At 37.1% G+C, this 144179-nt stretch overlaps 1 protein-coding gene across 1 annotated transcript; it reads left to right on the top strand.

Moving 5' to 3' along the window:
- The first annotated feature begins 39527 nt into the window (after positions 1-39527).
- On the top strand, positions 39528-109466 carry ANKRD50 (ankyrin repeat domain containing 50). Its single transcript, XM_074228365.1, has 4 exons — positions 39528-39793; positions 77791-78017; positions 92403-95953; positions 103448-109466. The coding sequence occupies exons 2-3, from the start codon at positions 77816-77818 to the stop codon at positions 95948-95950; spliced, it is 3750 nt and encodes a 1249-aa protein (XP_074084466.1). The 5' UTR covers positions 39528-39793; positions 77791-77815; the 3' UTR covers positions 95951-95953; positions 103448-109466.
- The last annotated feature ends 34713 nt before the right edge of the window (positions 109467-144179 follow it).

Below are 144179 nucleotides of genomic sequence, written 5' to 3'. Positions count from 1 at the left end.
CCTTAGTTCTAATTCCTCTTTCACAAACTGTCTATCATGTAAATATGTTAGACATGATTATACATATACAACTTTTACCAAATAGTTCACCATCATGGGCAGGGGCATCTGGGGAAGTAAGGGAAGGTGGCAGAAAAATATAGATCTCATAAACTTGAAAATGTTTGAATGCTGAAAATTACCTTTGCAAGTAAATGGAAAAATTAAATTATAATATTTCAATAAAAACATTTTTTAAAAAGACGTATAATATCAAGATATGGGGCAGGTGATTTTTTTTCCTATGCAAAAAGGAATGCTAAGCATAGACAAATCAAGCACATATTGACAGAATAATGAAATCACCCTACTATCTGTTTCCTGATCTCAACCTAGAATCTCTCATCTTTATGCATTTGGGCAAGTCATTTCACAGGCATGGAATGCACTGCTTTCTTACCTACCTCTTAATAAAATTAGTTTTTCCTTCAGGGTTTTTTTTTTAATGCCTCCTCCACTGAGACTTCTCTGATTTCTCTCCATACATCCCAACTGAAAGGGTTCTCTCTCAAATTTCCCTTGATTACCTGAGCTCAAGGAAATTACATTTCTCTCTCATTTGACCCATTTTGATTAACCTTATCAGTGTACAAGTCATCTCTTTACCCGAACACCTCAGACAGACATTAAGTAACAAGGGGCTAGAAATGGTTGTATCCCCAGTTCCTGGTATGATGTTTTCTACACAGTAAGCACTTGATTAATGGTTAATGATTGGAGTTGGGTGTAACCTGATAAGAGCTATGCTTTTAGGAATATCAGTCTGGCACAATCATGAAGAGTGTGTCATGGAAAAAAGACTTAGGATGAGGAGACCAATTAAGAGAGTTGTGCAGATATTAGGGGATCAATCATTCATTCTGAAAGCATTATTAAGCACCTATGATACTGCAGAGATTTTTCTTGGTTCCAGGAATACAAGGACAAAACAAAATAATGTGCAATCTCAAGGAACTTGCATTCTATTGTAGAAAAAAACAACATGTAGGCATAGAAGTAAACACAAAATATAGACAAGAAAAAGACAGGGTTTTTTAAAAGAATGTAGGCCCTGACAGCTGGGAAAATCACAGGATCTTAGAGTTAGAAAGGACATTGGGACCGCCTAAGTCAACTCCCTCATTTTACAGATGGGTAGGTACACTGAAACTCAGAGAGGTCAAAGGACTTGTCCAAGGTCACACAGGTAATAAATTTCAGGAACATTTAAGTGACAGCATGTATGAATATATCAGAAGGAAAACTGTTAGAACTGAATGCTAAACATTTAGAATATATGTTTTACACAAGAAACACATCTAAATTTAATCTTAATTAACATTTTTTCTATCACTTGAATAAATCAAGACAATCAACAAAACAATAAATCAAGACCTGATTTGGATTGTTCAGTGATTTCCAAGGTATAAATGCTCACATTAAAAGTTTGCCAATTAAGCCACTTAACCCCATTGTGTTGCAAAAACCTAAAAAACAAAACAAAACAAAACAAAAAAAGTTTACCAACCAACTTTCATGAGTTAGTTCATTCAGGTGCCTGCATACCCTTAACTATTAGTATTCCACTAGCATATAGTGAGGTATTGCTAAAAGTTACTATATGAGACCATAGTATCATAGACTTAAAGGTAGATGGAACCTTAGAGGCCATCAAGTCCAGTCAAATATGCAATTCAGAACTAGAAAGGCTGAAGGATCACATCACATTGTTTTTTTTTAAGAGACCTTAGAGATCATCTGGTTCAACCCTCATTTAATAGAAAAGGGGGAAAAACAAAAGAATGAATTTAAATAAAAAGTACATAGCAGAGTATGATTTTGAACTAATATTTCTGACTCCAAATCTCCCACTTTTCTCATGTGCTATCTTGTGTGCCATATGATCTTAGAGCATATGGAAAATGCTCTGTACCAGGAAAAATCCATCACCCTGTAGCCAAATTCATTGTGAGTCTCTCTGACTTGAGACTTATAGCTTGTTGGGGTGTTTGCTTGATAGGTCCTACTAGACTGTGATCTGCTGACAAAGTCTTTGTGAATGCAGGATCATCACTGTGCCACAATGATGTCTTCCCCTTGGTCAGACAGACTCCATCTGAGAGGTTGTGTTTATTTTGGGTAATTCATTTTAGGAAAGATTTAGAGTAAACCTAGAGTTAATTCATGTTAGGAAGAGGAGAATGTTAAGAAGTCTGAGGACCATTTCATATGAGGCTTGAACAGTTGGTGAAACATTAGATATTCAAGCTATAAAGGTTGATTAATATGTTCATCCATTATTTTCCTTTCTAAACCTATTTTGGAGGATTTTTTTAAAAAATTGTAAGCAAATAGAAGGAAATGGGGGGTTAAGATAACAAAACAGAACAGGAAAAAGAGCTCCAAGAGGGTTAAATTGATTAGCCATGATCTTCCATGGAAAAGTCAATGAGAGTCAGCCCTTGATCCAACTTTCCATCAGATTCCCTGACCCCATTCTTGGAATTCTACCCTGGAGTCAGCCTAACCCCAGTCTTGCCTTCATTAGATTCTAATCCAAACATAGAAGCTGACAGCCAGTATTGGCTTATTTTAACCTATTTTTAAAAAAGCAATTTTAAGAACTTGCTGTGTGCAGAGTACTGTACTAGGGACTGACAGGAGTTAAATGATAGTCCCTGCCTTCATAGAGCTTAAAATCAATCAGTCTACCAATAAAAATTTATTAAGCATCTGTTATATTGCAAGCATTGTGCCAGGTGCTAGAGATTCAAAAAGTGGGGAAGAGCTCCTGCCCTCAACGGAATTACAATCTAATTAATGAATGTTTTCAACTATCTGGAGAGCTATAATGTGAAAGGAAGATTGGATTTATGCTGTGTAGTCCCAGAAGGTGGAAACAGAGTCAATGACTAGAAGTTTGATTTTCATTTAGAATAGAGAAGATTTCCTGACAAGTTGGTCTGATGGTAGGATGGATGTCCTCAAGAGTTAGTACATAACCTAACATTGGGTAATACAGTCTTTGAGCAGAGATTGGATAACTATTTCTAAGAGAAGCTGCAAAGGAGTGTCCAGAACTAGGTTTAAGATAAAACTAGAAGTACCTTGGAGCCACAAGTGATCATGCCTGTGTATACCATCTCAGCAGATTCTAGAGAGCCTCATGGGACTATGCCCAAAGAGCAATAAACCTGATCATACCCTTTGATCCAGCAATACTAATAGTAGGTCTATATCCAAAAGAAACCACAAAAAATGAAAAAAGGCTGACATGTTCAAGAATATTACTAGCAGCTCTTTTCGTAGTGACAAAGAATTGGACATTGAGAAGATGCCCAACAATTGGGAAATGGCTAAACAAGTTATGGTATATGAATGTTATGGAGTACTGTTATTCTATTTTTAAAAATGAGGTCAAACTTTAGAGAAGCATGGAAAGAATTATCTGAACTGATGTTGAGAGAAGGGAGCAGAACCAAGAAGCATTGTACATATTAAAAACAACATTGTGAGTTGATCAACTATGATGGATGTAGCTCTTCCCATCAGGGGAATCTAGATTCCAGTGATCTAGAACCAACTTAGCGAACCCTGTTATATACAATACCAACCACATCCAGAAAATAGAGAATCTAAATGAACACTAGTTTCACTTTTTAAAAATTTCTCTTATGTTTTTCCCTTCCATCTCATGGTTTTCTTTCTTTCCCCTTAGTCCTAATTCCTCTTTCACAAAATGACTAATATGTAAATATACTAACCACAAATGGACAACATATACAACTTTTATCAGACTGTTATGCCAAGAGGAGGGAGGAGGGAATGAGAGGGTGATAAAAATGTGTAATTTATAAATTTGTAAATGGTTGAATGTTGAAAATCTATATTAGCATTTAATTTGAAAAGTAAAATAAAATATCAATTAAAAAAATCTTGGCAGATGGACTAAAACAGTTTGAAGATAATAGACAGTCCTCAAACCCACCAGTGAATTATCTGGGTATCTACCCCAAGCATGTGAAGGCTTTCCCTGCTGGAATGAATGGATGAGAATAATTTGTCCCTGTTGTCATGAAGGCAGCTTAAAACAGGTTCTATTGCACACCTGAAGCCTAGTCAAACATTGAAGATACCAACATCATTCACTACCTCCTGAGCCATCATTAGTCTTCCTGACTTTTGTCTTGCCCCTCGATTTTGATGACTCTGGAGTGAGGTTGAGGACTTTGTGCAACTTTGCCTCCCTTAAATCCAATTCATGTACAAGTTAAGACTTATCCCCATGATGTCATTTCCTCTTCAAAAATGAAGGATGAACAACAACAGATGTCTTCTGAAACTGTATTTCAACTCTAAGATTCAATAATCTTCTTAGATATGACAGACTGATATAAACCAGATCAAAAACCTGGATGAGATCTACACTAAATTATCTAACCTCCCTCTAAATTCTCACACCATCAACTCTATTTCTCATTTGAATTTACTCACCCATTTTCTTTCATAGACTGTAAGTTCCTTGGAGATAGGCACTGTCTTTAATGTCCTTTTATCCTTAGTGATGATCATAATTTCTGGATCAGGTACTTAATAAATACTTGCCCATTTTTTGATAGGTTGAAGCATTAGACAAGGCCATTAGCAAAAGATCCTGGACAAAGTAAACACTAAAATTAATATCCTAGATTTATTAAAGCTAGGAAGGACTTCTGAGAGCAATAAATTCAAATGTCTCATTTTAAATTCAAGAAAACAGATCCAGAAACTCTAAGTAATTTGCCCAGGGCTTAGGAACAAAGCATGTCTTAAAGCTTAGGTGTCTCCAGACACCTAGTCTTGTGGATTTTTTTTTCACTGCATTAAGCTGTCTTTTTTATTGAATGACTCATGAGTTGTAGCTTTGATCAATGCTGTTTGTGAATATGAGAATTACAAACATTGACAAATGCTTTAAAATAATTCTGCAAAATCCAATTTCAGGCAATGGAGAAGTGAACTCGTTGGCAAAAAGTAAATTTAAACAAATGCTTACATACATTTTATCTGATATTCTATTTCCTGGACTCCACATAAAAGGTGATTACATTTTCAAAACTAGTTCTTCACATTAGGCTTTTAAAAATATATATCATGCTTATCTTTCTTTCAATGATAGCATTTGACATATTATATGTTCTAATTTACTTACTAAAATACTCATATTTATTGCTCATTTCTTTTCTTTCACCAATGCATAAAATGTGATACTAGAATTGAGATAATAAAAATATTGTCTCATGGGGAAGGATTTGTTCAAATGATATTACTCATACTTTTCCTAGTATTTATTCACTTAATCAAATGCAAAATAAAAGGGGAGAGGCAAAAGAAAAATTGATCGTCTAAACATCAGTTCTTTGGAGGTACTAGAGCCAGTTCAAACTGGCTTACAAGAACTGATTTTTAAATTTTCAGTTTGCAAACATTGTGAATCAGGACTTGATTTATTGTTTTGTTGATTGTCTAGACATAAGAAAGTGATGGAGAAAAGTATTAATGATAGAGTTTGAATATGTGTTCTGAACATTTTCCCCCCGAGAGACAGATGTATTTCCCAGCATGCTGGTAAAATGGTGGAAAGCACCCTTAGAAAATACCTTTGTGCAATCTTATCACAGAAGAAATCTTATCAAAAAGAGTCAGATATGGACTGAACACCAAGAGCAACAAAAATCACAGAAGTATAGAAATCTGCATGACCCCTTTGGAAATTTTCTTGACAAAGATACTGGAATAGTTTGTCATTTTTTTAAATAGATGAACGAAATGAGGCACACAGGGTTAAATGACTTTCACAGTGTCACATAGTTGTTTTTTGGGTAAACATACTGAAATGGTTTGCCATTTCTTTCTCCAACTCATTTTACAGAAACTGAGGAAAATACGATTAGATTTGACTGGGGTCAGATAGTTACTAATAATCAGATTTTCCTGACTCAAGGTCTGGCACTCTCTCCTATCCACTATGCCACTTAGAAGTCCCCAATAACAGCAAAATCACAGAAGCACAGGATTCAAGAATTGGAAGGGAAGGAACTCAATGACTGACAAAGTATACCACTTAGCTCTTGCTACTACAATAGTACATTAGCCATTACAATAGGTGCAAAATGTAGCAATTCCTTCTAGATAAAATTAATATATTTGATTTATGAGGATTTAGGCTAGGTTTATAGGGCAAGAAGGTAGAGAGTAGTCATTGAGAAGTAACAATGATACAAAGAAGTAAAGAAAACAATAAAATGTTTAAAAAGAAAAACAAAATGTGTTTATTATGTGTTCTCATTTTTGGACAAGGTTGTTTACATGATGTTTTGCCAAGCGCTTAGATATATCGTTCATTTGACCATTACAATAACAATGCATAATTATCATTCCATTTTTTTCCATATAAACTCAGGTTCATGTTTGAAACAGGATTTGATTCATTGATTAGAGCAATTGAATTGTAATCAGGAACAGCAAAGTTCAACTCTGAACTCAGATGTCTTCTAGCTATTTGACCTTGTGAAAGTCACTTAACCATTATCTGCCTCAGTTTTCTCAATTATAAAATTAGGATTATGATAGCAGCAACTTCCAAATATTGCAGTGAAGATGAAATGAGATAAAATCTGTAAAGTTCTTTGGCCCTAATTAATAAATGCTTGGTTTCTTTCCTTCTCCCAATGTCTCCCCACCCTATGGCTCCCTGACCTAAGGTCCTCCAACCAATTTGACATGCTTTTCCAAGTATGATCCTTCTTGTTCTTTTGAACAAACATGATTATGATAAGTTTCCAATCATGGAGAATGGGGGGAAGGGGGAAGGGAGAGAATAGGGGATGAGAATAAGATAAATATGAATAGTAGTATTTTTATAAATGCAACAAAAGAAAGTTTAGCCTCCAAGATGGTAGTGACATTTTGATGAAAATTAGAACTCTTCTAATTAAACAAGAAAATGCTATGATCCTTGCTATCTAGAAACATGAAGAAATAGATAGAATGATTTTCAAAATATTTAGCTCCCAAGGTTGTGGTAAAGATTGCATGAGATAATGTATGTAAAGTGTTAGGGAAATGTCACTTATTGTTATATTGATTGACAGTTTTTCATCAGGTGACTATGATCTTTCAAATTCTCTCTGCCCTAAGTTTAAGTGTCTATGCCATTATATTGACAGATGGCTTAAATATTTTATAAAGATAAGGTAGAAGAGAAAGAGGAAAGAGTGACAGTATCCTGTCACTGGAATGAATTTTTGACAATTTAATCCTGTGTCATCTCTCTATTCATCTATGTCAAATTGATTGGGTTCTTCTTGTAAATAGATGTTGCCATGGAGAACTGTGTTCTTAATTGTTCTGAGCCAAGTCTGAGTCAGACTGGTCCAGGATTGGAACAAAATGAGATACTCATACTGACTGTTAATGAAAGGGGCTTTATTTGGCAGTATCGTGGAAAGGATATTTAGCAAGGATACAGTGCAGATTCAGGATACATGGTTCCCTTTAGCTCCACTGCATGATCAATAAGTGTGTTCTTGATCCACAAGACTATTCAACTGTCAAGTCCAAAGGACAATGGCTTCTCTTGGGCTGATTGTACTCTATTTGAACCTCATGGTAACAGCTCTAGTCTCAGTCTAATCGAGTAAGAGGACTTGAGAGGTGAGGGGAGATTGACACAAAGTGTAGGGTTTCATGAGAAACTCCTCCTACCATATAAATAAGAGGAATTTATTTCATTTAAACATAGAGATGGCTTAAAGAAGTCCATTTTCAGGTTTTCAACTATTTCTCTGTAAAACCAAAAATCTATTTTGACTTAGTTTCTCTCAGTTTTTTATATGTGTTTTTTTAAACTGGATATGCCATTTCCTGAGTGGAAGAAGATCCTAATGAGAAACTCTCCTTCCAGTATGGAATGGCATCTTTTCTCGAACTTACAACAACATAGAAAGTTGCATGAGGGCATAGATAAGTGAATAAGTGATTTTTTGAGGCTACACATGCAGTATAGTGTAGAGGAGGGATTTTTACAAAATTCTTTCTGATGCCACAGTCAACTCTCTATGTACAATGCCACATTCATTGAGATATTGTTCTTTGAACATAAATTAAGGAGAGAGTTGTATTTTAGAAAGAAATGATTAATTTTATGATTGTGACCTTAAGTCTAAAGTTATTTCCAGACATTTCTTCCTCTTCTCCTCTTCTTTTCTCTCTCCTTTCTCCCCTCTCCTCCTCTCTCCTCTCTACCTCTCCCCTTTCTTCTTTCTTCTCCTTCCCTCCCCTCCTTTCCCTTCCTTTCATTTACTGTACTTTCTTTTCTTTTCTTCCTTTTCTTCTTTACTTCTCCTCTCTATCTACTGTCTTTCTTCTTTTCCCTCTCTTCCTCCCTCTCTTCCTCTAATTCCTTTCTTCTTTTCCTCTTTCTTTATACCTTACCCCTCCCCTTGTCTCCATTCTTCCTTCTTTTCCTGACCTCATTCCCTTTCTCTGCCTATTTCCTCACTATTTATATAATAATCATCTTTCCATTGTTCTCCACTTCCTTTCTTCTTCACCTGCTTCCTCTTTTTTCAAATTTAATTGAACAACCATTTATTAATATTAATATTAATATTAATTATTATTAATTTATTAATTAATTTAGTGGCAGGTACTGTGCTGGCATATAAAAATAAAGCAAAGCATCTCCAACTTTCAAGGATTTTATATTTGGGGTGGAGGGGAAGAGAGTGGGGTCAGTGGGGGGTGCCATATAAATTAATATAAAATATGATAGGTTAGAATTTCAAGGGAAGAGGATACAGATTAGCCCCTTCTTTATGTTTTAAGAGTGTTTCCTAGAACACTGAGAGATTAAGTGATTTCTTCACCCAATCAGTTAATAATAGACACAGAACATGAATCCAAGGAGTCTTGACTTCATGGCTGATCTTATCTAATCTATCAATCCTCTGGAATCAGGATCCTTTGATTCTATTCTGCAAAGAAAAAATAAACACAAGATTTGATGTCATAAATATAAAGTAATTGGGAAGTGGTGAGCAGGGAAGGATTCTCCACCAAGAGATTCAGGAAAGCTATAATATAGGAGATAACTGTGAAGCTATACCTATTGTTCAGTTTATCTGACTTTTGTTATCCTGAGGTAAACTGTCAATGGGATTTTCTAGGCAAAGATACTAGACTAGGTTGCCTTTTCCTTCTCCAGCTCATTTTGCAGATAAGGAACTGAGTAAAACAAAGGTTAAGTGACTTGCTAAAGGTCACACAGCTAAGAAGTTTCTGAGACCGAATCTGAACTCAGCTCTTTCTGACTCCAAGTCCAGAAGTATATCCACTGAGTCACGTAACAGCCTCTGAGGGAGGAGAGGGGCACCTAAAAAGCATGAATGAAAGAGAGCATTCCAGTTGTGGATTGCAAGGAGAAAGGAAATGGAATATCATATATAGAAAATAGTAAGCAGGTCAGGTTTTGAAACCCATCTCGGACCAGGACTTTGACTTTAAATTCAGTGCCTTGGAATGACAGGAAAATGCTGGGGATGATGATAATAATCTTATTGGGGGGAGAATAATGGGGATAAGTGACTTACCCAAGGTCACACAGTTAATACATAGCAAGTGTCTGAGGTTGAATTTGAACTCAGATCCTCCTGACTTCAGTGCTCTATCCACTGCACCACTTAGCAGCTCCCATGAAAGTCATTCTGTTATCATTTTCTATGGAGAGCAAGAAAAAAATGAAGGCAGATTGACATTTGTTCGTAACCTCCTCGAAATCCTGCTACTGTCTTTATCATTTTCTATCAAGTGGCATATTGTATTTGTATGCATTTATTTTTTTAAGTTTTTTTGCAAGGCAAATGGGGTTAAGTGGCTTGCTCAAGGCCACACAGCTAGGTAATTATTAAGTGTCTGAGACAAGATTTGAACCCAGGTACTCCTGACTCTGATGCCAGTGCTTTATCCACTATGCCACCTAGCTGCCCCTGTATGCATTTCTTTTGGGGGCATTGGAATATCTTAGACTATGATAGAATAGAACTATCCCATGAGATCCGCTGATGGTATATTGATTTAAATCTCATTGAATTTAAATCAGATTAAATTATAAGCTACTCAACTCCTACTGGGACCAGGCATTGACTTGGGAATATTGATTTAGACCTATCTTCTTATCACCTGACTAATGTACAGGTGATTGATACATAACTGATTTATGTAGAATAAATTTGATATGTTGAATTTGAATTAATGGCCATATGTATGATTAAACATGTGGGATCATATGTTTAAATTTGGAAAAGATCAAGTATTGAATTTTAGAAAGTTCCACATCATTTTCACTGAAGCATTTTCAGCAGGAGAGATATTGCATGTTTGATTTGTTTCAACATGTCTTTCCTTTTTGTTCAGTCAGAATGTTTGTCTTCCACAATAAGTTGATTTTCATTAGACTCTGGGGACAGGTAGGTGGCACAATGGATGGAACACTGGGACCTGAAGTCCAGAAAGCTCATCTTCATGAGTTCAAATCTAGTCTTAGACACTTACAAGTTGTGTGATTCTGGTCAAGTCACTTAACCTCTTTTTTGTTTCAGTTATCTCATCTATAAAATGGGAATAATAATAGCTTACCTCTTAGGTTAGTCATGAAGATCAAATGAGATAATAATGATAATATTCTTAGAATAGAGTCAAACATATAGTAAATTGTATATAAATGCCATCCCCAATTCCTACTCCTCATCACCAATCTTCCTTGGTGCCATTCTCTGTCTTTTCTCATCACAATGACCAATGAACCATCTGGAAAAATCTGCTTTAACATTCCCTTGGGTCTACTGCTTTCTGACAAAGGAGATAGAACCTTTGCCTTATGCTCAGGGCGAAGGTCTTCTTCTGCCCTAAAGCTGACTCTCTTTTCTCATTTTCAGGTCTTGACTGACTATTAGAGTCCAACTGTTTGAAGTTGTTCCTCCTCCTCAGACAGTGACTTTCAGTTTACTTCCCAGGTACTATATTCTACTACTAGTGTTTTAGGAATATTCTGAATGATCAAATGGGTCTGTTATTCTCGGAACACACTTTCCTGAGTGATTTCTCCTTGCTTAAACTTGCAATCAATTATTTTGCAATCCTCCAAAATTTCACACCTTTTTTTCATGTTCATTTACACATGGGAACCTATGCATACATATGCACAAAAATAAAAAGATGTGTATAAATACACACCTAGGTCTAAGGATAGAATATGCATACATGTGCCAATTTTGTATATCTATGTTTATATATTTATGCATATTCTATCGATACATATACTTATTTGTATGTCAGTTAGAAATATATATATAGAGAGAGAGAGGTGTTGGTTGTTTTTTGTCCTTCTATATCAAAGAAGACCAAAAATGATATCACTATATTAGAGACAAATTATAATATGACCAACTACAACTAATCAGACCAATATGAGCTCGAAATGCTAGGTCAGGTACAAATAGTGCATGTGAATACCTGGGCTAGTTATTCAAAACTCACCTATCTCATGTTTACTTTGAACTGCTTTCATTCTACCTTTCTCTTAGAGCCCAGCACCCTCCTTAACGAGGGCATGCCATGCAGGGCCATTGTTTCTGAGGATGCACAATAAATTCTAAAGTTCCTAAGAGAGACCTTCATGGAATCAGTTAGGAAAAGATATAAAAATCTAGGTATAGGTTAAATATATATGTATTGGTGCTGAAGATGATAATAATAATAAATAATATTATGTGGCATTGTGCTTATTATCTCATTTGATTCTCTCAACAACTGTAGAAAGAAAGGGGCTTTATTACCCCCATTTTACAGAAGTGTAAACTAAGACAAACAGCACTTAAGTGACTTGACCAGAATTACACATTTAGGAAGTGCTGAAGGGCATATTTGACCTCAGGTTTTTCTGACCCCAGGTCCAATTCTCTTACCACTGCATCAGTTAGCTGTCATGTGTGTGTGCTATATGTATGTATATATGTTATGTTTGTATATATATACATTTAATATATGCTGTATGTATTCACATTTATAGTATATACTTTGTTTTATGTATACATACATGCTGGATGGAGAGGGAGGGAGAGAGACAGAAAGAGACAGAGACAGAGAGAATGAGAGAAACAAAGACAGAGACAAAGAGAGACAGAGACAGAGAGAAAGAGACAGAGAAAGAGAGAGACAGAGAGAGACAGAGAGAGAGAGAGAGAGAGAGAGAGAAGGAAAGTATATACATAAACTATATACATACACTGTCTTTGCTTTTATACTCTCTGTCTTCTAACACTAGGAAACTCAAATGTTCTCCAGATACATAAAACATCATGTTGCAATCAAGTCTGTTCCCATTTTTCAAAAGATAACTCCATGATAACTAGTAATGTTTGCAAAAATTCTAAGCATTCAATATTTATGCAAAAATAACACCACTAAGCAATGTTATATGCTATCATTGCTGGAAAATTCAACAATAAAGCAGATATGGCAAGGAGTGGCAATGCAACAGTTAAAGAGCATTGCATTCACATCCTAACAATTGGTAGATATCTAGGCAACAGCTTACAATAAATCAAACTCAATTGCACATGCACATAATCTTATCACAACATGCATAATGTGTTAGTAGCATCAACAAAAAAGCATTCTGCATTCACAATTGCTCCATGACTGCAACAGATTGATTATAGAAGAAAGACTTGTCACTGGCAGAATAAAACATAACAAGACCAAATAAATTTAAAAGGCAGACTTTTCCTCAGATTGGGAGCATAAAAAATTTCTGATGAACAGGTTTCTTTAATAAAAAAAAAATTCTTTCAAAAGAAAGCAATAGTGAACAAGTTAAACTAATATTCTGCTCAAAACAGGGAAAACAGATAAACATCTCAATGGGGATGGGAGATAATTAAATTATGAGTAGAATAAAAAAAATCTACATGGCAGAAAAAAATGACCTTTACAATGCAATAGTGTAGCATATCCTCAGTTGCATGAGGGGATTGGGGGGGGGTGGCATCTGTATTTGATGCTGGATGAATTCTAACATCAGGTGCAAGGAGCAGCTTCAAACTAATTGACTGAGTGCAATAATAAAAAAGCCTAGAAGTCTTGGAGCCCTTTGGAGTTGGACACCAGTCCAGTCCTCACCCTGAATGAGTTTTTCCTCAGTTCACTTTTCCTTAAGAGTCACTGTCTCTGACAATGACTAGCTGATAATCCAGATGTATATATTGTCTCTGTATAGACTCTCTGTCTCTGTCTATGTCTGAGTCTCTATCTCCAGCTCTCTGTTTCTCTATTTCTGTCTGTCTGTCACTGTCTCTATCTGCCTCTCTCTCTCTCTCTGCCTCTATTTCTTGTCTATCTCTGCCTCTTTGTATGTGTGTTTTTTGTTTGTGCTGTCTTTCTGTCTCTGCCTATACATCAGTGTGTGTGTGTGTGTGTGTGTGTGTGTGTGTGTGTCTGTCTGTCTGTCTGTCTGTCTGTCTATCTATCTATTTCTCTCTTTCTTTCTTCCAGGACCTCTCATTTCTCCCCTTGCTTTCATTAAAAAGGAAAGATTTGTCACTTTGAGGGGAAAAAAAGCTTCACCTTTTCCCAGTCTGACAGCCTACAAAAAATAACCACATTAACTGTGTAAACAGCAATCATGTTCATCCAACAATTAAAATAGCATAGAAGTGGAAAAGTAAGTAAGAAGACTCTCAGCCAGCAGCAAAGAATGCACAATTACTGGTTTGTCTTCCCTTTACCCATTCTCCCATTGGGTCATCTGACAATTTTGATCTAAGTTCCATAAACACAAAAGGGCAAGCAAAGAGTCAATTATTCCCAGCAATCTCATTGTAAACAACAATGCATAATATATTTGCTAAATGGAATTGTTATAACCTTTATATTGCCTTTACTGACTATTACAAAGGTTTGAATCAATACTTCATTCGTGGATTATTCACATACAGAAAAAAAAACATAAAATAGGATCTAAGTCTAATGAGAACATGGAGATTTTTGTTTCCATAGTATACACAAACACACATACATCTAATATCTATATACATCTCTTTGATAAGGAAATCATGTCACTAAGATAGTAATGTCAAAAATAATTAAGAAGAAGCATCTTTCAAGTAGATATTTAAAACTCTTATGATTCTACCTAATTTTAAACCTATTAGCATCTCCTCTAAATGGAAGAGTATGACTTCCAAGTTAGAGGGCACACTTGCAAAACATCTTATTCATCACTTGATGTGAATGGAAGTCTTCAAGTTATATGCATTCACTGAAAAATACACTCATCAGCTTCTCCATTTGAGGAATGTTCTTCCATTGATATCAAAATGTTTTTGGATACAACAGCTATTTTTGGATACCATAAGGAAAGAAACAGATTGAAGGTTCCAAGTTTGAAATTGAAAATTAAATTGGATCAAGGACATTACAAACAAATAAATACCTTGGTCTCTTTCTGACAGAATAATAGAGTATATAGCTACAAGAAGAAAGCTGTGGCTTTTCATTCTGAGATTCATCTTCAAACTGAAATTAAAATCCAATATTTAAGGAATTAATACCAGTCTACATATAATTTTGGAACTATAAAATTGATCTTAAAGAATTTGGGAAGACAATTGACAAAAACTCAGAAGCATTAATGAAACAGAGTCTATCTCCATAAGAGCAAGGAAAAAAATTTAGCCTTTCCATCTCCAAAAGGAGAGAAAAAAAATGATAGATGTCAGGGCACATACCAATTTGTAAAAAATTGTACAAATACTATTGAAAGAATACAACTACTTCATCAAGCAATAGTAAAGCCTGACAACAGACCATATGCCCTTAGCTTAGTTGAGTTTAACATAAAGTGATTTGCTTTTGGATGGAGCTTATAATATGGCTAAGACCCAAGAGTAGAATCTAAGTTCCTCCATGGGCATTATACACATAATCTTAAACAATTCATTGACAGAGTATCTAAATGATTAAATCATGAGGATTTCTTTATGGAAAGATAAGCATTTAAGATGGTGATTCAGAACTAGGTAATCAGCTGAAAACTACTGAAAGATTATCTTTAAAGTGGTAGGATTTCTTGATCAATAAAAATAATGAAAAGAGACAGTAAGTTGGAAAAAAATCTATAATCTACCAAATTCCTAGCAAGATATGACATGGTAGATAGAATTATACATCAAAAGCTTTTTATCTCACATACTAAATGATGGCAAGTCTTTTTTGAAAAAAACTATGGTCATTAAAATGTTCTTGAAAATTAAACAAATAAGTTGTAATGTAGACCTAATTATAATTACCAATAGAACAATGATCACTCTGACAAAACATTGAATTTTTAAAAATTGAGAACAATATTTTAATAAATGTTTATATACCAAATATTTATAAACCACAAGCTATATAGAATAAAATTAAATTAAAGAAAATGAAGTATATGTCATTTTTGTCATCCTGTCTATTAGAGCTGTATCTAGGATGCTTTCAGTAAGACATGATAGAACAAATTAGTATTTCAGCACGTTTATTTAATTTTTCAAAAAGGTAATTATTTAAACCACATGTGAAATAGTCCACAGAACAGTATATGTAAAAATAGAAGAATATGCAAATTATCCATGGAGGTTTTGTATCTGGATTCTACCAAAAAAAAGATGTGAATGTTATAAATAGCAATAAAAATAATTGCTATCTCTTGCATAGCACTTAAAGATTTTTGAAGTTTCTTCATACTTGATCTCATTTGAGTCATGCAATATCACTATGATGAAAATGGTATTATTTTCCCCATTCTACAGACAAGGAAACTAGGACCTAAAGAGGCTAAGTGATTTCTCCAGAATTCTAGTCACCAGGATGGGTGAACTAATTCATAGCTATTTCTCTGAGATGGGATTTGAACATGCCTCTATCCTGACGAGAAGTTTGGATGATGGACTACATTTTTACTTTCTACCTAGATGATTTTGGTGTAAATAGTCTTCATTTCTTCATTTTTAAAATGGCACTAATACTGTCCTCTATCCTTGATGGAATGAGTTTAAGAAAGAATAAGATTCTCTGACCTCCTTGATGTTCCTTGAATAAAATATTCCATCTTCACACACTAGCCATTTTCCTAAATTATCCTTCATGTTTAGAATTCTCTCCTCTTCTTCTCCTGAATTCCTTGGCTTCCTTCAGGTCTCAGCTAAAATCCCACCTTCTATAGGAAGCCTTTCCTTATCCTCGTTAATTCTAATCTTTTCCTTCTACTGATCATCTCCAATTTATCTTTTATAGATTTTCTTTGTTTATACGTGTTCTCGTGTTGCCTCCCCCATTAGATGGTGAGCTCCCTGACTGTCTTTTTGCTTTTCTTTGTATCTGGAAATCAAGACTGAAAGTCATTGATATGGTCTCTCTATTCATTGGTCAAATGTCCTAGGCTTATGCAAGGGATGAGGCAGAGGTGGTAAGAGTGGCAGAGAACAGAAATAAATTATCTTAATTTACTTTGGCTTCTTATTGCTTCCATCTTTGAGAGAGAAAGTGAGCTAGTCTATCTTTTCTTCCATTGCTAAAGGGAGAAGAAAAACTTCAAAAAAAAATGACATGAGAGAAGCTGTCAGTCTCCATCACGTCCCTATCTACAACTTGTTCCACTAGAGACTTCAAGGAAACTTCCCTTTGGGTGAGATCTTAAACTTCCTCTCTTGGTTGAGTTGAGCTATCCAGGCCTTAATGGGAAAACTTTCAATTTATATCATCTAGGATAGAGCTGTCCAAAATGTGGCGGAGGGTGGCTAGCAGTGCAATTTTATGCCATAGGCCTGTGGGCCTCCTAAGTGCTTTAGTAAAGGAAGCCAGGCTACCGCAGAGCTCTCACTAAAATGACAAATTAAATATATTTGCTATCGTCTATTATTTCAATAAAACTTTTAAAAATAAGGTTGGACAGCCCTAACTAGGATATATATCCTCTTCTCTTCTCATCTCCACCTCTCCACCCCTCCCCAGAGAAGTTCAAATCCAGCCTCAGACACTTGTGAGAACTTGGGCAAGTCATTTAACCCTGACTACTTTGCATCCAGGGCTATCTCCAGTTATCTAGCCACTAGACACAAATGGCTTTGGAGGAAAAAGTGAGGTTGGTAATCTAGCACAGCATCCCTTTACTCAAATTCAATTCATGTGCATCACCTGATGGCATGGTCTTCTTCAAAAATGAAGGACAAACTACACACACACACACACATATGGATGGATGGATGTGTGTATGTATGTAATATATATGTGTGTGTGTATACACTTTCTGTGACTTTTGTTTTGCTATTAATTTGGATAAATTGCTTTTTTTGATATTTTCTATTTGTTTTCACTATGGAACATTTGTTGGGAAATAGGTCAAGATTTAGATTTAAACTTGGAGTTTGACCATAACCTTTGAGTTACTTCCCATAAATTTAATAATATTTAAGGAATAATAGCTGTAGTTTTAGTCCAACGACCCTTCTCTCTGAGAAAGATAGAGAAATCAGTCTTTGGCCCCAATCTCCTTTTCTGACAAGAATCAGTCTCCCTTGGAGAAGAATGGGAACAGGAAGTTGAGGGAGAGGAAATGCGAAATAACTCTCTTATTGCCTCCCTCCCTTTTTGCCTCACATAGAGGTAGTCACATTACATATAGTAGGTGCTTAACAAATGGTTATTGAGTAACAACTATAAAGCATTTTAGCTCCTGACAAAATGCTATCACTCCATCGTCTATCAAGCAAAATATTTTATATATATTATTTATTTTATAAACATGCCATCTATCTTTTAATCCAATTTTTCATAAAAATGTTGACCCGCATCAAAGCAGTAACAGGTTCCTGGGTTCTCCACTGGAGACTTTTTTCCAAATGGACATTGGCACACTATAAACCTGAACCATTCAAGCACTCAATTAGGGCTTGGAATAAGGAATTCTAGGGTAGACTTCCAAGTGTGAATGGATTACTGAAGTTCACTGGGTGGAGTTCTCCAAGGATCCAAAGTCATCATGAGTGTAAAGGGAACCTTGTGAAGCATAGGTAGGATATACCAATTTTCTCCCAGAAGGTGACAACGATTTTCTGAATTGATTTTTAACTTGATTATCCTATATATTTTCCAATTAATCTCTGCAGACTGAGCATTTGCCTAATAATCACCAAATAATTCTGGGGTTCTGGGTTCTACAAATTATTTTGTTTCTCCTATTGGTTTTATGAATTTTAGCAACTAGGAAACTGCATGCTGAGGCAGCGTATGACCTCGAGGCAGGTCCATTGTCTCTGCTGCTTTTGGCTGTTGTCCAGAAACAATTTAAAGTCTTGCCCTTTCTCTGTCCTTACCCTTTCAGACCTACAACTTCCAAAGTCTAAAATGGGTTTTTCCTTCTTATATAAAGATAAAAAGATTCCAAAAATGAAAAATATACATAAGTCAGCTGCCTCAGGAGGAAATAAATTCACTCTCACTAGAAATCTTAAGGCAAAGACTAATTGACCACTTTTCTAATTTACAGTAGAAAGGACTTTTGTTCAGGTAGGGGTGAGACTAGCTATTCACTGAGTTTCAGTAAATATGCAGCATCTCTTTACAATTCCCTTTGAATGTACCCAGAGTGCGTGCTAGAGCCAGTTTTAAGCTGATTATTAAATTTACGGTATAAGTATTTACATATTAGAAACTGACGGGGGGGGGGGGGGGGGGGGGGGGGGGCAGAGCCAAGATGGCAACAATAAAGGATCCAGTCTTAGGCGCTCTTTGATAGAACTTATAAACTAAGGACTCTAACTAAACTTTTGAGGGACAGAACCCACAAAGGGACCCAATGAGGAAGTTCTCCTACTCAAGGTAACCTGGAAAAGAGCAGAAAGGCTCTGCTCCCCAGGGTCGGAGAGGTGGCCTGCCAGAGGGGTGGCCCGCCAGAGCAAAAGAACTTCAGCCTCATAGAGGCAGCCCCAGGGCGCTGGGAGCCACGGCTCAGAGCAGTGGAGGAGTCTCCTGAATTGCACCCCAGGGAGCACCGGGCACAAAGTGGGGGAACAACAGGTAACCTCTGGCCAGAGGGAGCACTTGGAGCCCAGCCCTCAGGGCACACAGCCAGCAGCTTGGTCTTTCTTCTGCAGCCCAGATCCAGAAACAGAAGCAGGAGGAGCAGGTAAGCAGGAGCCCCCAGGGCATGAGCCCATTGAGTTGAGGGAGGGGAGTAAAGAGAGAGAGACTGCAGAGCTCTGTCCTCTGCCTCTGGAACAGGACTCTGGGGCTCTGACCACATTCAGATCCTGATCACAGTCTAGGCCCCCCCATAGAACAAGAGGGGCCCCCCACCTCGGGCCCGTGGCAGAGGGGGCAGCTTATGGTCATTCACAGACTAGGAGGGAGGACAGAGCCTCATACACTGAGACCCTTCTGGGAGTGTCCCAAAAGCTTAGGAAGCACCCCCAAACCAGGCCCAGGCCAGGAGAATGAGCAAGCAAAGAAACAAAAGGAAGACTATTGAGAAATATTTTGCAAATGAGCCCAAGAAGGATCAAAATACTCAGTATGAAGATGAGGAAGCACAAGCTCCTGCATCTGAAGATTCCAAGAAAGACAGAAATTGGGCTCAGGCTATGACAGAGCTCAAAAAAGACTTTGAAAATCAAATGAGGGAGTTGGAAGAAAAACTGGGAAAAGAAAGGAGAGAGATGCAGGAAAAACATGAAAATGAAGTCAGCAGCTTAGTCAAGGAAATCCAAAAAAATGCTGAAGAAAATAGCATGCTAAAAACCAGCTTAGGTCAAATGGATAAAACAGTTCAAAAAGTTATTGAGGAGAAGAATGCTTTAAAAAGCAAAATTGGCCAGATGGAAAAAGAGATAAGAAAACTCTCTGAGGAGAACAAATCCTTCAGACAAAGAATAGAATTCAGGGAGATTGATGAATTTAACAGAAATTAGGAATCAATACTTCAAAACCAAAAAAAATGAAAAATTAGAAGAAAATGTGAAATATCTCATTGAAAAAACAACTGATATGGAAAACAGACTTAGGAAAGATAATTTAAAAATTATTGGAATACCTGAAAGTCATGATCAGGAAAAGAGCCTTGACATCATTTTCAAAGAATTACTACAGGAAAATTGCCCTGATATTCTAGAAGCAGAGGGCAAAATAGAAATGGAGAGAATCCACCGATCCCCCAAAGAAAGAGATCCCAAAAAAACAACCCCTAGGATTATTATAGCCAACTTCCAGAACTCCCAAGTCAAAGAGAAAATATTACACACATCCAGAAGGACACAGTTCAAATATCATGGAGCTGCAGTCAGGATCACACAGGACTTAGCAGCAACTACATTGGAAGTTCATAGGGCTTGGAATATAATATACTGGAAGGCAAAAGAGCTTAGAATGCAGCCAAGAATGAATTACCCAGCAAGGCTGAATGTCCTCTTCCAGGGAAAAAGATGGACTTTCAATGAACCAGGGGAATTTCAAATGTTCCTGTTGGGATGGCCAGAGCTGAAGAGAAGATTTGATCATCAGATACAGGACTCAGGGGAAGCATAGAAGTAGAGGAGAAGGGGAAAACATGAGGGACTTAATGATGATGATGACCTGCATGTATTCCTGCATAGAAAAATGACACTGTTAATACTCATATGAACCTTCTCAGTTAATAGTGCAGGTAGAGGGAGCTTTTATAGTTGAAGCACTGGAGAAAGCTGAATTCGAAGATAAAATATGGTGTAAAAATGGAGTCAATAGAAAAAAGGGAAATGTAATGGGAGAAAGAAAAAGGAGAGGGGGAATAGGCCAAGATATTTCATATAATAAGATTTTTCTTTATTACAATGAGCTATTGCAATGATATGGAAGGGGGGAGGCAAGGGGGAATGAGGGAACCTTTGCTCTCATCAGAGGTGGCTAGGAGAGGAAACAGCATATATACTCAATGGGGTATAGGCATCTGGAGTAAGAAGGAGGGGGGAGTAGGGGGAAGGGGTGGGGATGTGAATAAAGGAGGAGAGGATAGACCATGGTGGGAGACTGGTCAGATATAACACATTTTCTTTTTTACTTCTTGCAACGGGCTGGGATTGGATGGTCTGTCCGGGATCATAGGGCCAGGTGGATACTGGGCCTAAGGGGTGGTAGGGGGGCTCAGGGCTTCTTGGCCTCAGGACCAGGGATTTTTCTGCTGCGCCACTCAGCTACCCTACAGCAGAGTCAGAGTGAAAGGAGAGAGAAAATATAGTACATGGTAGTGGAGAAATAAGAAAGGAGGGAGTTGCGATCAGCAATGGCAACGTTGGAAAAATATGGAAGTAACTTTTGTAATGGACTTACCATAAAGAATGTGATCCACCCATGACAGAGTTGTTGGTGTTGGAACAAAGACTGAAGCACATTTTTTATTATTATTATCTGGGGAGGGTGCAGGGCAAATGGGGCTGGGTGGCCCTCCTGGAGACGCATAGCAGGGTGATTGTTGGTTGTCTGAGGCTGGATTTGGCCCTGGGTGGTCCTGGCTCAAGGGCTAATGCTCTGTCCACCACCCAGCCACCCCTACTATTATTACTACTTTATTTTATTTTGGGTCTTTTTTTTTTCTTCTTTTTGGTTTTTGCAGAGCAGTGGGGATCGGGTGGCTTGCATGTCACATGGCTGGGTGATTGTTGGGTCTATGGGGCTGGATGTGAGCTCGGGTGCTCATGACTCCAGGGCTGGTGCTTCATCCATTGCACCACCTGGCCATACCTACAATTATTACTATTATTTTTTTTTAATTTTAAGTTTTTTTCTCCCCTTTACTTTATCGCTCAAGCAAGTCTATATTTATGGGGGAGGGGTATTTCATTTACTCTTAAACAAGAATATTTTATTAATGTAAAAAAAACACATTTGTACAAAATGAGAATAAAAAAATTAAAAAAAAATAAAATCAGAAAATGTGAAAAAAAGAAACTGACAGATGCTAGTTATCAGGACTAGATTGTTTTGTTGATTGTTTAGACTTAAGTGATGGAGAAGTATTAATAATGTAGGTTAAATTTGAAATTGTGTCCTGAATAACTTTATTTTTCCCTTTAAAGAATCTGTTATTAAATATTTACTAGCACACCTCTGAATGTTCCCTATATATTTTGAGAATTTTTTTCTACTTTTCCTGGAAGATCTAACTAGTTAGTCTGTACTTGACTTTATTATCCCCATGTCATTCATAATTATCTCAGGTCCCTCTTCCTCTAAGGTGACAGTCCCATTGGTCACACTCATTTCATAACTTCCTCTTCTGAATTCTTATGACATTTGCACTTATTACTTATTAATCACTTATCATTTACTGGTTGGTTGGTTGGTTTGTTGTTGCAGTATGAAGAAGAAGAAATGTGGTTATCACATTTTAACATAATCATACTCACCAATAACATACTTTCAAGATCACTTTTTCTCCCAACCATCAGTTTTTCTACCAATTGTCTTGACCCGTCTTTGTTTTCTTCTACATGAGAAGGTCTAGTCGCTGTTTCTTACAAATAATAGTTTAGTTTTGTGTGGTTAAAATGAAATCCAATTGATTCTATAGCAAGAATCTCAGATCATAAGGTGTCAACTATTAAGTGTCTTTCTCTAAAGAAATGTTAGCCCCTTTCCAACTACATCAGCTTGAAGAGAATATGCTGTATTTTATGGATGATTTAGGAAACTTTCAAGAGTAATCTTGACAAAAGAAAATGTTGTCTTAGTGTTTACTTCAAAATGTAGCCCCCCTGTAAAACAAGTTTATTGGGTTTGTATATGTAACCAGGTTTTAGATATGACTGTTCTCACCTGTGCTCCATATTTATCTACTGTTAGACTACATTCCTTCTTCCTTCTTATCTAAGATAATTGAAAAATATGCTTTGTTATTTCCAAAGTAATTGCTCAAATTAAAATATACTTCTCATTATTAACTGTGAATCACCATTCCAGGTTATTAAATATTAGTAATTAAAAAGCTATATAAATTATTTTCTCATAAACTTTCACTCATTTCTCCTTTTTAATCCCTTGGATTTTAATAAATATGAATGTTTCTGGTATACTTTTTATTACCAATTTGGCCAACAATAATAAAAACAAGATATAACTAACTTGTGATATATTCTCTGTTAAAAAAAAAAAGCTTATAGTTAAAGTTACCTTTAACTATTCCTAAAACTACTTCTCAATTCTGGAAACACAGATCCCAAACTCTCTCAAGATAGTTTTCAAAGTTTCTCAAAAGTTCTCTTTATTCTTTGTGTTTTTTCAGAAGATAATTACTTTAAAAATTGTTTCAGAAAATAAATTCTCTTTTCTTATCTTTATACCTCACTCAAACTTTCCTTGTGATGTATTGACAACAAATTCAATATTTTACCCTTGCACTCAGTTTCCTAATTTTTCAAAAGAAAGATGCAGGTACATTTCTTCACCTCTTCCCTTTGACCAAGATTTAAGTGACTAAATATTATAGAAAAATCATAAGTATGCACGACATGCAATTCTGAGGTACACTTAAGGGTCAGAACACAGACAATTTAACAAATATAATCTTTACTATGTGACAGCAGCACAAAAGGGCATTATGTGATAGAACATGATAGTTGATCTATGTTGTTCAATTCAATTTAAATAAATCAAATTTTTTAAAAAAACTATTTATTATGTATTTGTGATATACCTGATAGTCAAGGGGTATTCAGATAAAACAAAAAAAATTCTCTGTTCTTCAAGGAGATCATATTCTACTGACCCAGACAGGGTAGAGATGTATTTTTTCTTTAACTCAATTATATTTGTAACTAGCACTACTTCTTAAGAATTCATTCATTATTTTTTCTTGCCTAGCATTTTTATTTTTTGGAACTATTTGGTCCAGTTATTTCTAAATTCAAAACAAACCTGCTAAATTTAGTATTTTAGATATTGTAATTTTTATTATTCTTTTTGTGAGTTTGATTACATACAACAAAATTTTGGTGCTTTAGGAAATCATTTTATTTTTGTAGTTCTTACTGGTATCAAGTGATTAAGAGAAGTAGAGTTTTTTTATTTTTAATTGTTTTGTTTTTCAAAAACCTTAGTGAAAGAAAAGTCTGAAAGATTGGTGGGTACATGAATTTCTCCTATAATCCTTCAATCTCTCCTTCCAGTTATGGAGAAGAAAAACCAAAAATAATGTTTCCCATCAATGCTGGCTACCAATATGTGGCTATATTTCCCCTGGAAATTTAATAATGTTCTACTTTCTGAAATGTAATTTGAAAGAAGAAATTAAGTTGATTGATCTCCTATGCTTTCCAAATTTAAATCTTGTTAGTATATTTATTTTCTTGTCAACATGGGTCATTATAGGATCTCCCAAGTGAAGAGAAACAAATTAAGCAGAAACATTTGTTTTTAAGATTAAATATGGAACAAAGAAATGTTTTGTAATTATCAACTGGTTACAAACAGAAGCTATCCATAATTCAAAGCCCATAATACTGAGATAATACGCAAATAAGATTTCCCTTCCCCCTACTGTGAGTTAACTTGGGATTCTCATTTATTAGGAGTCAGAATCCTTCAACCAGACATTTCCATGGCAACTGGAAACATCATATGGATGTAAAGCCCATGTCTAGAAACTACTTCTTGGCTAAAGACTAATGTAGAGTTGTAGCTATTAGGAACATGCATAAAGGTTTAAACATTTGGTCAGCTTGATAGCTAATTTACTTTGTTCAATTCAGTCCATTCAGTTGAAACCAAAATAATCCAACAAGGATTTATCCTATCCACCCTGGGCAAGGCATTAGTGATCCAAAGATAATACAAAAATAATGTTTATCTTCAAGGCACTTACACATAACCTTTAATATTTAACTTTTATCTCAACTCAACAATTTTTATATGATGGAGAAGATAATGTAATACATTAAAAATAACAAAATTTTATGTTTTCCTACAAAATGTCTCAACTGACTAAGAAGAAAGAAAGCCAAGAAAAGTTGGGCTAAGCATTTCCAGAACATTGCCAAACTCCTGATTTCCTTTATGCATATTCATCAGGTAAATGGCAGGCCAGTGTAGTGGATAAAGGGTTGGCCTTTTAGTTAGGAAAAAAAGGATTCAAATTTTGTCTCTCATACATCCTGACTTCATGACTATAGGAGAGTCAGTCAAGTCCCTAGGACCATAACTGGCAGAATAGTTTTGGTAGAAGGCTTTTCCTCACCAGGAGTTCCCCACATACAGGAAGTCATGGTTTTGACCTCAAATTATCACTAAGTAGGTGATCATAAAAGTGGTCTGTTTATTTTTTCTCTTTTTTTCTTAAGATACACTTTAGGAAGAACTCATTTTTTTCTGGATATTATAATTAATAGAAGGGACCTATAGAGTCATGAAAGCAACCAAATGAGTCAGGATTTTTTTTCCCCCTGGGGAAAAAAATTATTTATTCGGATACTTGGTCATGATATCACATTCCACCATTCTTAAGAATGTCTTATGACCTGGTATAATCTGATTTGAGTAGACCCATGGTTTCAAGTATTTTCTAAGACAACCAATCTAGAAATCAAGTATTTTTCTAACTTCACAAGGTTCATTTAAGCTGTGGCACAGTTAATTTTCCTAGCTCCCCAGCCCTCATCCCTCATTTCTTACTAGGCAGTTTAGAGAAAACCCTCATTTCATAGGGAGCAGTCAAACACACTTAGGCTACATACTTATGCTGTTTTTCATTGAAACCTGTTTAATAGTGTTACTCTTTGGGAATGATCTTCTCCCTCTTCATATTACATGCATGGAGAAGACATAGTTCCTAGGCTCATAGATTTATAACCTAGATAGAAGTTGAAAATAATTCATTTTACTAAGTGATTTTCAACTTGCAAAGGCATTCTTTTGTAGTCATAGCAATTATATATTTCCATAATTTTTCTTTATTTGAAAGTATTATACACATCTCAATTTTCCTAAAGTTTCAAATTTCTCCCTCCTTCCCTCCAGGAAAAAAAAAATCTTTTCCATGGCTTCAAAACTAACAGTAATATTACATTTGCTGAGATTCCTAAATATGGAAGGAGCTCATTCAGCATTGAAAGAAAAAAAGTGAATTATAACTAAAAAGATGATCTGTGTTAGGTAGATTAATAATAATAATAATAGTAGTAATAATAATTTGATCATGGTAATATAATTATAAATTTCAAAGATTATTAAGGCAAGCTAAAACTCTCCCGTTTAGAATGAATGAATGAGGTGCGGAGCCAAGATGGCGAAAAGAAGGGATCAAGTCTTAGGAGATCTCTGATAAAATTCATCAGCTAAGGACTCTAACTAAACTTTCTAGAGACAGACCCCACAAAGGATCCCTGTGAGGCAGTTCTCTTACTCAAGGTAACCTGGAAAAGAGCAGAAAGGCTCTGCTCCCCAGGGTCAGAGGGGCGGCCCAGCAGAGGGGTGGCCCGCCAGAGCCAAAGCACCTCAGCCTCCTGGAGGCAGCCCCAGGGCACTGGGAGTCTCAGCTCACAGCGGCGGGGTAGTCTCCTGTGCTGCACCCTGAGGAGCACCAGCACAAAGTGGGGGAACAGCAGGGGACCTCTGCCAGAGCGAGCACATGGAGCACAGCACTCAGGGCACACAGAGAGGAGCATGGTCTTTCCCCAGCCCTGATCCAGGAAACAGAAGCAGGCGGAGCCCATAAGCAGGAGCCCCCAGGGCATGAGCCTATTGAGCTGAGGGAGGGGAGTCAAAAGAGACTGCAGAGCTCTGTCCTCTGCCTCTGGAACAGGACTCTGGGGCTCTGACCACATACAGATCCTGATAGCAGTCTAGGCCCCCCCATAGAACAGCAGGGCCCCCTCCACCTCAGCCCTGTGGCAGAGGGAGGTGCTTATGGTCATTCACAGACCAGGAGGGAGGACAGAGCCTCACACACTGAGACCCTTGTGGGAGTGTCCCAAAAGTTCAAGAAACACCCCAAACCAGGCCCAGGCTGGGAAAATGAGCAAGCAGAGAAACAAAAAGAAGACTATTGAGAAATATTTTGCAAATGAGCCCAAGAAGGATCAAAATACTCAGTATGAAGATGAGGAAGCACAAGCTCCTGCATCTAAAGATTCCAAGAAAAACAGAAATTGGACTCAGGCTATGACAGAGCTTAAAAAAGACTTTGAAAATCAATTGAGGGAGTTTGAAGAAAAACTGAGAAAAGAAAGGAGAGAGATGCAGGAAAAACATGAAAATGAAGTCAGCAGCTTAGTCAAGGAAATCCAAAAAAATGCTGAAGAAAATAGCATGCTAAAAACCAGCTTAGGTCAAATGGATAAAACAGTTCAAAAAGTTATTGAGGAGAAGAATGCTTTAAAAAGCAAAATTGGCCAGATGGAAAAAGAGATAAGAAAACTCTCTGAGGAGAACAAATCCTTCAGACAAAGAATAGAATTCAGGGAGATTGATGAATTTAACAGAAATCAGGAATCAATACTTCAAAACCAAAAAAAATGAAAAATTAGAAGAAAATGTGAAATATCTCATTGAACAAACAACTGATATGGAAAACAGACTTAGGAAAGATAATTTTAAAATTATTGGAATACCTGAAAGTCATGATCAGGAAAAGAGCCTTGACATCATTTTCAAAGAATTACTACAGGAAAATTGCCCTGATATTCTAGAAGCAGAGGGCAAAGTAGAAATGGAGAGAATCCACCAATCCCCCAACCCTTAGGAATATTATAGCCAAGTTCCAGAACTCCCAAGTGAAAGAGAAAATATTACAAGCAGCCAGAAGGACACAGTTCAAATATCATGGAGTTCCAGTCAGGATCACACAGGACTTAGCAGCAGCTACATTGGAAGCTTGTAGGGCTTGGAATACAATATACCGGAAGGCAAGAGAGCTTAGAATGCAGCCAAGAATGAACTACCCAGCAAGGCTGAATGTCCTCTTCTAAGGAAAAAGATGGACTTTCAATGAACCAGGGGAATTTCAAATGTTCCTTTTGGAATGGCCAGAGCTGAAGAGAAGATTTGATCTTCAGATACAGGACTCAGGTGAAGCATGGAGATTGGAAGAGAGGGGGAGAAATATGAGGGACTTAATGAGGATGAACTGCATGTATTCCTGCATAGAAAAATGACACTGATGATACTCATATGAACCTTCTCAGTTAATAGAGCAGGTAGAGAGAGCTTTTATAGTTGAAGCACAGGAGAAAGATGAATTTGAAGATAAAATATGGTGTAAAAATGGAGTCAATAGAAAAAAAGGGAAATGGAATGGGAGAAAGAAAAAGGAGAGGGGGAATAGTCCTAGATATTTCACATAAGATTTTTTTTATTACATTGAGCTATTGCAATGATATGGAAGGGGGGAGGCAAGGGGGAATGAGGGAAACTTTGCTTTCATCAAAGATGGCTAGGAGAGGAAACAGCAAATATACTCAATGGGGTATAGACATCTGGAGTAAGAAGGAAGGGGGAGCAGGGGGAAGGGGTGGGGATGTGAATAAAGGAGGAGAGGATGGACCATGGGGGGAGAGTGGCCAGATATAACACATTTTCTTTCTTACTTCTTGCAAGGGGCTGGGAATGGAAGGCCTGCCCAGGACCACAGGGCCAGGTGGATTCTGGGCCTAAGGGGTGGTATGGGGGCTCAGGGCTTCTTGGCCCCAGGACCAGGGATCTGTCTGCTGCTACTCAGCCCCTACAGCAGAGTCATAATGAAAGGAGAGAGAAAATAGAGTACACAGTAGTGGAGAAATAAGAAAGGAGGGAGTTGCGATCAGCAATGGTAACTGTAGAAAAATATGGAAATAACTTTTGTGATGGACTTATCATAAAGAATGAGATCCACCCATGACAGAGTTGTTGGTGTTGGAACAAAGACTGAAGCACATTTTTTGTTATTATTATTTGGGGGAGGGTGCAGGGCAAGTGGGGCTGGATGGCCTTCCTGGGGCCACATAGCAGGGTGATCTTTGGGTGTCTGGGGCCGGATTTGGACCCAGATGCTCCTGGCTCAAGGGCCAATGCTCTGTCTGCCACCCAGCCACCCCTACTATTATTACTTTTTATTTTATTTTGCGTCTTTTTTTTTCTTTCTTTTTTTTGGTTTTTGCAGAGCAGTGGGGATCGGGTGGCTTGCATGTCACACAGCTGGGTGATTCTTGGGGTTACGAGGCTGTATATGGACTCGGGTGCTCGTGGCTCCAGGGCTGGTGCTTTGTCCATTGTGCCACCTGGCCATACCTACAATTATTACTATTATTATTTTTTTATTTTAATTTTTTTCTCTCCCCTTTACTTTTCTCGCCCAAACAAGTCTATCTATATTCATGGGGGAGGAGGGGTATTTTGTGTACTTGTAAACAAGAATATTTTATTAATGTAAAAAAACATTTGTACAAAATGAGAATAAAAAAATAAATTAAAAAAAAAGAAAGAAAAAAAAGAATGAATGAATCAACCCACAATCAAAGGTGCACAAGATACATTTGGTCCAAAAATATTAAGTGAAGTAGACTGAACTGACCATCATTATGTATGCTAGTGCCCCTGGTGGTACCACTGCTGTCACTGTCTTGGTTTCTCCCCTTCTTTCTCCCTCAAGTAGGCAGCAACCCTGAGAAAAATGTTTCCCTACCATAACTAAAGAAAAAGTTCTTATACTGAAGGATCGCAGATTTAGAATTTGCTGGAAATTTTAAGGTTATCCTGTGTACTTTTCTCATCCCTCAGTAGACAGTGAGGGAAATTAAGGTCCAGGTGACTTGTCCAAGGTGACACAGGTAAATGTTCTCAGATGTTCTAAGTTATCTTTTCTGACTTCCTCATTGCAAAGAAGGAGAAAATGATCATAACAAGCAGACTTTTGTATATGAGGTTCTCTTCCATTCCTTCCAAACTAAAATTAGGCCCCCACAGCTAAAAATTTTCCAGATGGCTTCTATGGATATGAATGGAACATGAATTGGGTTCTCCAATGGATACTAGAGCTCTGGTTCTCAAGATCCCAAGTACTGGTATCAATCTTACATGACCTAGAAAGTCCACTAGTTAGTGGATCTATACACTCACATAATTTTATTAAATGTTTTTCAGAATTCCAATTTTTTGTAGCAATCTAATATGGATTGAAATTCTCCACTTCATATTATATGCATGCTTTTGTATAATTATATTAGATTTAAATGGATTTGTTTTTCATGGTTTACTTTTGTTGACTTAGGTTAAAATATAGCTATCCTAGTGATTAATCATATTCAAATCATAGTGACCATATGTTCTACTTTGCAAATAATTCTAGGTACATTTCTAAGTTTCCAAAAATTATAATGAGTTTCTTCTTCAGAGTTTTCAATATTTTGGCTCATATTTTTACAATCCTCCTGATGATGGTTGTCTTCTCAGAGAAACTATTGAGGAAATCACCTGTTAAAGGGCACCAAAAATCTGGACCCAAGTCCCCCTAACTTCTTGAACATATGAGTTTGACACCAAAGTTAGAAACCACTGTCCCTTACTATTACTGTCCATGACCTGAGCTCAGGTAAGAAAACAAAGAAGAGGTAACTAGGACTTGGAAATTCCATCTCAGGTTCACATAGGCAAGTATTTCTATCTGCAGCAACCAGAGTACACGTTTCATGAAATTCATCCTGTTTCTAAATATAGATCTATTCATATATACACATATACTTGTAGTTAGACATTTGCTGACCTAATCTTGCTTCCTTTGTATATACCAGAGGATGCATTTTCTTGTCCTAAGCACAGATTTTCTTCTTCTATGTCTTGTTTCTTTGTTCCCCTCTCTCATCCACCATTACTAGGAGTATATAATTCTTTGCATACAGAGTCATTTTTTCACTCATTGCTTGCTCTTTTGAGATAGGTGGTTTCTCTTATTATCCAAGAGTCTTTCTGTCTTTATATACCAGTGTTTAATAAAACAATTGTCACATAGTAGTTGGTTAATACTGTAGAAATATATGAAATAGAATAGAATGGAAATGTTTACTGGGTTGTTTGTTTTTAAAAGCTTCTGTGTGTCCTATTGATCTCATAGAGTAATCCCATCTGCCTTCTTGGGATTGGCTGTCTTTGCAAAGGCAGGCTTGCCTGGCAAGTAATGGAAAAATTATAAGTGAACAAAAGAAGGTGTGGTTCCAGGAGGAGCTCAGAGCCTGAAGACAACTAAGTGAAAACACCTTTCTCTCATTCTTGGGACATAATCAATTTAATGATTTATATGCCTTGAACCAGAGGCTTAATTTATCTGTTGTTTTCCTATGAGGCCTATTCAAAGAATGCAATGTAGGCAAAATGTAGTTAGGGATGTTCACCCTGACAGAGGACATTAACAAGTCGTTGCAAATTATTATCACATTTACGGTAATTATATATAATTATTGATATTATCACCCATGACTGTTCAGGCCTAGAGACAGAGCTGTCATATATCTCCTTGTCAATCTGCACTATGTTCAAGTGCTTCAGTCCCAGTTTCAAGGAACAAATTCATCATGAAGAAGGACTGAATGGAAGGGTGAGGTGCAAGATTGGGGAAGTGATGAACACTGAGTGGTTCCTTCAAGCATACTGCTCCTCTGAAGAATGCACAGAAACCAGTAGTAATTTAGATATTTTTAAAGTCTTAAACTGTATACCTGGGAATATTCTTAAAGAAAAGAAAGTCTCAAAAGTTCCCAAATTAAAGGTGCCCCTGGCCAACCCATGCCCCCTCCATTTTATAGCGATTCATAGAGTTAAAATGACTTGATGCAAGTATCAAAGAACACTAAAATCTGGCTCCTAATCCAACAACCATTCCACTGCACTAAATGACCTTTTTTACCAAAGATCAGTCAGAGCTAGGAACTGAATTCCATAAACAATTACTGATTTTATTTAGCTATACTTGACGAATGCTGCTATATCACCAGGATAAATCCAACATGGTCAGAGTGAACAATTTTTGGAATTTATGGCTGTTGATTTCTGCTACATTTTCCACTTCAAAGTTTTAGATTTATGTTCATGAATGATATTGACCTATAACTCTCTTTATTTGCTTTATGTCCCTTGTTTAGGACCCAAGGCAGTTTCATAAAAGAAGTCTGATAAAGTATTGTCTTTCTCGAAGTTTGAGAATAATTTGTGTATGACAAGTTTTAATTATCTTTTAAGAGCCAGATAGAATTGATCTGTAAATCTGTCTGGTTCACAACCTCCCTATTTCCCAAAGGCGGTTCCTTTATGGCCTGTTCAGTTTCGCTTTCTGAAACAGGGCTGCTAAAGATCCCTATTTCAAGTTCTATTCATTTGGGTATTTCATACTTTATTACTAATAAATACCTCATTTAAAATTTCATTGTATAAAGTTTATAATAATTGTGGGTTCTGATCATTCTTTATATTCTTTTATCTTTTTATTTTGGTAATTTTATTTTTCTTTCCTTTTTAATCATTTTAGCTAAAGGTTCATAAAATTTTTTTTAGTCCTTTCATTTAATCAATCTGTTTTACTTCTATCCCTCATAGTTTTTAACAGTTTTTATAGTGTTGTTGTCTGAAAAGAATGTCTAAGTGGGTCTTTTTAAAATTTATTTAAAACTTTTTTAAAGCTCTATACTCTGGTATATGTTCTACTTTTGTAAATGTACCTTATGATAACAAGATTTCTATTTTAATGTTCCCATTCAGAAAATACCATAGTTCAATTCTAGCATTTTATATACTTCTATATATTTTTTAAAATTTTCTGTTATACTTGACTAGCAGTGAGAGAATATCAAAGGCTCCTACAATTTTTTTGTTGCTCTTTATTTTGTTCCAATTCTGTTAACTTTTGCTCAATGATATTTATATTAAAGAACATATATACTTCTTAGCACAATTAATACCTTTATAAATACAAAGCATGTGCTGGAGCACAGATGAATTGTAAATAAAAATATTAATTTTAGATATGCCAAAATGTATGTGCATAGCCACTTTGATATATTTTGAAAATGTCCTTTTCCATTTTGTTCTGAATTATGGGAGTTCACAGGAATGTGTCTAGGCTTTGCCATTGTCATTTTGGCAAGAAACCTAGATGGCATGTGGAGACTGGCAATATATTTCTCTAATTACATGTATGTTATTTTTCTTGGGGTGTTTGATGTATTTATTATTGGATTATAGTGTTGCTCATGAGAAAGTGTTGGCATAGGCAATCTTTTAGGGCAAAGGTTTTTTGTTTGCATGGTAGCACTTGCCAAATAAACACTTCATAGTGAAATATTTGTATTTTTCCTGTACTTTAGCCTGGAACTCTATAAATATTTTTCAGTGTTTTAGATATTGCTTTCTCATATCTTTTTTCAAATAAATATCTTATTATTCTTCTGCATTGCTTCATAAATTTGGGGTTCAAATTAAATTTGAGAATATTGGAATGAGGAAAATAAATTTTTCAAATGCTCAAGTAAACTTTGTTCTTTATTTGAAAGTTTCCTCCATTGATTTATATCACAATTAATGCCTGCTCATCCTGTATAACTTCTTCCTTCTCTTGTATAATGTTAGGTCATCTAGGTGGCACAGTGGATAGAATGCTAGGCCTGGAGTCAAAAAGAATCCTCTTCCTTGTTCAAATCTGGTCTCAGACACTTATTAGCAGTGTGACCCTGAACAAGTCATTTCACCCCGATGGCCTAAGTTTCCTCCTCTGTCAAATAAGCTGGAGAAGGAAAGGGTAAACCATTGTAGTATCTTTGCCAGGAAAACCTCAAAGGGAGATCATGAAGAGTCGGACATGATAGAAATGACAATTAAAACAAGGAACTAATATTTATATAGAAATTTAAGGTTATAAAAAGCTGTATGATGAAATAAATATTATGTTTATCATATTACCAGTAGCATGGTATATAGTGAACTCCTTGAAGCTATAGTCAAAGCATTCTGGGTCACTTCCAGGCTTTGCCTCTTGCTACCTGTGCAATATTTTTTTTAAGGTTTTTGCAAGGCAAATGGGGTTCAGTGGCTTGCCCAAGGCCACACAGCTAGGTAATTATTAAGTGTCTGAGGCTGGATTTGAACTCAGGTACTCCTGACTCCAGGGCCGGTGTTCTATCCACGATGCCACCTAGCCACCCCCTACCTGTGCAATCTTAAATGAGTCACCTAAGATTTATGCATCTTAGTTTCCTTCTCAGTAAGCTTGAAGGATTGAATTAGATGATCTCAACTGACTTTGATAGCTCTAATTCATAGGAATCACAATCAGATGCTGATTCCCCCCCCCCCTCCAGCCCTTCACTTTATTTCCTCTCCTCCTTCTTTCTCTTTAACTCCCAGATCTCATTTGAAAACTGGAGAATTTAAATTGAGTTTAACTTTATTTTTTCACTCTTATCACCTAGGGATGATCTAAGGGCTCAGAGCTTGAAGGGGAAAGTTCTTAGTTGCAACACTTTTTATCTTAAAGTCAACAACATCAAAAGCTATTGATAGGTCAGTAATAAACATTATGGAAGAATAGCAGCAATCTCTGGGATTATTGATCCTTCCAGTTACTGTGATCTTTGTACCTTTCAATGATTAGCCTGGGAAGAGGACTTGCCTACCCTTTCATCTCTCTGAGGCGAGAAAGGGGTAACAAACAGAGAAGTGGGTTTTTCCTAGTAGACACCACAGAATGTTGTTTTGCTTTTGAATAATTAAAAGGTCTCTTATAGGTGAGAGCACATTTCTTTTCTAGTTCCTTTCAACTACTTTCTGAATAGAGGGGATTTGAAAAGGTAAATGTGTGTTCTGTGAAGATAAGCTGGAAAAACTTGTTTGAAATGGTCGTGTGGTTTCAGTGGACTGTTAACTCCCTGAGAATCAGTTGCAGTCAAGAAAACTAATGAGGGGCAGCTAGTGATGCAGTGGATAGAGCACCAGCCCTGGAGTCAGGAGGACCTGAGTTCAAATTTGACCTCAGACATTTCATAATTTCTTAGCTGTGTGGCTTGGGAAAGTCACTTAACCCCATTGCTTTAAATAAATTGAAAAAATAATTTAAAAAAAAGGAAAGCTAATGAAATCTTGTCCTGCAGAGAAAGGCAACCTCACTCAAGAAACTCCAGTGGCTCCCATTTGCTCCTAGAATAAAATATAAATGCCTATGTTCAAAGTCCTTAAAGATGAGTTTCCTGCATTTATTTTGAAAACCTTTTTATTTCAAGACAATTCCCACTGTTCCTGTACATGAAGGATCTTGGGTAAGCATCTCAAATATGGGAAACCTTGGGCAAATCTCTAAAACTCTTCTTTAATTATAAAATGTAGGGCTTCTAAAACCTCTTCCAGCTCTAATTTTCAAACTGTATGATATTGGCGCAGTTTACTTCCTAATTCTGGAACTCTTTCCCATACCTCAAAGAAATTGAATTCAATTATCAATAAGGTTCTTTCCAGTCAGATATTTTGTGATTCTAAATATAAGTTGGGTTTTGTTTGTTTTTTGGCAGAAGGGTTAAATGACTTTTCTAGGGTCACATAGTGTCTGAGGCTGGATTTGAATTCAGGTCTTCTTGACTGTAGAGCCAGTTCTCCTGCAGCCCTGAGTATCATAAATTTTAAATCTGGATGAGATCTTTACAGAGAATAATATTACCCTGCAATCAATCACCATTACTCCATTGCCTTGGTGTGACTCCCTTCTCTCAAACTTGTTTCCTCATTTTTAAAATGAGATTAGACTTTATCTAAGTTTCCTTCTAGCTCTCATTCCTATGAATCAGTCTAGCTTATTCAGGTCAGTCAGACCCTTGACAAGTGGGATCTGAGATTCTACAGCTGCTTCTCTTGAGTTTATCCTCTTATCTCTCCCATCTATCTGTATACCTTCTTTCCTTCTCTTCTCCCCCCCTTTGTTAGGTGACTGATCCCACCACTAGATCTGATGGCCTTGTCTTAGTTTTCAACCTTGAATTCTTCTCCCTTGTCCTTCCTTCTCAGAGGCCCAGTGACGTCATGGGTAATGTCTTGACTTGTTTCTGGACTGGATTGAAGAGAGGCAAAGTTGCACAATGTCATCAGCCTCATTCTCCCTTCCAGTCATCAAAGTCCAGTGGCAGGAAAATAGTCAGGATATCCGGCATCTTTGACAAAGCTCACTACTCTGTTTTATAATATGTTTCCAGTATTATCATTTTCTTGTTCTTCTCTAAGTCTGACTGCTTCTCTTCAAGTTTCATTCCTGGTCCATCATTCATGTTCTGCCCCTGCTTGCTTGTACCCTGGAGCTACCCCCAGATCTCTCCCCCACCTCTTTACACTGTCTTCAGATTCTCATTGACTCCTATGTCTAGAATCTATTTAGCCAATGCTCATCTCTGATGAATTCAAGGAAACATCACCAACTATTTTTCAAAGTTTTTTTCAGCTGAATAGCCCGTGAACATTTTGAGCACAAGTCCAAAACAGTTCATGATTTCCATCTGTTGGTCCCTCCCAACACCCTCTCTCCTTCCATTATCCTTCTACCTAGGAACTTCCTACCCATACCCTCCATAACAGACAAATCCCTCCAAATCCAATGAATTATTGAGGACTTTCTTATTATTGTGGCAGGCACTATGGGATTCAAATAGAAAAAAAATGAAATATGAGATTGATATTTGAAGTGAACACAGAGGTCAGCTGATGGGGCATCTTCATTTTACTATCTTGTCTCTCTCACTCCAATTCACCCTTCAGCCTACCAACAGAGAGCTTTTGTCAAAGTGGAAGAATCTCCCTCTCAATAAATTCATAGCTGCTCCTATCTCTTAGGAATAAATAGAACTGATTTTTACAGCTTTTGAAACCTGACCTCTTCCTAGCTTTTTTATTCTACGTATGCAGTTCTTGCCTATCATTCTCTAATGTCCAGTCCTAGTGGCCTTTTCATTCAAGACTTCCATTCTGCAAAGCACTTCCTCCCCTTTGAGGCTTCCTGGAATCCCTGATGTTCCTCAAAACTCAACTCCAACCCCACCTTCTACTGGAGACCTTTCCTGACCTTATTTCCTCCCCCGCCCCAGATGTTGGTGAGCTTTCTGGCATACTACCTTGGATTTGGTTGGTAGCTATTTTATATGTTCCTATATCAGCTATTGATAGTTAGGTAGATAGATACAGATAGATAGATAGATAGAGATGATAGAAAGATAGATACAGATATAGATAGCTAGATATAGGTATAGATATAGAAATAGAATGATATAGATAGATATATGGATATAGATATAAAGATATAGATTGACAGATGTTGATAGATATAGATAGATAAAATATGTATAGATAGAGATAGATAGAAATATATAGATATAGATAGAGATAGATACAGATATATTGATATAGATACTTATAGAGATAGAGATATCTATATAGAGATAGAGATAGAGATAGATTCCAGACAGACAGGGATAGATAAGTCTATATCTATATAGCTAGAGATAGAGAGCGGGAGCTGGGACACGGGATGCAGCGGGCTGCGGATGGCGCGTGCCTGTCCCGCTAGGCCCGTGCACTGGCCGCCAGCAGGGCCCCCGGTGCCAGCTGCTGTGCCCCCTCCCCGGGCCCGAGCTGGGGGCCGCCGGGCGGCGCACACCATCCGGCACCGCCATAGTCTCCCTTGGCGCCCGGCATGCAGCCGGCACCGACTAGGTGCACGGCCTTGACGCGGTGGCAGGCCTGAACGAGCTGGCCGGGGTTCTCCGTCCCAACACCCGGGCGCTGGGGTGGGGGGCCCAGGGAGGCTGGGGGGCGGGCCTGGGGGCGGGGGGCCCAGGGAGGCTGGGGGGCGGGGCCTGGGGGCGGGGCGGAGCTCTCCCCCCCCCCCCGTCCTCCCGGGGCCAAAGGAACAAAGAGGGGCCCGCGGGCCGCGGCCCGGTGGGAGCCTCCGAGCTCCGCGGGGTCCTGTGGTGCGGCGGACCCCGACAGGGAAGGTGGGGAGCCCGGGGGCCGGGGGAGGGCTGGAGGAGGGGCTGGGGGAAGAAAGGATCCCGGGGAGGGCGGGGCCCGCTGGAGGCGGGGCTCCAGGAGGGGCGGGGCTTCCGAGAGCAGAGGGCGGGGCTTGGGAGATGGGCGGGGCCGAGGAGGGAGGCGGGGACGGCGAGGTGGGGGGGTCGCGGAGAGCGGAGTAGGGGCGTGGCCGCTCCGCGGACTCCGAGGGAACGGGGGCGAGGGGAAGGGGAGGGGCGCGGGGGGCGGGAGCGGCGCGGGGCGGCCCGGGATCTCTGGGAGGGGCGAGGCCTCGCGGAGGAGAGGCGCGGGGGCGGGGCCCGGCCGCGTGGGACGCGCGGGGGCGGGGCGGGGCGGGGCCGGGCTCGCGCGGGGGGCGGCCGGCGCTGGCAGTGGGAGCCCAGGCTGAGGCGGTGTTGGCGGCGGCGGTGGCGGCGGCGGCGGCGGCGGCGGGAAGAGGCAGAGCCGGGCCGGGCGGACCCCGGGCGGGCGTGCGCTGCGTTGGGTGCCGGGCCGCGGGCAGGGGCAGGGGCATGGCGGGGCGGCGGGGCCCGGGCGGGCGCCGGCTGCGGTAACCCGGGCAAGGCCTGCTGCCGCCTCCCCGCGGGCCTCGCCTCGCCGGGCCGGGCCGGGCCGGGCGCCGACCTCCCCCCCCCCGCCTCCCGTGCCGGCCGCTTTGTCTGCTCCGGGGCAGCGTCGGGCGGGGGCCGCGGTGCCGAGCCGCCCGGCCCGGCGCGGAGCGGGGCCGCGCCCCCCAACTTGGCGGCGGAGCGGAGCCGGCGCAGCGGAGCCGGCGCGGCCCGGCCTGCCTGCCTCCCTCCCGGCCGCCCCCCGGCCCGGCCGCCCGCTCTCGCCGCCTTTGTTGCGGAAGATGTGAGCGGGGCCGGCGGCTCCCCCCCCCGGGCAGCCCGGCCCCTGCCCGGCCCCGCGCCCGGAGCGTCGCCCGTCCCCGCCGGGAGCCTCCGCGATGGCTGTGAACCGGGGCGGCCGCCGCGGAGCCCCGCGCCCCCCCGGGCCCCGCCAGTAGGCTCGCGGGCCGCGGCCGGGCGCCTCCTCCCGCGCCTCCTCCCGCTCCGCTCCGCTCGGGCCGCGGGGCCGCCCGGAGACAAAGGGAGGAGAGCAGATGCCCGCCCTGCCGGCGGCCCTGGCCCGGGAGCCCCGGGGCGCGCCCGCCCGCCGCTAGCGGGGCCCGCCGGACGCTCTTGCCCCCGGGACCGAGAGCCTGCACCATGGCCCAGAGCAGCCTGCTGCAGGGCAAGCAGTTCTACTGCCGCGAGTGGGTGTTCCACAAGCTCCAGCACTGCCTGCAGGAGAAGGGCGCCGGCGGCGGCCCGGCCCCGGCCGGCGCGGCCAGCGGCGCCGGCCCCAAAGCGGCGGCCTGGGGGGTGCTGCTGGTCGGGGGCCCGGGCAGCGGCAAGACGGCCCTGTGCACCGAGCTGCTGTGGCCCAGCTCGCCCGGCGGCGTGCAGCGGGGGCTGCACCGCCAAGCGCTGGCCTTCCACTTCTGCAAAGCGCAGGACGCCGACACCCTGTGCGTCGGGGGCTTCGTGCGAGGGCTGGTGGCCCAGCTGTGCCACAGCGGCCTGATCCAGGGCTACGAGGACAAGCTGAGGGACCCGGCCGTCCAGAGCCTCCTCCAGCCCGGGGAGTGCGAGAGGAACCCAGCCGAGGCCTTTAAGAGGTAAGCGGGAGCGGGCGCTCACGCCGCCTCGGCCTGCAGAAGCTACACCCGGGCTGGCTCGGGGACAAGGGGCACCAGCGTCGACTCTGTTTTAGTTATTTGAAAACATAATTGAAATGAATGAATGAGACTTAATCTTTTAGCTTTCACCTATCAAAACAGCATATTGATGGTCCACATTTAGTTGTACCTGATGTGTGATGGGATCGTGAAGCTAAACAAACTTAAGGAAGAAGACGATCCGAATTCATAATTGCCCATGAAAACTTTTGGTTAGAAAGGGAAGTGTTCTCTGGTGGAGAAGACAGTAGCTAGGTGGAAACGGGGATTTTCCGGGAGAGTAAATTTATCGTTTCTGTTTTAACTAACTGCCTGCCCTTTAAAGGGACCGATTTCTCTTTAATGACTATGTGGACTGTTGAGAATCTAAACAAAGGTCTTCTTTTATTTTATTTTAAGAGCCTCCTTACTTTACCTCATTGTCCTGTTTGGTTTAAGTGGAGGAAAATTTTGGGATTGCCTTAAAGAGAATTTTGGATGGGGCTCTAGGTTTGCCCCAAATAATGAAAGTTTGAAAGTGTTATTTGCCAAGTTAATTTGATCAGACAAGTAAGTTAATTTCTTTCCAAGGTGTACCTGAAGATATTGATTATTTATAGCAAAAGAACAAACTTTAAAATTCTGTAAAAGTCAGCTCTATTCCTTTCTGCTTAACTAAATGGAGAAAGTGCCTCCTTTGGTTGGTCTGAGTTGAGATTGGTTGTATTGGCATCTATTGTTAATTCAGCAAGCCTGCATTACTCAGCTATCATGTGGTAGCTTCTGTAAGTACTAGGGATTCCGAGACAAAACCTCCCACACTCAGTCCTTGCCTTCAGGGTGCTGAGAGTTAGGCTAGGAGCTGAGATTCTGTCATTTCATTGACCTGGGGACCCCCGATTGGGACAATCCAACTACAGTTTAACATTGACATCTTCTCTGCACCTTCCTCACAGCAGTGGTGGCCAGTGCAAATGGAAACACACTTGAACTTTGCAAAAGATCCCCTTCATTCTGCAGAATGACAATTCTAAAATGTAATTTTATCTCTTCTTGACTGTAGTTTTATTTATTTGGTTAAACTTTTCCCAAGTACATATCAGTCTGGTTTGGGTCACATTGGGGAGTGTTGAGGGCAGCATGTTTGACACATTTGGCTTGGAGGACTGAGAGTTTGGGCACTTTGCCCTGAGTCCTGGAGGTCACCCAGTTGGTCTTGGCCCTAAGGCCAGCTTTCTCCACCACACTTACAGAAACTGAAAGACAGACCTCAACCTGTATGTAGCGTAGATCAGTGGAGTGACTGGGGCAGCATCTTCCCAGAAAAGCACTAGCTGATGTGCTTTCCTTTCTTGAAGAAAGACAAGGATTCCATGAGGTAGGGAATGAATGAATGAATGAATGAATGAATGAACGGACATTTTAAAGTACTTCTCTCCTGTTAAAATCCTGTCCATTTCTGATATTGAACCAACTCTTGACAGTGGCGAGGACTTTGGTGAACAGGTCTCTCTCTTGTCTAGCTGTGTTCTTTCCCAGGAGCCATGGTTGCAGCCCTGTAAGAGCAGTGGCCAGGCTGCATCTCTCCACAGGCTGCTTGCCAAGGGGATAGCTGAGGGCAGTAGACTGGAAGCACTGCTGTTCCCAAGGCCCTTGGGTTCAGAGCTCCCCCCATCAGCATCTGAAGGGACACTTTGGTGGTTTGACTGGCCTGGCACATGTTGCCTCCTCTCTCCCCTGGGGGTGGTATGCTGCTTCGGCTGGACTGGCCTTGCCCTGGGAGTGGCAGTTGACTGACAGGTGGTGAAGATGGCTGATCCATTCTTCACAAGAGTTACTTACTCAGATAACTGTGAAAGCTGGCCCGGAAGCAAGGCTGGGGGCTCAGGGTCTGCCCCTCCCTGGGCTGCTACTGGTGGTGAATAGGCAGGTGAGCCATTTCTACCCTCCATGATGGCAGTGGTGTTTGGGCTGGAAGCAGGACTGGTATTTGGGGGGCAAAGCTATTTACCCAAGGCTTTTGTGTTCAGGGTCCTGGGCTGTCTCCATGACAGTTTATGGCAGCCATGACTGTGGTGGTGTGTGAAAAAGGAGAACTCTTCAGTCACAGGGAACTAGAATAGCCTTTGCAAAGTGGTAATGAGGCTTGGAATACAGAAGATAGGGCATCGTGAAGGAGCTTAGATAATATGCTTGGAAAGATTGGCTTAAGCTAGATTATGAAGAGCTTTAAATGTGGAATGGGATTTTGTGTTTTATCCATAAGGAACAACTGGTCAGTAGGGAGCCTCTGGAGCTTCTTGAGCTGCAAAGTGAAATGTAAACCCAGTGCTCTAGGGATATTGTTTGGCAGCTGTGTGGAGAATGGATTAAAGAAAGAGAAGACTTGAGGAAGTAGTCCAGGGAGAGAGGTGATAAAGTTCTGAACTCGATTTCTTGTCTTGTGACTAGAGGAAAAAGTGACAGATGCAAGATGTGTGGCACACTGTTTGTAGTAGAACATCAAATACTAACTTATTTACTAGAACTGATAAAACTTAGATACTGTACATGACTGAGCCCTTGGGAGTCTGCTTGAGCAGAAAGTGGCACCTTCAGCAGAAACAGACAGGAAGAAGATAAGGTTTGGGTTCAAAGTGATCTACATTTGTTGCATTTGAATTGCCTATAGGCCATCCAGTGGGAGATGTCAAAGAACAGTTGGTTCACAAGAGAGGCTGAGATGGATAGATCTGGGAGTGGACCAAAGTGGAAAGCTTGAAAGCTGCTACCCCAAGAGTGTGTGGACAGAACAGAGAAAAAGACCTGGCACAGTTCTGGGTGTGTCTGCACACGAGGACTCAGGGGGGATGATGAAGATCCAGCAAAGGGACCAGTTAAGAAGCCTGAGAATGTCTGCCTGGTGCTAAAGACTGAAGAGTCAGAAAGCAGGAGGAAAAGGTCCTTGGCTTTGGCAACTAAGAGCTTGTTGGCAATTCAGGAAAGAGCTGTCAGGTAGCGCTCCGGTCAGCAGCCAGATTACAAATGGATGAGGGAAGAGGCAGGCGGTGAGGGGAGTTAAGCTTTCTCTAGTTTAGCTCTAATGGGGAAGAGCACTAGAGGATAACAACTGGAGGGGATGCTGGAATCAAGGGAAGGCTATTTAGGATAGGGAACATCTGCACGCACTTGTCACGAGGAGGAAAGGAGCCAGAGGTAAGCAGAGATGGATGATTAGAGAGCAGGAAGGATGTTATCAACTCTGGTTTTTGGTGAACATGAGCTCCTGGACGAAGAGTGGGTTTTTGGGGCCTCACGTGTTGTTCTAGAAGTCAAGTGCTAATAATACTAATGGTAATGAAAGCAACAACCATGCTCCAGAAGTTTTGTAAAAGTGCTTTATAGATGTTGCCTTTTGATCCTCACACCAGGCCTGTGGGGTGAGTTCTATTTTATCCTTCCCCTATCCCCCTTTTTTTTGTTTAGATTAGGAAACCAGACCAATGATCACACAATTTAAAGACTAGGATGCCAGTTCCCCATAAAACAAATCAAGCATTCTTCCTACTTCACCAAGAAGAATATGAGCTTTTGCTTATTATTGTTCTGCATGTTTGTCATGAATACATAGGTCACAGAGGGAAATAACTTTATATATATTCATATGCGTGTGTGTGTGTGTGTGTGTGTGTGTGTGTGTGTGTGTGTATGTGTGAGAGATAGTGACACAGACACTGACAGACACAGGGAGAGGAGAGACACTCTTCAAGCTGTCTCTCTAAGAAGAAATATATGTAAGTTCATAATAGAGATAGCCTGGCAGTTGTATGGAGTGGACAGAGAGCCCTGGACTGGATTTGGACAGGTCAGGAAGACCTGCATCTTGGCTGTAGGTCATTAACTTCTGTGTTAAATTTCTTCATTGATAAAACTTAACCTCACATGAAATAATCCAGGTAAAGTCTTCTGCAAACCTTAAAGCAACTTTCTAACTATTAATTATTTCTAGAAATCAATTTATCATGATACTATGGACTTAAATTTGGAAGATTTAAAACCTGTTAGTTTTAAGCTTTTAGCTATGAAGTGAAGTACAATAAAAGTCAGGTCAAAATTGCTGGCATTATTTGGCTAATAGCCACACTCAGGGTTAAAGTTATCTATAAAGGAAAGTTAAAGTTAGAAATTAATTCAGAAATTCAATTTTGATTTAAAATATGCAGTTTGAATAAGTTATTGACATGACCAATTAAAGTTTTAAAATTAAAGTTTTAATTTTTTAAGTGATTTTTTTAAAACTAATTTTGACATTTTCTTTGTCTGAACTTTCTTTGAAACTACTGGTCTGTTCAATGAATAGGTTTATGTTTGGGTTCTGGTCTGGCATAGAGCACTTGAATGATCTGTAACTGAATTTATAGACAATCAGAACTTAGTTTATTTATACAAATTTTCAGTTCCTTTTGGTTATGTTTTCTTAGTGTTGATTTCTTAGGTTTTAAAGCAGCTATAATATGATACATTTTGATCATTACTATGGTACTATTTTGATCATTGATGTCTGGTTACTTATATCTTCAAAAATCATTTCGTGTTGTTGCTATTCAGAAGTTCTGTTTTGTATTTTTTTCCCTATGTGATTTGAAGTTGCTAGCCACTGTAAGGAAAATAAGTTGAGCATTATCAATTGTGTGTCAAATTAATAGCAGTATTGCTTCGTAGTTGGCAGGGGGGAGGACATGGGGAGACTTTTGGTTCTACCTCACTAGTACCCTACTATTAATGAATCACATAGACAACATAACATCCTACCTTTGTTTCTCATTTAATCAATTGAAAATTGACATGAATTAAAGGGATTCTCTTTCCCCTAGTGTGCTACAAAGACTTTAACTGATTTTATGTTGTATATTATTTGATGTCCTCTTGTATCTGTTTCTCCACTTTAAACTTTGGTTTGTAGTTTCATCTGTTTTGATATTTTTTCTGCCATTTTCTTGCAAACTATTAATAATTTACTCTCTCCCAAGTATATGAATTTTATTAGCATCATAGAACCAGAACTGAATAGGACCTCGGAGATCATGTAGCCAGTTCCCAAGATTTTGCATTGAGACAATCTAAGATTTACTCATTCACAAAGGATAAATGTGTCATAGCTAGCATCTGACCCCACCATTACAGATACCAGATACAGTGATGTTTTCATTGTACCTCAATGGAAAACTGCCTAATAATGTAAATTAAAAGTGACATTGAGCCTCAGATCTGTCTCAAATAGACACTTAACTTTTTAGTATTCAAAGCTCTTTACCACCTGTCTACAATTTACCCTCCCAGTGTTATTGTACATTGCTCCTTTTTTTTCACATTCTGTAGACCAGCCATACAGCCTTGACTCTTTCTCACACAAGATTCAAGGTAATCATAGTATTTGGTCCATTAAGTCCACAGTTGGGCATATACTTTTAAAATGTTATCCATGGCAAAATAAAGACTTTAGAATCTAAAAGTATACATCTTTATTTTGTTGTTGATAACACTTTAACATATATATGTATAGTTATATATGTATATAATATACAACTATCTAAAGTTTAGATCACTATCACAGAATCTTTTAAAGTTTTAAAAAAACACAAAAAACCACGAAAATCTGGAAACAGTCTAAATAACTAACAGTAGAGAAATCTATTTAGTAAATTGTTATGCTTTAATGTAATTAAATATTATAAAATAGTTTTGATGGACAATTATTAGAAATATAAAGAAATTCAGAATATGTTTATGAAATAATGCAAGGTAAAATGCCTACTGAAATCATGTATTAGTCTTAAGTGATTTGTACATAAAGCTAGTAACTATTGAAGGCAGGAGTCACATCTATTTTAAGTTTGTTACCATTGTACTTTAAACATACTGAAAACTAACCATGGAACCCAAAATGTTCTCCACTAATCTGTGAAATTCTATAAATCTTTTTAAATTTTGAAATTCTTTATATTTTGCTGTCAGCACTTCTACTTATCCTCCATAAATTTGCTTTGATCACTTTTAAGAGATTCTTAGTTCTGCATAGAAGGATTTGTTGGATAAATTTTGTTGGATAAATTCAGTTGAATCATTTACATTTTCAGAGAATAGTTTTAGATAATATTTGCATTTATATCTTTTTTGTTACCATTTTCCTTTTGAATATATGTTCTCATCTCCCCCATAGCAAGCTAATACTGTAAGAGAGAGAAAAAACTTCTTTAAAACCAACTTTCTTATCAGCAGTATCTGAGAATGTATGCACTGTTCCATATCTGGAGGCCCCCACCTATGAAGGGAAGAGAAAGAAGTCATCTCAACAGTTCTCCATAACCAAGCTGTGGTTGTTTCAGTTTCAGAGTATTCATTTTTTTTTCTATTTATATGATTGTTTTACTTGTTTTGTTTATTTTACTTTGCAATGTGTCCTATAGATATTCCTATTTGCTTCTTAAAGTACAGTAATATTCCATTATATTTATGTTAGACTTAGCATTTCCCAATCAGTGGACCCCTGTATTTCTCCCTTAGTTCTTTGCTAATACAAAAAAGAAATGTATTGTTAGGAATATTTTGATACATAGACATCTTTTTGTCATTTACCACTTTGGTGTATTCACCCATCGTAACTCAGACACAAGGTCTGGGAACATTTTCATAACATTTTAAACATAAATCCAAATCATTTCCATAAAGGTTGGACAAATTCACTCTTCTTCCAATGGTATATTATTGTACCTGTCTTCCCACAGCCTCCAATATGTACTATATCCAATGTCTTTGACAGCATTCTGTGTGTGAGGTAGAAAATCAAAATATCATAGCTGTGATTTATATTTATTTATTATTGATTTGAATCAGTCTTTCATATAATTGTTAATACTTTGTAGTTATTCTTTGATATATTTAATGCCAAGATGTTTCTGACCCCATCAACAATTATTTTTTTTTATTCTTACTATGGATTGTCCAAAGGAAAAAAAAAACTTTTCAACTATCTGCTTTATCATTTGTGATCTCTTTGTCTTTCATATGGTTAAAAACTCTTCCACTTTGGGTAAGAAAATATTGTTTTGAAAGGTACCTGATCTGATTAACTTTTTTTTTTTTGATGGTGGTGGTAGAGGTTGTTGCATGAAAAAATTTGTTTTGTGATGACTTTTAATATTCAGTTTTTTACCTCCATCAGAAAGGGGGAAACATGTTTCATCATTAGACCTGTGGAATCCTGGTTGGTCTCAATGCTAATATTGATAGTATGACAGTATTCCATGATATTTATATACCACAATTTGTTCAGTTTAATTTGGGGGCACTCCCTCAGATTCTCATCCTTTGCCACCTCAAGAAGGGCTAAATCCTTAGTTTGTTTTACTTAGGACTAATCCTTATCTTAATCTGCTCTGCAAATACCTACCTTCCTTTTTCCCTGTTGAGTGAAATGTCTGTCTGTCCCCAGCTATGCAGTGTATGTGGGTGCATGTGTATATAATGTGTTCCTTTTTTGACCAGTTTAGGTGAGAGGGAGGTTCATATGTCTGCTTTTTCCCAACTCCTTCCTTGACTATATAGATTTCAATTTGTGCACCCTGAGTTTGAGATAATTTTCCTTTAATCTTCTTCCTCCTCTTGCTGGTGTATTCCTGTTCCCTGCCCCCTTCCTATTCCTAAGATCAAGTTATAATAGAAACATTTGTTTAATTGGACATCCTTTGTGAACCCTGATGTGATAAGACTTGGGATGTGAGGGGGCAGAAATAAGAAGACAAATGTTTGTATGAAAGCACTTTATCATTGTTTTGTCTTTTATTAACATTTGCCTTTTCATGTTTCCCTTTATGCTCATATTTCTCAGTGACTGTTCTTTTCATCAGGATATGTGAAAGTCTTCTATTTCATTAAAGGTTGATTTTTGCCCTTGTAAGATTATTCCCAGTTGTTATTCTTGACTGTTGGCAAGGAACATGTCTTTTGCTTTCTGAAATAGCATATTCCAAGTTCTTTGCTCCATTGTTGTGGTGGCTACTAAAACATATTTGATCAAGATTGTTGCTCCTTATTACTTAAATTCTTTCTTTCTGTTTGTTTTCAGTATCTTTTCTTTGATCTGAAAGCTCTATAGATTTTTGGCTGTGATGTTCTTTGGCATTTTCATTTGAAATTTTTTCAGGAGACGATGAATAGATTCTTTTTTACATTGCTCCTGTTTTTAAGAGATTTGGGCATTTTCTTTAAGATACTTTGAAATATCATGTCTTTGGGTGGGGGTTATAGTGTTCAGATAGTACAAAGATTCTTATTTCTTAAACTTTTTTTCTCCTAGGAACAGTTTTCCAGATCAGGGTTTTTTTTTTTAATGCTATGAGATACTTTACAGTTTCCTCATTTTTTCAGCCTTTTGACTTTATTTTGATTCACAGAGTCATTGACTTTTATTTGGGTCAATCTGATTTCCAGAATTGTGCTTGCATATATTATGACAAACTGTCAGTTCCCTTTCTAATTCTTTCTTTCTTTGGGGGGGGAGAGCATTACTTTAAGATAACTTTAACTTTTTGTTGATATAATATCCCATGTATCCCTCAACTTCCTATCCACTCTCCCAGAAAACCATCTCATATGACATAGTATATTTTGGAGAGGAAAAAGGAGAGGAAAAGAAGTATGCACATCTTATCATTATATTGAGGAAATCTGACATGTATAATATGCATTACCCGTGAACCTTTCACCTCCATGAAGGGGAAGTTGGGAATGTCTTCTCATATCTCTTCATTTGAATCCCATTTAATCTTTATAGTTTTGTTTATTTACTTTTGGTTTTTTTGTCATTCTTTCTATTTATGTTGTAGTTACTGTGTGTATTACTTTCCTGATTCTGCTGATTTCATTCTGCATCAGTTTATATAAATCTTTCCAGGCTTCTATGTATTCAATATCAGATCGTTTCCTTTTTTTTTTCTTTTTTTTCTCTTTTTGTTTCCAATTGCATGCAAAGATAGTTTTCAACATCATCTTTTTTAAAGCTTTTGAGTTTCACATTTTCTTCCACTCTCCCTTTCTTTCCCCTTCTTCATGACAGAAAACAATCTTTTTATAGGTTGTAGATATCCAATCATTTTTAACATACTTCCATCTTATGAATATTGTAAAAGAAGAATTAGGACTAGAACTAAAAAAAACAAAGGTCATGAGAGAAAGAAACAACATAAAAGAAACTTAAAAAAGTGAACGTGGTATGCTTTGCTCTGTATTCAGACTCCATAGTTTTCTGGATGTAGAGGGCATTTTTCAAGTCTCTTAGGATTGTCCTTGTTCATGAACTACTGAGTGGAGCTGTGTCCATCATTGTTCATCATAGATCATCTCATAATGTTGGTATTAATGTGTATAATAATCTCCCGAGTGAAGTCCTGTTGATTTAACTCAGCATTAGTTCCAGCAGGTCTTTCCAGGTTTTTCTAGTCTAGCCACACATGAATTCTTAAAGAATAATAGTATTCCATAGCACTTTTGTATCATAAATTTGTTCAGCCATTCCCCAGTTGATGGGGGTGGGGTGGAAATAAAAAGAGCTGCTTTAAATAATTTTGTATATGTGGACCCTTTCCCCTTTTTTATGATTTCTTTGGGATACAGACCTAGTAGTGACATTGTTGAATCAAAGGGTATGCACAACTTTATCGTCTTTTGGACATAGTTCTAAGTTATTGTACAAAATGGTTGACCCAGTTCACATTCACAACGCCACCTTTAGTATCCCAGTTTTCCCATATTCTCTCCAATATTGATTACTTTCCTTTTTTGTCGTTTTAGTCAATCTGGTAAGTGTGAAGTTGTACCACAGAGTTGTTTTAATTTTCATATCTCTAATCATTAATGGTTTAGAGCATTTTTCATATGATTATTGAGAGTTTTAATTTCTTCATCTGATAATTGACTTCATCATGTCCTTTGAACATTTATCAATTAGGAAATGACTTGCATTCTTATAAATTCGACTCAGTTCTGTATTTATTTTAGAAATGAGTCCTTCATCAGAATTACCAGCTGGGAAAATCAATTCCCAGATTTCTGCATTCCTTCTAATCTTGGTTGCATTGGTTTTATTTGTGCAAATCCTTTTTCTTTTCTACCATCCTATCTTCCTCCATTTCAACTTTCTTTCTCCTCTCCCCTATTTCCTCCTATTTCTATGTAGGAAAGAATAAATTTCTAAACCCTGTTGGTAATGTATATCATTCCCTATTGAGCCAAATATGTTGAAAGTGAGATTAACATACTTTTTTACACTTTCCCTACACTTTCTCTATATCTAATAGGTCCTTCTTGTGGTGCTAATTATTCTCTAATAACTCCATCTTCTCCCTGTATAATCCTTTTTTTATGTCTTAATTGTTTTATAATCTGTCTTATGCCCATACCTTCTAAGTATATACTCCTTTCACTTGCTCTGATAGAAGTAGTTCACAAGTCATAAATGTCATGACATCATAATAAATTTACATCCACACCTTCTGTTGGAGTAGTTTCTCCAGCTGTCCCAAAAGAAATACAACCCTCATGAACTAAAGTAAATCATCTCATCATGATCAATTTATGCTCTCTCCCTCCATCTTAATTATGTTCTTTCAACTGTCCCAAGAGAAATAACAATACTCAATAGTTATAGGTATTCTCTTCCCAATTAGTCTATAACTAAACGAAAATGACTTTTTTCCCCTTAGTCTTATTGACTTTTTTCTTTGTTTACCTTTTTATACATCTTTTGAGTCTTGTATTTATTTGAAGATAAAATTTTCTCTTCAGTTGTAGTCTTTTTATCAGAAAATTTTGAAAATCCTCTATTTCATTGAAAATCCATATTTTCCCCTGAAAGAATGTGTTGAATTTTGCAGGGTAGTTGGTTCTTGTTTATAATTCAAGCTACATTGCCGTCCAGAATATCAAATTCCAGACCCTCCAATCTTTTAATGTTGAAGCTGATAAGTTTGTAATCCTAACTCTGGGTCCCTGGTATTTAAATTTGCTTTATTTTTTGATAGTTTGCAATATTTTCTCCTTTTGCTGAGAATTCTGAAATTTGGCTACGATGTTCCTTGGAGTTTTTATTTTGGGATCTCTTTCTGGGCATGATTACTGGATTATTTTAAGGACTATTTTCTCATCTTCTACGTCAGTTTTCCCATGATAATTTTGCGAATGATGCCATACATTCTCTTTCTGATCATGTCTTTCAACTAGACCATTATTTTGTAAGTTATCTCTTCTGGATCTATTTTCCAGGTTGATCATTTTTTCTAAGAAGTACTTTACATTTTCTTATTTTTTTTTCAGATTTTTGGTTTAATTTGATGGTGTCTTGAAGTCTCATAGAGTCATTCATTTCCATTTGTCCAATTCTAGTTTTTAGGGTTTTCTTTTCTTTTTTTAAAAAATTAATTTTTATTAAAGATATTATTTGAGTTTTACAATCCCCCCCATCTTGCTCCCCCCCCCCCCCCCACGGAAAGCACTTTGTCAGTCTTTACTTTGTTTCCATGTTGTATCTTGATCCAAATTGGGTGTGATGAGAGAGAAATCATATCCTTAAAGAAGAGAAGTCTAAGAGGTAACAAGATCAGACAATAAGATATGTTTTTTTCCTAAATTAAAGGGAATAGTCCTTGAACTTTGTTCAAATTCCACAGCTCCTTAACTGGATACAGGTGGCACTCTCCTTTGCAGACAGCCCAAAATTGTTCCCGATTGTTGCGCTGATGGAATGAGCAAGTCCTTCAAGGTTGAACATCACTCCCATGTTGCTGTTAGGGTGTACAGTGTTTTTCTGGTTCTGCTCATCTCACTCAGCATCAGTTCATGCAAATCCCTCCAGGCTTCCCTGAATTCCCATCCCTCCTGGTTTCTAATAGAACAATAGTGTTCCATGACATACATATACTACAGTTTGTTAAGCCATTCCCCAATTGAATGACATTTACTGGATTTCCAATTCTTTGCCACCACAAACAGGGCTGCTATAAATATTTTTGTACAAGGGATATTTTTACCCTTTTTCATCATCTCTTCAGGGTATAGACCCAGTAGTGGTATTGCTGGGTCAAAGGGTACGTACATTTTTGTTGCCCTTTGGGCATAGTTCCAAATAGCTCTCCAGAAAGGTTGCATGAGTTCACAGCTCCACCAACAGTGTAATAGTGTCCCAGATTTCCCACATCCCTTCCAACAATGATCATTATCCTTCCTGGTCATACTGACCAATCTGAGAGGTGTGAGGTGGTACTTCAGAGAAGCTCTAATTTGCATTTCTCTAATAAGTAATGATTTAGAACATTTTTTCATATGGCTATGGATTGCTTTGATCTCCTCATCTGTAAATTGCCTTTGCATATCCTTTGACCATTTGTCAATTGGGGAATGGCTTTTTGTTTGAAAAATATGACTCAGTTCTCTGTATATTTCAGAAATGAGTCATTTGTCAGAATCATTAGTTGTAAAGATTGTTTCCCAATTTACTACATTTCTTTTGCTCTTGGTAACATTGGTTTTATCTGTGCAAAAGCTTTTTAATTTAATGTAATCAAAATCATCTAATTGGTTTTTGGTGATGTTCTCCAACTCCTCCTTAGTCATAAATTGCTCCCCTTTCCATAGATCTGACAGGTAAACTAGTCCTTGATCTTTGAATTTGCTTATAGTATTGCTTTTTATGTCTAGGTCCTGTAACCATTTGGATCTTATCTTGGTAAAGGTTGTGAGGTGTTGGTTTAATCTAAGTTTCTTCCATACTAACTTCCAATTATCCCAGCAGTTTTTATCAAAGAGGGAGTTTTTATCCCAATGGCTGGACTCTTTGGGTTTATCAAACAGCAGATTACTGTAATCGTCACCTGCTTTTACACCTAGTCTATTCCACTGGTCCACCACTCTATTTCTTAGCCAATACCAAACAGTTTTGATGACTGATGCTTTATAATATAATTTTAGATCAGGTAGGGCTAAGCCACCTTCTTTTGTACTTTTTTTCATTAAGCTCTTGGCAATTCTTGACTTTTTATTTCTCCATATGAATTTACTTACAATTTTTTCTAACTCAAAGTAATTTTTTTGGAATTTTGATTGGTAGCGCACTAAACAGATAGTTTAGTTTTGGTAGAATTGTCATTTTTTATTATATTAGCTCTATCTACCCATGAGCAGTTGATATTTGCCCGGTTATTTAAATCTGATTTAATTTGTGTGAGAAGTGTTTTATAATTGTTTTCAAAAAGATTCTGAGTCTGTTTTGGCAAATAGACTCCCAAATATTTTATATTGTCTGAGGTTACTTTGTTTTTTTGGTTTTTTTTGTTTATTTTAGGTTTTTGCTAGGCAGTGGGGTTAAGCGGCTTGCCCAAGGCCACACAGCTAGGTAATTATTAAGCGTCTGAGGCCAGATTTGAAGCCAGGTACTCCTGAGTCCAAGGCTGGTGCTTTATCCACTACACCACCTAGCAGCTCCTGAGGTTACTTTGAATGGGATTTCTCTTTCTAGCTCTTTCTGCCGTATCTTGCTAGACATATATAGAAAAGTTGAGGATTTATGAGGGTTTATTTTATAACCTGCTTTATTTTTTTATTTTATAACCTGTTTATTTTATAACTTTGCTAAAATTGCTAATTGTTTCCAGTAGTTTTTTTGGATGATTTCTTGGGATTCCATCTGCAAAGAGTGAGTTTTGTCTCTTCCTTCCCAATTCTAATTCCTTCAGCTTCTTTTTCTTCTCTAATTGGTGATGCTAACATTTCTAATACAATATTGAATAGTAGTGGTGATAATGGGCACCCTTGTTTCACCCCTGATCTTATTGGTAATGCCTCTAGCCTCTCCCCATTGAGTATAATGCTTGTTAATGGTTTCAGATAGATACTGCTAATTATTTTAAGGAACAGTCCATTTATTCCTACACTCTCTAGTGTTTTTAAAAGGAATGGATGCTGTATTTTGTCAAAAGCTTTTTCAGCATCTATTGATATGATCATATGGTTTCTGGTAGGTTTGTTATTGATATAATTGAGCATACTAACAGTTTTCCTAATATTGAACCAACCCTGCATTCCTGCAATAAATCCTACTTGATCATAATGTATTATCCTAGTGATAACTTTTGTAATCGTTTTGCTAAGATTTTATTTAGGATTTTTGCATCTATATTCATCAGGGAGATAGGTCTATAATTTTCTTTCTCTGTTTTAACTCTTCCTGGTTTAGGTAACAGCACCATATTGGTTTCATAGAAAGAGTTAGGCAGAGTTCCATCTTTCCCTATTTTTCCATAGAGTTTATATAGAATTGGAACCAATTGGTCCTTAAATGTTTGGTGGAATTCACTTGTGAATCCATCGGGCCCTGGAGATTCTTTTTTTTAGGGAATTCAATAATGGCTTGTTGAATTTCTTTTTCTGAGATAGGGTTGTTTAGGTATTTAATCTCTTCTTCATTTAACCTGGGCAACTTATATTTTTGTAAATATTCATCCATTTCACTTAGATTATCAAATTTATTGGCATAGAGTTGGGCAAAATAATTTCGAATTATTACTTTAATTTCCTCCTCATTGGTGGTGAGTTCACCTTTTTCATTTATGAATTTAGCAATTTGGTTTTCTTCTTTCTTTTTTTTAATCAAATTGACCTATTTATGAATTTTATTGATTTTTTTTATAATACCAACTTTTGGTTTTATTTATTAATTCAATAGTTTTGCTTTCTATTTTATTTCTCCTTTAGGGTTTTATTTTCTTCAGTTAACTTTTGTGTTTCCTTTTCTAATTGGTTGATTTTATTTTTAAAGGAGTTGATTTCTTTTTACATTTAGTCAGTTTTACTTTTTTAAAAGTATTATTTTTTCAGTCAGTTTTCAGAAATCTGCATGCCTCTCATTTCTTTTCTCTGTTTTTTCTTTCTCTAGTCTTTGGTTTTTAAAATATTTTTTGAGCTTTTCCAGGAGGTCTTTTTGATTTTGAGACCAATTCAAAAACGTCTTTGAAATTTCACTTGTAGGTATTTTGTCACTACTTTCCTTTTTAGAGATGGCATTTTTACCATCCCTATCAGAATAGTACCTTTTTATGGTTAGCTCTTTTTTTTTGTGTTGTTCATTCTGATAATTGAGCTATGCTCCTAGGGCAAAGGGGTACAGTGCCAAGCTTTTTGTGTTTGGACTGAGGGGCCTGGCTTACCGTTGCTGGTGCTAATGGTTTGTTTCCTGCATTAGTGTAGTCCAACTCAGCCCTTCTTGTGGCACCAGCTTTCCTGGCCTCGAACTTTGTCTTCTGAGCTGGAGTTGGGACCCTCAGTGCTGGCCTGCTGCGCCATTGGCTTGCTGAGCCTGGGACTTGAGCTTGCCATGGCTAAGAGCCTCCAGCTGGATTTCCAACTCTCTTACCTTTGCTGGGCAATGCTCCCTTTTTACCAACCTGAGACAGACCTTTACTGAAATTCTTCCATGACATCTTGAATTGAGAATTTGATTTACTTGATTCACTTTGTTTTTGTTTTTTTCTTTCTTTCTTTCTGTTTATGTGTGTGTGTGTATGTGTGTTTGTGTGTTTGTGTGTGTGTGTGTTCAAGTGCGCACGTGCTTGAGCTGGTGCCATGTGCATGCTGTTGCTTTAAGGTCTTTGTAGAGGCTTCCTTTAAAGTTGTTTGAGGTGAGGCTTCATCACTGGAAGTCCCACACAATAACTTTCAGGCACCACAATTTGTTTAGCCATTCTCCAATTGATGAGTATTAATTTGTTTCCAATTTTAGTTCTCATAAAAAAAGTGCTTCTACAAATATTTTGGTTTATTTGGGAACTTTTTTCATATTAGTGATTTCCTTAGGGTGTAAGTTTAGTAATGGAATCTCATGTTTAAAGAGTATTAGTATTTTAGTAACTTTATTTTTTTTAATTCCACATTGCCTTTCCAAATGGTTGTAACATTCACATTTTTACTAATAATGTATTTAATGGCCCTATCTTTTCACTGTTTCCCTTATTTGTCATTTTCACTCATTTGGGAAGTGAGGAAAAATCTCTGAATGCTTTAGATTTGCATTTCTCTTCTCATTAGTGATTTGGACCTTTTTTTTAAATGTAGTGGTGAATACTTTGAAATTCTTCTTTTGAGAACTGTTTGTTCATAGTCTTTGACCATTCATCTATTATTGGCTTATAGTCTTATATATATTTATTAATTGTTTTTATATCTTGAATGCAAACCCATATCAGAGAAATTGTATACTTTTTCCCCATTCAAACACTTACACCTTCTTATCCTAGATGCTTTAATGTTATGTGTGCAGAACTGATTCAATTTCCTTTTTCTTCTGTAAGTACAGTATTATGTTCTTTTTTTAAAGGTGAGCCTGTTCACCCAGCCTGCATTTCTTCTATACTCCCATTCACTTCTTTCTTGATATTCTCCTTTTATTTCCTCCAGTGTGACTGGGCCATGGAGGAGGAATGTTTAATAAAACTGGAAATCGGACAGGTTTTGGATGAATGTGTTACCTGAATTATACTCTACCTTCTGAGCATAGTATAATGTCTAATCAATATTGGTGATTTGCGATGAGAGCTTGAGAGAGAGAAAGGCTTTACATATATATGGGGAAAGGGTGATTAGTTCAGAAGGAACCTGAGAATGAGTAGTCAGACAATTAGGAAGAGAACTACCAAGATTATAATTATCATTAAAAACCCAGAGTAGGCAGTTAGCAGTATCAAATACTTTTGAGAGATCATAGCTGATTAGAATTGAGAAAAGGCTACAAAGTTAAGATTGTTGATAATTTTGGAGCAATTTCAGTTTAGTGAACTGATGTGTTAATGATGAAAGGTACTATATTTAGAGAAGTGTTACTAGGGAGTATCCAAGTGTTAAGAAATGTGTTTTCTGCTTTGTTTTCTAGTATTGACTCTTGTGGTCATTTATTATCTTATTATGTAGTTATTTGGACATAGAAAAAGACAAGGTTCTGATATTCACTGTTTTTGTGGAAAGGAACAAATTTAAATATAGTTTTAATATATTTTTGATATTTTACATGGGGATAGTGATACCTACTTAATGTAATTTTATATCATAATGAGAGAATTTATTGATTTTAATGTTCAAGAAGGGAAATATTAGACCATTAGGTTTTACATTCAGATCTGACTTAATATGGTTGTAGTTATGAATTATTAGCCTTCTTAATAACTTTTTAAGAATGAATGAATATGGTTTTGATCTAGATCATTTGTAGTGACCATAGGTCTGTGTTCTGGAACTTTCCTTCCCCCCCAAAACAAAAAAAACAAACATAAAAAAGCTAAAAATAGAATGAATCTGGCAAATGTATTAGTATTTTATCCTTAGTTGTGGTTTCTTTTAAGAGCAGCTTTTCCCCTTGCATTAGCTGTATTTTTCTTCAACTGTATACTTATTGTTTTCTACTATTGTCTTTTACTTGAAAATTTCTAGAATCAAAAATACCTTTTGTTGATGCTATTCAGAACTTGAATGTTCCTACTTCTTTTAATAGTTCACTTCTGGCTACAAAAGATTTCCTTTTCACTCTCCGGGTTATTCCCTTGTTATTCAAATCAGGACCAGTCCAGTGTGTCAAAGGCCTTCCTTGATTTCTCTTAGGTAGGCTACTGCACTCTAACTGCCCACCTATCATCCCTCCCTCTTGCTTTGTGACCAGACCATCTTCTATTCCTCTTATAATATTCCTTAATAACATCCTTTCCTCCTCAACTTCAGTATTCCTTGTTTGGTTGTTTATTGCTGCCAGATTTTGCCCCTCTTGCACCTCTAAAGTCCATGTGATAGTCATCTTTAGTTCTTAAAACATCATTCTGTTCCTCACCTTTTTGCAATCAATATAACAACACCAAGAAGGATACAGTCTTTTCTTAAGCCCTAACAGTGTGTCAGACCCTATTCTAGGAACAATACAGATATTTTCTTATTTGATTTTATTTGATCCACAGAACAATCCTCTGAGGTAACTGATGTTATTATCTCCATTTGAGAGTTGAGGAAACTGAAGGCAAATAGAGATTTTGACATACCCAGGATCACCTAACCTAGTAAATGAGAACTCTAAAATGTTATTATTGAAAAGATGGGTCTTTGCTTTCCTGGGAAGCTTAAGGTCAGTAATAGAACTTGACAATTTCTCCTTTCCTTATTTTCACCTTTAGGTCTAGCTTATCCATCTGTTCTATGTCCTAAATATGAGTGCTATTGGAAAGCTGTGTAGGATGTCCTTTTAAATTTACATTGAAATCTGGGCAGTAAACATTCTTCATTTATCTTAGTCTTTACTGGGTGGATTCATGGACCAAACTTCTTGATTTTAGATCTCTTCCTGAAAGCCATACCACATCTTGAATAAACATACTGTCCTCCCCTAACAGAAACATCTAGAATACCACACAATATAGAGATGAATCCTCCTCAGCTGGACTGAACTGGATCTCCACCATCATCACAGTGGCAAATATTCTGGAGAACAGTACATAATTTCTCATTTTCACCACCTCTCATATTCATTAGCAGAGACTTCTTTTTTAGGATTATTTCTGTTACTACTTTTTTCCAAAGAATCCTGGAAGGATCTTGTGTGTATGGGAGACAATAATTTGTTTTTAGAGAGAAAAAACATATAGAGAAAATGTTCAATTGAAAGGAGTTTATAAAACTCATTTGTAAAATCTTACAAAGAAAGATGATGAACAGTTAAGGTTAGTTTAAAGAAAATTTTGTAAAACCCCCATGTAACAAGAACATTCAAAAATGGAAATGGATTATTGCAAACAGAAGAAAAAATGGAAAAGATTTGTTTAAAGCCTTTCAGCAAACTCTTTTCTCAAACATCAAGGATAGTGTTCACTCATCAGCCTTGGTCCCCAATATAGATCCTCAGTTGCTTTTAGAAGTGTCTGCCAGGACACTTCATCAGGTGGTGATACAGTTGTGAGACTGAGCTGTGAGGGACCAGTTCATCAAAGAAATGGAAGAGAAATCATATTCTTATTAATTTTAAAACAAACAAAAAGACTGAAAAAAATATCAGTAACTACCAGTCCAATAACTGTCAGATGTCTGCTCTCCCATCTATATTAATCATGAAAGTTACTCATACAAAAGTCAAGGGTGTTGTCATTGAAGGTATATGTATGGACCAAGGAATCTTTTATGACCAATATTTGATAATTGATCATTTCCTTACCATCTCATAAATTACCAGAAAATTGTAGGGAATATGAAATCTCATTGTCCTTATTGATTGTTAATTATGAAAAACTATTTGATTTGGTAGAACAAAATGCTGCTGTATAGTCTTTTTTTTAAAGTTGGGCATCAATCTGTTTTAAATATGTATTTCATGGAATATTATCTCACATGCAAGGAAAAATTATTAATCATTTTAAGGAAGATATGTAAGCTTATGTGCTTGTATATAAATGTTTAAATGCTTTTAAAATTTAATATTGAATCTTGTTTGGAGATGACAGGTGTTATGGTGTATACATTGTCATTCATTATTAATTTCCTTTTGTTTTTACTGAATAGTGTGTTTAAGCCTATAAAGACAGCCTGGTTAATTTTCCCCCTATTTCATATAGTTTCTTGAAGTTAAAAGTTAGCTTTTATTATATACAAATTCTCAATTTATACTCTAGTTCTTAGAATTTTATTCATTTATTCATTTGTTACTAATAGCATCTATACTTATATCCTTGCACATTTGTTTTAATCAGCAAGCTTTTTATATCTCTATATATGTAAATACAGACATTTTGTGATTCACCCAGCTATTTTCCCTTTTCCTCAAAATTACTCTGTATGTATGTACGTATGTATGTATGTATGTATGTATGAAATGAAAGAGAATGGCATATAAAGGATAAAATGGATACTTTTGATGGAATTGAAAAACCATTCTCCAACAAAATCATTAAAGCCAGGAGAGTAAGGGATAAAGAGTTGGCCTTAGGAGCTCAAATACTGTGGGTCCAAGTTTCAGCCCTGACACAAATGACTGTATGGTCCAGGAAAGAACAGTTAGCCTCTAAGTGCCCAGAATGCTTTCTGACAACATATAAAAGAAAGTACAGAGGAAATCACTTGCGAAAAGAGGAATATACTGATGAAACCACAGGTCTGTTTTTTTTTTTTCCAAAAATCTACTTATTTGGGTCTATGTTATTTTCCCTTATTCAGTTTCAGTATCCTTTAGGGCTTTCTGCCTTTGAATCTCTGGCAAGTTGCCTGGCAGGTAGTTGGTGTTTAATAAATGTCTATTAAATTGCTCTGAATATTGAAATATTTAATGGACCTGAAAACTTTATAGAAACATAGTATGGAGGATCAAGGCAAGAAAGTTTGGGATCAAACCTTTCCTTTGTAGTTAATAATTTTGTGGCTGTGGGCAAGTCATGTCACCTCATACCTCATTTTCTCATCTGAAAAATGTAAGAATGATATTTGTGGAATCTACCTCACAGGATTGTCATGAGTTCCAAATGACAATGTATATGTAATGGATTGGATCTGATAAGCTGAAATTTGATAGAGGCAAATGTGTTTGGATTAAAATACAAGAAGGGGGAGATGGGGAAAGGCAGCAGTTTTTCTTAAACAGATTTGGGAATTTTAGTGAAATTTTAGTGCAGTGACAGTGAACAGTGAGAACACAGTTAAAAAGTTCATGTGATCCCAGGATGTATTGAGAGGCTAGATTCACTGGATTTTGCCTTAGCAGACCTCATCTGGAGTCTTCTGTTTAATCTTAAGAGTTGCTAAAATGTAACTATAAAATGGAAGGACATATTTTCAAAACTTTGTTATTTTATTTTTTCCAATTATATGCAAAGATAGTTTTCAACATACATCTTTTTTGAGCTTTTGAGTTCTACCAGGAAGGACATTTTTAAACAGGGTTTTGGGGGAGGGCAACCACTAAGGATCCCAAGACTACCATGTTGGGGACTGTTTGAAGGAATTAAAATGTTTAGTTGTAGATTTTTCATTGATTTACAGTTAGAAGAGACCTTAGAGATCTTCTATACCAACTCACTTCTATGTTTAAAAAACAATCTTATAAGTTCATTTATGTCTAGTCAAAAAGAAGCTTGTTTAAGGTTTAGCTGGCAGGCAAAGTTTAAAAAAGTCAGTACCAGGGTCTGTTTTTTAACTAGTTCATCCTTAAGTTACTGGGACATCCTTAAGCAGTTATTTGGGAGTCAGTGGGGGATGGAGGAAGGCTCTTCTCTTCCTTTTTCCACTGAATCTTGAAATTTTACAGATTTGGAGTGAGACCTTTAGATTAAACTTACTTTTCTCTGAGATTCTGGGAGTATCAATATTTGTAAGTTATACTGAAGTTTGATAACCTAATAATATTGCCTTTTTTAGGAGGTAGTAGATGCGGGGCTAATAATGTTTGTCCTTATTTTTTAAAGAAGGCCATGACATCAGGGAGGTGATGCCATGATAAGCACGTGAATTGGATTGGATTGAGGGGGACTGTGCTAAGTCATCAACCTCGCCTTCTCCTGGCCATCTGGGTCTAGTGGATGGATCCAGAGTTGGATCAGGACAACTGGAGATGACTCTTGGATGCCAGACAGACAGTCAGGGTTAAGTGACTTGCCCAAGGTCACACAACTAGTAAGTGTCAGAGGCTGGATTCCAAGACCAGTGTGTTATCCACCACATCATCTAGCTGCCCCATAAGATGAGGGACTAAAGAGAAGAAGAATGAATAGGCTATCTGAGATATAGGAAGCTGATCATAGATCTGAAGCTAAAAGAGATTATCGAATATAGCTCCCTTGCTCAGACCCACAGTGGTTAAACAGAGTGCCCAAAGTCATCTGACAATTAAGTAAGAGGTAGAGCTAGGATTTGACTTACAGTTCTGGATACTGTTAATGAAGAGGTAATTTCTCTACAGAAGTTTTTCCTTAATTCTTTGCTTCTCTAGTTTTCACACCTCAAAAACCCTAAATAAATTAAAAAATATGAAATACATTTTTTTAGTCATACTTTTTTTTGGTGTTTTAGGTGTGATTAAAAGATTTATAGGTAAAATTCATTTATTTATCTATCCAAGTCATTAGAATTAATCTTTTGCCTAAGTTTTTTTAATTGATATTTTATTTTTCCAGTTATATGTTATGAAAGTTTTTCATCAATCCATATGCATATCCATATTTTTAAGTTACATAATTTCCTTCCATCCTCTCATCCCACCCTCTCTCCCCTCAGCAGTCAAGTCAGTAATATTGTACAATCACATTTGTGTTTAACATTTTACAGATTAGTCATTTTCTATATGAGGAATATTAGGAATAAGGGAAAAGAAATTCATAGAAAGAAATATATAAGAGAAATTTTTAAAAAGTGAATATAGTGTTCATTCAGCTTCTGTAGGGGTTTTTTCATTTGTTTTGTTTTGTTTTGTTTTCCTCTGGATGGGGATAGCAGGTCACCTAGGGTTGTTCTGGCTCTCTCTACAGGAGAGAGGAACTGTCTCCATCAAGGTTGTTCAACTCACAATGTTATTGTTAATGTGTACAATGTTGTCTTGGTTCTTCTCCCTTCGCTCAGCATCAGTTCCTTTAATTCGTTCCGTACTTCTCTAGAGTCTGACCATTCATGGTTTCTTATAGAACAATAGTATTCCATTACATTCATATCCCATAACTTGTTCAGCTATTCCACAAAAGATGGGCAGCCTGTCAATTTCTAATATTTAGAATTAACCTTTTGCCAAAGTTTTTTTTTAAATAGTTAATTTTGTTATTAAAATGGACAAATACTAGAGAAAATGTAGGTTCCTGAAGTCAAGCTAAATCATCTGGACCAGGAAAAGAATATAAATAAATCAGTTGCTAAAATATCAAAATTTGGAACTTAATTGGACACCCTTAAGTGAACAGATAATTTTTGCCAGTAATACTAGAACTCTTGTTGACTCAGGGAAATGGTTGACCAAAATACTATAATGAAATACATGGGAACAATCTTCACATATTCAGTAGGGTATAACTATCATCTCTTAAAAAATCAACAAATCCTGTTTTGGAACACCTTGGTTAGGGACTAAAATGACAAACTTTTAAAAGGAGACAAAATTGATACATAGCGAAGTGACTATTTTTTCAAAACCTGGACTGAGGCAGGTCTTAAAAACAATTTGCTTTTCTAGTAGTACTAGCAAATAAAAAGTTTCCCTTATTTCTATTTGGAAAACAATGAAAATTTTGTATATAATATTTTTGCCACTTGTATGAAGAATAGATAGTTTTGCTACCTATTTTTGCCATACATTAATCTAATCCAATTGCTCTATTAACATTCTTGTTTCTGTTTTTATTTTTTATTTTAATATCAACATATTAAGTGTCTTTAGAAGAATAGAATTGATTCTTGGCATTTTGCATTGGAAGGAGTACTGGATTTGGAGTTAGGAGAATTGAGTTCAAGTTTGCTTTTCTCTTTCATGGATAAATAATTTTTTACAAAATGAATAATTTTAAGATTCTTTTTAGCTATGAATCTATGATCCTTAGACTGAATAGCACATTTCAAAAATATGTTGAATTACCAAAACAAATGTTGATTATATTCCACAAGCTGACAGTACTATTTCTTGTGCCATGATCTACCTGTTAATAGCATTTTCCAGAAATTTCACTATCAGTTAGTTTTTGTCTTAGATGAGTAGAGAGAAGTTTTAAACATCATTTTGAGTTGGGAGGAGTTAAAATATTGATTTGATAAAACTTTGGAGTATGGGGAATTGGGTATATCTTCTGGTTTCAAATATGATTTTCAAATATATATGAGCATCTGTAATTTTGACTTGCTTCATTTTTCCCTTTTTGTAATGACCCAATTTCCTGCTCCAGTTACCCTCCCAAATATTTCCTTTGATAGGGAAAGAGTGTGTGTGCATGTGCGTGTGCGTGTGCGTGTGTGTGTGTGTGTGTGTGTGTGTGTGTGTGTAGAGCATTGCTAACTATTTCTAATTGAATAATTTAGAATAAGGTAGAAAGCCTTTGACTTACAGGTCAATGATTTGGTCGTTCTTGCCTTGATCACTGTTCCTATGTGATGAAGTATTGTGTCTGTCTCATTCTGAATAGAGCCTCTGAAGTATAAAGATTAGAGCAGTTTAAAAGAGTTGAGAACTGTCACAACTAGCTTTGAACACTTCTAATTAGATTTTCAAAAAGTTCATAAGATCATAAATTTAGAGCTAAAAGTGACTTCTGGGATCACCTAGTTCAGCCTTCTCATTTTCCAAATGAGAAACCTGAGGCCCATAGAGGTCAAGGGATTTGGCCTTCAGTTAATAAATGTACAGTACTTCGGAGACCGCAACTAGTACCTTCTTAATGCTGCTTTAGTGTCTATTTTATGTGGGTAAAGCGGTCAACTAGGCAACCCTAGGGATATGTCCAGTGTCTGGTTCTTGGTTAAATTATGTATGAAGGGATTTTTTTTTGTTAGTTGAGCCAATAGTATATGCAGATAACTGATCTGAACAAATTTTCTTAATTGGCTTTATAATTAAACTAGTTTGTAAGGAATTTTTTTCATGAACTAGAATTTAAAACTTTCTCTAAATGTACTAGATATGTAGAATAAATTTGAAGATAATGCATGTGAAAATACTATGAGGAGTTAAAACATAATGTAAATCCCAAATTAGGATTACTGTTGTTAAGGTACCTTTATTTATGAGTAACATGCCATACTTTAGATTGGAAGGTTGAAGAAAAAGTTGGCAACTAGTGTCTAGACCAGAGGGTGAGGAATTTTTGACTAAGAAGTTAATCTGGGAAGAGTTTTCAGAACCATTTTAGTAGTTTATAACTAGAGCAAAATTTTGCATACTGTTGTAAGTTTTATGGCACTTTAAAAGGAAAATTGACTTCCTAAGCAAGAGGCATTAAGTAAACTTATTTTGTTTTAAAAAAAACACAACAGTGGATGGCTTTCATTTTAAAATTACTCTAATAGGCTTGCAGCTGCCTTTCTGCCTGCTAACTAAAGGGCCAGCTGCTCTGGGAGGAGATTGGCAGTATTCTTATATTTAAGAGGATTTTGAACAAAGGGGAAAGAGGGAGGTGTATTTCTATGGGATCTAGGCCCAGGCTTTTAATGAATATAATAAGAAACATTAACAAAGAAAACAAATGTTAGATAATTTTGCATATAGACATTGCTACATGCTGCTTCTGCTTTTGTCCATGGTGATAATAACTTTTCTCATCTTCACTAGTGATAAATTTTTAATATTGTTACATCAGTATATTTAGAAACAGAACATTTTAGAATATCTATGCTAAGCATATCAAAGTTCTCAAATATTACCTTTTATAATATTCATCCTTTGCTTTATTTTTACAAGTGATTCCTAATACACAAAAAAGGAAAATGTATCTTGATTATTTGAGGATAGGAGCTTCAAATCAAGACATGTTGGCAGAGGTGAGGATTTTGAGAACCTGGAATATGTGCTCAACATTTAGTGTTTGGAGGCGCGGCCCAGGTCTGCCTCCTTACTCCAAGTTCCTGGAACTAAGACAGTATTTTCCTAGTATCTAGCAAGTGCTGTGCTTCCTCAGCATCTGTCTGGAACTAGGGGCATAGCATCAATCAGTCAGCTAGCAAACATTTAACTATAGGATTGATGTTTGTCTTTCATTCTCAAAGGAGACCGTGACATCAGAGAGGTGCTAGCATGATAAGCACAGGAATTGGATTTGAGTGAGGGGGGCTATGCTAAGTGGCCGGTCTCACTTTCTTCTCTGAAGCCATCTTGGGTCCAGTGGCCAGATAGGAAATTTTAAGTGACTTGCTCAAGGTCACACAGCTAGTAAGTATCAAATGTCTGAGGTCAAATTTGAGCTCAGATTCTCTAGGTTCCACGGTTGCTGCTATATCCTCCACACCATCTAGCTGCCCCATTCCTACTAAATGGTAAAAACTTGGAATAAGTCTATGTTTGCTTGTACGTGTGTGTGTGTGTGTGTGTGTGTGTGTGTGTGTAAAAATAATGAGCAAAATTTTGCAAATTTTCCTCTAACAGTACTGTATTTGTCAATGGACTAATATTTTGTGTACATATTACATGTCTGTGTATGTCTCATCCTACATAATTTCTGCCATTCCCCTCCCCCACCATGTTTATAATGAGTGTCAAATCTTAGCCTTGTTATCTCCACAGCCTCTGTCATATCTGTCCCTTCTCCCATGGCCACCCTTGTTCTGGGCCTCATCCCTTCTCTGAGTCTGCCAGTAGCCTCCTCCTTGGTTTCCCTGCTCCAAGTTTTTTCCCACTCCCAATTCATCCTCCTCACAGTTGCTAGCTATAACTCGCTCCTACTCGATCAACTTCATTGACTTCCCTTTGCCATTAGAATAATTATAAACATCTCCTTGGCTTTTAAGGACCTTTTCAACCTAGCCCATACCTCTATTTCCAGGCTTATCCTCTAGTAACACCCTTCAAACTGGCCAGCCTGCTGCTCCTCCCACACAGCAGTTCAGCATAGACTGAAGCCCCTGTTTGGAATGCACTCATTCCTCACTTCAGTCTTGTAGAATCCTTTGTTTCCTTAAGATAGTTTAAGCTTTTCCCCTCAAGATGAATTCTAGTTTCCCCATCTGCTAAAGGGAGTTTCCCTCTTCTAGTTGTCTTATATTTAATTTATATAAATTTTGTGGCTACTTGCACTTCTTTTGAATACAAATCTCTGATGGCAAGGTTTGTTTCATTTTCGTCTTTGTGTGCTCCATGGGGATATTCAGGGCCTGGTATATTATACAAAATGCTTGTTGATTAATAAAGTCTCAGGTACAGTCCTCCATTCAGGAACAAAATCCCTTTGGAGGAACTGGAAGGCAGAGAATATGGCCAAGTCTAAGGAGATCCTTGGATAGCATTGACAAGTCATATGGCAGTTCCCTGGAGAAATTGTGAGTCTGATGCAGATGATCAAATCTGGGGGTGATGATGATGATGATGACAGTAGCCAGCCAGCATTTACAGAGCACTTTAAGAATATTGTCACAGTTGATCCTCACAACATCTCTATAAGATAGGTGAAGAAAAGAAGTTAAGGGAGGTTAAGTGCCTTTTCCAGAGTCACAGATACAGAAAATATTGGAGACAGGAATTGATGTTTTCTGTACCTAATGTCCAACCTCTCCATTGTGCCACTTAGTTGCATAGGGATCCTCCACTTCACTAGAAGGATTATATTTGGTGCTTCTCTGCTGGTTCAGCAGTGTGAGCATCTATATGTGCTCTATTTATAGGCCTGAAAAGGCCCAACTTACCATCCCTGGAAAGAGGGCCAGTGAGTCTAAGTGGATTCCTGGTTTTTCTAAACAGCGATAGGGATTTGGGCAAGGGAAATGTCTGTCCAGGCAGCAGGGTAGGAAAGAAAGGAGAATTTGGTGGGAACATGGTAGAAGAAGAGGAGACGAAAGCACTCAATAGAAGCAGAAATTGGCATTTTTAAACATTTCTATGTATCCAATCATTCTCTATTTTCTATTTGTATAGCTCTTTACTTTCTAAAATTTACTACTCAGCATTTATTGAGTTTGATTTCATTTTTGGGGTCTTTTTCAATTAACAATTTGGATTTCAATATTATATCCAACATGTTCTGTCATCTGGCAGCTTAATGTTATCTCTAAACTTGGTTATCCTTTTATTTGGAGAGAACAGGCTTTGAAAACCCAATAGGTCGTTTGAGTAAAGGTTCTTCTGAATTCCCTCTTCCCTGAATTATTTGACTTCTCTTTTCCAATCTGGTTTTTGCACAGCTGCCAAGGCAGTCTTCCTTCAACTTACATAAATGTGGCTACCCCTGGCTTACCTTCAGGGACTCTCCAGTGCCTCAGCCTGGCATTGAAAAGTCTTTGCAGCCCAGCTTCAGACTTATCTCGCATTCCTCTTCTAAACATATTCTACTAAATGCCATCTAAATTGACTTGTTCACTCAACTTGGCGTTTCTGGCTTTCCACTTATATCTGGATCTTATTGTTGCTAGAGCCCCTGGGGTGGGAAAACCCCAGGGAGCAAAATCACCAGACTCTGACTCAGGAAGGTGGGAAAAGCCATAAATTTTAATTCCCAGAATGCTCAGGGTACTAGAAAAACTTCACAAGCTAGGTTCTTTGGGGAAGCATCAAGAGAGTGAGTTTCAGTATTGCTCTAAGTTAAAGGGCAGGCTGTGATGGAGCAGAAGCTGAGGGAAAGAAGGGCTGTGAAGTTAAGGCAGGAAACCACTGATTCCTAATGAGAGAGACAGACAGACAGACAGAGACAGAGAGACAGAAACAGAGAAGGCCTGTGGTGAAAAGGTAAAGTGGGTGAATTTCTGAGAAAACAGTAGGTTAAGCAGAAAGTGACAGAAGAGAAAAAAGGGAAACAGTCTAGACTTCGGTAGTAGTCCCCTCTTTAAATACACTTCTGTGGCAGGAGGTCCTGGGGGTTAAGGAGTGGTTAATACCTGGCAGGACCAAGGGTGTGAAGAGGTCAAGTACAGGAGCCTCCTGTTAAGTCCAGAGTGGTTTTAGAATTAACAAACACAGAGATTCCTAGAGGAGTAGATTGCTACCTTGCTATTAAATGAGATTTACAGCAGCCAGTACAGTGTGGAGAACACTTTAACAGTGCAGAAATTACAAGATTGTTTCCAACACAAAAGGACTACAATATTTCTCAGTGCCCAGAGTCCCCTGCTTCCTTCTTGTTCATGCTCTGGTGAGTGTTGTTTTCCATCCTTTTTCTCTATAATAGTTCAATTTAAACCTCACATAAATTTCACCAACATTAGGGGAAGTGGGTGGGCATCCCCACTAGCATCTCCTCTCCCAGAATTGGCATTCCCTAGACCAGGGGTTTCCAACCTTTTAGTTCTTCTGGGCCATATCCAGCAAAACCTTCTCTGAGGCCAGAATTCAATACCTACTCATGAATACAATGCAACCCAAGCCTCCAACTAGCACAGCTTTAGTGGGGCCTCCTGAAGGCCTCTCCTTCCTCCCCCTCCACTTTAGGCCACTTTTTTTAGTTGAACACACCTTCCTTAGACTATTGCCATCCACTCCTGATTTGCACTTTGTTGCAATCTTTTCCAGTGGTTTCCTGCAGGGTCTCAATGGCAGTCATATCCCACTGGAAGCTTTAGGCCTTTAACCATTCCTTTATGTCTGGAGTTATTGGCCCTTTTTTTTTTGTCCCCACCACCCCAAAAAACTGTTTCCTCTTTTTTATACTTCTTCCTATTCATCCTTGCCTAGTATTTTATGATTTACTGAGATCTTTTTAGAGAACTTTTGGTCCATCTTGGATTTTCTGCACTCAACTTCCTATTATTGGAGGGCCTTTACTCAATCAAATTTCCTGTTTGACTCTTGGAGACTGCTCCCTCCAATTAGATTGATAACCAAATTTGAGGCAACAGGAATAGATGCCAGAACATATTGGAAAATTGTTAGAATTTAAATCATTAATTGAAAAAGGCCCAAAACAAATGGAATTAAACACAATGAATGCAGTCGCACAATTTTAGAAAGTAAATATTGGATAGGTAGTGTTAACCATTATTTTCTTAGACTAAAAATGAAATGGCAAAAAGTTAGTTTTATCCAAGAAGTTTTCTAGGATCTTACCCAACCCATCAGTGTCCTCATTAAAAACACCAATCAAGAGCTTAATAAGGAAACTATATTTATAGAAATCTCACAAAGGATCCTAAAATTTTGGCAGCCAACCATTCAGGTTACACATTAGTATATAAAGTGTCATTGATTACTTTATGATTCTCTAGACCATCCATAACGTCTATTCTATGTCAGAACTGACAAAGATCCAATCAGTAACAGGACTACCATTTCTTCTTCTGACTTGCTATTTTATGGGGTTATCAGATATGATATGGACATATAAAACATTGCGATTCCTATCTTTCCAAAATGTCATAAGTATAAGAATTTATTTAGTCTCTTTTGGAGATAACTAGGCCAGTTTCCTGCCTTCTCAGGATGATCTTCAATGTGTTTGTTGACACAATTGTGAAAGTCCAAATTTGCAGATGTATTTAGAGAGGGTCTAGGCCATTTCACACAGACAGAGCCTGCCCTTCAGATTTATAACTTGAGAGATACAGACCTTAAGGAGGGCAGAGAGGCTAACTTTCAAACTTGCAAACTTCAACTAGAAACTGATGAACCAATTTTTAATCAGAAATATGGGATTAAAGAGTTTAAAACTTAGGTAGTAGAAAAATATAAATTGCCAATTTTCTTATTTCCATTGAACACACATAAAACCTTGAAGACACAATTAAAGTGAGATGTAGGAGAAAATCTGAATTAACTTCAGAAAAGAGCTATTTATGTGATTGAAGAGCTGGAAAGTAAGATCAACTTAAAAAAACTGATCATCCCAAAGGAGGGGATACTGAAGGACAAGTTTATAATCATCTTTAAAAGGATGGACTATGCCTATGTTACAAAAGACATCTTATGGAGTGGTAGGGTGATGAAGGTGGGAGGGGCTGAAGAGTGGAGTGGATGGAATTGCTAGTGCAAATTGGATAATTAAGGAAATTGAGAAATGATTGAGCAGGACCTGGAGAAGACTATTTTTTTTAAAGTTAGCTCTAGAGAAGGAGCTATCAAGAGGGAAAGATGGAAGGTGCTACAAAGAATGAGGCAAGATCTCAGAAGATGGGGTGAAAGAATGAAGAAACTTGCATTAAACTATGCCCACAATAGTCCCTATTACATAGAAAGACCAGAGAGTCACAAACAGATGAAAGGATTAACCTTGCCTAGGAGGACATCCTTCTCCAAAAACAGGAGGAAAGTAATTAATGAAGTCAAAGACTTTTTGATTTTGTTAGAGAGGGGAGTTAAAACAGTTCTTAAATATTGGAAAGATCTCATTTCCACAGAGGTGAAAAATCTAATAGTAATTTGGTTAGTATCCATTGAAGCAGACCCTCTTGAAAAGCTAGAAGTTCATCACTTAAAGGATCCTCCTGCAGATGCCGTTGTCCTAAAAAATCTTACACTAATGTCTTCAGAGATTCAAGTAAACATGAATGAATTCACCTAAAAGACCTACTCTTGTCCCAGAAGAATTTAGGAACAAAAAAAATTATTTACATATTATTGTGTTTAGCAAGAACTAAGGGAAAGAGAGAATAGAGGATTAGCAGTGCAGCAGAAGCAAGGGAAACCACCATCAGAGTATAGGCAGTAAGAAAGGGTCTTGGACAAGAGAGTTTATTTGGGGGATCATCCTCCCCAAGAGCAGAATGGCTTCCTAAAGGGAGACCTTGTTTCAGCTGAGGAGAAGTGAGCTTTTTTAAAGGGACAGGAAAATGAGATAATTAGGTATTAATTGATGGGGGCCATAACTTCAGAGAGTACAAATGAGATAATTTGGTACATTAGATGAGGAATGGTATACTTAATCCTTTCAGGCTAGGACTGGATCAATATTTTTTTTTTTTAGGGATGAAGGGTTTATCTTGTGCTTGGGGCATGGATTTACCAGGAATCCTTGCCAAAGGTTAAAGTACTTTACTGGAAGTTCATTGATCTCATCTTTGTAGCTTGAAAAATGGGATGGGGATAAAGGTTTGTATTGTCTTGAGCAATGGGACAGCAGTCAGTGTTAAATGGAAGATACATAGTGCTGATGGAAAAGATTAATTACAGAACATATTTCTCTTAACATTTTCTCTACTTCAGAACAAGTTATGAATTTAATAATTACCTAAGTGAAAGGCGAGGGCATGATTAGCCCTTGGGGTGTAAGGGGGTGAAATCCGTTGATATTAGGGCTATTAAGGAAGAAAATAGAAGCAAGAGTGAGAGAGAGAACAGGGAACTCCTGGGTGGTAAGAAAGTTTTGGGCTTATATAGTGGATATATTGGAGTAGTAAGAGAGTTGAGGCTGGGAGACCAATTCAGAAACTGTTGTAATAGCCCAGTGTAATATGATGAAGGCTGGTACCATTGTGGGGCCTGGTGAGGGGCATTAAATGGCGATATGTGACAACAGGTTAGATATGTGGAATGAGTGTAAGAGGAATCAAGTAGGGTATAAACTTGGGTACAAAGAGGCCTGGGAGTATGTAGGAGGGGCATAGATGAAAGATGTCAACAGGTGGGATATGCTAGGCCCTGGGAAGGGGCCCAGCAAAGAACAGTTGAAGTTCATTTATAAGTGAAGAAATCACAAGGCTCTCTGACCCAGGAGTATAAGAAAGGCTATACATTTTAATTTACTGCTTATTGGAAAAAGTTACAAATTAATTCACAGAGTTGTTTTAGGAGGCAAAGAATGTGAGTTATTGGTAGAGATAGTGAAGCTAAGAAAAGAAGAGCCAACAGCAGCCACCATGAGCAGCAGAGACAGGGAAAAGCATGAAGAGGAGGAGTACAGCTGCAAGGTGCAGCCAGACTGAGGTCAGTCAGGTAGAGAGGGTGATCAGAGCTTTTAAGCCACTTAGTTAAGAAGCAGGTGTAGGGGTCAAGGAGTGGCCCATACCTGGACACCACTGGGGTCAGGCATGCAGCTTGTCAGGCTCCATGTTAGAAAGGTAAAGGAGGGGTAGGGGGATTGGGCTGAGATTGCTCAGAGTGAATTTATAGTTCAGAAGAGGTTGATCAAAGAGGAGAAAGTTAGGTCCACAGAAAATGCCAGACCAGAACAGATTATATTTCCTTAATATTCCAAGAAATGCCAGACAATTGTTTTCCTAATATTTCTCCTTTATCGTGATGGGTAGGATGGTTCCAAAAAAACCTGATGAAGTCTTACACTTATACAAAGTGAAGTACATAGATGTGGGAGCATATTATATATAATAATTGTAAGTGTGCTCAATATGAAAGACTTATCAAAACAGTAGTTCCAAAGGAACTGATGATAAAAAATGATGAAAAATGCTATCTAACCTTCTGAGAGAGATGATGAACTTTCAATGCAAATTTAAGCATACTTTTCATGTCACTCTTTTTTTAAAAAAAATTATTTCACATTACTGCAGTAATCTTGTAAAAGTAAGCATAATTCCCCCATTTCCCCACAAAGTTAGAGAAACCTCAAGGAATGTAAAGTGAGAGGGGGGGAAAAGTGCTTCAGTCTATATTCAGATACTATCAACTCTGTCTTTGAAATGGATTGCTTTCTTTATTATAAGTCTATCAGAAAAGTTCCTTCAATATGTTTTTCCCACAGTTGCCATTGCTAGCTGTATTTCCCTCTATCTTGATCCTCCCCACCCCCATTCTATTCTTTCTCCCCTTTCGCCCTGACCTTCCTCAGAAATGTGTTGTATCTGACTACCCTCTCCCATGTTCTTCCCTCTAATTTATTACCTACACCCCCCCCTTCCTGTCCCTTTTCACCCATCTTCTTCCTCTCTTTTTTTCCTCTAGGGTAAGATAGATTTCTAGACCCTATTGAGTCCCCCCTTCTCAATTGCAAAAGCTTTTTCTTGCCTCTCCCTCTTCTTTCCTTTTCTCCTAATACAGTCCTTTCTTGCCCATTAACTCCAACTTCACATGATATTATACCTTCATATTCAGCTCTTTCCTCTGTCTTGTCTTTATATGCTTCTTCTAGCTACCCTAATAAATGAGAAGGTTCCTATGAGTATCATCTTGTCATGAAGGAATATAAGCAGTTCAACATCATTAAATCCCTCATAATTTGTCCTTCTCTCTATGCTTCTCCTGAGTCCTATATTTGAAGATCAGATTTTCTATGAAGATCAGATTTTCTATTCAGCAGGAAAGTTTCAAAGCTCCCTATTTCATTAAATGTTCATTATTTCCCCCAAAAGAGTATGTTCAGTTTTTCTGGATTTTTTCATGTCATTCTTGAGCAAATTTTTTGACATGAAAGATTCTTACATGAAAGATTTCTTTGCCAGCGCTGGCACAGCAACCTTATTTATATGTATTCTTGGAGAGTGAATGTATGTACATGCATATAAGTGTATGTAAGTCTGTATGCGTATGCATACACACCCCTACATACACACACACACACAGACACTCCATGCAATTTCAGAATAATATATCATTTCATTAAAGCAGTTCTTCAAAGAGTCTCTGTTTAGCACTAGTTCTATTAATAACAGTACATAGCTATATAGTACTTTAAAGTTTCCAAAACATTTTACTAATAGCAGCTTTTAAACTACTGCCATAAGTGTCATTGTCCCCTTTTTACAGAAGGAGATAATGAGATTCTAAAAGATAATTGGAAATTTTCTGAGATCAGTAGCAACTGACAAGTGTATAAGGCAGGAGGAACTAGTTTATCCAGTTCTGTACTTTATATTTCTTGAATTTAGTTTAAATTGCAGTTTGTATTTAAAAATACCAAAACTGCATTTCTTTTGAAAATTATTCTTTAGTTCAAACTCTTCAAATAGAGGATCCTAGAATTTCTTTGTTGGGAAGAGATCTAGTGGTCATTTTATCTCTACTTGTTCTTGTATATTGTCCCCTTTATTATGTTGAATTAATGGAATTTAATTGTTGAAATGGTTGCTTTTGGAAATATGAAATAACTTAGTTTAGCTAGAACACTGATCTTTATTTAAAGTATTCATTCTTTTTTTTAATTTATTTTTTATTCTCATTTTGTACAAATGTTTTTTTACATTAATAAAATATTCTTGTTTACAAGTAAACAAAATACCCCTCCTCCCCCATGAATATAGATAGACTTGCTTGGGCAAAAAAAGTAAAGGGGAGAGAAAAAAATTAAAATAAAAAAATAATAGTAATAATTGTAGGTATGGCCAGGTGGCGCAATGAACGAAGTACCAGCCCTGAAGCACCAACCCTGGAGCCACGAGCACCTGAGTCCATATCCAGCCTCATAAACCCAACAATCACCCAGACATGTGACATGCAAGCCAACTGATCCCCACTGCCCTGCAAAAACCAAAAAAAAAGAAAGGAAAAAAAGACCCAAAATAAAATAAAATAGTAATAATAGTAGGGGTGGCTGGGTGGCAGACAGAGCATTGGCCCTTGAGCCAGGAGCACCTGGGTCCAAATCTGGCCCCAGACACCCAAAAATCACCCGGCTATGTGGCCCCAGGCAGGCCATCCAGCCCCACTTGCCCTGCACCCTCCCCCAAATAATAACAAAAAGTGTGCTTGAGTCTTTGTTCCAACACCAACAACTCTGTCATGGGTGGATCTCATTCTTTATGATAAGTCCATCACAAAAGTTATTTCCATATTTTTCTATAGTTGCCATTGCTGATCACAACTCCCTCCTTTCTTATTTCTCCACTACCATGTACTCTATTTTCTCTCTCCTTTCACTCTGACTCTGCTGTAGGGGCTGAGTAGTACAGCAGACAGATCCCTGGTCCTGGGGCCAAGAAGCCCTGAGCCCCCATACCACCCCTTAGGCCCAGCATCCACCTGGCCCTATGGTCCTGGGCAGGCTATCCAATCCCAGCCCCTTGCAAGAAGTAAGAAAGAAAATGTGTTATATCTGGCCACTCTCCCCCCATGGTCCATCCTCTCCTCCTTTATTCACATCCCCACCCCTTCCCCCTGCTCCCCCCTCCTTCTTACTCCAGATGTCTATACCCCATTGAGTATATATGCTGTTTCCTCTCCTAGCCACCTCTGATGAGAGCAAAGGTTCCCTCATTCCCCCTTGCCTCCCCCCTTCGATATCATTGCAATACCTCATTGCAATAAAAAAAAATCTTATGTGAAATATCTTGGACTATTCCCCCTCTCCTTTTTCTTTCTCCCATTCCATTTCCCTTTTTTTCTATTGACTCCATTTTTACACCATATTTTATCTTCGAATTCATCTTTCTCCTGTGCTTCAACTATAAAAGCTCCCTCTACCTGCTCTATTAACTGAGAAGGTTCATATGAGTATTATCAGTGTCATTTTTCTATGCAGGAATACATGCAGTTCATCCTCATTAAGTCCCTCATATTTCCCTCCTCTCCTCCAATCTCCATGCTTCCCCTGAGTCCTGTATCTGAAGAGCAAACCTTCTGTTCAGCTCTGGCCATTCCAAAAGGAACCTTTGAAATACCCCTGGTTCATTGAAAGTCCATCTTTTTTCCCTGGAAGAGGACATTCAGCCTTGCTGGGTAGTTCATTCTTGGCTGCATTCTTAAGCTCTCTTGCCTTCCGGTATATTGTATTCCAAGCCCTATAAGCTTCCAGTGTAGCTGCTGCTAAGTCCTGTGTGATCCTGACTGCAGCTCCACGATATTTGAACTGTGTCCTTCTGGCTGCTTGTAATATTTTTTCTCTGACTTGGGAGTTCTGGAACTTGGCTATAATATTCCTAGGGGTTGGTTTTTTGGGATCTCTTTCTCTGGGGGATTGGTGGATTCTCTCCATTTCTACTTTGCCCTCTGCTTCTAGAATATCAGGGCAATTTTCCTGTAGTAATTCTTTGAAAATGATGTCAAGGCTCTTTTCCTGATCATGACTTTCAGGTATTCCAATAATTTTTAAATTATCTTTCCTAAGTCTGTTTTCCATATCAGTTGTTTTTTCAATGAGATATTTCACATTTTCTTCTAATTTTTCATTTTTTTTTGTTCTGAAGTATTGATTCCTGATTTCTGGTAAATTCATCAATCTCCCTGAATTCTATTCTTTGTCTGAAGGATTTTTTCTCCTCAGAGAGTTTTCTTATCTCTTTTTTCATCTGGCCAATTTTGCTTTTTAAAGCATTCTTCTCCTCAATAACTTTTTGAACTGTTTTATCCATTTGACCTAAGCTGGTTTTTAGCATGCTATTTTCTTCAGCATTTTTTTGGATTTCCTTGACTAAGCTGCTGACTTCATTTTCATGTTTTTCCTGCATCTCTCTCCTTTCTTTTCCCAGTTTTTCTTCTAACTCCCTCATTTGATTTTCAAAGTCTTTTTTGAGCTCTGTCATACCTTAGGCCAATTTCTGTTTTTCTTGGAGTCTTTAGATGCAGGAGCTTGTGCTTCCTCATCTTCAGACTGAGTATTTTGATCCTTCTTGGGCTCATTTGCAAAATATTTCCCAATAGTCTTCCTTTTGTTTCTTTGCTTGCTCATTTTTCTAGCCTGGGCCTGGTTTGGGGGTGCTTCCTGAGCTTTTGGGACACTCCCACAAGGGTCTTAGTGTGTGAGGCTCTGTCCTCCCTCCTGGTCTGTGAATGACCATATGCGCCTCCCTCTGCCACAGGGCTGAGGTGGGGGGGCCCTGCTGTTCTATTGGGGGGGCCTAGACTGCGATCAGGATCAGAATGTGGTCAGAGCCCCAGAGTCCTGTTCCAGAGGCAGAGGACAGAGCTCTGCAGTCTCTCTTCACTCCACTCCCTCAGCTCAATGGGCTCATGCCCTCGGGGCTCCTGCTTTCCTGCTTACCTGCTTGTTTCCTGGATCAGGGCTGGGGAAAGACCATGCTGCTTGCTGTGTGCCCTGAGGGCTGGGCTCCACATGCTCACTCTGGCAGAGGTCCTCCCACTGTTCCCCCACTTTGTGCCCGGTGCTCCTCAGGGTGCAGCTCAGGAGACTCCCCTGCTGCTGTGAGCTGAGACTCCCAGCGCCCTGGGCCTACCTCCAGGAGGCTGAAGTTCTTTGGCTCTGGCTGGCCACCCCTCTGGCAGGCCACCTCTCAGATCCCGGGGAGCAGAGCCTTTCTGCTCTTTTCCAGGTTACCTTGAGTAGGAGAACTCTAAAGTATTCATTCTTAAAACCTTTGTTTTCTTCATTTTAAAATTAGTTTCACAATAATAATAATTACATAGTTTTAGCTTTGCATTAATTGAATGATCAATATTAACCATAAAAGCTGATAGGCATATGTCATGTCTTTTATAGGTGTGTTCTTCTTCCTCTTTTGGGAATGAAACCACCCCAACAGAGTCTGTATCTGCTTGTTGATTCTGTGGATGAAGGTTGTAATATTACTGAAGGTGAGCAGACTTCGGGCTTATCTGGGACCGTGGCAGAGCTGTTAGCTGGTCACCATGAATTCTTCCCACCTTGGCTGCTACTTCTCTGCTCTGCTCGCAAACAGAGTAAGGCTGTCACCAAAATGTTTACAGGTGAGTAAATATATTTTGACTTGTAATTGTCATACATGTGTTACAATTTCTTAATAATTTTAATTAAAAGTAATAACACTGATTTATTATGTATTTTATTGATACCAGTATTTTTCTCTGGTACCTCAATGGGCTGAAGACTATAGACTGTACTAGAGCAGGAGCTTTGTCCGATCTTACCAAGATGGAAGAGCTTCAAGGACTTATATCATGGTGGATTGGGTGACTTTTGTCCAGGTTCTATCCTGGCTAAATTCATAGGGTTTTATGACTAAGTTGGCCTCAGGGCAGTATAGTGTAGGAGAAAGCACAGGGATGAAAGTCAGGATTGGTTTTAATTCTCTAACTTAATTACTAACTGAACTCTGAGACCTTGGGTGAGTCACTGCCTCATTTTGATCCTTCCTTTCCTCATTTCTCAAATGAAGAGGTTGGATGAAATCATCTTTCAGGACCTTTTCACTTATAAATATTTCTTGCTCAGTAATGAAAAATGAACTTTTTTTCATCCTCAGTAGCTTTTTTCTTTCTTTTTTTTGGTAAGGCAATGGGGTTAAGTGACATACCCAAGGTCATACAGCTCAGTAATTATTAAGTGTCTGAGGTGGGATTTGAACTCAGTTCCTGATGACTCCAGCATCAGTGCTCTGTCCGCTGCACCACCTAACTGCCCCCGTCCTCAGTAACTTCTGAAGACAATTATAGAGGGATTTGTGATTTGCACTAATGAAGAGAGACTTTACACTAACAAAGTTGCAGTCCCTTAAAAGTAATAACAATTTTTATATGAAATGGACACATAATATGTACTTAATCCTACCTTTCAAAAAATACTGATGGTAATCCCCTGTGAGCACCTCTTTCATAGAAGCAGGTGCATATTCAGAACTGGTCTGCTTTTCAGCCTAGAATCAGCTGTCATTTCTGTCACATCCAGCTTTTAGATCTATCTGAGAGACAAAAAAAAATCAGCCAAAGCTTATTGAATAGCTACTCTCGGCAGGGCCCTCACCGTGCTGTCAAATTACCGGTTGGGTACAGAAGGTATAAAGCCATGAAGACTTCAGTCAAACCTCCATAACTCGGGCACTTCTTGGGGGCTTTGAGTAGTCAGACCAGGGCAGGGACTGGTGTTTTTTTTGTCTTGCCTTTTCAGGACTAATAACCTGGATTTAGGGAAAGCTTGTTGCCTGAATGATGAGGGAAAGAAATTATTTTGGGTGGTTGTTTGTAACACAGGCATCTAGCATTTATTTAGCACCTTCTAGGCAACAAGTACAGTACTAGAACTGTACAAAACAAATGGAATAATGTTGCTATTCTCAGAGAAAGCTTTAAAATATTCTTTGACTTTTGAGAGAATAGGATTAAATTGTATGGAACCTTAGAAATCATCTAATCCAGCCTCCTCATTATTAAAGGAAATTCATGACTATGAAATGGAAATGACTTGGCCAAAGTCATACAGTTTTAAAGAGACTATATTTTAGCACAGGACTTCTGATCCCAAATTCTGTGATGTTTTCATATAGAAAAGCTCTTTGAGAAATTCATCATCTTCATACAGCACCCATACCTGTTTTAAAAACAAAACAAAACAAAACCCAACACTTGAAAATAGGAATAAATGAAACTTTGCTTAATATGAAAAGTAGTGTCTATGTAAAACCATATGACAGCTTTTTTTTCTTATTTGTAATGGGGATAAGTGAGGTCTTACCAAACAGGTCAGGAATAATATCAGGAATATTCATTTTCACTATTACTATTTAGTACTAGGAATGCTAATATATAGCAACAAGAGAAGAGAAGGAAATTTAGGGAATAAGTATACAAAAAAGAGGAAATAAATTGATCAACTTGAGCAAATGATACAGTAGTTTACTTAGAGAACCTGAGAGGATAAACTAAAAAACTAATTGAAATAAACTTCTTGAAAGAAGTTGCAGACAGTAAAATAAACCCAAACAAACCATTAACTTTCCTGCATATTAAACAAAATCCAGTAGAAAGAGATAGGGAAAAAAATCCACTTAAAATAAGAGCAGATAGTATAATGGGAGACCTCTTAACTAGATAACCACAGGAACTATATGAAGAAAATTACAAAAGCCTGCATAAATAGCATCTAAATCATTGGAAAATTATTAATTGCTAATGGCTAGGCCAAACAAGCATAATAAAAATGATATAAAACCTCCTAATATCTTATTCAGTTTTTGCCAATCAGACTGCTAAAGGATTATTTTGTAGAGCTCAAAAAAAGAATAATAGAATTCATCTGAAGGAGCAAAAGGTCAAGAATATGAAGAGATTTAATGGGGGGAGGGTCAAGAAAGGCGGCCTCACAGTACCAGATCCCAAACTATAGTGGATAAGAAATAGAAAAGTTGATCAGTGGAACAGATTATTTACACAATATACAGAAGCAAATGAACATTGTAACTTTGTATAATTTCATTTTTCAACAAAACTGAAAAAAAGGTCTGGCAGAAACAGTACATAGACCAGCATCTCATACCATGTATCAAAACATCTTTCAAATGTGCACATTATTTAGATGTTAAGGGTGACATAAAACACACTAAAAAAGCCCGGATAAAACAGATTTGTGGATAGGGAAATGTTTGTGACCAAACAACATAGAAAGGTCCAGAGCAAGTGAACAATTGTGACTATATAAAATTAAAAATAGTTTGAAAACAGTACCTTCTAGTTAAAATTAGAAGCAGGACAGTTGGGGGGGGGGGGCGCAGTTATATTCACCAAATTTCTCTAATAAATGTGTCATTTCTAAGATTATATAAGAAATTGATCCAAGTTTATAATATAAGTTATTCCACAATTGATAAATGGTCAAGGGATATAAAGAACAGTTTTTAAAGAAAAAAATTCAAACTATCAACAGCTATATGAAAAAATTCTTCAAATCACTAATAATTAATGAAATGCAAGTTAAGACAACGCTGAGGTTCCACTTCAGACTCATCAGATTGTCAAAGATGATAAAAATTACAGATGTTGGAGGACCTGTGCTCCCACAAGTTTTTTTTTGGGGGGGGCGGGAAGGACGTACTAGCAACTAGTTGCAATGAGTACATTAATGCACTTCTGGGAGAATTGTGGACTGGTCCAGCTATTCTGGAAAGGAATTTGTAATTGTGTCCCCAACATTATTTAACTGTGCCTACCATTAGACCCAACATTACTGCTACTGTGTTTGTACTACAAAGAGATGAAAGAAAGAGCGGGGAAAAAACCAAAATTATGTGGTGTCAAGGAATTGAAAACCAAAAGCATACCTATTAGTTGGGGAATGGTTGAACAAGTTCTGGTTTATTAATGTGGAGGAATAATGTTGTGAGGGAAGAAATGGTAAAAGGGATGGTTTCCCAAAGCCTGACAAGACTTGTATGAACACGTGAAATGTGCTTATATTTAAAGTGAAATGAACAGAATCAGAGAATAATTTGTCCAATGATAATAGTATTGTAAAGACAAACTACTGAAAAACATAATGATCATCCACAGTTCCAAAGGCCTTATGATTAAGTGTGCTGTCTACCTTCAAATAAAGAGCTTATAGACTTGAATGTAGTTTGAACATTGCTTTGTTTTGTATTGTTCTGTTTATTTTTTGGCATAGCCAGGGTGGAAATTTTTACATGTTTGTAACTGGCTTTGTTTCTTGTTGTAGTAGAGATGGGAAGGAATATAAAAGGAAAATAAAATAAAATTGAATTAGGAGAAAAATAAATCACTGTCTGTCACCTATTCACTCCAAAATGCCTCTCTCCTCCCTCAGCCACCAACATACACTTAGAGTTTATCTAGGAGAGTTTACATGCCAAGAGGTGTAAGTGAATTCTAGACCAAGGATTCCTGACCCTGCAGTCTGCTGCCGGTGATTATTTCCTTTTTATGTACATTTTTCCCCATTTAAGTTGAGTGGTATTGTACATAGATATTTGAAGAAATATAGTAAATAGAAAGTGATGGTTTATTATGTCATATCCATTTGCTTCTGACAAACAGTTATTTGTACCACTTTGTACCATTAGTTTGTGCTTTTATTGTTTATCTTTTCAAGAGTAAGCCTGAAATAGACTTTGAATTATTCACTTAATCACTAAAACTACAGTATTATCATCATATAATTTATAATTGAATAGCAAAGTTAGCAGTAAAGTTCTCCAGTCCAGGTATTCTCTGATTAGATATGAGAATAATATTTCATTTTATCCTTCTAGAATGGAATCTGACCAGGAGCCTGATAACCACTTTAAGTTACTCACTAATTGTGTGAACTTTGATAAGACATATGACCTCTCCTTAAAGTAAGAAATTTGATTTTGGATCAGTCAACAAGTATCTTAAAGTGCCTGCTATGTGTACCTCAGGCACAGTGGAAGGCTAAGTGTGTGAAGGGAGAATTAAAGTCGTTCTTGTCCTTGATATTCTCTTGGGGAAACAACATATGGTCATCTAAGTTACAGATACAGGATAGTTGGGGGAGAGGCACTGGCATCTCACTGAAGGGACTCAGAAAAGGCTTCATGGAGGAGATGGGGTTTGGGGACAATGAGTAGGAAGTGCATTTTGGTTTTGGTGCCATCTGTAAAGGAAGAAGAAAGGGAGATGGGAGGTTGTATTTGGGGAAGAGCAAGAAGACAGGTTTGACTGAGGTAGTGGCCATGTGAAGGGGAAACCAGAAAGGTAGGTTAGAGCCAGCTTGTGAAGGACTTTAAATGCCAAACAGAGGCAATTGTATTTGACTCTGGAGATAACAGCCACTGGGCTTTATTGAGCAGGGATGTGACATCGTCATATCTGTACTTTGAAAACAAATTAGGAAACTTACAGCTAATCTCTGTGAGAGGTAGTATGGGCATGATTGTGTAAAGGGGGAAAAGGAGATGAATATTAGAAAAACAAGACTTGAAGAGTGATAGTAAACTTGGTGTGATTCTGAGCTCACGAATCTCTGCCTATAGGATCACTCTTTGTAAATGGCCAGTAGTAGTTGAAGAGGGATTGGAGCTTGGTAAATAATAGCTAGATAAACAAAGTTGCTGAGAGCTATCTATCTGAAGGTAAATTAATCCCTGAGAACTGATGAGTTCCCTGAAAGATTATAAAGAGAGTAGAGGAAAGGGCCCAGGGTAGGGCCTTGGGTTGCACCCACAATTTGGTATGAGATGTGGATGATGGTGATGGTGATGTTGATTGTGGTGGTACCACATAAAGAGACTTGAAAAATATTGGTCAGGTACATAGGACTCAAGAAGGAAGAAACTTGAGCCAAGAAGACCGACCAGTAAACTCTTAGAATAGTCCAATCATGAGGTATTGAGTTTTCTGTACCGGAATGTTGGCAGTGTTAGAGGAGTTTTGTAAGAGATTTTATGAAGGTTAAATCGACAGAACTTCTTCAGTGATTGGATATAGAGATAGTGAGGAGGTAAAGATGTCACCTGGGTAATTTAGCTCATTAGATTCTGTTATGCCACAGCACTAAAGAATATAAGCATGGGAGAAACACTAAGGCCAGACAAATATGACAGCTTTATAGTGGAAGTGATCATTAAAGAATGAAGGCATTGAAAGAATTGAGTTTGACCTGATAGAGTGAAGATACTGAATGATTTGAATTAAAGAAAAAATCACAGATGATATCCTTTCTCAAAAAAGACAATCCAAGAATATCAGTAATTACCAACTTTCATGATTATTTTCTCTTCCCTGTAAAATCATTTTTCCCTTTTCCCTTTTGTTTAATTTACTAATATTTATTTGATTATTATAAATTTCATCTAAACATTTAAGTTAGTATTTATACTAAATATTTCAAACCCACAATATATATGTTATATACTTAATATATATGTAATTAACTTACATGAGATGAAGAATATAGTTTCTTTTTAATTCATTTTTTCTAATTACATACAAAGGTAGTTTTCTGCATTCATCCTTTTGCACTTTTTTGAGTTCCATATTTTTCTACCACCACCCTGCCCTCCATGGCATCATATAATCTCATATAGGTTGTACATGTACAATGGTGTTTAATTATGTATTTCCTTATTAGTCATGTTGTGAAAGAATAATTAGAACTAAGGGAAAAAATCATGAGAAAGAAAGATAAAAACAAAAGAAATTTTTAAAAGTGAGTTTTGCTCTATATTCAGACTCCATAGTTTTATTTTCCCTTTGGCTATGGGTGGCATTGTTTATAGTTGTTGGCTTAGGATTGTCCTTGATCACTGAACTTATAGTTGATCATCTCATGGTGTTGCTGTTAACATGTACAATTTTCTCTTCATTCTGCTTACTTCACTCAGCATCAGGTTATACAAGTCTTTACAGGTTTTTCTGAAGTCTGGTCACTTCTAATTTCTTTCAGAACAATGGTACTCCATAACATTCATATACCATAACTTGTTCAACCACTCCCCAATTGGGCATCCCCTCAATTTACAATTCTTTGCTGCTTCAAAAAGAACTGCTAAAATAAATGTTAAGTAAAGAAAAAGTAATGGTGGGGTGAAGAGGAGGGGGGAAACAGGGAACATTAACAGTTGGAGGAATCCAGAAGAGCCTTTATGAAGGACAGTTTGCTCTGGCATGGATTTGGGGAAAAGAATGTTCTTTGTAGAGCATGGCAAGTAAGCCAGTTATACTGTAATGGGATGTGTACATATGTGTTTTGTGTGTGTGTGTGTATGTGTATGTGTTGGAGATGAAGAGTAGTTGATCTGGGAACAGATTATAAAGGACTTTAAACATTACAAGATTGTGCATTTTATCCTATGCTGCAGCATAGAGTCACTTAAGTTGTTTGAATAGGAAGGTGACACAATCACACCTGTGATTCAGGAAAATCAATTTGGCAGCTGTTTAGAGAAGAGAGAGAATGAATGCATAGCCATTTAGTTCAATTATAGCAGTAGTCTATGCAAGATATGATGAGATTCTTACCAAGAGTGGTTGTGGAGTAATTGGACAGCAAATACAGAGGAGACATGTGGAGGTGGAATAATAAAACCTGGCAATAATTAGACATGAAAGGTGAAGGAATGAAGAGTCAGAATTGACTTCCTTCCCTATTTTATCCCTACATGTCCCCTCCCTTTCCATCAAAATAGAAACACAAGAAAAGTCCATAAGTACAGTTAAAAAGAAAAGACTAAACAAAGAACTCAACACCTTCAGTAATTCCGGGAAAGGTAAGACATTTTTATTCTTTAAAAGGGGGAAAAATTCTTACATTGGTTAATAGCAAACATATCTGGGGGGGGGGGGGAGTGGTATAAAGGACTCAAGATGAATGGTGGAAAAGAGAAGGAAAAAATAAATAATTGAATTAGCATATTCTGGATAAAAAAATTGACATTGCCGCACACACATGTGTGTGTGTGTGTGTGTCTGTGTGTGTGTTTGTGTGTGTGTATGTGTCTGTGTGTCTAGTAAAGTATAGAGTGAGAAGAAGAAAAAACAACTGATAGGAAGAAGTTTTAGATACAGTTCTACTCAGACTGACTTTGAGAGGAGAGGGAAGAAGTAGTCTTTTCCCTATGGGGAAATATGGACTGGTATGGGAAGAGCATTGGAGAGAAGGTATATGACATAAAGTAGTTGGAGGAATGTCTCATCCTAGGTTGGGGGGGTGGGGATAGACCATGAAAGCACTTTCATAACTATTTTGAGTTGGGGCAGGCCCTTACAAGCAGCAAAGCAGATGTGAGCCCCAGGAACCTGGTAAAACTTCACTTGCTTGTTGAATTTGTATAATTATGTGTTTGGAGGTGAATGTAATCTTCAGGCCCACCTGCTATAGAATGTTTGTGCTCTCATGAAAAACCATTGATTTGGAGTGTCTTAAAAACTGTGTCTAATGAACAATTGCTAAGGTTTAATCAGTTTCATCAACTCCCCAGTCATCCTAATGAGTTTAGGACTTGGAGACTTCTGAGCAGCACCTTCATTTGAGACCCCCCCCCCCCTTCCACCTTAGAAGAGAGAGGTTATTCCTTTGATTGGAGATTATTTTAAAGAAAGACAGATTTGAACTCAGATGGATTGATTTCAAACTGTCCTACTAAGTGATGTTGGAAAACAAGTTCTTAATCGTTTTCCTTTCCCTTTATGCATCTTCTGGAATTCAGTAAGGGTATCCTGAATGAGCATCTCCTCCATCCCCCCTCCTACCCCAGGAATGTCAACTTGTGGCAAAACACATGACTGAGATAGACATGTGCTTACATGTAGCTTAGGGAGTAGTTCCAAACCTTAACCCACTGGGGAGAGGAGGGGGGGAGCTCTGAATTCCCTAGACATTGGAATCTAGCCTTCTAGCCAGAGAATGGAGTTTTCCTGAGCATCATCCCCTTACAGGAAACAGTCTTAAGATTTCCTAGATAGTGAATCTTGAGATTAAAGCATATAGGAAGGGAAGGGCTTTCCTAATTGACTAACCTCTTTGGAGAAAAAAGTGAATAGGACACATATATGTATTTCATTTCATCCTTTCCTTAGTTACTTGATCAGTAGAGGTCTGATAGGAAAGAGAGCTTCACTTGTCCAGCAGTCCCTATAATAGGCTTACATAGCGGGGATTGGCAGGGAGAGGGCTAGTTCCAAACTGTAGAGTGGTGTCCTAGTGCTTGGGTGAGTCCGTGAGTCTCTCAAAGAAAGGAATTCATAGAAATGTCAAAAGAATTGTCTGATAAAGTCTCCCAAGTCCCCTTTTCCAGGGGAAATGTTAGTCTATGAAGTCATTTTATCCTTTCTCTTTTTATTGGTTGCTGTGCTTTTCTGTAAGGGTAAAATACAGGTTATTCTGTACCTAGTATGTATGTGCCCCAGGGGTAGTCAGTGTTCAGGGTGGTCATTGAGTCCTGAATTCAGAGTAAACATATAATGTTCCTATGATAGATAAATAATGAATATAAGGGCAGGGAAGTACATGAGTATCTATTAGTACACCACTCTGAGACCTTCATGAAGTTGATTTGTGCTGATAATGAGGCAAAAGAGAACTGAGCTAGTTTTTTTTAATCCTCAGAAGACATTATTTTAATTTGAGCTATGTAAAAAGAATAAAAGGAGAAAAATAAGTGAATAGCCCACATGTGGTGATGAAATTAATAGAAAGAGAAAGAAGAAAGGAGTTGAAATTTGTTATCATTTTATTAAAGGTACTGAATATAATTGACTTTAAGAGGGTAGATGGAATTTGGAGGCCTGGCTGAGTCTGTAGTGTATTCTACTTTGGACATCAAAAAGCAAAGAAGAGGAGGAGGAGGAAGGAAGACATGTAGCACAGAGTTCAGGATGGAGGGGAAAATCCAAGGACCAATGGGGAGCTTAATAGTCTCGCATTAGGAACTTCCCAAAGAGTAGTAAGTGTGGTTACCCACAGTTTCAGATAAGGGAGCAATACAGTTGTACAGTTAGGTTTGGCAGAGTGAAACAAAAAGATGACTTAATGGCACCATAGAATGAATTGCTGACCTCCTAGTCCTGTCAGCTTCTTGAAGGGGGGGATGGGGATGGATGAGGTGCTGCTGCTAAGGGTTGGACCTGCCCATAGCAAAGGGCCAGGGGGGAGTTTGTCATTGACAAAGATCTGAGGCCTATAGGAGGACTTGTCCTTCACCTTTGTTTTTATCTTCCATCACGTGGCACAGGACCTGGCTGCCCCATAATAGATGCTTATTGACTGATTGGCTTTGTACTGAAGGAGACGACATATCAATCGAGAGATCTCAGGGTTCTCAGGATGCTGCAGCAGAGCAGCTGCTTGAAAGCCTGTTTCTCATTGCATTCCTATGCATGAACTCTGGTCCATTCGTTTCTGATGTTGAACCATTTGACAGTGATGACAAGATATTGGGGGCATCCTAAGGGTTCTTTACATGAAAAAACTCAAGACTGACCTCAGAGATGTAAAAACTCAGATTTTGGATTCACAGGCCTGTAAAATTCACATATATTATAGACCACAAGCAGTTCACAGATTTAATTTTGTGATTAATCTGGAGAGACAGCAAGTTACTTGAGGACAGGCTAGAGACAAGAATGTCTGAGGGAAAGAGAGAAAGGAAAGGAAAACAGCTGTAAGAAATGACTGGTCTTATTCCAGTCTGGATCTAGGCCTGTTTATAGTTACAAGCCAAGAAGGACGTAGTCTCATTGAACAAGAGAAAGAGAGAAAAGCTTAGATCAACATAGATCCAGGGGGGGAAGCTTAGAGGAAAAGGGGGAAGGAAAGAGCAGGGAACCTAGAAAAGGTAAAAGAAAAGAAGAAAACTTAAATCAACATAGATTTGACCACATGGAGCTGGGACCATATTATTCCATTGGGTAAAGGTCAGTGTGTCATTCTAGCTTAGAAAGAGAAAAAGAACAGTCTGCTGTGAATCCAGAGGAGAAAGAGAAATCCACTCTGTGGATCTTCACTTAAATGCATTTATTTCCATGTATGGTGGAGCAAGAGTAGTACTTGGGAAGAGGTTTAGCACTTGACTCCAAGTTTTCTCCAATGCATATACCTCTCGGGTGGTCCCCAAGGAGCGACTAGGACAGTACTCATTGTGCATGGGTGGCAATCTATTTATTAATCTTTCCTTCCCTTTTCTGTCCCAAAGTCAGGTCCAGTGTGGCAAAAGATTATCCTCCACCCTGTACTGTGCTTCAACAGGGTCAGGGACTTTGAGGCTTAGAGCTTTCTTTTCTGAATCTTTAGTAGTTGTGGCTAGAGTCCCCACAGGTACAGTGGCTAGGCTGTGTCTCCCCAGGAGCTACTTCCCAGGATGATGGCTGAAGGCACTGGCTTGGAAGGGGAATGGCCCCATTGGGGTCTGAGAATAGGTGGTGATCAAGGTGGGGATGGTAGTTTGACTAGCTGCAGAAAGGCAGCTTAATAGACCAGAGGCACAACAATCTTGAAAAATTAAAAAAAAATGGCAGCTATGTAAGTGAGGAATAATAATGAGACATTTATACAAAGATTTTGAGATGAAGCCAAAGCATTCTTTAAGGTGAAAAGTTAGTCTTCTGAAAACATAGTAAATAGGAAGAGGAATGATTAACTTTGACATTTGAAAAACTAAAGTCACAAAACAAGAAATTGTGAAAATAAGAGGAAAAATAGGTAAAATTATGAACAGGGCAGCTAGGTGGTGCAATGGATAGAGCACCTGCCCTGGACTCAGAGGTACCTGAGTTCATATGTTGTATTTTTTTTTTAGGTTTTTTGCAAGGCAAACGGGGTTAAGTGGCTTGCCCAAGGCCACACAGCTAAGTAATTAGTAAGTGTCTGAGACCAGATTTGAACCCAGGTACTCCTGACTCCAGGGCTGGTGCTTTATCCACTATGCCACCTAGCCGCCCCCCTTTTTTTTTAATATATTGTATTTTTTTTAGGTGTACCTGAGTTCAAATGGGTCCTCAAGACACTTACTAATTACCTAGCTGTGTGGCCTTGGGCAAACCACTTAAGCCCATTGCCTTACAAAAACTTTAAAAAAAAATTGTGAACAAAAAAGACTAAAGATTTAAAGAAGTTTTTAAAAACACAAATTGTATACAAATTAGTAAAAAAGAAGAAAAAAACCGAAATTACCCAAATAAAAATGAAAAATTTGTATCACAGCAGGGAATAAATAAAAATAATTATCAGAAACAAAATAATATATGTCAGTAGAACTAGAATCTTAAAGGGGATAGAGGATTACCTATCAAAATAAAATATTCAAATGAACAAAACAAGAAATAGAAATCTTAACTCCATCTCAGAATGAAAAATAGAGAAAATCATGAATTACCAGTTAAGAATTAGGAGGGATATGTATGGGGAAATAACTCTGTAATTCCTTATTTATCAAGTTTTTGAAAAGAAATTATAAAATTATATTACAATATAATTAACTTTTTGTTTAAATATCTAAATATAAATTATAAAGCATAAAATTTAATAGAACAATGAATATTTTTGCAAATAAAATGTATTTCCAGTAATTAAGAATTTAATCTTCATACTTTGATGAAACTCTCTATTCAATAATCATTAGGAAAATGCAAGACTTCTTGCACCACAATCCATGGATATTTATGTAATCTAAATATGAAGAATTGTATCAAAATAGCGGGTGGGGGGTACATAAGCAGCTGTTTTTCATAACTTTGGCTTGGAGGAAAATTCATAACCAAGCCAATGATAGACACCCCAGAAAACAAAATAGAATATCTTGATTATGTAAATTTAAGTTTTATGTAAATTTAGACATTTAAACAAAATCATTACAGATAAAATCAAAAGAAAAGCAAAAAATACTCTTTATTTTAAATGATTCTGTTTTGTACTATTTATTTAAGACTATAGACACAACAGATTAGACCACAAACTATTACTTATTAGATAAATAGCCAGGGCATGAACAAGTCATCTGCAAAGGAAGAATTGAAATTATCAGTGCTCAATGGAAAGATTGCCCCGAATCACTAAAAAGAAGACCAATGCAAATTAAAACAATTCATTTCACATTTTTAAAAATGTTTGTAGAATAGAAAAGTTTCTAAGCTGTTTATACTCTTTGACCCCCAAATTCTTCTATTAGAAATATTCTTTCAAGGAGCTTTTTAAAATATAGGGAAAGAGCCCAGTCTATATCAAAACACTTTTAACAGCCCTTTGTGATAAGCATAATTATTTAATTATTTGTTATTCTTTAATATTCATTTAATAAACATTGAATTCCAAATGTTCATCTCTCTCTCTCTCTCTCTCTCTCTCTCTCTCTCTCTCTCTCTCTCTCTCTCTCTCTCTCTTTCCTCCCTCCCTCCACCCATTGAGAAATAAAGTAGTATAATATCAGTTATTCATGCAAAGTCATGTAACTTTGGCCACAGGTAATTATAAGCTTGAAACAAAGTTGGAGGATAGCTATACAAATTATGGTATGTGGATAGAGTAAAATGTTATTATTTATTATTATTATCATTGTTATTATTATGATTTTAAGACTTGTGTAGACAAAGGATGAAGGTAAGAAGAACCAGGAAGAATCATATGCATAATGAAAATAATACTATAAGAAAGTTAAACACTGATTAATTTTAATTGCCATTCCTAGTCCTTCTGAACTGATAAAATAAACATGCCTCCTTCCTCAAGCTGAGAAGTTGGAGACTATATATATTGTGACATATTGGCTTTTGATTACGTATTTTTGGATTTTTTTTTTGCTGAAATATTTTTTACTTAAATTTTTTTGATACAAGGAAGTCTTAATGAACAATAATTAAGGGGAAATGACTGGACTAAGAAAAGACAATAAAATTTAAAAAGAAAAACCATTTCATAAAAATTTGAAAACTATTCTATACAGTGAATACTGATACTGAAAAACATTTCATTTAAGTATAGAATATCAGGGTTTTTTCTTTATAGCATACAATCTGTTAGTTTTATTAAACTCTGTTGATTAGTTAGCCATTGTTTTGTCCTTAGAGTGGAAAAAGATTTTTGTTTTATAGAATTTTTAAAAAAGAGGAATTAGAAATGATAGATTTTTAAATTTGTTGATTTATAATTTAATAAGACATTTTAGAATTCTCACAAAACTGTACTTTCATTAGTGGGCATAGTCTTATCAGTTTAGATTTAGTAGTAAATATGGAAATTATGTTAATATAATTAGAATAAGTTAGCTCTTAAATGGCTAATTTCGCTTTCTGAAAGTCAGGGTTTTTGATTTAATTGGACAATTAAATCTGTTAATTTAAAGGCAATTAATGTTGATGCATCGGGTGAATATGAAATAATATCAGAAATATTTTCAAATTAATATGTTAATATAGAAACACGTAGTGTATAGACATAAAGTTTGTACTGGCTTCTCCAACATTTTATCTAAACATTGAGAATTTGAGAAAATCTAGGTGTTTTTTTTTAAATGTCTTTCTGACAATCCATATGTTATTTACCTGTTTTAAATCTTATATGTGCCACTCATTTTGTATACTATTTAATAAAAAGAATAATTATTTTGCCAAGATCAGGAGCCTATTACATACTGGTAAGCCAGACTTACTTTTAGATAATACATTATTAAAAACTAAATATTTCAAGTGGAATTAGTAATTACCAAAAGCAAATAACAATAGGAATAATATCCATATTTGTAAGAATACAATTGATTTTCTTCATTTTCATCTTTTGTCTTGAGTGAGGTTCAGGACTTTCTAGCATGTTTTTCTTCATTAAAGTACTTGCTTTTATATAGGATTTATATTTCTTTACCAATGCTTCTCTGATATTGTGATGATTTTTCAGACTTGAAAAAAATATGTTTCTCCCTCTCTCTTTCTTTTCTCTAGGATTTCGAAAAATAAGTCTTGATGATCTTCGGAAGGCTTACATTGTCAAGGATGTCCAACAGTACATTCTCCATCGTCTAGATCAAGAAGAAGCCTTAAGACAGCACCTCACAAAGGAAACTGCAGAAATGTTGAATCAGCTTCACATCAAAAGCAGCGGGTGTTTTCTTTATCTAGAACGAGTTCTAGATGGAGTGGTGGAAAATTTTATTATGTTAAGAGAAATCCGTGATATCCCTGGAACCCTCAATGGGCTGTACCTCTGGCTCTGTCAAAGACTTTTTGTGAGGAAACAATTTGCAAAAGTTCAACCTATTCTGAATGTAATTCTTGCTGCCTGTCGACCACTAACTGTAACAGAGTTATATCATGCAGTGTGGACCAAAAATATGTCATTAACAATAGAAGACTTCCAACGCAAATTAGATGTGCTCTCAAAACTTCTTGTTGATGGACTAGGAAATACTAAAATATTATTTCATTATAGTTTTGCAGAGTGGCTCTTGGATGTCAAACATTGTACGCAAAAATATTTATGTAATGCAGCGGAAGGACACAGAATGCTGGCCATGAGTTATACTTGTCAAGCAAAGAATTTAACTCCCTTGGAAGCTCAAGAATTTGCATTACACTTGATTAATTCAAACTTACAATTAGAGACTTCTGAATTAGCTCTATGGATGATATGGAATGGTACACCTGTCAGAGATTCTTTGTCTACTTTAATCCCCAAAGAACAGGAAGTCCTGCAGTTGTTGGTTAAAGCAGGTGCCCACGTTCACAGTGAAGATGATCGGACGTCTTGTATTGTCCGGCAAGCCTTAGAAAGGGAAGATTCTATTCGAACCTTATTAGATAATGGAGCTTCTGTAAACCAGTGTGACTCAAATGGGAGAACTTTGTTGGCTAATGCTGCATATAGTGGCAATCTGGATGTTGTTAATTTACTCATTTCCAGGGGAGCAGATTTGGAGATTGAAGATGCTCATGGACAGACAGCCCTGACTCTAGCTGCTCGACAAGGCCACACCAAGGTAGTGAACTGTTTGATTGGCTGTGGAGCTAACATCAATCACAATGATCACGATGGATGGACAGCATTACGATCTGCTGCTTGGGGGGGCCACACCGAGGTTGTTTCTGCTCTTCTTTATGCTGGGGTCAAAGTTGATTGTGCAGATGCTGATAGTCGAACGGCCTTGAGAGCAGCAGCCTGGGGAGGACATGAAGATATCGTTTTGAATTTACTTCAGCATGGTGCTGAAGTGAATAAAGCCGACAATGAAGGTAGAACTGCATTGATCGCTGCAGCATACATGGGACACAGAGAGATTGTGGAGCATTTATTGGACCATGGGGCAGAAGTGAATCATGAGGATGTGGATGGAAGGACTGCCCTGTCTGTAGCTGCACTTTGTGTGCCTGCCAGTAAAGGGCACGCATCAGTCGTTAGTCTTTTAATTGACCGAGGCGCTGAAGTGGATCACTGTGATAAAGATGGCATGACACCCTTGTTGGTAGCTGCCTACGAAGGACATGTGGACGTGGTAGACTTGCTTCTAGAAGGGGGAGCAGATGTGGATCATACAGATAACAATGGTCGAACTCCTCTCTTAGCAGCAGCTTCTATGGGTCATGCTTCAGTCGTGAATACGCTTTTATTCTGGGGTGCCGCTATTGATAGCATCGATAGTGAAGGGAGGACAGTCCTCAGCATAGCTTCAGCACAAGGAAATGTGGAGGTGGTCCGAACTCTGCTGGACAGAGGCTTAGATGAAAATCACCGAGATGACGCGGGCTGGACGCCTTTGCACATGGCAGCTTTTGAAGGTCACAGGTTAATATGTGAAGCGCTCATTGAGCAAGGAGCCAGAACAAACGAGATAGATAATGATGGCCGCATCCCTTTCATTTTAGCTTCCCAAGAGGGACATTATGATTGTGTACAGATATTGCTTGAAAATAAATCTAACATTGATCAAAGAGGCTATGATGGAAGGAATTCCTTGCGGGTTGCTGCTTTAGAAGGTCACAGGGACATTGTTGAACTACTTTTCAGCCATGGAGCTGACGTCGATTACAAAGATGCTGATGGTCGACCCACGCTTTACATTCTGGCTCTTGAAAACCAACTTACAATGGCTGAGTACTTTTTAGAAAATGGTGCAAATGTGGAAGCAAGTGATGCTGAAGGGAGGACGGCACTTCATGTTTCCTGTTGGCAGGGCCATTTGGAAATGGTGCAGCTTCTGATGACATACCATGCCGACATTAATGCTGCAGACAATGAAAAGCGTTCTGCTTTGCAGTCTGCAGCCTGGCAGGGCCATGTAAAGGTGGTTCAGGTTTTAATCGAACATGGGGCTATAGTTGACCACACATGTAACCAAGGTGCAACTGCTCTCTGCATTGCTGCTCAAGAAGGACACATTGATGCCGTGCAGATATTATTAGAACATGGTGCTGACCCAAATCATGCAGATCAATTTGGGCGTACTGCTATGCGGGTTGCCGCCAAAAATGGACATTCTCAGATAATTAAATTATTAGAAAAATATGGTGCATCTAGTTTAAATGGTTGTTCACCATCTCCTGTTCACACAATGGAGCAAAAGCCCCTGCAGTCAGTATCTTCAAAAATGCAATCTTTAACAATAAAATCAAATAGTTCTGGAAGTACTGGCGGAGGAGATATGCAGCCCACATTGCGTAGCTTATCTAATGGGCCAACTCATGCATTCAGTTCTCCTTCAGAATCTCCAGATTCTACAGTTGATCGCCAGAAATCCTCATTGTCAAATAATTCCCTTAAAAGCTCCAAAAATTCTTCTTTAAGAACTACTTCCTCTACAGCAACTGCTCAGACAGTCCCCATTGATAGCTTCCACAATATGTCTTTTACAGAACAGATACAGCAGCATTCCTTGCCACGAAGTCGCAGTAGACAGTCAATTGTTTCCCCATCTTCTACAACACAATCCTTAGGACAGAGTCATAATTCACCAAGTAGTGAGTTTGAGTGGAGTCAAGTAAAGCCCAGTTTGAAATCAACTAAAGCAAATAAGGGTGGGAAATCAGAAAATTCTAGCAAATCTAGTTCTGCTGGGAAAAAACCTAAACCTAGCAATTCGTCACAGCCAAAAGTTTTAGAATATGAAATGACTCAGTTTGATAAAAGAGTACCTGTTGCCAAATCTGGGACTAGTACACCACTTAAGCAGATGCCAGCAGAACCACAGTGTAAAATTATGATTCCTCCAGCTCAGCAGGAAGTTGGACGATCTCAGCAGCAGTTCTTAATTCATCAACAAAGTGGTGAACAGAAAAAGAGAAATGGAATAATGACAAATCCAAATTACCACCTACAAAATAATCAGGTTTTCCTTGGTAGGGTTTCAGTCCCACGGACAATACAGGACAGAGGGCATCAGGAAGTTCTCGAAGGCTATCCTTCTGCAGAGACAGAGTTAAGCCTTAAACAAGCCCTGAAGCTTCAGATTGATGGTTCTGATCCAAGTTTCAACTACAAAAAGGAAACACCATTATAAAAGGTAAATTTTCTTCAGTACCAAAATGGTTGGAAACATTCAGTGAGATTATTTTGATCCAGATGCTATGAAGACACCTAATGTGTTGTAACAGGGTTTATACTTTGACATTTTTGGTTCAATTTGTACGTGGGGAAATAGCTGTTATAATGAGTTGGCTTAATCGGGTTATCTCTAAGTAAGCTGTGAAAATGATAAAGTGATTTTTAAAGGCCAAAAAAAAGTCTATTTTGACTTTCTGATGTATTCATTACCACATGTACAGATATTTATAAACCTAAGCATTTAGGGAGGCTTGGTGGATTTGAACCTGTGATTTTGTCAACATAGAAAGTGCCCAGTAAAATAGTACATCTACCCAAGGCATATCAATTCACATATGAATGTTATAGAATCTTGGGGACATCCTCAAAGTATTGAAAAATTGATCTGTTCAAAGACTTTTAAATCCTTTTTTTGATACTATTTAATCAAAATAAATCTCTGCTCTGTTAGCTTCAGTGTTAAGTATAAGTAATACCTCTAAAGTCCTATTTTGATGCCACACATTATGACATAGTAGTCTCATAGCTTCTACCCATGTTAGCATAAACTCAGGAAAATTACATGAAACTAGAAACTGGTGAAAAGCTATGTATCAGTTTTCAAAGAACCTACTAAACTAAGTTCAGAATGACATATCAGTATGACAGTTATAGGGTCATAATTTTAACTGTAGTAGAAAATGGAATCTATCTACTAGGTCACAAAACACTTTCAGCCTGCCTTAATATAAGGAGTATAATATCCACATATATGAAGTTACAGATTCTTCACATAGTAATTAAAATGTTTCTAATAATTTTCAGGTTTTGTTTTTTAATGTTATCTGAAAAAGTATTGTGACTATTTTCATTACTTTGGGTTTACTATGTCTTTGTAGAGGTGTATTTGTCAAATTCCTCAAGGAAATGTTCATATATTGGAATATGGACATTTCATTTTTTATAAGATAACTTATGCTCCAGTAAAGCTTTAAAAAATTATATAATATGATACATGTAGTGTCTAACCAGTTTATTAATTGGCTTTTGTAGAGCAGTACTTTAAGGAAAACTTACATTTCAAAGAAAAATATTTTGGCTTTTTAGTTCCAAGATATTTCCTGAATTCTAAAAGGCTCTTTTGGGAGTTATAAAAATAAAAACAGAATTTAATAAATAAAATAATTTATATGATTGAATTCTTAAAATAATATCCTTGAGAATATTAACAACAAAACCTTTATGAAATACATTAACATAAAATATGGTTAAGCCCATTTTCTAACCTAATTACTATTTTTTATTGGTAAAAATTAATTTGATTGTTAAGACTTGATTCATCTATGTAGCTTTGGAAGGGTGGCAGAGGAACAATTATTTATGTGAAAAAGTAGAACTTTTCAGAAACCACAGTATTTGTTCAGTTTCAGAGACACTGATTTTCACACATAAACATTAATTGCAAAGGTATTTTCTTTTTTACTTCATGAAAATTCTTCCCATGTCTAGAAAATAAGGGGTGTTAATGGTATCTCAAAAGTATCATCCTTAATCTTGCAGAGGCTGAATAAAATCATGGAAAAATCACTGGATTTAGAATTCACAGATCCATGTTTGAATCAAGTCTGCTTGATACATTACTGGAACAGTTAGCTCAGTCTGTCTGTGTCTTAGTTTCACTATTTGTCAAAGTTAGTTTTATGATTTCTAATGTCCTTGATCTCCAAATCTTTGTTTCAAATGAAAGTAAATGCACCTTCACCACAATAAAAAGAACTATTCATTATCACTGTGATATAATTAGGGTAATATTTTATCTCCTACATCTGGGATGAATGAAGACTTTTTTCCTAATCTGTCTCTCCTAAGATGTGAGTCCAGAGATTAAGTAAATATGACGAGTTCATATTTGTTTTCTCATTTTTGATATGCTAGGTTATGACATATACATATACAATAATCTGTAGATAAAGCACCACAGAGGTGGGAAAGCAGGAGAGAGAGAGAGAGAAAAGAACTGGTTAGTTATATGTACTATAAGACTGGGGAGGTTGTGAGGCACCTGGCTAAGGTGCTATATGGTTGGCAGTAAGGAATTGTCCAAGAGTTTTGTGCAATGAATTGACATGATCAGATCTCCACAGATGAAGGGTCAATGAAAGACCTTTGAAGGATGAATCGGAAAGAAAATCGACTAGAAACAGACTGCTTAGTTTGTTGCAGATGATTGGTCAGGCCTGAGTGCCTGTACTGTGGTGAAAGCATTGGGGAGAGAAAGAAGAGAATTCATTCATGACCTATTAGGAGATGAGAACACTGATCCTGGGGTCAGGATGACCTGGATTCCAATCCTGCCTCAAAAAGTTACCAATAGTGCAACCCTCAAAAGGTGATCACACAGCTAAATCTCATCATCCTGAGGGATGCCTTCTCCTCTGGGGTCATTCTTAGCCATATTTTCCTATGAATCCCCTGCAGAGGATCTTACCCAGCATACTGGAGAAGTTGGTCCAGCTCTACCAGGTGAAATAAATGATGCTGCAGCACTTAGACTGTTCATCTGTTATTCCTTTGCTTCTCACTTCATGATGGGACTGCTTCCTTCTCTTCTATACATCTGCTTCATTATATTGCTAGTATCACTTTATAGCATAGGGGTATTCATTTAAATTATATTGCAGTCTGCTTGTGCTCCCCATGTATCTTTTCCTTGATTTACAACCATATCATTAATAGCTAGCTAGCTTTACTTTAAAAATATATTTTGTCTGTGTGTGTGTCCAGACATGTATGTATGTGTTTCAGTAAAGCTATGGATCTTTAGAAGCACTCAATCAACATTACTCATTCTCTACCACCTGTACTTTCCTGGGCCTCATTGTCCTTCTGCACTTAGTGTCCCAGATGTATGTACAGTAGACATAGAGGCATACCACTGTCTGGACAGTGTATGCTTTTTATCCAAGTAGGGTTTCCTGTCTAGATTATTTAATCAATTCCTTTTGAATCAGGAATCATACAAAGTCATGGTAGTTATTATGAAGACCCTTGATGGAATCTTCTAGCTATTCTGTGAACAAGATGTTTCCTTTCTCAGCTTTTGGTATTCTTTTTACTGTTCTGCATCCCTGAAATGTCCTTACTTCCCCACTCTTGATAACTGAGCTCCCTGGCTTCCCCCTTCTCCAGAAAGCCTTCTTAATTCCACTACCTTCTCCTCTGTTCATTCTTTTCTCTTTACCCTGCACACAGTTTGTTTTCTATCTCTCTGTTGTGCTCTTGGAGGGCAGGAACAGTCTTGTGCTTCTTTTTGTATCCTCCCCTGCCCCCAGTGCTTAGAACAGTGCCTGCATATAGTAAGTATTTCCTAAAAGTGTATTGAATGAATGAAAGAATGCAAGATTAAGAGGTCTGTAGGACCTCATCAACTAGGAGGAATCTTTTCCTCATTATCTTGTGTAAGAGGATTGTTTTTGCTGTTGTTTTATCTGAGAGATCATTCCTGTCAGCAGAAAATACCTTAGACAAAATAAATCCCTGATATTTTGTCTCATTTAAGGTTAAAAACCAGAGAGAACCTGAACAGTTTCCTCTGTAGTTTAATTTGTTAGAGTATTCTGTATATTCTTATGCATGCATAAAAGAATATCTTTATTTTGGCAAAGAACTTTTAAGACTGTTTTGTTCTCTTCATCTTTTAAAAGACAATGAATAGGGCACTGGGTCTGTTCTTAGCAAAACTCATATTTACAAGTTCAAATCTGGCCTAAGACACTTATTAGCTGTGTGTGACCCTGGACAAGTCACTTAACCCTTTTGACTCTTGTTTTCTCATCTGTAAAATGAACTGGAGAAGGAAATGGGGAATCATGCCCGTATTTTTGCCAAGGGTCATCTAGAGTCAGACACAAACCCTTAACAAATTAATTAAGCACTTACTATGTGCCAAACACTTGATTGTGAAAGCCATACTTTTGTACAGGATAACTTTGATATGGATAGATTAGTTGTTATTCCTATCCTTTTGAATGCTTTTTGAGGGTATTAATATCATCTGTGACTTTTTCCCCATTTTGATTGTTTTTCTTAACTCTTCTTGCCTGTATTTGACACAAGTGACTGATCTTGCCTCCTGGGACATTCTCCCACCTATGTGAACTTTCCCTCTCAGGCTCCTTTAAAGGATTATCTTTTGTATTCTACTAGTACTACCTTGTATATACTACCTTGTATACCACCATTCTACATGTACTACAAGCATAGTCCTTTTTTTCTTTTTTATTGGTCCCTTCAACCTCCATGGATTTATGTTTCAAACTCTTATGTAGTTATTTCCTAGATCCATAGAGTCAGCCTTCTCTCCCTTGAGAGCTTTGCTTCCATATCATCAGTTGCCTTTTTGACAGTTCACACTAAAATCACACTCAGTGACTGAATACATGCAACATTTCTATCGCCAAACTCTTTCTTTACAAATCTGTCCCTCTTTTCAAACTTTACTATTTCTGTTCAAGGTAGAAACATTCTAGGAATGTTACATTGACATTATTTTTGATCCTTCCTTTCACATATCCAATGAGTTGCCAAATCTCACCATTTATATATCTCTTCAACAATCTCTTACATCCACCTCCTTTATTCTACTCTCACACAGCTGCTGCATTCATTCAGATGGTCATCACAGCCTCCTGATTGGTCTCTCTGCCTCCTATCCATCTTCTATACTTGGCCAAAGTGATTTTCATTAAATTCAAGTTCGACCTTGTCACTTCTAATCAGCTTCTTTATTGCCTCATATATCAAATATAAACCTTTTTTGAGCTTATCTACCCCTTTAAAACCATTTTCTTGGTAGAACAGCAAATAGTAGGTACATTCTCTGGATCTAGATTCAAATCTCACCTTTGTTACTATCTATATAAACCATATCAAGTCATTGAAGTTTCCAAATCCAAGTTTTTTTTTTCACTTACATGGTGACAGGGTTGAACAAAGTAGCCTCTTACATTCATAGTCCTATTAGGACCCAGATATGAAGATTTATTGGCATTCATGATGAAAGTAGATCATCCTGGAGCACAACCATTTGATTATCTTTTTTCTGGTTGGCCTCTTGCTATGTTTGTATTTGAATGCCTTTGGGATGATGTAACTGAGTTTTTCTAAATTTTTAATTTTTGGCTTCCTTGCTTTTCCTGCAATCCTGTGAGATAGTATTATTCACAATCTTCCTTTGCCTTCCTCTATTAATGTTTTGCCAATTTGCCTGAATTTTTATTTGGTGTTGCTTCTGGCTGCCATTGTTATTAATATGACAAATAAATCAATTGTTTATTGGGTAAAAAAAGCATCTCCTGGGTTCTCCTCACAAAACATCTTGAGCTTTTGATAGAATTGGTGATAATGAGTCATTTTGCCTTGGAAGTGTTGAAGGATCATTTTGCTACATTTCATGAGAGAAAAGATAGTGAAAGTGTATTGCAGGGCGACTAGGTAGCGCAGTGGATAAAGCACCAGCCCTGGAGTCAGGAGTACCTGAGTTCAAATCTGATCTCAGACACTTAATAATTACCCAGCTGTGTGGCCTTGGGCAAGCCACTTAACCCCATTGCCTTGCAAAAACCTAAAAAAAAAAAAGTATTGCTTGGGGGAATCATTTCCTGTCTTCTGGGCCACAGGAGTCTGTGTACCACAGCACTCTATTTCTCACTAATCTTTCTCTTTTGACCTCCAGCTTCTGTGTGCTTCGTATGCAGATGAGTCCCAGAACACATCTAGTCCTCATCTTACTTCAGTTCTCTCCACTACCCTTTTCTCCAGCAGACTGGAGATCTCCATGTTGATGTCTTAATAGGATCCTGAAATTCAACATGTCCAGAACAGAAGTCATTATCTTTGCCCCCAAAGCATCCAAAATTCTCTGTTTCTGTTTAGGACAAAATGATTTTTCAGTCGTCCAAGTTTGCAGCATCTGAAAAATCTTTCTAAATTCTTCTCCTTACCCTACACGCCTCCCCCCCCTCCAAACCCAACCAATTACTAAGCACAGTCAGGTCTTTTCCTACATTTCTCACCTTCTTCCATTTCATCCATTCACATCACACCATCTTAGTTCACCCTCTCATCATCTCTCTCTTTCCTGAACTTTGGCAGCAGCCTCCTCAAAGGCTTCCCTTCATTGAATTGAGGAAACTTATGATACAGAGTTTTCAAGGTCAGATAGCAAATAAGCATAAGATTTGAGTCAAACTTTAGTCTTCATGATGGAAGAGGAAGCAGAACTGGACCTAGGCCTGGACTTGGGGCCCTTTTTGAAATGGAGGTTCCAAGAACTTAGCGATCAGAAGAAGGGACTACAAGAACTTTTACTGTATATTGCAAATCCCTTCTCCAATTTTTTCCTCAACAGTGGACTATTAAAGGCATTTGGGCCTTATAGATCCCCAGTGCTTAATATAGCGCCAGCCAGATCTGAGCAGTCTAAGAAATTTTGTTGAATTAAATCTAAACTCACCAGAAGACATGCATGTTATTGTCTTCAGAGAGACTAAGCCAATTGTATAGTTAATGCTTCTTAAGTACTCCTTCAATTGAATTTTATTCCTCCAATTTATAGTTTTCAGGCTACATGGCATATTAGAACTAGAAGGGATGTTAGGGGTCATATAATCTAACGCAGATTTAGAGAAAATGCTCAGTCTGAGGAGCAAAATTTGTGGTGACTCAAGGGCATAGGAATGAACTGGAAAAGGGGAGAAATTCAGGGATCCACAGATATATGAAAAAGTATGGTTAACATAAGTCAGTATAGCAAATAAAAACCTTTTTTTTTCTCCTACATGAATTTTACTAATTGTAACAGTTGGGGGGGTAAGGAGGGACAAGATTTTGTCCACATAGTTTTGCATTAAGAACAAAGGTCTTACATATTAAGAAATGGGTATTTATATAGTTCTTTAAAAACTGACTTTTCCCAAGGGTATTTCATTCCCATCACTTATATTCTTTTCCCTCTGTGATGACATCACTTTTTCCTCAGTCTTGAATGTTGAAACCTTCTCATACACATATTGGAATTTGGGCTGCCTGGTGGGGAAGGTAGCAGGTTATTATAACTGGTTGTTCACTGTTTCCAGCAGTAGACTGTCCTCTTCTCTACATTAGGTAGTGGTAAGAAATGTTTAGTTCAGCTTTAAATGGAATGGAAATCCAGTGTCAACTTCTTAGCACTATTGAGAGAATTCTTTGCAAATGAAGGCAGTGAATCAAGAATGCAGAACATTTATGGACTTGACTGATACCTAATGGAAGTTTCTACCAAAGGTCAATTGACTGACCTTTAGCCTGTTTAACCCTGGTTTTGTTTTTATGATATTAAAACATATTGTACTTGTTTGATGTCAAAATAGGAATAGATTTTTAAATACCAAAATTAATTGGACTTTTTTGTGTTTTTTTTTTAATATTTTCACAGTTCCCATTTCTGTGAAACAGAGACATTTGTCATTAGCATGGTTCCTCAGCTGCCTGGGACAAAAGCATCTACTGCCTGTTGAACGGCTGGAGAAATGAAACCTGTGATCTCGGCATTACTATAACGTGCCTCCATTGGAAGGCTGCCTTCTCAGTGTAATCCTCTGTGCTTCAGAATTTTAGTTCGTGTACTTTGTATTCACTCCGCAGAATAAGCACTTTGTTTTCTTCAGTGCAGATGCATATTGACTGCATTTCCCTGACACAAGCTGAAAACAAATTCAGTAAGCAATTTTGAGTTAATAGTTCAAGAAGATTTGATAATATGTGCATGTGCCACAGCCAAGTGTTCCTTGTATTTATTTTTCTTTTTTGTGGCAAAAGAAACTAGACATACCGATCAAATAACATTTGCATTGTTTTAGTGAATGGTTTATTTCTCATGTCATTAATTTTTTTCAAGAGAAACAAATTTTACATTATTTGATAAACCACCTCATATTCTCTTTATTTGATTATTCATTGGATAAAAGCAAGATTACACTTACAAGATGCCACAGGGTAGATAAAGAAAAAAAAAGGGAAAATTTCATTGATAGGGAGTTATTTAATTAACAGTCAAAGGAACTGTTTCAAATAATTAGCTATGAATCTTTCCTGACAGTAACTCTCAGCCATGTTTAAGAGCATCAGAAAAAATGGAAGCAGATCAGGGTGCTGTTTCATTAATTGGGCCGCACTTTAACCTTTCACTGGTCATTCCCCACCTCCCCCATGAAGTACATCATTCTTTGTAAGGCATGTAAATTCTCAGGGCCAAATCCATACTTCAGGTGTCTGTATGCAGTATGAAGAGCATCTCTCTGTAAAATGGAAACCACGCTTCTTGCTTGAACAGACAATTCGTTGAGTTCTATTGTATCCTTTCCAAATTAAGTAATATTTCCCCATAATGTTAATTTTAAAATCATACATCTCAGTTGTTTCTATCCTCTAATTCAATACATAACCAAACGTCATAAAAGCATTTTTGTATTGACTTTTAATTGGTTGAGTGAATATTCTTGAAATCATAGGATCATAGAATTACAACTTGAAGGGACCTGACAGTTCATTCAACCTGTCACCTTCCAGATGAGGAACAAGGGGACCATAGAGGTTACATGATTTATTTTTAGGTCACACAGCTAGTTAGGTGTAGAGGTAGAATTAGAACCTAGGTGTTTCTGACTCAAGATCCAGGGCTCTATGTACTAGGCCGTGTTAAGATGAATGTAATGAATGCCATCCTTCATAGATAATACCACAGACTGACCAATGTAAGGGCTGTGTGACAGTTCTTTGGCTAAAAGTGATGATATAGTTCCATGCATTCTTCCCATTTCTCTATACCTTGCTGAGACAGCTACCAAGATCACTGTGTGATCAAGAAACAAAGGAAAGGTGTTCAGACCCTGTGAGTTTAAAACTGACAAGCTTGGTTTATTGAGTATCAACATCTTAAGCCAATCGAGCCAATATGTTTATTTATGTTTTTCTTGGTGACATTTTGCTTCCTCGTTAGAATATGGTCATGGTTAAAGCCAGGTGCATGATTTTGATCCTGGAATGGGCCATTTAGCCTTGCACAGAAACACTTGTGAACACCGGCTTCAGCCTCTGATTTTCTGTTTGTTGAGATGTGTGTTGTTTGTTGGTCACTGAGCAGACAGACAGGCAAGAGTATGGATGAGCTAGCACAAACCCATAACCAATATCATGAAAACAAAGTCCTTTTTACTCATTAGGAGATTAGCAGGGTCATCTTCATTACATGTACATGTGACATATTGAATATTCAAGGCCATGGAAAGGATTAATTGGTTGCTATTTCCACTTGAATCTTATTTTAAAATTCATTTTTAAGTCAGTGCAGCTCATTTTGTTTAACTTATGATATCAGTTTTAAATCTTTAATAATCAGAAATTCAGGATAAGTTTTTAAATTTGTTAAGGTGACATGGCAATATTGATAACTCTAATGTGAATGTTTCAAGTATTGAATTTCTTGTCCCTATGGGACATTTATAAAATAAACAAAACTCTTGCAAAATAGCCTTAAGAGTGTTAATGGTTCCGTAAGTACATATGAACTCATCCTAGTATTAGCACAGACTTGACTGACTCCTCAAGCTTAGTACATTTACAATGTTTTAGAAGATGGAACTCTACTTCTTAGGTGTATTTTTCTTTAGAAAGAGAACCCTAAAAGCTGCCAGTTTTCTATTAACCTTGAGTTGTTTGGATTCTATTTATTTAATTTTATTTGTATTTGTTACAAAAAAATGCACCTTGTGGCCAAAGGGCAAAGAATATGAATAATTTCACAAAGGCTTATTTTTCAGAGTTGAATGTTTTCATTTCCATACTTATTTACACTTGAAAACTGTTAGTAGGAACTTCGCAAAGTCAGTAACCTAAAAACAACCAAAAAAGACCTGTTGAAAGGTATGATTTTCCAAAAGTAAGTTTTCCTACTTACTTTATTTTGTGTAAATTATCTTTTTTGCAGGTGTTTTGTGTAAATTGTCTTTTTGCAATAGCACATGAACTGCTCTATTAAGGGTGTCAGGAGATTTGTCCTGCTTTGCATTTATGTTTGTGTTACTGAATGGCATGGCCACTGGGGCCTCTATTCCACCTTAGAAAATAAACTAAAACAATTGTTCCAGAGTGTTCTCATGTTCTTGAAATTTAAATATTTCAAGCATTATCTCTGCAGTTGCTTCTCTGTCATCCCACTTGTTTTGTGTATCATTCCATTCTCCTCAAAAGATGTAAATGAGGGAAGCTGTAAAGGACTGTATAGAAAACAGTTACCATCTAATCTATATGCACATGGAGAAAGGTTTTGGAGGAAAACATATTGAAATGAAAAGAGTAGCAAAAGGACAGAACTGATACCTTTAGTCTCTCTCCCAAATTCATTTTGAAAGTATTATTGTTAACTCAAAAGATCAAGCTATTACTTTTTTCAATATTGTTTCTGCTATGCAACTGTTGTTTGTTTATGTTTAAGGTCCTCCACTCACACTTTTCAGCAAACTTAGTTTGCAAGCTGTTGTTTTTTAATTTCTTTTATCCCTGGCTTTGGGTTGTAAATAGCCTATAATGTACATTGAATTTCACATTGTAAAATTTTTATTTTATTCCTTGTATTATATTAAGCAAAAATCCTTATGTATATGAAAGTACATAATAAATATATTTGCTTTGCAGTGAACATCTTATTGTTATTTTCACTTTCGGCCAACTTAAAAAAATTGAGGTTATCTACAATGTATGCTTAAGTTATTCTGCATTTTAAGTTCTAAAATAACTGAATATTGAAACATTTTATCAATGAGAAAATGGAGATAGAAACAGATATTGAGAAAGACAACTGAAGAACCATTGATACCTCTCTAATGATTTCTTAAAGAGCTCTATTATTCATTCTAGGTTTTTTTTTCCTGATTATCTATACTACTATTTTATATTACAGGGATTTAAATAGTTCAGATAAAGAATATATCATTTTTCTGGTGGACAGAGGTATGGTCACTTGAAATCCAAGATTTCTACGATTCCTGCTGATCCATGATAATTCCTGTTCTATGTAGTAGTTTTATTTTTTTCTCATTGAATAATTGTTGAACCCTGTTTATCTTGTTTTTTATTCTCTCCCTCTTGCTCCCTCATAACACACATACCAATATATATAACAGTATTTTTCAAAAGTCACTCCTTTATGAGACTAACAAGGAATTTCCTTTGAAATCTATAATTATGGATTTTTTCAAATGTAAATTGATAAGAAATCATTCCATAATTTTTTTTAATCTCAACCCCAAAACCCATAGATGTAAAAGATCACAATATTAGAACTAGGATGGATTTTTATAGATCATCTAGTCCCAGCTATTACTTTTATTGATATATTTCATTTTTACTTTACCTTCATTTTCAAATGTATGCCCTTCTAACTCCAAGACAATTTTTTTAAAATTAAGTTTAGTCTGAAATATACAACCTTCAACACCTAGCTTTTCAAAAAATAAAGAATTCCTTTTTTATTTTTATTTTTTGAGGAGGGGGAGTAAGTCAGGTTGGCAGAGTAGGAGAAGAACCAACTTCCCTTTCAACTTTAAAATAATGCCTCAAACCAGATTCTGAAGTAGTAGAGCCAACAAATAAGTCAGGGTGTGAAAATTTTTCTACCCTAAGACAACTTTTAGGAGGTTCAGAAGGAGAGATCTGTGATAGGAGAGGTGGAGACTGGCCCCCAGAGCCTATGTGGATGAAACACCAGAGCTGGGCAGCAACAGAAACAGAAGCAACTTTGGGAGCACTCAGGCTTGAGTCAGCAAGAGGGTTTATCACTAAGAAGTGGTCCCAGGGAAAAGACAGGACTTGGGCAGGACACTGACCACTCCATTGCCTTTCCTCACTTCTGGGTCACATGTCAAGGGTCAAGAGGGAGCAGGGGCTCCAGAGGAATAGTATTGAAAGGTCAAAAGGTGAGATCTGAAAGCCCCCCCCCCCCCCCCACTTCCCATTTTAAGGAAAGTAATGGAGGCAAATGAAATGTAAAAGTTCTTTATTGAATGAAGAAATGGCAGGCTGGTTCAAACCAGACTATCAGTGAGTAGTGGGGCCAGCATACCTTTTATAGGGTATGGGATATAGGAGACAGAGTGGTATGGGCTACAAATCATTTGGGATCTCTATGGAGAAGGTGATTTGTTTTGGGGGGTGGTCTGTCTGGAGATGGAGAATTATTGAAAGTTTCTATGGAGGTTAGGATTCCTTTTCTAAGGAAATGATACTCAATCGAGCTCATTTGTATAAGAGGGAAACCCAGGTCTGAACCTAACATTCTAGCCTTTTAATTTTTTTTGGAGGGGATTAGGGTCAATTTGGGATTAGAGTGGGTAAATGGGAGAACCTAGCTAGGGCATGCAGGCAGGTAAAATAGAAGTTGAAAGAATCTACCAATCGCCCCCTGACATCCCAAAATGAAAAGTCTCAGGTGTATTATGGCCAAATTCCAGAGCTCTCAAGTCAAAGAAACTGTAAGAAAGTATTCAAACACCGTGGAACCACAGTCAATATCACACAAGACTCAACAGGTACCATGTTAAATGAAATGATACTGGGAATATGATATTCCAGAAGGCAAAAGAGCTGGGTTTACAGTGAAGAATAACCTACCCAACAAAATTGAGTATAATTCTTCAAGGGGAAAACCTGAATACAAAATGGAAAAGAGGACTTTCAAATATCCTTGATGAAAAGACAAGAGCTGAGTAGAAAATTTGACTTTCAAATACAAAATTCAAGAGAAGCATAGAAAGATAAAATAAGAAATCATGAGCAAGTCAGATTACCCTGATAACCTTTCTATAGAGGAAGGTAGTATGTGTATTTTCTAAAAGCTTTGTCATTACAGGGGATATTAAAAGGATTCTACATAGAGCTTGTGAGATATGTCAGTTATGTTGGATTGATATGAAAAAATATGGATAGGTAAGAAAGAGGAGTGTCTTGCAAGAAGGGGGAAAGGGAGAGGAAGAAAATGGTTTCACCTAAAAGGTACACAGGTTAAAACTTTTATGTAATAGGGGAAAGTGTTTAGATAATTCAGGCTGTGTTTGAACCTTACATCTAAATTGGTTCAAAGGGAAGGAAAAATGTGTGTGCGCACACACACACACACACACACACACACACACACACACAAACATACACATTCACATTCAATTGGTAGTAGATATCTATTACCTAATAGGAAAGCAGGAGGGGGAAGAAGGTAATAGCAATGGTTAGAAGCAAAACAAGTTTGAAAGGAGGGATGGTATAAAGAGAGGATAAACAGAAAAAATAGAATGCAGAGAAATGTAAAACTAGTAATCACAACACACTCATACACACACTATGTAGTGTTTTTTGGTGTTTTGTAAAATGTAAATTTTTTCATGACTTCACATGCTTTCTCAGTGGGTGTGAGGTGAAATGAGAGAAATTGTAATTCAAAATTTAAAAAGATGTTTTAAAATTTTTTCATGTAATTAAAAAATATTTAACAAAATAAAATATATTTAAACAAACTTTTGTAATCTAGCTTAATCATTGCAATTTTCTAGAATAGTTTTGATTGTTTTGGCAGTCTTTCTATTTTCTTGGTTATATTCATTATACACACACACACATATATACATATATGCAAATATATTGTTTTCCTGTTTTTATATCAATTCATATATTATATTTCCCTTTGTTTCTTTAAATTTAACATCTTCATTGTTTCTTACAAAACACTGCTATTCTCATAGCTTAATTAGCTACTCTTTTTTAGGAGTTTTTTTTTTGCAAGGCAAAAAAGTGACTTGCCTAAGGCCACAGGGCTAGATAATTATTAAGTGTCTGAGGTCAGATTTGAACTCAGGTACTCCTGACTCCAGGACCAGTGCTCTATTCACTGTGCCACATAGCCACCCTAATTAGCTACTCTTAAAATACCACCATAAATATTTTGGAGTGTATGGTACTTTCCTTTCCTTTTTTTCATTGACCTCCTACTCCTGGGTCAGAGTGTATGTATGTATGTATGTATGTATGTATGTGTGTGGGAGGGGTGTGCGATCAGGAATGGGAGGACAGGGAGGGAGAAGAAGACCTGTTAAAAACATTTTAGTCAATTTCTTCTCACAATTTCAAATTTATTTACAGAATTATTAAATTATTTTAGAACTCCACCATAAACAAGGTTGCCCTTCAACATCCTTTCTAACAGTAACAAGTCTCATTTTTTGTCATTTTTTTCAGTTTTCCAGGTGCAAAGTGAAATACATTTCAGTTATTTTCATTTGCATTTCTCTTAGTAATGGTTTAATTTCTTTACCTTTTTCCTTAATCATTCTAGTAGTGGTATTGCTGAGGTATAAGATTGGGGCAGCTAGGTGGTGCAATAGATAGAATACCAACCCTGGAGTCAGGAGGACCTGAGTTCAAATCCAGCCTCAGACACTTAATAATTACCTAGTTGTGTGACCTTGGGGAAGTCACTTAACCCTATTGCCTTGCCCAAAAATAGGGTATAAGATCAGTTTATAACTCTCTGGGCATAATTCCAGATTGCTTTTCAAAATGGTTGGATCAGTTCACAATTCTACCAGCAACAAATTACTGTCACAGTGTTTCCATTTCCCCTTCAACCTGGTTCATTTTAAGCCATTCTAGTAGGTATCTAGATAGAATACTATCTCAAGATTGTTTTAAAACACTTTTAATTCATTCCTATCATTTTACTGATGAAGAAACTGAGATCCAGATAAAGTTCCTTGTATGAATGTCAGCCCTTCACCTTACCATTTAACAAGTGACAGACTTGGAGTTTTAATGTAGTCTTTTGTCTCCAAATACAGTGTTTTTGTTGGAAAACATATAATGCTGCCTTTTAGGATGACACATTAGCTATATGTGAGTGTATGTGTGTATGTGAATGCATGTGTATGTATGTATATGGATGGATGGGTGGATATAAAAACATACAATATGCATTTAAATATATAAAACACTTAGCATTTATATAATATAAATTAATGTATAAGTGATAGTAGATATCTAGTAACAATAGTAATAGTAACATAATAGTGACAATACTAATAATATAAAGAATATATTTATTATATATAATATTTAAGGTTGTTTTTATAATTAACATGAATTGGTATTACATGACAGAATTTTAAAATTAATCCTGCTTGGCTAAATAAATTGATGCGAGGCTTACTAACTGTAGGTTGACCTGAGAATAAATATCAATAGAAACTTGGCAGTACTTGATGGTTTAACTCCTTTGCACTGAAGGTTGGAAGAAATCCAATTCCTAGCAATGACATGTTTATTGAAAAAAAATTACTCCTATGACAAGACCTTCAACGTGTATGTTTAGGATGCATATTTTGTTAAGGAAGTAAGAGTTGCTCTGCCATTAAAGGAATACATTTAAATGATAGAAAAATAAAAGTGAAGCCAATTTACTTCTGAATATAGTAAGCTTCTATTCCTAATGACATATCACCAAGGTGAAACTAGAAAACCTGAAGCCACCAAGTTCTGGAGGCCAGTTGCCTCCATGGAATATATATAAGAAACTGTTTTCTTTACATAATTAGGATATCAAGAAGACTAGCACCATTCTAGGTACTGTAAGGATGAAGTAGGGGAAATATTGGACAGAAATATATTTTATAGTTATTAATCAGTCTCCTCTACACAGACCATATACCTTATATTAACACTGACACCCACCTCCTTCCCATCCCTGTTATCTAAGCTATGAGATGAAGTCAGTACTAACTTTCAGTAAGGTGCCTTCTCCTTCCCTAGCAAGAATTCCTAAATCCCTGCCCCCAGGCACAAAACAAGACTGTCAACAAAACAATGGATCCCTGCTTTAGCCTGAAAAGTCTGCATCCTTCATCTCCATGTCCCTAAATGCCTCTTCTTTGCTCCCTGGGTTCCTGCCTCCCCCAGTCTTTCTACACCTTTCCTGGCTCCTCAGTTGAGTTGCTTGTCTCTCTGTGCAGCTAGCCCACTCTGGGAGAGCATGATCCCCTGCCCCTATGTTCTTCCTTACTGTTAATACCTTGATGGTTTGTCTTCCTGTGGGAAGTTTGGCTTCTCTTGGGGAGCATCATCACCCCAATAACCTCTTATTCCCCTTTGCTCATCTTCACTACTTATATCCTGCTTGCTTCCTTACTACTCAACCTTTCATGATGTCTCTAGATGTTTAGGTTGTTTAGGAATCAGTGGTTTCCTTCCCTTTAGTTTCTCTTTTCCTTTAGCTTACAGCTATACTTAAACCTTTTTGTCCCTAATATTAAAAAAAAAAACTTGTGAACTTTTGCAGCAAACTATAAATTAAAATTTAAACCTTTTCTTTTTCTGCAGAGTCAGAGACTCTGGTAATTTTTTCACCTAAAAGGAACCTTCATTAATCTTTGAGACCCCTTCCCAAAACTCACTTTTCCTCCATTTTCAAGGAATGTCAGATTGGATACTAATCCTACAAAATAAATACATTTTTCAAATACATTTTGTGAGTCTTATTGGCACTTACACCTATGCTGTTGGCTTAATGAAGATTGTGAACCTCAAGATAAGATAGTGTCTTATCCTGGATTTTTTGCACTAGAAAGGGAGTGAATATAATTCAGACTTTTTCATTTCTGGATCATGTTGAACAATGTAAAGCCTTGAAATAGAAACTATTTCTATTAAAGACATCCTCAATGGAATGTATTTGGAAGGGAAATTCTGGTCCCAACTTAGGCAGAAAGACTTGAGAATTAACTCCAAATTTAATCTTCAGAAAAAAAGAATTTCTCCAGTTGACCTGAAAATATCAAAGAAAATAATCCTAAACTTGGAGAATAGTCTGAGGGAAAAGGGTCAAGATCAGTCAGTGATCAAAATAACTATTATAATAATAAGAATGATATCCTAATTTTCTATACTACATTAAGATTCACAAGGCACTTTTCCAGTAACTCTGTGAAGTGAGGAGGGAAAGTTGCATCAGTGGATTTCATGAACCAAGAAACTGAGGCACAGAAAAGTTAAATGATTTGAAGATCACAAAACTAGTATGTGAGCACAGGTTTCTTAACTTCAGGTTCAGTGCCTTTTTTTCCTTTTTTCTTTTTCTTCTTTAACCATACTACTAGAGAGCATGCATGGTATATGAACATTTCAGAGAACGGACCAGATAATATTACATAGGTCTGGTCAAAGGAGGAGTTTAAAGTCAGCCAGTAATAGAATTAAAGAAGTGTGACCAGGTCATCTGAGAGATTATAGTAGTTGCTTAAATCTGGATTCCGGATCAAATTACAGTAAGATCTTTTAGATCCTAGGGATGGGGTGGAGGGGGGAGGGCAGAGGAGGAGCTGTGGGGAGGGAAGAGTGAGTAATCAGAAACAATTCCAAGTTTCTGTGCTTGGGGCAATGGTAATGTTTCCTTCAGTGTTTAGGCAGCTGAATGTGGGGAATTTTTAAAGATGAGTTCAGATTTGATTTGAAATGGTGATGAAACAGAGATTGAGAACAAGGTCAGCATTCTTCTGTTCATGACTATGCTAACCTTGGCTTTGGACTTCTTGGGCAGTTCTTATTCAATATTAGCTTGTAGTCTTTATTGCCCTTTGATTTTTCATCTGTGAAATTGCATGATGGGAAAAAAAAACTTCATATTTTTATTCAGTTCCCATAGTTATTAGAATTGAGTATCTAACCCCATTGTTTTAAAATGTTTAAATCACCACTACAAGTTTAGGATGTTAGTAATTAATCTTTGAGCCCCCTCCCCAAAATTCATTTTCCCTGTTTTCAAGGATTGTCAGATTAGATACTGATCCTACAAAATAAATGCATTTTTTTCAAAAGCATTTTGTGTTAGTGATAGGGAAAAGCAGGCGTATTCTTCATTTCTCCTAAGAAAATAAATCCCCTTATACAAGTAGAAAGAATTATGTCTATGGCCTCAAAAAGTTCTGATCCTAGTCTTTGAACCAAAGATCCCCCAAATCTAAGGACCAACTGCCCTATTATCAATGAATCCTGTTCCATGTCCCAATGCACCACAAACCTTATTAACTCCCTTGCTGTGATCTGGGTAAATCATTTGACCTTTGTGTGCCTCAGTTTTCTCATTTGTAAAATGTTTCCCTAAATAATTTGTGGTCTTGACATGAAGACAGTGCTGTAATATATTCTCTGTGAAATCATCTAGTGAAAATACAAGACAGCTGGGAGCTACGGAGAGTTGAGCTTGGGAATGGGAATTATACAGTACAGTTATCCCTTCCATGACTTTTCCCCCATTACAGTTTCAATATATTGCAAGTCAGCATAAGAAATTAAATGGGAATTCTGGGGGACTTTTATCAAAGTCACAGTCTCATGAAGACTAGCAGATGACACAGAGCCTATGATCGAACACTTAACCCAAATTTTATAATAAGATAATGTAAACAACTCATAAAAGAAAAGAAAAAAATTAGACTTCTTATCCAGTATGAAGGGAGGGCCAAAAATACAAATAGATTTTTCAGATGGAACAGCAATGTTTCACCCATACCCCCATCACCCATTTGGAAGGAATAACTAACTGTACAATGAACTGGAATATCTTCATTATCTCTGTTGTATATGGGCATTTCCTAAGGAATGGCAGCCAATTAGAGGGTACTAGTCAGAATCTGCTCTTATTTGTCTATATTCTAGCCAATGTCCCTACTTCCACATAAAACCCTTCAGAAAATTAAATCCATATAATTATTTTCCACTTCAGTAAGTAATGTATACAAAGGTTAAGGCCAAGAGAGGAATTGTCTTTACCTTTGAGGAGCTGGATATCGGTGTCTTATGTGGGTGCACTTTTTCATATGGCTTAGTTCCTTTAGTTCCTAACTTCTTTCCTATTTTCTTTCTTTCCTTTCTTCAATTCTTACTCTCCATCATCTATCAGTCTATAACTATCATCTATATCTGTTAGTCATATCTATTTCTCTATCATCTGTCATTACCATCTATGTCCAGAAATAATCTAACAACTAATCATTAATCTATAACTATTGATTTATATGTCTATATTTTCTTTCTTTTTTTTGTTTTTTTTTACAAGGCAAACGGGGTTACATGGCTTGCCCAAGGCCACACAGCTAGGTAAGTGCCTGAGACCGGATTTGAACCCAGGTACTCCTGTATGTCTATATTTTCTAAATGTCTCTTTATATCATGTATTATATCTATCTCAGACTTTAACTGTCTTTTTATATTCATTTGACTCTCTCCCTCTCTCCTTCTCTCCTCTTTCTGTCTCTCTCTCTGTCTGTCACTGTCTCTCTGTTTCTCTATCTTTCTGCTCTCTCTGTCTCTTTTTCTCCCTCCTCTCTCTCCCTCTCTCCTGTCTCTGTCTCTATCTCTCTCTGTCTTTCTGTCTGTCTCTGTCTGTCTGTCTCTGTCTCTTTCTTCTTCTTCTTCTTCTTCTTCTTCTTCTTCTTCTTCTTCTTCTTCTTCTTCTCTCTCTCTCTCTCTCTCTCTCTCCTTCATCTATTGAGATAGAGCTGATCAGGAGTATTTTGATCTGGTTCTACCCTGACTTCTACATAAGCAAATGGCTCTGTGCTTTTTTCAATTTTTCTTCCCTCCAATGGTACAGTTGGTAACCATCCATATCTATTGTTCCTGAGTGAGCTTGTCCATATTCTCCCATAATTTTGCCAAAGGGATCCCACCCAACATGACTTTCTCCTGACATCAAAAGGATAACAAATAATACTTTTTGTCAATAAGAAAAAAAGATACCAGCATGTGCATCTCACTCTATCTACATGGCCAGTCCATGTTCTTTTTTCAATTAATTATACTTTTGTTGGATCACACCCTTCACTTGTTATGGCCTCAGAATTCCTTGTCATCAACATTTATTAATCATTTACTGTATGCCAATCCTTTCTTCCAACTTTCATCCAAGATGTGCCTATTCATTGCCCTCTGCATGGATCTCATTTAAATTCTTTAGAGACTAGAGTTTTCCAAGACAAACAATTGGGTAATAAACCATAAAATATTGATGCTTGGATGATTTTTAGGGAGTTTTGCAATTTTCTGAAAGTCATTCATCCGGCTTTCCTCCTGCTAAATTCTGTACTCAATTTTTCCATTTGTATTGTCTTCCCCTTATGAGAGAGTTCATATATGACATATGACACATACATTAATATATATATATATATTCCCATGTGCAATATGTATGTACCACTCATATACATGCATTTATGTGTCTGAATATATATATCACACATACACTCTATAATTTGTCCATCTCAATGGAAGTCCTAATGACATAATCTAGGCAAATAGATATTAATTTTCTCTTTCTTTTTTTCCTGTCTGGATGGTCAGGTCACAGTCTTCTGAGTAACTACAAATCCCCTTCAAAGGGACTGCAGGGTTATAGGACTTGGTGCAGTCTGCATAGAGTCATCCACAAAAAGGGCATCTGGAAGATCTCATATTTATGTGGATTAACTTAAATTTTGGTTGGATTTCTTTCATGACAGTTGCATTACCTTTGATAAGCACATTTCCCCTATTGTTATTTTATCTTGCTTGATATTTACCAGTCTGTCATTGGACAATGGTATTTATCTCTGTTATGTCTTTCAAGGAATTTTGAATAATATTAATATAATAGAGAGGGGGCAATCTTTTGAAAAAGAGCCTATAAGGTGACGTTTTGCTCTACTGGATCAAATGTGTGTGTTTATGTGTGTGTGTGTGTGTGTGTGTGTGTGTGTATTTTACTTAAATAAGCACAGTAGGATCTTGTACCTTTTTTTACATATATCAGCCAACTGTGTGTTGTTAACTATATAGTCTGTAGTAGAATATTGCTTGTGACTGCATGCCCATCCTCTATGAATAAATACCTTTGATGTATATGTAGATGATTCTTATCAAATTTCATATCAATGGGAAAGTAGGCATATGGTTTAGTAGTTGATGTTATCTTAATTGCCTTTGTGAGTATTAATAAACTCTGAAATTTTGCTCTCTTTCCTGCGGATATCCTGGGAATTGATTCCTCATTGCTCTCAAAATTTCCTCTAGAAAAAAAATCTCTTTACATATTTGGTCTAATCCAGTCCCTTTTCTCATCTTTATTCTATAAAGTTCTATTCCTATCCCTTCTGTAAACAAATTTGATGGTGCAGGGTCAGGAACCAAGTAGGTGATTCCACTATCCTTGACGATTAAAAAAAGTGCTATTAAAATTTCTATACATCTTTTTCATTTATTTGCTTTGACTTTTGTCTGTTTTCTTTCCTCAGTTTGAATTTGCTTATTTCATTCTTTCTCAGGACTTTTAAAAAGAAATAGTCTTTTCTTTTACTGCTCTCTCTCTCTCTATTTTTTGAGGTGATAGGGTTCATAATTTTCCTCTATCATTCTCATTAGTAAAGGTTGATTTGAGCAACTAGGTGCTGCACTGGCTTTAGAGTCAGAGGACAGGAGTTTGAATCCAACCTCAGACACAGAACTGTGTGACCTTGGTCAAGTCACTTCACCCTGACTGCTTCACATCCAGGGCCATCTCCAGTCATCCTGATTCATAGCTAACCATTGAACCCAGATAGCTCTGGAGGAGAAAGTGAGGCTAATGCCTTAGCACAGCTTCCCCCCAACCCCACCCCTTAAATCCAATCAAGTGCTTGTTATGGTATCACTTCCCAACTGTCATGGTCTCAGGAATGAAGAACAACAACAACCAAAAACTATCATATGTTGATTTAATTTGGATAATTTTATCTATTTTTTGAGTAGAAATTCTCTATATTTTCATCCTCTATAGCAGAAATTGGTGAATGATGTGCAATTATTTTCACAATTTTGGGGGGACAAATAATTAACTTGAGCAATGCAAAATGAAATCACCAAAACTTCCTATGAATGATGTTTCTTTGAGTATACAATAAAAGCAACTTGTGCATTTTTAAAATTTTTTAATCCAAGGAGAACCTATGGAGACATTCTTTCATTATGGTTCAACTTTGTTCTTCTATTTTTTGTTTTAGCAAGAATGTCAATATTTCCTTTTAAATTTAAAATTTATTTTTTTCTAATTACAAGAAAAGGTAGTTCTTAGCGTTCATTTTTTGGTAAGAATTGGAGTTCTACATTTTTCTCCCTTCCTCCCTTTCCTCCCTGCCTCCTGTGACTGTGATTCATCTCAATGAGGGTTGATTAAAAAAAATATATATTTCCTTTAGTAGTATTTCTACTTAGTGATCATTGGACAAGGATCTCACATTTAGAGTATCAAACAGAAAAAATAAATCAATAGTCTAAAGACTGGGATTCTCAGCATTCTTTGCCCTCCACCCCCCTTTCTATAATTCTGCTACTAGTAGTTTAGAAAGAAGAGTGGGCCACAGAGGACTGCTGAACTTTTGCATCTTTTCCATTATTTTGTGAGTTGCTGTGGCCAAAGAAAGCACCACCAAATGTCCAGACTGGTCATGACTCTTTCCATACTTAGGCTGGTCCTTGGAAAAATAGATTCAATCTGTGGCCAGGATTCTCCAGAAACCTTTCCAGTATGATATAACCTCCCAGAGATTGGATTCCAATGACCCAGGTTACTTCCATTTCACAATGAAACATCTGAGTAGGGCTTTGTGTAAATTCATACTACAAGATTAGGAATTCTTAACCGGAAGTATATGAAACATTTTCTTTTTTTAAAGTTTTGATCACTGTAGTTGAATCTAATTGACTTCTTTTGTAACTATAAACACTTTATTTATTTATTTATTTTAAAACGTGATTCTGAGAAGAGATCTACAGACTTCATACCCAAAGAGGTTCAGGACACACAAGAGGTTAAGAACCCCAGCTCTAGATAGAGACAGAAAATTGAATACATGTGCACAAATGCTTATAAAGACAGATGACCAATAATTCCCCAAAATATATGTGTTCAAAAATAAAATCCATGTCTCCGATATAAAAAAATATGAATATTTGTCTGAATTTTATGAGACAAAAGAAAAGCCAAAACAAACCACACAAAGGAGTTTTGTTTACCAATTAGATCTGGAGCATTTTGAAGAGCTGAATCTTCTCTCTAGAAAGGAATCAGAATCTTGGTCCAGTTTTAGAAATTCTAGAAATAGAATACTACCCCTCTATAATCAGGGTGTGCTGTGTTCCAACTGTCATTGCACCAGTTGCTAAATCAACAACAGCAGTTTTGATCATTTCATTCTCTTCTGTAGACTTTTAAGGTTCATTTTGGGTAAACCATTTCCATGCTCCATTGACTCTCAGGGAGATAGATTTTAAGCAAGAAGTCTATCTTTAGCATGCTGTCACCTTTGCTTCTCTCTGTCTATCTCTCTCCTCTCTGTCTCTGTGTCTCTGTCTCTCTCTGTCTCTCTCTGTCTCTGTCTGTCTGTCTGTCTGTCTGTCTGTCTGTCTGTCTGTCTCTCTCCCCTCTTTCTGCTATTTATCCTCATCTTGGCAGAATTTCTCCCCTGTGATTACAGAGCTTCATAGAGACTAGAATAATGCATCTACTCATTTTGTATCCAAGTTTAAACCTTTAATGTCTGTTGAAAGTTCTGTTAGTTGTGAAGGCAGAAATGGCTTTACAGTGTAAGCAAACAGAGTTTTATGATCCTGCATGTGTGAAGAACACCATTAATGATTTGGAGGCCAAGAGGAGAAACAGGATGAGGAATGGGGAGGTGGAGCAAATGGAGAGAGAGAGAAAAAAAAAAACCTAAAACCATAATGAACTCCACATGGGAAAGGAATTTCATGCATTACAGATATCTAAATGATTTTAAACTATTTTCAGTTTGTAGTAATCCAAAAGACTTGATCACTGAAGGTTTGTGTGACTTATTGGATGGCTTTTTTTCTCCAGATGATTGCCTCTGTTTCCTGATTTATCTAGCAATTAGCCACTAAGGATTTTTTGCCCTGCCAGTCCTTGGCGTGGCTTCTTTTTGTACTTGCATTCTATATTGTATCCGGATGAGATCTCCTTCCTTTCCCATCCCCTCCTCCAGGCAGACAATGTGTGTTTTTGTGATCTGTTTTTAACATGACTCTAAGAACACACTCCCTTTGAGACCTCTACCCTCTTGAAATCCTATAATGCACTTTTTTTGTTTTGTTACAATGCCTGCCTTTTTGCTTAGAACTAGAGTATTTGGTAGTGCCAAAAGTTGATTAGTTCAGTTCTATTGACTTTTGCTGACTCATGGTACTAGAACCCATATAAAATCTTAAATATTCAGTCTCTCCCCACCTTGTATTATCTCACCTTGGACAAAAATTTAATAGGAGATTGGCACATAGGCAGAGTCACATTGCTAAGTTTCCATTCCAAATTATGTTAGGCTAGAGAACATTTACCAATGATACCAGCCTCTAGTCCAAGTTGTGAGTGGGTGTTACCTCAGACAAACTGAGGCCTGGGAAAAACTTTAATAAAAAAAGCCAAGACCATTAACTGAATCCCAGGCCATGACATTTCAGTAGCCACTGGATTTCAGTGACTCTGGAGGACAGAGTGAGGCTGATGACTTTGTGTAACCCTGAATTAAATTAAATTCACATACAAATCAAGATATTACCTTCATAATGTCATTGGTCTTCTTTAAGAATGAAGGATAAACAACAGAATTATAAAAAAAGCTGTAAAGCCATCATAAGTTTTTAACACTGTATAATTAATGAAGGGTGATACTAAATTCAGAAAGACTCATCCCCATTTTGACCATTGGGTAATGCAATTTTTTTGGATGATTTACAAGATATTTTAAAATTGTGCTATTAATTATGAAATTCAGGAATGTAGATATTCTAAAATTTAAAAGTATATATATATATATATATATATATATATATATACTATCTGATATCTGGATTCTGAAATATGAAATATGAAAGAAAAACTGGAACTAGAGTTCATCAGGGTTGCAACTATCCAGGGAATAACTCATGGGAGATAAAGAGTAAGATGGAGGAAATGGAGATCATGTTAATTTGGTTCTGAATTGCTTCAGGATATTGCAAAATTCCTTTAATGTCCTCCAGCTTTTCCTGGAAACAGAGATCCAAGGTCTTATGCCATCATACTATTAGTATGGCTGACAGTGAGACCTAATATACCTCTGAAGAGTTAAAAATCAACATTACACAGAAGTAATGGAAAGGCCTAGGATGGGCCATGAGGAGATCTGAAGAAGAATAGAACCAAAATGATGTCCTCAGGGAAACCTATGATAGAGAGGATGAGCAAGATTGAAAAACAGGAGCATAGCCAGGATTCCATTGGTGTTGGCCAGCACGGGGTAGGCAACCTCTATGGAACTTATGGCAGAATATAGAGGACAAAAGAAACCTAGGCTGGGCAGACATGGAGGGCTTGGGATCTACTTGTCAGAGGGAGTAACCAAATTGATGATAACCCAAATCCATTTGAGCTTTTGAATATATACAATACAATGATATTTAATTACTATAGACTTAATTCAATTCATTACACATGCTTATTATGTACCAGACATAGTATTAATCTCTGGGAATAGAAAAAGAGTCAAAAGACAATCTCTACTCACTAGGAGCTTAGGATCTAATAGGGGAGGGATAGCATGCAAACACATATACAAATCAAACTATCTGTCTATGGGATAAATAGAAATAATTAACAGGGAGAAAGCACTGGAATTAAGAGAGCTTGGGGAGGGCTTCTCCAAAGAAGCAGGATTTTAAGGGAACTTAATGGAAGCCAGGGAGGTCAGTATTGGAATGGAAGAACGAGAACATTCCAGGCGTGGAGGATAATCAGAATTCCTGAGAGATGGAGGATCTTGTTTAGGGAACATCCAAGAGGCCAAGGTCATATATGTGTTAGGGCATGTATGTATGTATGCATGCATATGTGTAATGGGGAGTAAGGTACAACTAAAGTGGAAAGATAGGAAGAGGCTAGGTTAGGAAGGATTTTGAAAGCCAGGCAAGAACATTGTATATTTGTTCCTGGAGGTGCTAAGGGGTTCCTGGAGGTAGGAGGTTGACACGATCAGACCTTTGTTTTAGGAAAATCATTTTAGAGGTTAAACAGAGAATGAATTGAAGGAAGAGATTTGAGGCAGGCCACCTGCCTCCACCCCCCACCCCCCTTCAGGCAGCAACTATTGGAGTTATCAAGGTGTGAGTTGATGGAGACTTGTATCAGAGTAGAGGCAGGGTCCCCTCCCAGTCTTCATCAAGTAGCTTATCATGAGACAGAAATAATATTCAGTTCTCAAAGGATTCTGTTTTTGGCGTACAAACTGACGGGAAAGGTTAAAAGAGGTTCCTGAACTTTATATTTGTTGTCCAGTGACTAGCTAAGTGCAGAGAGGCTCACCACCAGGTTGGTGAATATTTAGACCACAAGAATTCTCAGATTATTTGAGTACTTCAGATATTATACCCATGGGTATGCTGGTAAACATTTATCAACCAGCTCCCTGAGAAAAAATTGTAGTCATGGGACACTTAAATTTAATCTGCATTGTTCACATTTTTGCTGTCACTTTCTTAAGTCTGGACAATCAGTCATCCTGGATGTGTAACATTTGCTGATTTCAGAGGGGTAAATATTCCCCCTAAAAATATAACAATTTCATCTCAAAAGTTGCTAGGATCTAGCTCCAATACAGCCATGATTATTTCCTGTGTCTTGTGTTCACACATTGGAAAATTATGGATTCCTAAAACATTGAAACTAGTGATTACAGGGATAATGAAAGTGGTAATAACTAGCCATCTTTATACACTTTGAGGCTTGCCAAACACTTTACATATATTATTTTATTTGATCACCAGGACAGCCTTATGAGGTTGGTGTTGCCCTTAATGTTTGAAGAAGACTACAATGACATAGGTTAGGGTCCACAGTGTGGCTGACTGTGGCTGATCAGACCCTTCAGAGGCCCTACCACCAATCAGGCACAAATAGTTCATATGAACATTTGGAGACGACATGGCTCTAAATTTTCATACCTCCTATTTCTTTGGAGATACGCAATTCTACTTTGCTCATGTAGCACAACACCTTCTTTGATGTGGACATGCCATGCTGGGTGGTCCTGTGCCAGTGTTTTAAGTAGACCTTGAAAGCGTCCTTGGATCACTTCTTCTGATCTCTATGGGAGTGCACCATCCATATGTGGAACCGTCGCTTACATTAGCAATACATCTTTTACAGTTGAACAAACTAAGGCTAAAGGTACAAGACTTCCCCAGGGTTTCATTGCTAGTAAACTACCATCTTTGGATTTGAACTCAGTTCTTACTGATACCAAGGTCACTGACTCATCAACAATGCCACCAACCTACTTTTTATTACTTTATAATGCCAGGCTTTTTATTTGTTTTTTTTCTAAAGTCCACAGAGAAAACAAAATAGTTAGAAAGTATATCTTGCATTCTTTTATATGATAGAGGTATCATGAAAAAATAGGATAAAATCTTATAAGACATATATATTGTGTGTGTTCTATAAATATTCTATAAATAATAGGATAATACCTTGAAAAGAGACCTTAGAGATCATTTGGTCCTATCTTCTCCTCCTGCATGTGAAGAACTGAGTCCCAAAGAGATTAAATGACTTGAACCAAAGTTTTGACTCCAATTCTAGAGGTTTCTCTTATCCCATGATGATTCCCATGAAAAGCACTGTACATAGCCTATCACTGGGCCTAGGAATGGCAGATACTTCTGGGATGAAAAACTTCTAGTATAGGCCCAGTGAAAAATTACGTCTCAGTTGTCCAAGAACCAGCTCAGTTAAAAGTAGATTGGTCATCAGATGATAAACTTTGAAAACTCATCAACTCTCTCTCTCTCCCCTAAGGAAAGGATGGTATGCATTCAAGATTCAATTACAGTGTCATTCATAGCAACAAAATCTTGGAGTTTTTGAAGGATTAGAGGTGAAGCCATGGTAGAATTAATATACAACTAAAAGAGTTTGCTTTTTTTTGGAAACAGAAGACCAAAGTAATTGGTGACTAATTTAATGTTCATGGTTAGTAGAATGGCTATAGTAAAAATATCAGTACTACCCAGATTACTCACAATCACAGAAAATTCTCTCCTCCAGAAGTAGCCTAACAAATGGTTGTACAATCTATTGTCCAAAGACCTCAAGTGAAAGGAAGCCCAAAGGAGCATGTTCTATTTTTGTGCATCTCTCCTTGTTAGATAGGAGTCCAATTGCTGGTTCAGTGGATAGGGTACTCAACTTGGAATGAGTAGGACCTGAGTTCCAATGTGACCTCAGACACTTGCTACCTGTGTGACCCTGGGCAAGTCACCTAACTCTGTCTTAATCCCCTGCAAAAGGAGTCTATTTCCTTATTAATAAATCTTTCTTTACATTAAGTTTAGATTTTTACTCTTCTCAACATCTATCCACAGATCCTATTTCAGTCCTGTGGGACCAAACAGAACAAATCCAAACCATTTTGCTTATGATAGTTTTTCAAGGCCTGAATATAGCCATCATTACCCCTGCCTTCTAACCCCTATGCCACAGACCCTGAGCAAAGGCATCTATCTCTCTCTCTCCTCAACATCTTTGATTTCCTTCATGGATCTTCACCTCATGAACTCCTGAGTCTCTTCCTTATCCTTGTTGTTCTCCTCTGGACCTCCTCCACCTCATCAAGAGTGTATCTGCTACAAAATATCTGGAAGTAAACCTATCAAAATAAACCCAGGAACTGTATCAATGAAAGTATTAAAAAACCTTTTTAAACAAATAAAATTTAAATAACTAGAAAAATATTAATGATTCATGAGTAGGCAGATCATTAAATAAAAACATTAGTTTAACCATTAGTTTGAGACTTTTATTGGGTATAATATATTTAATGCCATACCAATTAAATTATCAAAAAAATTACTGAATTAGAAAAAATAATAAGAAATTCATTTGGAAGACCAAAATGTTAGCAATATCAAAGGAAACAATGAAAAAAATGAAAGTAAGGAAAGAGTTTTAGCTGCACTAGATTTTAAACTATGTTATAATTATCAAAACTTATCTGGTACTGGTTAAGAAGTAGAAAAGCAGATCAATAAGAGAGAGTAGATATACAATTTATAACACCAAATAGATGTAATAACCTTATGTTTGATAATTGTAAAGACTTAAAATTTTGGAGTAAGAATTCATTATTTGATAAAAATTGTTAGAAAAACTGAAAAGCAGTTTGGCAAAAACTGTGCATAGACAAAAATCTTGCACCATTTACCAAGATAAGGTCAAAATGGATGCATGATCTAGTTATATAAAATGCTTTAAGTCATGTTGATTAGGGAAATGAAAATTAAAACAACCTTGAAATATGTTATATTTATCAGATTGACTAAAATAAATTGAAGGGGAAAGTGATAAATGTCATCTGATATGGAAAAACTGGAAGACTAATTCATCATTGGTGGAATTTTGAACTGACCCAACCATTTCAGAGAGCAATCAGGAATTATGCTTCCCCCCAAATTTTTGGGGTTTTTTTTCAAGACCACACAGCTAGGTAGTTAGTAAGTGACTGAGACTGAATTTGAACTCAGGTCCTCCTGACTCCAGGGCAGGTGTTCTATCCACTGCGCCACAAGAATTAGGAAAAAAGTTATGAAATGTTTATAGCAGCTCTCTGTGTAATGGCAAAAAATTAGAAAATGCAGGATACTCATCAGTAGGGGAATAACTGAAAAAATTGTGGTATATGCTTTTGATGGAATATTACTGTGTTATAAGAATTGATTAATTCAGTAATCTTATAAAAGCATCCATTTATATGAAATAATGAAGTTAAGTGAGCAGAATCAAAAGAACATTGCATATAGTAAAAGCACTATTGTTTTAATACCACTTTTTTATTTTAAATTTAGATACAAAATAAGAAAAGAGAACAGCAGATTAAAAGAGGATTAAAATATAAAACAATAAATTTCAATTTCATAAAAGCCTATATAATAAATACTATACATTGTGATAAAATTTTTCTATTTTTGTTTGCTTCCTTGTAGATTTTCTTTTGAACAATAATGTTTTAAGAAAAACTTTCACTGAAATTTTAAGTTTTTTTGACCATTATAAATACCCAAAATAACTTTAAAGGACATATGAAGAAAGATGCTATCTACATTCAGAGAAAGTACTGATGAAGCTTGTATCCATATATCCATCTGTCTGTGTCCACCTGTCCATCCATCCATCCATCTATTTATCTATTTATCTATCTACTTACCTACATACTTACTTATTTGAGTCTAGTGGTGGCCATCATTAAGGTGGGATGGGAGGAGGGAAGAAAAAAAGGAAAGAAAAGAAATTTGCATGTTAATTTTGTTACCTATTTAAAATGAATAGGAAGTTGTACATAATATATTTGTGCTTTCATGTTAAATCATCTTTTTAAAAATAATACTAAATTATGGAAATGATTATTTTATTCCATAAAATAAAAAATAAAGTGAATTTAAAAAATGAAGTAAAATGTCTGAAAAAAATTAAAAAGTGTTTCTGCTAGTGTACTTAGCATTAAAAAGTCACTCCATGAGGACTCACTGACCTTCATATTTGATAACTGTCCCACTACTGTGTGAATCATAACAGCTTTTTGATTTTTTGAAGTCATGAGTTTTTTTATTCTCTCCCTTTGTTTTTTTCTTGTGTAAGCACATACCTATAACTTTCCCATGTTAAACATATTATATATAGGTCATCCAAGTTCAATATTACAGAATATATATAACATACTGTATATATAATATGCATATATCTTATGCTTATATCTCACATACACAAAGGATATACATATAACTTTTATATGTATTATGTACATATGTTTATTATTATTTATTTATATTATGAATATTATAAATATATAAATACACATTTATAAATTGATAAAAAACCCTTTAAATTAAAATGAATGAGATTTCCCCATTCCTTTTAGTTTAGTTTTCTTTATCAATTTTGCAAGACACTCACTGAATACATTCTTAACAATTTTTGCTAGGTATGCTTCATCTCTGGTAAGGAGTCTGTCATCTCTGCATTTTAAATGATAAAACAGAAGTCCCAATCCCCTTCTTCTTAGTGAGTTATTCACTTCCAAAGTGAATTATTTTTCTTTCTATGTCCTTCTAATGAAGTTTGTTCTTCTATGGTCTCTGTTGCTTGCCAAAGTTTTCATAATTGTTGGCAATACTTCATAGGTTCCTTTGGGAAATATCATTTGTGCTTATGTGGATCACAACTGGTTAGTTATCTCTTTGTTTAGATAAGTTTGGGGAGTTTCCCTCTTATGTCTTGGATACATGCCCCAGGAATACAATAGATTCTCTATTTTTGTCATCAGGTATATAAATAGCTGTTTAGTTGGCCCTAAGCAGTGAATCACCAACTACTTCTGCAAAAAGTTTGAAGTCTTCCTTAATCTTAGTCTTCTGAGAAGACTTCCAAACTGTCCTGTCTATATTTTGTTTAAACATGATTTTGTTGTCTCCCCGACTAGACTATGAGTTGCTTGAGAACAAGGAATGTTTTATTTTTTTACTCCTTTCTTTGTATCTCCATTGTATATCATAGCACAGTGCAGGGCAGTTGTCACTTGGTAAATGCTAGTTGACTGACTAATTAATGACCTACTACAGTTTGCTTAATTTTTTTTATTTTGAATCTTATTGGCTGATCTTTTACCTGAGAGCTTTTGTGTATAATTCTTTGAAGGAAAAAAAAATAGCTTCCTCTTCCTTAGAATGTCCAGCTTCCTCCCATTCAGAATAACCTTAAGTCTGTTTTCAAATCTGAATGATGCAGCTGTCCTTTTTCTTTCCTTTCTTCTAAGTAACACACTCATTTTATGGCATCCTGGCAAAAGTCAATCTCCCTCTCCACATTTCCACTGAAGCTTCAATTTTAGTAGTAGAATTAGATGTAGGTTTAGATATAGTAAGTGTTGTAATAGAAATAAGTAGTATGGTTGCAGCAGTAGTTAGTGGCTGCTGTGGTTTTAGTAGGGATACTGGTTGAAGTAGTGGTGGTGGTAGTCACGGTGATTATAGTAGTAGTAGTAGGCATAATAGTAGTAATGATGTGGCAGAAGTAGTATTTTTAGTAGTAGTAGTAGTAGTAGCAGCAGCAGTAGCAGTGGAATAATGTATAGTAGTAGTAGTGGTAGTAGCAGTAGTGGTAGTAGTAGTAGTAGTAGTGGTAGTAGTAGTAGTAGTGGTAGTGGTAGTAGTATAATTGCAATAGTAGTAATTATTGCAGTTGTAGTAGCAATGGTAGTTGAAGTGTAAGTGGTGGTAGTAGCGATGATGATAGTTGTAGTATAGTAGTAGTGATGGTAGTAGAAGTAGTAGGCATAGTAGTAGTTGTAGCAGCAGTGGCAGTATAATAGTGATTGTAGTGGTAGTAGTAGTAGCAGTAATAGTGGAAGTAATAATGGTAATGGTAGTAGTTACTGCCACTGGTGGTTGTGGGGATACCTTGGTTCTAGCTAACAACTTGGAGTGAGGAAAAGCATTCTTTGAGCCCCTTCACTTTTTTCAGGAAAATAATCAAACCTGGATTAACAGGATTAAATAAAGGGATTAAACGAGATAGCCTCCTGCTCTAAAGCTCTGAAGTTCCTGAAGCATTATTGTGATTCCACCATGGTTGTCATGACCCCTCCTCTTTAGCTAAGTGTAATGTAGCTGGGGTTTCTTCTTCATTATCTCCACACATCCTGCTGAGTGGCACTTTGTTCTTTCAAGTATACTACTAATGTTCTAGATGTTCTCTAGGTACAATGTTCTAGACACTAAAAGCTAATAGACACTAATAGCTATATGTAATGTGAAGTTGGACTCATATATTTGTGCCTTATCTTCTACACACAATGGATCTTTTTAGTCTTAGATTTTGGTTCTCGACAAAAACCTTAAATTAATTTTTGGTTTAAATATACCTAATGGAGGGCTGAGTTGGTCTGTCATTTCAGTCAGTTAGTGAGAGACAGTATGGTGGAGTGGATAGGACATTGGAATAGGAAGCACAATGTTTTGAATTCAAATCCTGCCTCAGAATGGTCCCTAAGCTCCCTTCCAGGTCTAAATCTTTTGTCCCATAAGCTAATGGTGCTGTATATTTAAGAAAATGCTATCCAGTCCTAAACACGGTATGTTTAGCAACAGACATACATAAAAATTGTAGTGTGAGAAGATATACAAGTATTACCATTTACTCTTGTATAGGAAATTTCCACATTAATGAGATTATGTGTTCATTGAAATAAAAATGGGGGGACATAACCTTCTTCTTCCAATTTTTGGAATAGTCATGGCCTAGTTCATTTTATCAGAGCCTATTCTGTTTCTTCAAATACCAGAAGTATGCACAGAATTCATAGATGCACTTCCCATGAGTGATAAACCAGAGAACATACCCCAAAGCTGAGGGGAGAAGAAAGATGAACTATAACATTATAGATCATCTTGCTTTAATGATTGGTTATAAAACATTTACAAGGTATCTTGCATTTTCTCTGCAAAATAACCCTTATCTGGATAGTTGTGATTCACTGGAAATTCCCAAGAAGATGCAAAGAGCATGCAGTAACTGGTGTTATGTATATCACAAAGATGAAAGTTGAGATTGGCCAATAAAGCTTGGGGGCTAGGAGCATCTGAAAATTTTACAACACGATTGGGCTTCATAAAGCACCCATCAACAGAAGCCTCCCTACCAAGATTTGGAAGAAATAACATTGCTTTTTCAAAACAGGCCCATAATGTTTTCTCATCTGTAAAATGGGAGTGATAACAGCATTTACCTCCCAGGGTTGTTGTGAAGATTAAATGAGATGATATTGGCAAAGTACTTTGCAAGCCTTAAAGCATTAAATAAATTATCTGTTACTGATGCAGAAATTTGTAAATGTATCTGATTTATTATAGTGCCAAAGCTTTTTCCTTCCTTACCTTTTCCTTCTAGATCCCCTAATTTCCTGCAAAACACAGGTCAGGGCTTCTACATGAGGCCTTTCCTGTTTTCCAGTGCCAACCCTAACTGGCTTATTGCTTTCTTAAAAGTACTTTGTATTTTCTTATTTAAAGACATGATTTATTCCCTAAGTACAAAGTAAGTATACCACTTTACAATATGAGTTTAACAGGGGCTTTTTTCTTTCTTTCTTCCCTCCCTACTTCTCTCCTTCCCTCCTTTCCTCCTTCATTTCTTTCTTTACTCTTTCCTTCTCTCTTTCCTTCCTTCCCTCTTTTTTCCCTTCCTTCCTTCCTTCCTTCCTTCTTTCCTTCCTTCCTTCCTTCCTTCCCTCCCTCCTTCCCTTCTTCATTCTTCCTTTTCTTCCTTCTTTCCTTCCTTGCTTCTTTTCATCCTTCTTTATCTCCATCCTTTATTCCTTCCCTCATTCTTTCCTTCATTCAATCAATTTATTCCCTCATTCATTCATTATTTCAGAAATGAGACTTTCAGGAATTTAATTCCCATCCAGAACTCTTTGATTTCTTCTCTCTTATTCTTACTTGATTTAGATAGTCTTGGTAGCATTCTTTATTGAAGATGTCATTCAGACTATGCTATCAGAAACCACATCTTTGATAGCTTCTCCAGGTATTTAGACAACTAGATGTCCTAATGGATAGAGTGTCAGGAAGACTTGAGGTCAAATATGATCTCAGACACTTATTAATGTGTGACCTTAGTCAAGTTACTTTGCCTCGATTTCCTTTTCTATAAAATGAGGATGAAAGGACTTCCCATGAGGCTTAAATGACAACTATTGTAAAGCATTTTGCAAACTTAAAATGCTAGTTATTAATATTAGTATTATGTTCCCTGTGCCATGGTTAAAATAATATTCAGAAGGTAAAAGGATGGATTAGTCCCAGCACTTTCCTTCAGTTTTCAATTTTGTCTCCAAAGTTTCAGTGTTCATTGATGGGAAGTGCTCCTTTGCTCAGCATATTTCATTTCCATTAATATTTTATGGAGAACCTAGAGGTTCACAGAAGATGAATTAGCTATATATGCCACATCCTGAGCACAAAGGTCATTAGAAAGAGGAGAAAGATCTGGCAAGAATGTGTATACTGGATAGCACAGTAAATGAAGAGTGGCCTAGGATTGGGTTTTCTTTCAATTCCACCCCGCCTCCCTGGAGGAAAGCAGCCACAGTGAGCTTAAATGAAATCTGAACTGGCACTGATCAGTTTTTCCACCCATAGCAGGGCTCACTTTTTCTCCCTTTCTTGTTAGTGTTTCCAGATTTTAATCTTCCTTCCCAGAAGAGGTCTTTTTTTCTCTCCCCAGAAAAAGGAATGAGTTCGGCTTTGAGTTTGCGAAGAAAACTCAGCTGGAGATGGCACAATTCCCTCTTCTAGCCATGGGCTTGGTTAACCCTGTCAGGCCTGTCAGACCTTCAGCCATCTGTTTTTCCAGCTCATTACTCTTTCATTGTTGGAAACAATACATTCTACCCCCATTTGCTGAACGGTTAAGAATAGAAACTCATGAGGGGATTAACATTCATTTTGTTGCCCCACGGGTTTGCATCCTTCCCTTGCCCTCCATTTGGAGAAGTGTACCATAGGTGCTGGCAGCTGGGAAATGAGAAGAACAGACAGAGCTGACTCTCTGGCACCAAATCCTCGGGAATGAGTCAGCGACGAAGTGGCATGCTGACGAAGGAGGCTAGGCGGCAGGGCCATGAGCCATGACAGGTCTTGCAAGCATTGACCCAGGCTCAACGAAAAGAATGAGCTTGGCTATAATTAACTTAGTGCATTGAAAAAGAAAATTCTTTGGAATCTTCCAAGACAAGTGGGAATCATATCATTTAGACTAATAGCAACTTTCCCTTCAGGCCTCACTGCTTTTTATCTTCTGTGATATGCTTTCTATGTCATGCATTTTGCATGTTGTAGTCTTCTATGCCAAAGTCTTAGTCTTTTATTAGTCTGGAAGCACCATAAAGTTCTCAGCATCTAGCTCAGTGACTTGTACTTGGTAGATAAATGTTTGTTGGGTTGTGAATGAGGGAAAAAAGAACGACCCTGAAAGAGATTTTAATATTGGGAGGTGGGAGAAAATAAAAAAAAAATAATTCTCTCTGGTCATTCTTAAGAGTCCCTAATAATCCTTCAGTAATATTGTTGGATCTGTGTGACCACATCAATATTACTGTTAGTTCCAGTGAGGCAGAGTGTAACTCAAACTTGCATGCCCATCTTGTTATCATGACTCCCTTCTTCACAATTTCCTAATTCCTAATGTGAATAGGGAGGGGCCTTTCTTCCTTTCACTTCACATCACATCACTTCACAATACAAATCAATTAGCTTTCTTTTTCCCCCTCTCCCAGGTCACTCAGAGACCTAGGGACCTGGAGGTTCCCAAATGCAGCTGGTAAAAAGGAAGCTATTCTCCTCCTAGCCAGGCTTTTCCAAGTTGACCTCAACTTTCTGCTCATTCTACATTCTCTTTTTATTCATCTGGCCAGGCACTGGTGGCCCAACCCATCCCCTTCATCCACATCATTGCTAGAGAGAACCCAAAATATGATCTGTAGGTCCACTGTCCCCTTCCCAATGATGATAGATTTGCTCCCTCCAAGTTGTCTTCTAAGGACTCCTAGAACTTTCCATTCATCCTGCAGCTAGAATATCTTTTATGTGCTAGATCTTAAATTAGAGGTGCTTGGTGCTTGACATACAATAAGTGCTTAATACTTGCTTATTTATTTATATTTCTATCTACCCTCTTATTCATTCATTCATTCATTCATTTATTTACTTGTCTTTATATTCACAGTCAGTCAATAAGCAATTCTTAAACAGTATTAAGTGCCAACTATAAGCCAGCCACTGTGTTAAGCTCTAGAGATACAAAGAAAAATTAAAGAGAGTCCCTGACCTCCAACAGCACACAGTCTAAAGAGAGAGACAATGTGTGAACACAATAATGGATGAAGAAACTATACATACTATAATCAGGAAATAATCAGTAGAGGGATGGAACTAGAATGAAGAGGGAAAGATGTTCTGTAATTACTGGGATTTTAGTTCAGATTTGACTGATCAGTGAATGAGACAAGTGATCAGTGCCAGTTTATATTTTATTTAAATTTCTGTTGTGGCTGCTCTCCTCTGGGGAAAAGGAAGGACTTTAAGGAGAGTCAGGAAGAAGGGATGAAAAGAGAGAGCATTCCATCCAATGATACTTCAGATTCACTATAGGACCAACCCATTCTCCTTTCTTTCTTTCTTTCTTTCTTTCTTTCTTTCTTTCTTTCTTTCTTTCTTTCTTTCTTTCTTTCTTCTTTCTTTCTTCTTTCTTTCTTTCTTTCTTTCTTTCTTTCTTTCTTTCTTTCTTTCTTTCTTTCTTTCTTTCTTTCTTTCTTTCTTTCTTTCTTTCTTTCTTTCTTTCTTTTCTTTCCCTACCACCACCCTCCCCACACACATACATTCTGTCCTGGGTCTTGTTTTCATTTCCTTCCGTATTCTTTCAGTAAACTCATGAACTCCATGACTACAACTAGCATCTCCATGCAAATAACTCCTGGATCTATATATTCAGCCACAGAGCCTCTTTTGAATTTTAGCCCTGCAGTACCAAATACATGATCTATTGAGTACCTCAATGATCTCTAGCATCATAAAATCTTAATACTGAAAAGAACTCTTTTTAGTCAACTGTCCAACTCAGTGAAGCTCAGTGGGAAAATTAATTCTTTGGAGTCAGATTATTTGGTTTTTTTCCTCATTTTACTGATGAGGAAACTAAAGTTCAAATAAAGGGATATTGGTCATACAAGAAGTGAATGGCAGAACTAGAACATCAACTTAATTCTCTGTGACTCTTATTCTAGGACTCTTTCCACTACAGAAAAATAATATTCTAGAGAGTTGATAAAGGTAAAAGTCTAGAGAAAGAAGAATAAGAAACAATGAAATTCAAAAATATATTGTTTAATAAACCAGAAAGCAATTTTCTTAGAACTAAATTTTTTATGTGACAAAAATTGCAGTATAGCTTGGAAAATATTGGTAGAAATTAGGCTTAGATTAATTTCTTACACAAGTTTAAAATGTGATCTTAATATTTAAGATTATATCATTTAAACAAATTAGCAGAGAATTTGATCATCACATTGTACAGCTATGAATAAAAAATTATTATTTTTATTTTTTAAAAGATTTTATTTATTTTGAGTTTTTACAATTTTTCCCCTAATCTTCCTTCTCTCCCCTGATAGAAGGCAGTCTGTTAGTCTTTACAATGTTTCCATGATATACACCGATCTAAGTTGAATGTGATGAGAGAGAAATCATATCTTTAAGAAAGAAAAATATAGTATAAGAGATAGCAGAATTACATAATAAGATATCAGGTTTTTTTTAAAAATGAAGGTAATAGTTTTTGGTCTTTGTTGAAACTCCACAATTCTTTCTCTGGATACAGATGGCATTCTCTGTCACAGATACCCTAAAATTGCCCCTGATTGTTGCACTGATGGAATGAGCAAGTCCATCAAGGTTATTTTTTTTTTGTAGTGGCTCTACTCATCTCGTTGATAATAATAATTTTTTAAAGCCATTCCCCGATTGACAAATGGTCAAAGGATATGCAAAAGCAATTTATAGATGAGGAGATCAAGGCAATCCATAGTCATATGAAAAATTGCTCTAAACCATTACTTATTAGAGAAATGCAAATTAAAGCATCTCTGAGGTACCAACTCACCCCTCTCAGACTAGTCAATATGACCAGAAAGGATTGTGGGAAATCTGGGACACTAATACATTGTTGATGGAGCTGTGAATTCATTCAACTTTTCTGGAGAACAGTCTGGAACTATGCCCAAAGGGCACCAAAAATATGCATACCTTTTGATCCAGCAATACCACTACTGGTCCTATACTCTGAAGAGATGATGAAAAAGGGTAAAAAATATCACTTGTACAAAAATATTCATAGCAGCCCTGTTTGTGGTGGCAAAGAATTGGAAATTGGGTAAATGTCCTTCAATTGGGGAATGGCTTAACAAACTGTGGTATATATGTGTGATGGAACACTATTGCTCTATTAGAAACCAGGAGGGATGGGAATTCAGGGAAGCATGGAAGGATTTGCATGAACTGATGCTGGAGCGAGATGAGCAGAACCAGAAGAATATAATATAGATAATTTTAATTAAACAATTGCATACAATCAGCAAGAAAAATCAAAGGAAAGAATTCTAAAAATAACCAATAGTACAAGAATTGTACCTATATCCAAGGTACATAGAGTGCTGAGCCTTGACTCAGGAAGACCCAAGTTCAAATGTGACCATAGACACTTATTAGTTGTATAACCTTGGACAAGTCGCTTCACCGTTTGCCTTAGTTTTCTCATCTTTAAAATGTGTTAGATAAGGAAGTAGCAAATTATGCCTGTATCTTTGCCAAGAAAACTCCAAATGGGCGTCACAAAAAGTTAGACATGATTGAAAATACTGAATAACAGTAACATTAAATTAGCAAAGATGACAATTAATGAGAAGAATAAATTTTGGAAAGATTTTGAGGAAGATAAGCATACCAGTACATTGCAAATAGAGAAAACAATGTGGAATTATATAAATAAAATGACTAAAATCTCCTTTCTCTTTGATCCAAAGATCCAAGGTTTATATTCAAGGATATCTTTAATAAGAATGAAGTCCTTATATATTCCAAGATATTTACAGCAGTATTCTTTTATGTGACAGCAAAGAATCAGAAATAAAGTAGATGTCTGCCAATTGGGGAATAGATAAACAAATATGATATGATATGTGATATGATAAAGTATTACTGTCATAGCTAATATCATAAGAAATTATGAATGTGATAAATACAGATAAACATGAAAAAATTACACAATCTGATGCAAAATGGAGTAAGCAAAGCCAAGAAAACTCTATGTGTCTGTGTGTGTGTGTAAAATGACTGCAACTATGTTAATGAAAAGAACCATCTCAAAAATACCAAAAAAATGAGTGCTTCAAATTTATAAGTAACAATCATGAATTCCAAGAAAACATGAAGTTGAAAAGAAAAAAGAAAAAGAAAGAAAGAATACATGAAGTTGGTGGAAAAGGTAGCTGACACTGATCTAGACTTTCTTGGTGGAATCAGAGGGCATATATATATATATATATATATATATATATATATATATATATATATATATATTATATACATATAATATATATATATATATTTATATGCTAGATATAGAGATAGAGATAGAGATAGAGATGATATAGATGTAGAATGACTGCAACAATGTTAATGAAAAGAACCATTGCACGGGGCAGCTAGGTGGTGCAGTGGATAAAGCACCAGCCCTGGAGTCAGGAGTACCTGGGTTCAAATCTGATCTCAGACACTTAATAATGACCTAGCTGTGTGGCCTTGGGCAAGCCACTTAACCCCATTTTGCCTTGCACAAAAAAAAGAACCATTCCAAAATGATTCCAAGAAAACATTTCTTTGCAAAGTTTGTAGATCCCTCAGTATAATGTAGTGTGCATATTTTCAGACATTTTCAAAATTTTGCTTGGGTTTGCGGATTTTTGTCTCTACTTATTTTTCTTTAGAAATATTATCTGTTATATTGATTGACTTTCTGAGATAAGAAGAGGGAGGGATACTGAAAGAAATTTTGGTGATAAAGAAAAGCAAAAAAAAAAATACCTTAGAAGATAATGACACAGTGGATAGAGCACTGGCCTTGGAATCAGGAAGATAGGAGTTCAAATCTAACTCTTGCTATCTGTGTGACTTTGGGCAAGTTATTTAACCTGATTTCCTGGCATCCAGGGTCATCGCCAGTCATGCTGATTCATATCTGGTCACTGGATCCAGATGATTCTAGAGGAGAAAGTGAGTCTGGTGATTTAATACAATACCCCCTCACTCAAATCCAATTCCTATGTTTGTCATGGCATCACCTCCCTGATGTCTTGGTCTTCTTTGAAAATGAAGGACAAAAACTTGTCAATATGGTTTTTGAATACTTGTGGAGGGAGTGATGAATAGGAACAATAGGAAGTTACCCTATAATGAAATCTAAAATAATGAACAGAATTAAGATAAACAGATAAAAGTACAGATCCAGTATAGGACCACAACACTCTTAGAAATGAGAGATTATTTTTTATCAGTTTTCAAAATTCAAGTCCATGAGTCATTTATAAAAGTTGTACTATATAGTAGACACTGTACAAAGGCAGTAATAAAACCCATTCTTAAGGAACTTGGAGTCTAATGGGAAAGACAACTTGAAAACAAATTTTATGAAAACAAACATTTTATGTAGAAAATGTTTCAGACTTGAGTGTGTGCATTTTATTTCATGCATTCTAAAATAATATTTTAGGAAAAGATCTATAGATGATGCTTAAGGAGTCCATGAGACAAAAAAGTTAAGAACCCCTATACCATGGAATAGTGGCTAGAGCTCTGATTCTAGAGTCAGGAGAAGCTGAGTTCAAATCTTACCTCAAACACTTTACTAATTGTGTGACTCTGGGAAACCACTTAACCCCATTGCCTCCAAAAATCAAAACAAAATAAAACTCTTTATTAGAGAGTTGCCTAAGAATTCTATGAGATTAAGTGCCATTTAGAAAGTATAGAATCATTTCAGAAATTGGACTTGAATCCAAATCATCTAATGCAACATTGGCTTTTCAACCCTTTCTGTATCTGGATTCATTTTTTACATTACTAGAATAAGGGACTGGAAATAGATGAGTGGTCAGTTCCCTTCCAACTCTCAATCTATCCTCTTATGATACTAGATTTTAACCCCACTTTTTGTAATTGGCTTGACTTTATGGCTAGAATTTATGAAGAGGAGCCATAAATTGGAATTCTTGTTGTTGGAACAGCACGAACTCCAGGGAATATTCAGACAAACATATCAGAAGTCACATTGTTGGAGTTCATGCCTCCTTAATATTGGGGTTTGAAGAGGGAAATCTGAGAAAGAGTTCATGAGATGGGAGCTCTCTCCAAGGCAAGTTGGCATTTTATTGGGCACTGTGCTGGCACAGTGGACCGAAATACTCTTGCAAAGAGGGATCTGACATAGTCTCATTTATATAAGGAGAAAAGAAGGAAGAAGAGTGAAAATTTATAACAGCTGTCTATTTAAAGTAGGTCTGGGTACCAGAAATTGGTACCCAAGGAGCACACTTCCTTAAAAGGGTTTTTGACTGTCAAAGAATACTCCAGGTGCTGAAAGTAAGCAATTAAGTCTCTACACAGACTCTTAATAAAGATAACCTTATGAAAGGTATATTGACAACAGTAAATGAAAGATAATAATAATAATAACCTTATGAAAGGCATATTGACAAACGTAAATGAAAGACCTTGGGAAAGAGGCTTAGATAGTAATTGTAGAGTAATTAATTAAGTCATAATTAAATTTCCTAAATCGAACAAGGACTCAAGAAAGAATACTCTGTACATATTTGAATGTTGGATAAGGGGGCTCATTAATTGGGACCCTATAAATAAGATCTACCACTTGGGGGCAGAAACCATGATAGGAGGACTTGGTGTAGTGGGAAGGGAAATCTAGCTTCCTATTTTAGCTAATTCTTGTTAGTTTCTGTGCTGCTGGCATTATGCACTAATATCTGGGGTCCTGGAAAAAGCCTGAGTCATTTTGTCCTGCATATGCATTTTCTTGCCCTCTGATTCCAACAAGGAAAGTCTAGATCAGTGTCATTTACCTTTTCCACCAACTTCATGTTTTCTTTCTTTATTTTTTCTTCTTTTTTAACTTCATGTTTTCCAAGAACAGATAACATTGCCAAACAATATAAAAGATGTACCTTTGTGGACTACTGTTGAAGTTCTCAGAGACTCGGGTTTCATCTGAATTTTTTTTTTAATTCAGGTCAATGAAAACCAAAATTAACTTAAGGATTTCCAAGGACTCTTTGAATTAAAAAAAATAAACTAGAGAGACATCCTAAGAATAAACTGAAGACCCTTCCTGATTTCAGTAAGTATGTTTTACCCAATTCAAATACAATGCCATTCCTCCAACCCCCAACACTTTCATTGACCTGGGGCAAGGTTGTAATGTGAGCAAAGAAGTCCTGGAGATCAGAGACATGAGCAGCTGGAGTGTGTGTGTGTGTGTGGTGTGTATGTTTGTTGTGTGTGTAGATGAGTATGTGACTAGGGCTGGGTTGCCACTACTCCCCAGAGTGGGATACTCTCAGCAGTTACTGAGCAGTTCAGCCAGTTGAGCTTTTCAGGGAATGGTACCAGCATCAAAGGGAATGTTGGAAGGTGGGCAGTTTAGATCAGAATCTCCCTAGAAGGGATGCCCAAGTATTGTGTTTTTAGTTCAGCATTCTGCTTTAAGGGAGCCTAGGATGCAAAACATGCTTAAGCTTATACAGAACTGGAGTTTTCTACTGAAGATTTCAGCAACATTCAAAACTACTACCACTACTACCAACACCACCTCTACTACCATGGCTGCTGTTGCTGCTGCTGCTGCTCTTCCTCCTCCTCCTCCTCCTCCTCCTACTACTACTACTATTACTGTTGCTGCTACTACTACTACTACTACTACTACTACCATCCACCATACTACTACTGCTACTGTAGCTATTGTTGCTACTGATACTGCTGATACTACCACTACTGCTACTATCACTAACACCACTACCTCCACTACCACCACCATCAGCATTACTATTGCTGCTACTTTAGTTGTTTAAGTCATCTTCATTTGTGACTAACTCTGTGACTTCATTTAGTTATAATGCCAAAGATACTGGAGTGGTTTGCCATTCCCTAATCCAGCTAATTTTATAGATGAGGCAAACAGGTAAAATGATTTAGCCAGTGTCTCAAAGCTATTGACTGTCTCAAGCTGGATACTTCAAAATAATAGCAATCCCTAGCTTTCATAGAGTAATTTAAAGTTTGTAAAGAGCTTTACAAATGTGCAGGATCATTCCTTTGGTAAACAAAGATTTGGAGAGTGATTCATGGTGCCCTCTTATTATGTCACTGAGCTGATGATAGGTGCTCAAACATCTATGAAATCCTCTAATATTCCACTTGGAGGCGGTTGGGTGACTCAGTGGCTAGATCTCTGGAGCTGGAGTCAAGAAGACCTGAGTTTAGGTCCCTCCAAAGACACTCACTAGCTGTGTGACCCTGGGCAATTCACTCCGTTTGTCTTAATCTGTTTGTGAGGGAAATGGAAACTCATTCCAGTATCTTTACCAAGAAAACTCCATTGATAGCACTGGTGTCCGCAGGGTCACAAAAAGTCAGACAGAACTGAATAACAACAATAATGTTCCAATCAAACAAAAAAAATTGACATTATAAAAACATGTGAAAATAAGTCCAAATAAAATTGATTTGATATATTGATGAAATGAGCTACAATATTCCAGCAGAATCTCATGTAAGTGAGCATTAAAGCCAACAACTCATTTTTTCAGAAAGACTTTTATCTACTTTAAAAAATATATAGTAGAATATTTTCTTTTTTGTGAATTAAAATTTGCTAACTCATATTGTACAAAATTTTGATAAATTTGATTACAAAATTAGCTTAACCCATTTTTCATAGGGTATATTGTGAACACTGTGAACATTATGAACAATTGTGAACACTGAACTAGACAGAACCCAAATTATTATGTAAATTTACATACAATTGTGACTGTAGTGCATGGTCCCTCAAGTTCTAGGTCCATGCAAGGAGTTAGACCATGGGAGGTGAAAGAATGAATACCCACACCATTGTCTTGGATCTTTACAACACTATCCCTCAGATATTCCAGAAAATTGATTTGCACATCTCACTTTTATGCTTCCCCTAATTCTCCAATATGCCACAAATATCTATAGCTTCAATTTCAAGAGTGTTTTTAATTCCACTTAATAACTGATACTTGAATGTTAGAATATGACAATGTTTTGGTTATTATTCCCCAATAATAAAAATGCCAAAAGAAACTGAAATTGTTACTCTCTTTTTTTTTTGCAACAGTGAATAAGCAGTTGATCAGAAACTGAAACTGTTTCAATGTGTTCCATAAGGAAAAAAAGGTACCTCATTGTAGGCTCTCATAGTATTACACATTTTTCATGAAATAGATAATCTGAAAGATGCTTTTGTTGCATCATACACTAAAGTTTAAATTATTTTAAGATATCACTTGTTCATACTTGTGTATGCCAGAGATTGAAATAGTAGTGCTATCTTTATATTTCAGAGTGCATCATTTTACTGAAATCTCAACTATAATAACTATTTTTCTCAAAATTAAAAATAATAATCCCTTTTAGTTAAATATATAGATATTAAATAATAATTTAAAATGAAATGAAATAGAAGCTATGTTTCGATTGTTGTTTCAAACAATAATATTTTAATATTAAATCATGATGATGTGGATATAGCATTGAGTTTCCCCATCTGTCAAGAAAGAAGATTGGATTGGATGCTCTCTTGAGAGGTTACCTGGTTTAATAGATAGCACTGGACTCTGAATCAAGAAGACTGATTTTACTGATTTATTAACTATGTAACCTTGAATAAGTTCACTAAACTCTCCTAACCTCAGTTTCTTCATCATTAAAATGTAGACAATAATAGCATCTACCTTCCAGGATTGTTTTAAGGAATAAGTGAGATAACAGGCATAAAGCAATTTGGAAATCTGAAAGTAGTATAAAAACATCAGCTTTTACTATCATTTAAGATGCCTTCCAGCTCTGGAAAGATGATCAGATATGTATGACCAGAAAGTCAGTTGTACTGACCCTCCCCCTGACCCCCATCCTTCAGGACTGAAAAAGAAACCTGTGTTTTGTCTTGCTTTGATGGGACTGACCTTTTCTTCTCATCCTTGCTCCTCAGATGGTATCTGAAGGGAAAGCATCTTGGAGAAGGTTTCAATGTCAGACTTGTGAAGATCTGAAAAAGATGGGAATCAGGCCTATTCCCATCAAAATCCAAAATCAATTGATGGATTGACTGAGATGACCAGCAGTGGACCAAACAGGTCCTGTAGCAGTTAGGGCAGTCCAGCTGAGGCAGGAAGTCAATTTTAAAGTGAGGGATGAAATTCACTCAGAGATTTCTGATAGCAGGAATTGTAAATATCTGCTAAAACTTGCTAGATGTACCCCTTTAGTGATTTTAAAAGAAGAGAAATGCAAATCTGCGTGTGACAGTTGACTAAAGTCCACTTGGAAAGGTGGGAATTAGCTGGAAACTCTCCAGCCATATCAGTGCCTAGGCCTCTCTATGGGACTTGCAGTGCTATTTTTTCCTGTTCATTTTATTAAAAAATAAAATAAAAGAATATATTTTGTTTTATTTTCTAATAACAGCCTTCAAATATAGATATTTAAGAATAAAAGAAAGATTACAAGCAAAGCCATAAGCAAGAAATACAAATAAATTCAATCCAAAAATATTTGGGGGTCTTCTTTATTTTTTTTCTTGTTTTTGTGGGGTAGTGGTGTTAAGTGACTTGCCCAAGGTCACACAATTCTAAGGACCAGATGTCTGAGGCTGAATCTGAACTCAGGTCTTCCTGACTTCAGAGTCAGTGCTTTCTCCACTGTGCCACCTAACTACCCTAGGGGCCTTCTTTAAAATAATTTATTGGCATCTTTTTTATTTTCCAGTCAATTTTTTTTCCAAGCATATTTCTCATCTGACCCTACCGAGTGAGCCACTCACAATTTAAGAAAAAGAAAACAAGTCAACAAAATAAACAAATGCATGGATAAATTCTGCCACTTTATTTATCCTTCTATCCTTATAATCTTCCATCTCTTCAGAAAAGAGAGGAGTCTTTATTTCCTCACTCTTCTGTGGAACCAAGCTTGGTCATTATTATTACACACTATTGTGCTTTATTCTTTGCTCTTTTCATGCATATAGTTGAAGTGGTGGTATATAATGATTTCCTGGTTCTGTTCACTTCACTTTGAATGAGTTCATAGAAGTCTTTCTAATACTTTTCAGGATTATTCATCTTGATCACTTCTTATTGTAAACTCATATTCCATTTCCAAAATAACATTTACCATGTTGTTCAGTCATTTGACAATGTACATATCCTGTGTTTCCGGTTCATTGCTCCCTCAGAAAATTTTCTGAATATTTTGTTATCTATATCTATATCTATATCTATATCTGTATCTATATCTATATCTATATCTATATCTAATCATCATCTATATCATCATCTATATCTATAGCAATATCTATATCATCTATATCTATATCTATATCTGTATCTGTATCTGTATCTGTATCTGTATCTGTATCTGTATCTGTATCTGTATCTGTATCTGTATCTGTATCTCCATCTCCATCTCCATCTCCATCTCCATCTCCATCTATCTCTATCTCTATCTCTATATCTCTATCTATCTCTATCTACATCTACCTCTAACTCTACCTCTACCTCTCTCTCTCCATCTCATCTCCATCTCCATATCTAATCTATATCTGTCTCTGTCTCTGTCTCTGTCTCTCTCTCTCTATCTTTATCTCATCTATCTATCTATATATATATATCAGTCAACATCAATACATATTTATTAAATATATCTATGCCAGTCATTGTGATGTTGGAAGACAGAGAAAAATAGAGCAATTTCTGTCCTCAAGTATCTTATATATTCCTAAGGAAGAAAAAACATATATTCAAGTCATCAGGTTTTGAGGTAAAATGAATCCTGGAAGTCTAATTAACCTGAAATTCTAGGCTTCTAGAGTCTAGCTTCCTGGATTCTTAGAAATTATAATCAAGACAACGTAAATTATCTTTGCTCAAAGAAAGATCATAAAAATGGGAGAAGACCTGGAAAAGAGGACACAGAGACAGACAGAAAATAAAAAAAAAAGCATTGCAGTTTTCAGGGAAATAGACAAAAAAGAGAAAGGCAAAATTAAAGACAAATACAGAAACAAAGAGAGAGACAGACAAACAGCACAACTGAGGTAG

This window comes from Macrotis lagotis, chromosome 3, assembly GCF_037893015.1.
Source record: "Macrotis lagotis isolate mMagLag1 chromosome 3, bilby.v1.9.chrom.fasta, whole genome shotgun sequence".
Taxonomy (NCBI): Eukaryota; Metazoa; Chordata; class Mammalia; order Peramelemorphia; family Peramelidae; genus Macrotis; species Macrotis lagotis.
The sequence above is the reverse complement of the archived record's forward strand: the minus strand, read 5'-3'. Positions and strand labels throughout refer to the sequence as shown.

Excerpts from the sequence above, each read along its gene's own strand:
- ANKRD50 (XM_074228365.1), top strand. The coding sequence starts at position 77,816 with ATGAAACCACCCCAACAGAGTCTGTATCTGCTTGTTGATTCTGTGGAT. Across the intron at positions 78,018-92,402 it reads TGTCACCAAAATGTTTACAG|GATTTCGAAAAATAAGTCTT; the intron begins GTGAGTAAATAT and ends TCTTTTCTCTAG.